The sequence below is a fragment of the Monodelphis domestica genome, chromosome 2 (assembly GCF_027887165.1).
Source record: "Monodelphis domestica isolate mMonDom1 chromosome 2, mMonDom1.pri, whole genome shotgun sequence".
Classification (NCBI taxonomy): domain Eukaryota; kingdom Metazoa; phylum Chordata; class Mammalia; order Didelphimorphia; family Didelphidae; genus Monodelphis; species Monodelphis domestica.
In genome coordinates, this window is record NC_077228.1 from 496179214 (window position 1) to 496286520 (window position 107307).

The following is a 107307-nucleotide window of genomic DNA, read 5'->3' on the forward strand; positions in this document are numbered from 1 at the left end:
CTAAACATCTCACCCGTCTGTGCCCTTCATCGCATCTCCTAGACCTTGAAGGAGCTGGAGCAAATGGCAGGGGTGGTGGGGTGGTGGGGACATGCACCATTCAGTCTAGGGTTCTACTCCTGTTTCTGTCCCCAACTAGCAGTTTGACCTTACATACATGTATTGCTTCTCTGGGTATGTTTCACTGAGTGTAAAATGAAGTGGTTGGACAAAATAACCTGTTGTGTCCTGAGATCTTCTCTAACTTTTATTATTTCCTCTCCATTAACCACTTGTATCCATCTAAAAAAAGGTTCATTTCTCCTTTCCTAAAAGAATCCCCATTATGACCCTGATATTTCAAAACAGGATTCTCTTTCCTGTCACTGTGGAACTTCCAGAAGAATGGTTTATACTTCTCTACCCTTTGCAATCTGCCTTCTGTCTCCAACTCCACCAAACCAGGTATTTACTCAAGGTCATCGGTTTTTCAGCTGGTCTTTTTCATAATCATCATCCCTCTTTACCTCTCTAAATGAAAAAAAACAACTTGTCATCTCCCTTGGTTGCTCAATTCAGCTCCTGTTCTCATCTGACCACTGCATTGTGTATATATTTAAAACCTTATATGTACATATTTAGGTATGTACATGTATACATATTTTACATACATATACTTCCATAAGTATATACACATATTCCCAATTAGAATGTGAACTCCTTGAGAGCAAGGATGGTCCTTTGCCTTTTTGTAGCCTCAACAGGTAGCACAGTACTTGGCACATAGTAGGCATTTAAATGGTTAATAACTGAATGACTGAATACGTAATAGAAACTACGTTCACTGGAGTTAGACTAGTTTTTGTCTTGTATTTGTCAAACAGTGCCACACATGGTCAGTGCTTAATAAAAAGCTTGTTGGATGAATACCTATTCTTCCTACTAGAATGCACTAAAAGCCCTCTTCTCAGCAGCTAATATTTTTCTCTCCCCTCAGCACATTGAAAATCTTTCCAAGAATTTGGGAGCCAGAAAGAAATGGGTTCAAAACCTGTCCCAGGCCTAGTGTGGACAGAAAGCAAATAAATGAATCTCTCAGCCCATTTCCTCATCAGGAAAATGGGGATTGTGTTACCTATCTCAAAGGATTGTTGTAAGGATCAAATGAAGTAATTCCTGTAAAAGTGCTTGGTAAACTTCAAAGGCTGCCCTAGATATTGGTCCTTTCACTAATGTTAAGAATTCCTAGCTTATCATTTAATTCATGCATTTGGATATTTGGAGCATAGCTGTCATCAGTGCAGCAATCTCCTCCCAGGGACTCACAACAGGAAGTCTTCTGAGGCTCAAAGGTTCATGGTTACTTGGTTACTATGGGGCAGAAAAAGGCAAATCTTTGCAATCTTCCTGATGCCAAGACCGACCCCCAACTGCCTGCCGTGTTCTCTTAATTTTTATGTAGTTTATATTGTCAGGAGGCTGCCAGGTCATTATGTCTTTACCTGTGATACCCAGACAAGATAGTATCTTTCCTTTATAGAGGAACTTTTTTTCAGGAAAATGATCCATTACATAGACCAGTCAGCTATAATTGAATCAGAAACAGCATTCCCAGTGAAAGCATATTTATCAATGCCAGAAGATGGGGAAATGGAAGGTAGAATGGAAGATTTTTTTTTAAAGTCCTGGACAGTAGGGATAGGTATTGTCTGATGATTATTATATGCCAGTCATATGAGGCCCTCCAGACCATTTCCCCACCCTCCCAAGCATGTGACAGATCACAAGAGTCTGCTTCAGCTCCAAGCCTGTCTCCTCCTCCCCATAAACAGATGACATGAGAGAAGGAACAAGGATGATTCTCGCATGAAAGATAAACATTTCTTTTCCCCAAGACGGCTGGATTCCAGCCCTAGATTCCCCAGCAGTTCGAAGTGTTCAGTTGCTTCAATTTGTGCTAGACAGGACAGCCTATTTCCCCAGTACTTACTTTCTTTTCATCAAAGGACCAGGATATTTTGAGGCAGAGGCTAATGGAAATACCCTTTTCCTCTGGGGTCTAGGGCCCTCCCCTTCTCCTTGGAACTCTTTGCTATATAGAGACCCTCCCCTCCCCTTCACCTCTTGAAGGTAGCAAGATCAGGAGGCCAAAAAAGTAGATGAGTTATCACAATCCTGTGATTTTTTAAAATATAGATCATATAAGCATCTCATTTGGAGAGGTGTTTTCCTTCAATGTCTCAGTATGTGCATTTTTGGTTAGGGCTAACCTATGTTCTGTGTGACAGAAAACATTTGTGTCTTTCTTGGCAGGAGGCATTAAGTGAGAAATTTGGGCAGGGATGGGATAGTCACAATCAAGACACAAGAGTTTTTAAAAAGGAAAAAAATATCTTTGCTTTAAAATCTCTGCTACATAATGACATCATTTGTGCCATCATGAGACTTGACACACAGGCCAAGTAACAAAGGATGGCCAACAAGAAAAAATAAACACAATTGAAAATAAAACCCTGAAGGAAAAGCAGGAACAAAAAACCCCAGAGCTTTTTTCCCCCCTCCCTCCCAACACCCTACAATAACTGTACAATATTATAGTCCTAATCACATTTAAAAATAATTGATTATCAAAAGACAGATTCAAATGGAAACTCAACTTTTTGGCTTCTTAAATTGTGATATAAATATATATATATATATATATATATAATGTATGTATAGTGTGTGGGTGTGTGCGCACATAAGATTTTTAAAAAATAAACTATCACCTTCTCCCTGTCCTTTTTCAGTCTGGTACTAGGGTGAAGGGAAGGGGAGAAGAGAGGCCAAGTCAATATGACATTCCCTCTCACCCTCCCCTAGGTCATCTCTGTTTTCAAGACACCTCTAACTACATTAAAAACATCTTGCCCTTAGTAACTCAGCCTCATAATTAAAAACTGGCATGAGCAATAGAAAAGAACACTGATGTCACTTCACCATTTGTTGCCTAAGGCTAAAAAGCCAAAGTAGTAGCCCTATATCCTCAACCAGATGGCTCCATTAATTGTGAAGAAGCCTTATTTGATATGGGTTCCTACCCATTATAGACCCATTTTCCATCTGTGTGCTAGTAACAAGGAAAAATGTCACTTTTTTCTGTTCTGGCGGGGGTGTTGGGATGAAAACAACTTATTTTTGAGATGAAGTTTTTTATCAAAGTGCAAAGCCCAGTATAGATAAGGGACTCTTACTTGGGCTGTCAAACCAAGAAGTTGAGTTTCCATGTGGTTATTTTCTTTATAGTGCTGGTACAGTGTATAATTTTGACAGAAAACACATTGTAGTCCTTGTGACCATGAGTCTAGGGTATCTTAAAAAAAAAAAAAGTTTAGCACCTGAGCCCATTTTCCATAATGTCTTGAAGTTCTCTCCAAACGAGGAGCACCAACAGTGAGAATGACCCAATTTTGTCACTAGTGATGTTCAATGAGAAAGGTGCCCACACAAAACACTCTACAAAATTGCTCATACTGGCTGGGCATAGATGTGAACACAGCAAAGAAGTTAATCTAAATACACTTTGGCTGCAATATGGAGCAGAAATACCTGGAATTAACACTTTAGGACTTATTTTGAAACAACATTCTCTCTCTCTCTCTCTCATTCTCTCTGTCTCTCTCTCTCTCATTCTCTCATTCTCTCAGTCTCTCTCTCTCTCTCATTCTCTCTCTCTCTCTCTCTCCCTCCCTCTCCCTCTCTCTCCCTCTCCCTCTCACAAGCTTTGTTTCTGGAGGAATTATTCACACAGTAGAAACTACCTGTGTCCATTCCTAAAACCACATGCCCACTCTTTCTTGGGCCTTATACACAGAGGTACTTCTCCTTTTCCCCACCCCTATCCTGGTCCAATTCAGAGTTTATTTAAAAAAGTCTCTGCATCCAAGATGATTATCACTTTGTAGTTGGACTTGGAGGTCTCTGTGTCCAGAGGTCTACAGTTGGACTTGGAGGTCTCCAGCCTGTAATGCTCCAAGCTTCATCTCTGCACAAAACTCTTGTCAGGAGAAATAGGGAGAAAATCCCCCAGTTTGTCTGGCCTCAATTTTCAAAGGTTCTCAAGAGCCCTGAAAATCCATTCCATTGATTGTGACCATTCTACCTGGAGGGAGAGGGAAGACAGTGGAAATGGGGAACAAAGGGGAACATGAGGTGGATTTTGGGGGTGAGGGAGGGGAAGGGAGAGGATCTTTATTCTGTTTACAGAAAGATTTGTTTTTATAAAACAAAAAGTGATTTCTCTCCCCACCCCCTAATCCTCACCCCAACAGTTCTATTCTGAAAAAGAAGGAAAAATGGTTAAATCAGGAAATTCTTCATTGTTATAGGTGTTACCCTGGTCTCCCAACATAGACAACATCTCCTAAGGAGAAAAAAGAATAAAATTAGATATTAAAATTCAGTTCTTTACATCCACCAGGAAATCTCCCACTAGATCCGCACTAGCACCAACAGGTCTCACATAAATTATTTTTGTTCTCCTGAGCTATCTTGATCCCCAATTCCCTAACCCCAATCCCATCTATCATATTTTCAGTCACTTCCTTCTTGTTCAGTTCTTAGGAGAAGAGCAAAAAAAATTATTCCCCTTCCCTACAGAGCTGTTCTGTTCTTGGAGATGATCTGAAGTAGCCTTACTAAACTCATCCCTTTCTATCAAACACCTCTTTATTCTGACAATTTGTGCTTAACAGAGCCTCCTCCTCCTCCTCCTCTATGTCCCCTGGTTCCAGTCCCTCTATTCACTCTGCCCAGACCTCTGGATAGTTAGGATTAGTGCTACACTTGTCTAAACCTGCTTTGGTTTGCTCCTGTGGGGTGGTATACGTCCTCAACAACCCGGAGACAACCCAGCTTCCTCTTCCTTAGAGCCACACCCTTTTCCCATTGCCCTGCATGCTGTGGGAGTCTAGGGTGACAGGGTCCAGGGCTACCTTCCTGCTCGAGTCATCACTCCCCCTTCACCCAATTCTTTCTTGCCTGATTCTCTCTGGCCCCTTTACCCTGTGGTTTCTTTCCTGCCTCCCCCCAGTCCCTCACCTGGAAGACTTCAGGCTGGCTGGGCTGCTGTGGTGGTGGCTGCACATGCTGATCCCCAGAGCCAGATCGGTGGTGGGTCTGCTGCCCCTGTGGCCACTGTGGCCACACACTCACTCCCTCTGCTGTGCGGGCCTGAAACTGCCCCGAGGGCTGTCCAGTCTCAGTAGCTGAGGAGAAATCCACCCTTTGGTAAACTGGATCAGTGCCAACAGTCCCCCCACAGAGGCAAAGGGCAACTCCCAAAAATGTAGCCAGTGCTTTGTTAGAGGTATAATCCTTTTGCCTAATAGATATTTGCCCTCATATATTAGAACACATTAAACTTTAATAATATTTTACTTATATAGGATCTTATTTGATCCTATTGGGGGGGCAGGACTATGCCTGTTTTACAGTTAAGGAAACTGAAGATGAGAGAATTTAAATGATTTAGTACAATCACAATTATTAGGGACAAGAGAATAAGCATTTGTGTAACAGCACCTGTTGATCACCAGGCACTATACTAAGTGCTTTACAGACATAATCTCAGTTGATCCTCACAACAACCCTGAGGGGTAGGTGATATTATCAGACCCATTTTGCAGATAAGGAAAGAAGCAAACAAAGGTTCGGGGACTTGCCCAGGATCACACAGCTAGTGTCTGTAGCTGAATCTGAACTAAGGTCTTTCTTGGTTCTGTACCCCCTGTACTCTCCAACTGCCTAACAGGATTTAAACCTAGGCCTCTGCCCTCCCACTTCACCCAGGGTCCCTTCCAAGATATTTTGCTGCCCCTCAGTTAGGCTGTCACCCCTCCAACTACAGGATATGGGTACCCTCTCCCTCCATGCATCCCCTCACCAGAACTCCTTTCCCTATCCTCTAGGGACTCACCAAAGCTGGAGGCCCGACTGGTGAGGCTGGGGTAGGCAGCAGCACCTGACGATGCACTGGGGGTCCCTGCCAGAGACATGGGGCTGAAGGAAGATGGCGTCTGGAAGTTGCTGACAGCAAACTGAGGGGACCGGGTCTTGGATGCTGGTGGGGGGGCCACCTGCTACACAGACAGGCCATGAGCAAAGCAGAGGAGAAGCATCACTAAAAATCTCCTCTTTCTTCCAAAGCCAACTCAGGAAAGAAAAACGTTTCCCTACCCCAAAACTGCCAATTCAGAACTTAGCTCCCTCCCATAACTCTATCTCAACAGTACAAGGCAAAAAAAAAAGTCATCAGGTGGGGAAGAAATGGGGTGAAGTCTGTACCTGGGCAACGAAGCCAGGACGGGTGCTGGGGTTCCAGGCAGGAGCTGTGCCCTGTGGAGGGTTGGAGTGGCGGGAGATCTGGGCCAGCATTTGCCCTGCAGAAGCTGGTGGTTGGACAATGGTCCCAGGAGGAACCAGACTGCTGTTTCTAGAAGAGAATAAGGTAGTAGAAAGATGGAATGGTAAAGAAACCTGGGAAATCAAATACATTTCATCACCTTGGGCCTCTCCTTTGTGCTAGAAATAACCTGACATTTGAATTTAGAAAAGAGACAGACAGACAAACCATGTAAGAGATGCGCAAAGGGCTCTTGAGCACAGTGAGAGGGAAGGGGCTAGGCCTTGTGCTGAGACAATGCAAACTCCTTGGTTTTGCTGACTGGTAAAAAAAGTGGGGACAAGGAAATCCTGGCTTTTTAAGTGGAACTGTCAACACTACCTCCTTCCAGGCTCTGCACTACAGTCCCAATACCTCCCCTGCCTCAGAAGACTAGTAGCACATACCAGGAGAGCTCACCTGAAGTTCTCTGTTGATCTGGGGACTGGTGGGAATGTGTTACCCTGGGAGAACAGCTGCTGACTGGCTGGGACAGTGCTGCTAGTGATGCCTTTATTCTGATCTGTAAAGAAAAGGAAGAGGGATAGGGTAAGGTGACTGCCCAGGGACTTGTACTAGCAAGTTCAAGATATCCTCCAACGTCACAAGAGAGTGATGGGTAAGAAGACTGCAAATGCCTAGATCTGGATCCACCAAGAGTTCAAGCTGTACAGGGTTAGGTAGCACAATAGAGAGAGTGTCAGGCCTGATGTTGGGAGGACTTGGGTTTAAATCTGGCCTCAGACACTTCCTGGCTGTGTAACCCTGGTTAACTCACTTAACTCTGCACTGACTGGTCCTTGCCCTTCTGCCCTGGAGTTATTACTAGGACAGAAATGAAGGATTTCTTTAAAAAAAATAGTAATAATTCAAGTTGGAATCTTGATGGGGAGAGGATATGGGTTGGGGTGGAGAGCAAACTAAGTTGTTATTCTAGGTGAAGCATTGGGTCAGTTGACATATTCAGCTGAAACAGCTCCTGCCCACAAGTGTCTTATAGTTCACTGGAGAAAATGATATATAAAGAGAAAATAGAAAGCAATTAACAACTAAGACAAGGACCAGGTCTATGATTTCATTGGTAGAAAGAACGTTAACCAGTGCCAGTCGGTAGAGTCTTAAGAGAACTGCCTAAAGGTGTGAGTCATTCAGCGACCGCCCAGTCTGAAGCTGGTGATGGGTCAGAGATGATTCACCAAAGTTGAACCCAGATTTTCCTTTATGCACTCTGCCATCCAGGGTTCCAATAGGGAAGACTAGAAAAGGGTGGAAGGGTACACACCTGCACTAATGTTGGGGTAGATCTCAGCAAACCTTGGGTCTCTGTCCTGACCAAAAAGGCCATCTGACTTCTCCAGGGACTTGCTGTGCTCTGGGCCTGTGGCTGTCCCAGGCTGGACTGAGACCTAGGAAAAAGAAAGATGGAGAGATGTGAATTATACTGGAGACAGAATTAGTGCAGGGTCCTTTCATCTAACTAATACAATGTTCTTTAAGATGGGCACCTAAACATCTTCAATCTTCAGAATCTCTTAAATAACGAACATGATATGAGGGAAGGCCCCAGATACTGCCAAGAACACAGACAGAATAATCAATTCCAAAATGTCTCTATTTTCCTAGTTTTTTTCCTATTTCATTATCATTTTAGTCACTCATTTGAAGAGTAATAATAGTCAGAAAATCTCAATTTTTCAGTATGAGTTTCAAGGTCCCTCTAACTAATGGCTCTCTCCTTGAATCCCTCTAATTCCCTAGGCATACTCCCTGGATATTGCCCAAGACTTGTTCTTGGATTAGTCTGTCTACTGATCCTATGGGCTCCCCTGCTTCCAAATGTTCTCCTTTCTCTTTGCCAAGTGATGTCCATCTACCCTTACACTTTACAAATCCTACTTAAAACCTACCAAATCCATTAAATCTTTCTTAACTTTATCATCCTAATCATACCAATGTTTCCTGGAATGGTTTTACATTTCTTACATCTATAGGAGCTCTTTTTTTTTTGCTCTATTTTCCTTAGATATAATATATTTGTCCAGTCTTGGGCTGGAAACGCTATCCAGAAATTGCCTCCTAAAGGATTTAATGTAGGATATTCTCAATACAGATTGCTGAATACCAAGTCCCAGATAAAACATTTTTAGAGGCCTGATCCATCATGGCCATACCTCCACCAAAACCTAAACCACCACATAGCTTCCAAATTCAGGCCCTCATTACCCGTATCTTATAAATTCTCTATTACATTAAGCATTCCAGTCTTTCCCTGCTCTAATCCATGCTATGTATTGCTTCCAGCTTAATCTTCATAATGTATAGTTCAAGTTACATTAGTCTTTCTCAAAAATCTGCAATGGTTCCCAGTCACCTGTCAAATGACCTCCAGACTCCTTGGCCAACTCTTTAAAGCCCTCTACATTTAATCTAGCTCTAGAATCTTTCTGGTCAAACTGAATGTAAACCTCAAAATTTCTTAGACTTATAAATGTTGGAAATTTCACCATTGGGAAATTTCATACTTGAAAAATTTCCTATTGATAGTGGGTCTTGGCTATTGGAATGTGAACCCCATTGGCATGAGAGTTTCCTCCTCCTCCCTTCTTAAGATTACTTTAGGACAGAAACCTTTTGCTGAACAATGGAAAGGACTTTGACCTATGTTTAAGCATAGAACAGGAATTTCTTTGAGTCATGATTGATTTTAGAATTGATACAATGGAGATACTTGGAATCAATCTCCACCCTACTCAGTCCTAACAGGATTGAGGAAGGGCTGCAGCATAGATCAAAATTTAATTATTCCAATCTCTACCCTACTCAGGTTAACAAGATTTAGGAAGGGCTGTAGCAAAGGATCAAAGATTTAATTATTTGAAAATATGACCTTCAACAGACATGTGCAAAGCCAGAGACCTCTGGGCGGTCCTGGGTTAAGCTAGAGCCTCCATTGGCACAGGGAAATTGATGGACAGTGATTGGTAGATGTGAGAACTGAGGGGAGGGAACTTGGATGGTTTCCTTAAAGATAGAGGGCTCTGAAGACTCAGGGGGGGTTGAGGAGTTTGTCTGAGTGGTTGGAGTGTGCTCTGAGAAGCTTGCCCTGAAGGAAGCTGAAGGTGGGGGCCTCTGAGACTGTTTCTCCATTTTGGTCACGTGAGTAATAGGGACTGATCTCCTTTCTTTGCCCCAGCTATCTAAGGGCTTGGGCCTTTTGGCCCAGCCTAAACAGAAGGGGTATTTAAGCCCTATTCCCTTCTCTCCCTTTTCTCTCTCTCTATCTCTAATTCCTTTCTTCCTCCTGTTGTAATTAAACTCCATAAAAGATTGACTGCTGACTTGAGTTTTCATTTAGGAATTACATAGCTGAATTCCTTGGCGACCTTAAATTAATATATATCAGTCTTTTAAAGTGATTTCCATGTCACAGAATTACTCACTGTCCCTAACCATTCTGGCCCTTTAATCCCTTTCTGCCTTTGTACACACCATCCCCTGTGTCTAAGGACTAACTTCCCTTCCAAACTCTATTAAAATCCTACTTCACCTTCTTCAAGGCCCAGTTCAAAAACCACCTTCTCCTTTCCTAATCTCCTCAGCCAAATGGGATTTTTTGTTTTTTTTCTTGGAACTCTCAGAGGTGTTCTGTATCCATACTACACATTTATCACACTTTGTGTAGCATTCCAGGCATATTCACATCTAAGAAATATGAATGATGTTTGGATATTGTATTATCAGACACATGGCTGGACTCTGATACTCGTGAGCTGACTAATGACTTGGCCATGCTGCCTTTGTTCACGGCAAACTCATTAACATTTGGCTCCCAGTTTGAAGGTTTGAAGTTATCACACCCAGAAGTTTGGTGTCATTACCATTGCATCCAATGTGAATCAACTATGCTTTGTTATGTAACACCAGAATAAATATGGGAAACGGCTGCTGATCCCTCTCTTGGATCTCTATTCTCCTGCTTGATCACTTTGATTCTCTTTTCCTTATTTCTATCTCGGAATTCTTACTTCCATGTGTTCTCTTATTTCTCATATTTTTCTTTAATTATTTTTCTAAGGAAAATATTATCAGGGGTCAGCACCGCTCCCCATTTCAATTAACTTGTCTGTGTCTCTTAATTTATCACCCATTTTCTCCAACTCCTTTCTCCTTCTCAAGCCCAAACCCACTAAGGAAAACTTTATGTAACAGCTGCAGTTCGGACTGTTATACTTTGAGTAGGCAATGTGGTTATATGACTATCACATCTCCCCCTACTACTGCTTCCCTACTGAAAATGGGTCAAGAAACAAATTCTTTCTATCTCCATCAATCCTTAATACAATGCTTTGTTAAAAACATTAATACTAATCTGTTAATATGTATTGCTTAGAGAGGGGAGCCAGGGAGAGGGGAAGAGAGAAAGAATCTGAATTGCAAAATGTCAGATAACCACTGTCAAAAATTGTTTCTACATGTAATTGGAAAAAAGTTAAATACTACTCTGTTATATTTAATAGATGCTTTTAAAGGAAGTCTGTATAAAAAAGATTTCATATACAAATCTTTTTTTTTGTTCTTTATACAGTAAAACGTTCTTGTTTGCTGATGTTTGTCAGGTTCATAATAAAAATTTTGGAAAAACAATGCTTTGAACGTGGTGCTCAAAAAATATTTGTTGAATAAGTGAATACATTGTATAGGAGAAAGGCTTGGCCCAAATAAAATAATATTCATTGAAGGAGGTCCAGTCTTATAAATTATGCATAGTTTTCCCTTTATCAAGTCTCGGAGGGAACTATGACTAATTCAATCCAATTCAAATGTGCAAAAGACTTAAGATAAAAAGAAAAATGGCTGCTGCCCTCAAGAGTTTATATTCTACAAAGAGATTACATGATTTAAAGAGACAATTAAATATAATCTAATGTAAGGTGAGAAAAAGTACTCAACAGGTGAGGGTGTTAGAAAAGGCTTCCCATAGCAAGTGGTACCTGGGTGAGTAATGAAAGAAGCTAAGGATTCTAAGAGAGGGAGGAGAGGAGGATCCTATTTCAGGCCCAAGAGACCTTCAAGGAAGGCCTATGGAAGGAACAAGGAAAGCAGCCACAAGTAGATCAATTGTAACCAGGGATATCTGTGGAAGGATAAGATCTAATGAAACTATTCACACATTATCAAAACAGGAATCAGAGGAAACAAAAGTCAGTTCTAAATCTAGAACCTCAGTTCTTCCAAAAGTGATTTCTGCAATTCCCACCAGAATTCCTGGCCTTCACTAACTAGGCAGCAAAAGCTTCTGTTACTGGATCAGAAGGACAAGAGAAACAGCATCTGATGTTCCCCGGACTGGCTGCTGTTCCTCTGCATCTCCTTTGTGAAAAGGACTGACCGGCCACTGCCTGACTTACCTGTGAATGATTATAGCTGGCCAATCCCTCTCTTCCTGTCACCACATCAAGCTCTGTTTGCTGTTGCTGCCTACAGAGTAAAAAAGGGTGAATGACAAAATAGTCTAACGAGGATCCTAGGAACACAGACCTAGAACTGAACCAAATTCTCCCATCCAACAGATGAAAAAACTAACACCCTGAGATGCTCACAAGTTTATTCACCAAATTGTCCCCTCCCTGCACCTACTATTTCTTACCTAGGTGCCAGCTGCCCAGAACCCATCTCCAGGGGCAGATTAGCGGCAGGGCCCAGCTGTGGCCTTTGGATTGAGTTGGACAATGTGGGACGTTGCTCTTGGTTGGAGTTCCTGAAAACAATTTTGTGATAGAGAGGGAATGGGTAAGAGGACAGAAAAAGAGAGAGAAATCTGATGTTTGTTCATAAATCTTTATATACTAATTATTTGATATGGATTCTGACTACAGAAGGGATCACACAGAAATCACATGGGCAAGTAAGAACATAAATACATAGCTTTACACCCTAAAAAACTCTAATAAATACTTGCCTAACCCTTTTTCCTTTCAATGCTTTGCTTGAAAATTTTTTGTTGATTTTGGATGTCACTTCTTTTCCCCATCATATAAGCTCTTTGAAGCCAGGAACCAATGACTATTCTATAGCATGTAAACTAAATATCTAAGATAATCCTATCAACCCTGGACTCCATTTCCTACTTTTCCTATTCCTGCTATTTTCTTCTGAGTACTACAATGTAGAAGGACATGGGTCACTGGATTTCTTTTTTACAGTCATATATTCTTCTTTGTTCGCAGTCCAAGGGTAGATTAGATGTGATGTTAAGAAAATCTCCTGGAGAGAGGTCTCAGAAACCTCTGACCCTGCACTGTTGGGCTTTTTGTTCTTGTTCAATCACAGATTAAGAATAAGAGTCTATTGTTCAAGTCTTATTCAACTTTAACTATCAGCAGAGGACAAACCTGTAAGCTCTATATGACTAGAAGATGTTGGCAAATGCATGACTATGCTCAAATCCTCTGGAATAAATGAGATTGCTTTTTATTCTGGCCTAGAAGTAGAATCTGCTACATGAAATATACTATATATCTAGACAGCGAAAGATTGTCCTTGAGAGATTCTTCTCACTAAACTGAAAATTAAGGAACAATAAAACACTACAGAATATCACAAAGGACAAAAGTCACTTTTATTCTATAGGGTTAAATCTTTCCAATGCTCTCCTCCATTCTCCTCCCATAGATAAACTTATTTTGTTTATTGGCACATATGCCAAAATATGATAAGTCTACCCTTCAATATGGCCACCAGAAAAGACATATCCAGTCTTAAGTGATCATGTTTCAAAACAATGAAAAATATTGACTCTCTAATAGATTATTGTCAAATCTTTGATTGGTACTCAATTGGTACTCAATTGATTGTAAAAGGAGCCAATTACTTTCAAGGGGTGGTGGAGAGCAATAATAAAAACATCAGAGGTCTGAAAATCATTTAAGCCAGAAACCATAATGAATATATAGATGTATTATTACACCTAAGCATGAGGAGTGGAGGGAGGAAGCAGTATTAAGTCAGGTAAAATCATCTGTACCATATACTAAGAAGCAACAGCTAGACCTTGAGACAAATGCTATAAATTCTGTCCCTGTGTGTCTACTAGCAAAGGAAGGGCTGATATAGGAAGAGCAAAAGGGTTTCATTTGCTATTCCATAGCAACTGGTATGATACCATGGATTTTGAGCACCCTTCCCTTTCACTGTTAAAAAAAATTATAGAATAGCTTCTCGCTCACATAGACCAACAACTAACAGTATCTTTAGTACTCTGGTTACAGACCATGAAAGTATGAGGAATGGACGTAAACCTATAGGAATCACACTTTCAAAATAGAAATATGTCATAGCAGGGGTAGAAGAGAGTACTGGACTTGGAGTCTGAAGAAACCTTGGTCTGAACTTAATCATTAAGACCATTAACAAGTCATTTAACTCCTCTGAATTTAATTTCCTCATCTATAAATTAAAGAATGCCTAAAGTAGCTGCCTACTTCACCAGCTTATTGAAAAAAATAAAATGAAATAACATATGGAAGCACTCTGCCAACCTGAAAATGCTTTATAAATTTCAGCTGTTAATTATTTGGTGACCTGAACTTAATTCACACAAAATAGGCACTGAGGCTTTCTCTGCTACTGTCATCACCAACCTTGTCTAGCCAAGTTAATATACATATATTATGTGCCTAGAAGCAATCTTAGTGCCTGGCCCCTTCCATAGCTCAGAAGTATATGGTAAGCTTCTCCCTTATGATGAATGAATCCCTAAAAGTTTTATTCCAACACTTACCCTCATCCCCCTACCAAAAGTGTCATCTTCGTAAATAGCATAATGTTGAAGTTATCAGCAGGAAAAACTATATTCCTGTTTCTTAGATATTCTAACTCTCTGACAAAAAATAAAGGCACAGAAAAAGATGGTAAAATATGCCAAATTGCTTCTCTTAAAAAAAAAAAAGATTATAAATTTAAAGAGGAAAGATGAGAAAAGCCAAAGTCCCAGGCACTTGGATCCTTCTCATTTTCACTGAATGAACAAGAATGAACCAGTCACCAATACCTTGTAATATTATCCATGGAACCCAAGAAAAAAACTATAGTACCCTTGATCACAGTAATCCCAAGACAGTAAAGTTAAGTAAAGGCAAAAGGGAAGTACATCAGGGTTGGTCTGTTCTTTGTTACACTGAGTTGATTAGAAATTATTTGACTATCTTTAATAAATCCCTAAATTAGTTGACCCTGATCTCTGATTAGTATTCACAATGCTAGTTTATTACTCAATCTAGTCATAAAGATATGGGTTAGTGACCTGATCTAGGCCAAAGAGGTAGATTAGATGAAAAATAAAAGAAAAGCAGGCAAGTTAGAGGAAAAAAGACTCTAAGGAAAAGAAGACAAGATGAAAGGAAGGAATCAAAGAGTTGTAATACAGGACTGGTTTGGTCTTGGGGAAGGGTTCTAAGTAGGGGAAAACGGGGTCTGGGGGAGGTGATAGGGAAAGGAGAGTGATTCAGAGTGATTAAAAAGAAAGAGAATCATTCCTAGAAACAAGTGAAAAATAAAATTGGGATAAGTGTCCTCTCCTTCGGTGCCTGTAATTAACATTATAATTACAGGTAATAGCAGAAAGAAAAAACTTTGTTCATTTCCCCTACTTCCACATTCTGGCTCCTTGGTCAAAACAAAGGTATCAGAGAAAGAGAGACAGTGAAATATGTCGTGTTCTATTAAAGCTCCCTCTAACTGAAATCAATCCAGATTTGCCATGTCTCTCCCTCCGCCAGTGGCCCCAAATCCTGCAGAGAATAAGAAGGTGAAGACTCAAGCTTAGTGTTCTTGAGTATTGGGGAAGAGGGAGGGAGGGAGAAGAAAGGGTGGGGCTTAGCCCTGGTTAGGCTGGAGAATCCAGGTGCACCAGAAGTGCCTTCAGTGGTACCTACTTCACGCTGGTGTTGGTACAGATGATGTACTCAATCTCATCTGAGTAGGGGTTCTGGAAGGTAAAGGAGCTGGTTCTCATCCAGAGCCACTCATGGTTCTTGGACCGGAACCGGAACATGACAGACAGAACCTGGCCTTTTAATTTCACCACCTGGAAGAGTTTTTACCATGTCAGTGGGACCCCAACCAAAGGAAATGGGCTGAACAAATACTGACTCATATCCCCAACCCCAGCCCCACCTCTGTTCTAGAGATACCAGAACCTCTCTTTTTTTTTTAAACCCTTACCTTCTGTCTTAAAATTGATACTAAATATCAGTTCTAAAGCAGAATGGCTTAGTAAGGGCTAAGCAATTGAGGTTAAGTGTTTTGTTCAGGGTCACACAGCTAGGAAGTATCTGAGGCCAGATTTGAATCCATCTTTATCTCTGTCCACAGAGCCACATAGCTGTCCCTGTCCCCTTTTCTTTAAAATAAACAACTGGAAAAAAAATAAATAAAACAAAAAAACCTCTTACCTTCTGTCTTGGAATTTATATTGTGTGTTGATTCCAAGGCAGAAGAACAGTAAGGGCTAAGCAATGGGGGTTGAGTGACTTGCTCAGGGTCACCCAGCTAGGAAGTGTCTGAGCCCAGATTGAAGCGATTTCCAGGCCCAGCTCTCTATCCACTGAGCCATCTAGCCACCCCTAGACCCCCTCTACATTAATCTGCACTGGGTAGATTATAATGCAGCTCAATAAGCATTTATTAAGTGCCTCCAATGTGCAAGGCATCATGCTGGTGATACATATAAAAAATATTCCTACACTCCAGGAATTCACATTACATCAGGGTGATAGAATATATAAACAGATATATATATATATATATATATGAGAAGGGAGAGGGCAACCAAAAATAGGGAGAACAGGAAATGGTCTGTAGGAGATGGCACCTGGGCAAGTGTTGAAATAAGCTAAGGATTTTCTCTAGAATCTTGCCACCTCCTACAGAAAACCTCCAGGTGAGGATGGGGAGATAGCAGGAATAGGGGCCAGCCTAAATGAGAGCAAAGAAACAGAGTGGAACACTGAATTCGGGAACAAGTTGGGCTGTTTGACTAGAACAGAAGAGTACAAGGGGGAAATCATATAAAAGAAGACTAGGAAGGCAGGCTGGAGCCAGATGACAAAGAGCTTAGCAAACTTCTATTTGATCCAGGAGACTACTAAAGGCTCCTGAGCAGGGGAGTGACATGTTTCAAGACTAGGCTAGCAGCTGTTGGAGAATGGCTAGAGAAGGGAGAACTGAGAAGTCAGGAATCCAACTACAAGGTTGCTGTAACAGTCCAGGCAAGAGGTGAGGAGGTTCCGAATATGGCTAAGGGTTGATAAATGGAGGGAAGGGAACAAATCTAAGATGTTGCTGCACCAGTGTTAAGACTGGAGGTGTGTGCGAGCATACTGTACTCCCATTAGACTAGACACTTACCAAGTGGCAAGGCTCTGCAAGTAGTGGGCCTTCAGTTTTGACTAATTAATGAGAGTAGCCTGAAGCCTTAGACTGTGCACTTATTAATGATACCCTGGCACTCTCTTGCTCCCAGCTCTTAGCTTCCCATCTTAACATAATGGGGACAAAATGACAAAATACAGCCATTCTCTTTAAGGGAAAATAGCAAGACTGAAGCTGTCACAACTTGAAAATGTTCTGATTGTTCCAGATAGAACCAGTAAGTAGCTGAAAAATATAGAAATAAGCAGAGTATGTTTCTCTGCAAGGCCCCAAACTCTTAAGGCTATTATGACTAGAGCCAAAAGAGGAAGTAAATACTTTCAAAGAACAGCAAGGAAAGGGTCATGGTAAGCCCTTTTAAGCCATGGAAAGCATTATTAGCTCTCCAAAAGAAACAACTGAAGAAATCTAGCCCTTCACTGCAAATGGCCTGGCATCCCAAACCTGAGAGCCTTAGGAACCTGGGCATGGTTTCCATAAAGTCAATTGATTCTGTCCTCCTGATACCAATGTATTTCTGTTGTTAGAGCAAAGACAAAAGAGAGACAAAAAGCATCAGGAGTCCACTGAAGTTCTGCAAGGAAAATTCATCAAAAGCAATGATAACTTTAGTCCTCCTTTCTGCTTTAAAAAACAATTGGAAGCATTTTCTCTGAAGCCACAGAACCTCTTTTATTTCTTATCCATTCCATATGGTAAAAACTCAGAGCCAGAAGAGGCTCTGGAGGTTTCCTGGTCTGACCCCAATGTACCAAGACTCTTCTAAAATGAATCTGATAAATGGTCAACCAATTTTGGCTTGAAAGCCTCCATTAAAGAGAAACTCATTATTTCAGATAGCTCTAATTTTTAGCAGATTGCCCTTTGTCTCTGGGACAAATTTGCCTTTTGGTAACTTCTGTTTATTACTCCTAGTTCTGCCCCTCTGAAAAGAAGCAAAACAAATCTAATCTCTCTTCCAAAACATGGCCTTTCAAACACTTGAAGATAGTTATTATTCTCTGACCAGCTCACTTTCCTCTTCATTAGAGATCTTTAGTAATTTAGTCAATAAACAAGAGTAACCACTTAGCAATGGATGAATTATCCTATGAAAACAAGTTAGGTCTTCTTTGAGATTAGATATAGGTAGGTAAATTTGTATGCCTTTCCTAGTTCCGAGAACACATATACATGGAGTCTGCAGGTGTTCTCAGGTGCTCAACAGATCTTCGAATGTATATGGGGGCCCAACTGAATTTTACCCTAATCTCTAAATACAAATATCTGAAATCGCATATATTTAAACAAGTGAAATTAAAGTGCCTTGCACAAAGTAGGTGGCTCAGTAAATAACAGTTCAATGAATGAATGAATTCCATAGCAAGAATGTCTATTCCAATCTGAATCAAAGTAAGCATAAAAGAATTACCTGTTGGAAACTGTCTCTTAGGAGCTGCTGGTCTTCATGATGGCAGAATTCCACAATATCCTTTCCCAATAGCTCCTAATTGAAGAAAAGAAAGTAAGGCTATCTTTACCTAAAGCCTTAGAGCCATCTTGCTACCATCTCCTCTTCCACTTAACATGGGATTCAGGAACTTGATTTTTTATTTCCAACTCCATCCTTAACTCTTGGGTAAGGTCCCTTTCCTCTAAGAATCCCACAAAAAGGGAAAGAAGGCCCTTTATTAATTTCTCCTCAGGTTAATCTATGTAAATGATATGTGAGGACTTGGCCAAACCCCAACAACTTTCCGGAGATGGATGATCCAATGTGTGTATTATTCAGACCCTTTTACTCCCCCTAGGTAATTTTCCTGCTCATCAGTACTTTTGCTAGAATGGAAGCAAAGGGAGAAAAGAGAAAGTTTAACTCCATTAAATTTAGGGATGGATTCCTATGTTTCCAATAACACTAGAAGAAAGGTTCTGGACATTTTTTGTCATGAGCCCCTTTGCCATCTAAAGGAGCCCAAGGACTATGCAGAATAATGGCTCTAAATGCATAAAATAAAATACAGAGAAAAAAAATTATAAAGGAAACCAATCATATTAAGATAGTTATATTTTTAAAAAACAAACTACAAGTTCACAGACCCCAAGGTAAATATACCTACTAGTATGAACTCCTAGAACATCAGATCTTTTTCTAAGATAGAAAGCTAACAAAGAGAAGTTCTTTCTTTCTGTTAAAGATGTCTCTCTACAAAGTACAAACTAGAATGTTTTCCACAAGCTCTATTGTTTTATATTTTGTACTAAGGCTGTTTTCACAAGCAGATGGATACAATTTAACTATCCTAATGAATGCAAGATTCTTACAAATACTGCAAACTGTTATCTAATTTCCCTTTTTGTCAGTTCTTGCAGTCCAAGAATGATCCTACTAATTTGAATTAATCTATGAATTTATGATCATAGTTATGATACAGGAATACAAATAGTATCTTGAAAAGTGAAGATTATATGCTAATACAAAATTGTAATTATTAATAATGTTAGTCACAATAACAGTAAATAGATACTTACAGGTATACTGCCTTTGCTGATTTCAGCCATCACACATGAAACCAATCTAAGAACTAGCTTTTGGCAAATAAAAAAAATCCAGCTGCCATATCTCTGAATCTGAATTTAGATCTTTTTATTATCTGTAAGTCTACAGTTGGTAATCTTTAAAAAAGTTTTTTTTAAACCCTTACCTTCCATCTTAGAATCAATACTGTGTATTGGTTCCAAGACAAAAGAAGAGTGGCAAGAGGTAGGCAATGGGGGTCAACTGACTTGTCCAGGGTCAGCTGGGAAGTGTCTGAGGCCACATTTGAACCCAGGACCTCCTGTCTCTAGGCCTGGCTCTCATTCCACTGAGCCACCCAGCTGCCCTCTACAGTTGGTAGCCTTAACAGAAAGTTGAGAGAGGAAAAAAAGTCAAAATATGAGACATTTCCTGGATTAAGCACCTCACCTGTGGCTGGTAGCCCACAGTAGCTATGCAGCGATGGTCCACAAAAGTAAAAATACCCTCAGTGTTGTGACGGGAGATGAATTCTGTTGGCTGGCAGACATTGCTCATGTCTGTGCAGTTGGGAGAACTGGTTACCTAAGAACCAAAAAAAAAAATTAAGGAAAAAAGTCTCCCCACCTAACCCCTTGAAAAGAACCAAAACATATGTCCACATCTCCAACACAATCTTCTTTATAATGACTTTCCACAATGCCTCATGTCTAGGCACTACTGCCCATAAGTAATTTACATTATCTGTGAAGAATGATACAAATATACTCAGAGGAAAATGTAAAGCTTAACAGAATAAATTCCTTTTTAACAAATAGTAAGGAAAAGGGAAAGCACCTATTTATAATCCAAAAGCCTTGGTACTCCCAAGGTTACTCAATAAATTTAGAAAATTAAGGCCTAAAGTAACCCAGAAGTTTGTCCAGCTATACAGATTCGAGGAATTGAAGCTCTAATTTCTCATTCTTTCCTCTAGTTTATCTTGTAGATATAAAGAGAGGATCTACAGAATCTTCTCTAATACATGGGCAAGGAAACTAGAATAGAGAAAGCAAACAGAGGGTCAAAATTAACAGGGAGGCACCTAAGGAGAGTGGTAACACCTAAACTCATGCTTTCCATTTTCTGTTAAAGCCAAGAAGCTACTACAAACTCCCAAGCCTAAATTAAATGACCACAGTTTTACATTTTTATTTCTGTGGAATCAGGTAATAAGAGACAATAGGAAAAGAAAAAAGATGCATGTACAAAAGCCAGAGGAGAAGGAGAGGGGGAGTAAAATACTTCACACATGCCTGCAATCTGCCTATGGCCACAAGACAGAACTTGCTTCCCTGGCTGGCCTCTGGGTCATCATCTGGAAGTGAAACACCTGGAAAATAAGATAGTTGAACAGTAAATAGCAATATTAGCAATAAAGAAATGTGCTGCTGAAACAGTAACCTTGAAAATAAATAATACAGCAAGAGCCAAATAATGTCCAATCAAATAGTTATTTCTATTGGGGGTGGGGGTGGGGGTGGGGTGAAGAATAGTCCACTGTGAAAGAAGAAATGGAGTAATCTCATTTCTTCCTCAATTCTCTGATATTTGCTTTTTATTGTCCAGAATAGTAGCAATAGCATTTCCCTAACCTGAGGACCAAACCAAAGCAGGAGAAGAAAGCTATAAATACTTTGCCTTATAATTTGTATGCTTATAACAGATTAAAATTCATTTTCAAGTTCAATTTAAGCATTACTGCTTGGAAACTAATTTCTGTATTTCATTTTACTTTCTCCTTCCAATAGACAAAAGGAATACTGAGACTCGATGTGTGTAAGGGAAGAGGGAGTTGGGTTGGAATAATTGGAAAAGGAAAGAAAGTCTCAGGAATCCAGAATCCTTTGCTAGACAAGTTGAGAGAGGTGCTGACTCTTGAATTTGTGAAACCTGACTCACTGATCTAGTCTATGCCCCACCAATTCCTCTATGACTTGCTCAATCTGGTCTTCAAATTTGATAGAGAGTTCTCTGCCTATATATCTTTCCCATGAATCCAAGTCCTTCCTCTAATTTTTTGCTTTGGAAACTGTTTCCTATATTGGCTATACTCAGATCTCATTACTCCTTCATGTGCTCTGTAGGATATGTTGTTTTTCTTCATATTCATTAGTGTTCATTCATGTTTAAATATATATACCTTCTCACCTCAATTCAATTGGGCTAAGAACTCTGAGTCACCACTGAGTTGTCCCTTTGTTCCTTCTATGGTCCTTTACAGCATACCACACAATATGCCTCACACACGAAGTGCACATAAATGCTTCTCAACTTTCTCACCCTCTCTGAGGAACCTTCTTAGAGAACGGTCTTACCTGCTGGGGGCCAGGCCTTGATGTAGCCTGTGCAGTGGACTACCACAAAGTGAGGCTCCCCTTCCTTCACAGAGCCAAGACCATTCCTAGAGAAAAATCATAAAATTCAGCTTTAAAGATATACACACTATGCATTATTGGTAGAGCTATGAATCAGAATAGCAAATGTAGAACCATTCTGGAGGGCAATTTGAAACTATGCCCAAAGGGTGCTAAAAGACTACCCGTCCTTTGATTCAACCATAGCATTGCTGGGTTTGTACCCCAAAGAGATAATAAGGAAAAATACTTGTACAAAAATATTTATAGCTCTTTTCTTTGTGGTGGCAAAAAACTTGAAAAGGAAGGGATGCCCATCAATTGGGGAATGGCTGAACAAATTGTGTATCTGTTGGTGATGGAATACTGTTGTGCTCAAAGGAATAATAAAGTGGAGGAATTTGATGTGAATTGGAATGACCAGTGAAAGGAGCAGAACCAGGAGAACATTATAAACAGAGACTGATACACTGTGGTACAATCGAATGTAATGGACTTTTCTACTAGCGGCAATGCAATGATCCAGGACAATTTTTTTTTTTAATTTAAACCCTTACCTTCCTTCTTAGAGTCAATACTGTGTATTGGCTCCAAGGCAGAAGAGTGGTAAGGGCTAGGCAATGGGGGTCAAGTGACTTGCCCAGGGTCACACAGCTAGGAAGTGTCTGAGGCCAGATTTGAACCTAGGACCTCCCATCTCTAGGCCTGACTCTCAATCCACTGAGCCACTCAGCTGCCCCCTCCAGGACAATTCTGAGAGACTTATGAGAAAGAATGATATTCATATTCAGAGGAAGGACTATTGGAATAGAATCACGGAAAAAAAACTACTTGATCACATGGGTCAATGGGGATATGATTGGGGATGTAGACTCTAAATGATCATCCTAGTGCAAATATCAATAATATGAAAATAGGTCTTGATCAATGACACATGTAAAACCCAGTGGAATTGTGCATCATCTACAGGAGGGGGATGGAGAAGGGCAGGGAAAGAACTTGAATCTTGCAACCATGAAAAAATATTCTAAGTTAATTAAGTAAAAATTTCCAAAAAAAAACAAAAAAAACCCCAAATGGTCAAAGGATATGTATAGGCAATTCTCGGATGAAGACATTTAAACTATCAATAATCACATGAAAAAGTGTTCTAGGGGGCAGCTGGGTAGCTCAGTGGATTAAGAGCCAGGTCTAGAGACGGGAGGTCCTGGGTTCAAATCTGGCCTCAGACACTTCCCAGCTGGGTGACCCTGGGCAAGTCACTTAACCCCCATTGCCTAGCCCTTACCACTCTTCTGCCTTGGAACCAATACACAGTATTGATTCCAAGACAGAAGGTAAGGGTTTAAAAAAAAAAAGTTGTTCTAAATCTCTCCTGATTGGAGAAATGCGAATAAAAACAACTCTGAGGTACCACATTACATCTAGCAGATTGGCCAATATGGCAGCAAAGGAAAATGATAAATGTTGAAGGGGATGTGGCAAAATTGGGACACTAATACACTGCTGGTGGAGTTGTGAATTAATAAAATTTGTTATATGGGATGGCCTTCTGGGAGGGGAAAGGAAGAGGAATATTGGAAGAAATTCTAGTAATGTAAAATCAGAAGAAAAATCAATAAAAATTCATTATTTTTTACAAAATCAGAAAAGGCTACTTTCATATTTTTTTAAAGTCAATTTTTGTTTTTTTGCATGGCAGCTTTATCTTAAGGCTTTGAGCAATCTGAGGACAAGATAATCAGTAGTCCTTTTCCACCTTGAAGCAACAGACATACTATACTATCTTATTGCAGGAGGAAGAACTCATCTTAAACAAAAAGAAGAGACTTTATTCTTGGTAGGCACACCCTGGAAATGGGCAACCCAGAGAAATTATTGTCTCTTTTTCTCTGGAGGGTTGACAGGAAGACAGAAAAAGAAAGTGGAGACCTCTGAAGGGTTACCCCAAGGGTTTGTAAAGCACTCTCTTTGGATAGGATGGCCTTCAAACTCACCTGCACCTGTTCCTCACAAAGCTCAATCTGTTCATGGAACCTGGATCCACAGAACTATTACCACACCTGTGCAATGGGGGGGAAAAAAAAGTTTAGGCTGACCAACCTAAGAGTTTCCTGTTGTACTTGTGCAGGTAGGTGGCTAAGAATAGTCAGTGAGCAAAAGGGACATCAGAGCAGAAGAAAAAAAAGCAGTCTGGAAATTATACTACTTTCTCTAAGGAATGAGGGAAGTTTTTAACAAAAAGAGAAGGTAAAGAACATCACTGATACTAAAAAACATACTACATCTCTTATCAAAAACAGCAACTGGAATCTATATACTGTCCTCCTCACCAAGCTTTGATTCTCATTCTCCTTTAAAACTCTGCTTAACACTCATCTCCTCCAGGAAGGTTTTACAGATTAACTCTACTCAAATCTCATCATCCTTTATTCCACATTATCTCAACAGTTTTGTGCATTACTACTATTTCCTCCCCTAGAGCTAACATCTATATAGCATTCTAGGATTTACAAAGTACTTTACAAATATTATTTCCTTTTATCCTCACAACAACCCTAGAAGGTAGGTCCTACTTTTATCCTCATTGAGCAGATGAGGAACCTGAAGCAGAGAAGTCAAGGGATTTGCTCAAGTTCATACAGCCCCTATTGGAGGCTTAATTTGAACTTGGGACTCTAACTCCAAGAACAACATTCTACCTATGGAGCCACCTTAAGGTTAGGAGTGAGCTAACTATTCTTGCCTCAATGTTATCTAACAATATCTAGCATAGCACTCAAAATTATACTGTACACACACACACACACACACACACACACACACACACACACACACACACACACACACGCGCGCGCGCATTTATGTGCATACATACTTATACATATACACACACATATGCACCCAATATTTCAACTTGCACTTACTGAAACAGAATAAACAATTTTACAATTTTGAGTGTATAGATGTTGGGAAAGAATGGAGTCAGGATGACCTGGGTTCAAAGTCTGAGTCTGTCACTAATTGTGAAATTATGATTAAGTCACTTGAACTTCTGTTTCCTTATCTTCAAAACAAGTACCTACCTCAAAAAAGTTGCTTTAAGACTCAAATAATGTAATTCATGTGAAATACTTTTCCACTTTAAATTGCTATATAAATGTCAGAATTATTGTTATAAGTATCGATGTTATTATTGTTGATATCCTACCCCTCAAGATTTAAAGTGAATTTCAATCAGTCAGTGTTTTTTGGGCATTTAAGGCCCTGAGAGGTGATGAAGAAGTTAAGTACCCTACTCAAGTTCTTCCTAAAAAACTCCAACAAAAACAAAAACAAACACATAAACTTTCCACTTACCTCATCCGGCAGATAAATGACCTCCTTGAACCCATACACATCCTCATGGAAGACTGCTGACCCTCCTTCTTTACTGTCCCTGTCTTCAGGTCCAAAATACGACCTAGGGGGAAAAAAAATAGAGAAGCATAGAGTGAACTGCTTGATGGAAAAAAGTAAGAGATAAAAATGTGGATGGGTTGGACTAAGAGGTACATCGACACAAAGGCAGAGGGGCACTTGCAAGGCAGAGTTAAGGGGGTACAATGGATAGAGTGCCAGGCTTAGAGTCAGGGGGATCTGGGTTCAAATATGACTTCAGACCCTTCTAGCCATTTGACTCTGGATAAATCACTTGACCTTGTTTGCCTAACCCTTTTATATATTATATATATATATATATATATATATATATATATATATATATATGTATATGTATATATGCATGTAGGTATACATATATATATATGTTATAAGTCAAATTTTAAAACTGGTGGCACTCGTATTAGGGACAGAGGCAAAACAGGAGCTTCTGCTACAAAATAATGCAGATTTTAAAAAGTTAGCAAGGAATCTTTGAAACTTCACAGTGCCACACATTATTGGTGGTGGTGGTAGTGGTGGTGGTGGTGGTAGTAGTAGTAACTAGACAGAAGGTAAGGGTTTAAAAAAAAAAAGGTACTTGTAGCTCTAACCAATTTTTAGCAGTTTGGAATTTGCCACCAATCTAAGAAATCTCTCACTTGTTTCCTGTTTCTGTCTATTTTTAGGACTAATGGAAATGGACACCCCTGACCATTACAATGTGCCTCAGCTATAGGGAAGGAGGCTATGAGGAGTGGGTAAGTAAATATCTAGTACAAATTATAGGTGATAAATTTTTAATCTTAGGCTGGCTTTTTTTTCTATCCATCTGGCACATAATATTTATGAAAAGTTCATAAAAATCAATCAACAAGCAGCTACTAAACATCTACTATGTACCATTTTATCAGAAAGATGAACTTTCTCCAGAAACATAAAAGGGCATCTTTATAAAGTCACGTATTTCAGACTACAGGCAATTAACCAGAGCCACTCTTCTTTTCCACTATTACAGAAATGAAGCATTAAATATACAATCAATTAGATTATGCAAAAGAGAAAAGTAGCATGGCACAGTATTTGGGGTGCTGGGATAGGAGTCAGGAAGATTAAGATTTAAAAATCATCCTTGTGAAGATTGGATTTGGCTCTCCCCTGACTATAACAGTGAAGGTACTTAGCTCTTCCTTGATTATGAAGATTAAGTTGTAATCCCCTATTTATTTTTAGATTTTAATCCCCAAATTGTAAAGTTCAGTACTTAAAGTTGAGTATGGAGATCTACCCATTTTGGATTTTAACCACAAAAAGGTATGAACACCCATTTCATACATTGAGTGGGAGGTCTGTGACCCACGTGTGAAAGAGTGAGGAGTGGAACGTCAGCTGTGATTGGTAGACATAAAAATTTAGGGTAAGTGACACAAGAGAAAAAGGTCTTTAAAAGTGAAAACAGAGGAACACACAAGAGACACTTGGAGTGAAGGGACACTTGGACTTGAAGGGAGTCATTTGGAGTGAAGAGACACACTTGGAGTGAAGAGGGACACTTGCAGTTTGAAAGAAACACACTCAGAGTGGAGCCTGCTGGAGTTGAGGCTGATAAAAGAACCTGCTGATTGAACTGACAACGTGGTGAGTGTAAAGGCTGACTTCCTTCCTTGCCCTTTCTGGAGGTGTGAGCCTCCAGGAAAGGCCCATCATCTTGAGACTCCTTCCCCTGGATGGGGCCTTAGAATTGCTACCTGGCTTAGAATAGCTCTCTTGCTTCCCTTTTCTCTCTTCTTTAATATCTTCCCTCTATTGTAAAATAAACTACCATTTCCATCTTACTTTAGTAATTCATTTTGGGGATTTAGAAATTAAATCCCTGGGAACCAATTAAATATTCAGTTAAACCAAAAATCTAACACCTTCTAATCCTTATTAGTAGGGATGGCATCAGCCTCCTCAAACCACTATTTTCCTTCAATACTCAGCTCAAACACTAACTCTTAACTCTACTGAAATCACCTATTTATTTCACATGCACATCTGTACATAGGATCTCTACCAACAGAATGGAGGTTCTTTGACTGATTAACCCCAAACTTTAGCAAATCTTTGATTTTCTTTCCACTACATTTTTCATTAATATCAGTTAGCAGCATAAGTCAATGCTTTATGGTATTTTTACCTTCCTCTACTCTCTAGTGAAAACACCGATTAATATTAAAATAGCTTAAAGATAGAAAGAAGCTGAGACAGTAATTACTAGCTTGCTATCTCCTTACAAAACTGTAAGCTCCTATGTCTTAAACTTGCTGAATTAAAGAATCTACAAAGATAAAAACACTTATTAAATAAAAGTTAATAATACAATCTACTGTGAATATGTGGGTCAGTAATAACAATTAGTTCCTAATTATCCAATGGAGATCAATGGAGTCTCTTACTTCTATCTACAATGGAGTCCTAAATTCTAATTTTCTTTTTAGACTTGAAGCCTCATTTAGCTCAAATTAACATTAAAATGAGTTATCTTCCCTAATAAAATATTGAAAAACAATGATGTGAAAAGGGAGTCCTGGCTTATCCCAGGTATCAATCTTGGTTGAAAAATTGTTGAAGGATAAGACATAAGTATATGTCCCATGTACAAACAAAAAAGAGTTGATTATACTGATTTCTAGAGACAATGAAATTCCTAAGCCCCCTAAAGCCAACAGAAAACAGTAAAAAGACACAAAAATCACTCCTACCTTATAGCAGCATAATAAAGCACAAGCTCAGGAGGCAAAAGGCCTGGATTCAAATCTTGCTTCAAAATCCTTACACACACACACACACACACACACACACACACACACACACACACACACACACACATGGCAGTTAGGTGACTCAGTAGATAGAGCCAGGTCTGGAAACAAGAGGTCCTGGATTCAAATCTGGCCTTAGACACTCCGAGCTGTATAACCATGGACAAGTCACTTAACCTCAAATGCTCCTTACTGCTCTTCTGCCTTGGAAGTGATATTTAGAATCAATTCTAATAGAGAAGGTAAGGGTTAAAAAAAAAAACGAACCCTTACTATTCCTTATTCTTCCCATTAACCAACTACTCAAATCTCACCAGTCAAAGCATTTTCGGAGGTAGAGAGCTGCTCCCGGAGCTTATCCACATCATCAGGGTGCACCTGGTCATAAAGCGTGCTGCCAAACCATTCAGACTGTGGTTGGTTCAAGACAGGGGTCACTGAGTCAGAGACATATACAACTCGGCCTGTCTCACACGACACAATGAACAGAAAACCGTCTGCTGCCTCTAGTATTAAGTGTTTCAGCTCCTACCCAAAATAGAATAAAAAGAATTAATATGAAAAGTTCTGAGAAATAAGTATTTCCATCAATAGAAAATCAAAGAAGTCTGAACCTATTATCAACATAAAAAGCTTAATTTCCAAGAAGTGCAGGGGCTTTATCCCTCATCCATCTATCTTCCACCTCAATAACATCTGCACTTGTAAAGTGTTTTGTGATAATGTTCTATTAAATTTTTCTATGTATTTCCTCATAAATATCTAATTTTTCTGGGTCTCACTTTCATTTGTTTAAAAAACAAACAAACAAACAAACAAAACAAAATGATCTATTTTCTAAGGTTCTTTCTCTGAGCTTCCATTCTGTTATCTGTATCTTTACATAAGTTCTTCCATGTGGAACCAGGAAACAAATCTGTGTCCCTTTTCTTTTGATTACAATTCCTGTTTAAAAGTTCTCCTACTCCGGAAAGGTCAATGTGACTTATCCTCACTCAGCTTTCATGATTCCACTCAATTCTGCTCATCTCTAGCACTTATTTTTCTAGCATTGAACAATTCGTACTTCTTTGTTTCAGTTTTTAATGCCTCTATTCCTTGAACTATGGGCTCCACAAAAGCAGAGATTATGTCTCTGCCTTTGAAATCCTCACAGTACATAGTTCAATGCTCTTTATAATAGCAAATTCATGCAACTGAGTATCAGTCTTCCTTCTTTCCTCATTCAAAACTATAGCATCATTCAATACAAGGACTATTCGCCATCCTCCATATATGCTTATACTCAGAGAAAGCCCTTGTCCCACATACATACACATCAGAGGTGAATTAAAGATCTGACAATGATATTAAAGATCTCTCAAAGTTGTTCCTCTTTCTTAACTACTCTCCTCCTCCAATTATTCCACTATACTTTGTAAATAAAGCATTTATTCCAAATTCCAAAATCCCTATCAGCTTTAACTAGTCTCTTCCTATTTTGTAGTCCCAACAGTAATGCACCTGATAGGCAGGAGCAGCCTAAAGGTCAACAAAGATGGTGAAGGAATGAAGTTACCATTTTTACAGGAACCCAAAAAATTCATTTTTCAATCTAACTTTTCCCCCAAATTGCTATTTCTTTCAACTCTTCCTAAAATTCACTTCTCTGGTGTCTGGAAAACAGAGCTATTTGCCCAAAGAGGAGCAAAGTTATGAAAGGATTCTCCCAACTCCCAAGGTCCCTTTGGGGCTAGTGGGACCCAGAGACCTGGTCAGTGAGGAAGGATGGCTTATAGGTGCCATCAGTAGAAGTGTTGCCAGTTCCTCTCAGGGATTTCATGTGAGATACAGCCATGCGTAAGATGGTCAATTTGTCTGGTTTTCGAGCCAAGGCACTGCAGGTGGGCACCATGTCTGATAGCTCTGTGATGTAAGCCGTCATCTTATTCCGTCGTCTACGTTCAATTTCACTATGATTTTCCCTGTAAAGAGAAAAGGGAGATGCCCCACCCAGTAGGTCATATCCAGGCATTTAGTGGCATAAAGGAATGACATACCTTAGACTGCTGAGAGGTGACATTTTGTTTTAGTGGTGCTAAAGTCTTTGAAAAGTTAGGAGGGATGACCAACCCTCTCATGCAGATCATGCACAAAAGAGAGACTGACACGAGGCAGAAGAAAGGACCAGAAGATCCCAGGGTCTCCCTGCTCACCCAATGGAGTCCTTCCTTTCACATCCTTTGAAAAATGCCCTTCGGCAGGAGGTGGTAGTTCTTTTTCAAACAGTAAAAAGCACTGACTTCATTCACTGAAGTTACTGAGGAATTTCTATTTTCAAGTGGTCAACATTACGCTGATTTATTAAACCATTCAAGTGTAGGGTGACATGGGAAAATTACCTGTTTACCTAACTTCAGAAAAGTAGGTACAGAAATGACTGTGTACACAGGTTTTCTCCATACCACTCCACTCCATTCATGTCTCACTCAAAAAACAAAAGGGTATACAGCAAAGTGGAGGGTTATGTTTAAAAGTTACATTTTAAAATTAAAGCCAAGACAGAAAGTCATACCTTCTTTAATTAATAAACTAAACTTTCAAATAAACATTTCACCACAAGACGTTCCCAAAAGGGTCTCTTGTGAACTTCAAATCTGAGGAAGAGAAGCAAGTGAAAGCCAGTCTAGAACTGGGGGAAGCTGATCATTTTATGACTTCAAAGGGTAAAATAAACAGTGGGACCTGGGTTTGACTAGACTGAAATTTTAAGACCAGAAGACCAAATCTTCCTTTTCCAAAACTAAAATAGGATTTAAAGTATTGTAGAGATAAAAGGGACCTTAGATATGTCATCTAGTATAACCACTTCACTTTACAAATGAGGAAAGACCCAGATCAGATAGGATAAGGGACTTATCCAAGGTCACCCAGATAATTAATGGCAGAACAAAGACTCAACTCAAGTCTCCTGAGCTCAGGGCTCTTCACACTATGCCATGCAGAATCAGCTTTTCTAAAGAGTATGTTGGTTAGTAGGAAATATAGCATGGAATACTAACAAAAATCTTGTGGCAAAGATGGAAAAGGACAGGTGATAAAAAAGAGGAAGGGAAAGGCATGGAAAAAAATGAATGGAAAAGAATGGTAGATCTTATTTAAAAAAAAAAAACAAAAAAACTCCAGAGTACTGGCTTCATTTATTTATCACATACCAAAGAAACTCTGACCCATTTTCTGCTAAGTTAGGGTTTTCAGCCAGCAAAAACAACCCTAAAGTCTTTCTGAACAACAAACGGAGGGACTTCCCCCACATAGGCCTCTAATTTCATGACTCTATGTTAATTCAGAACACCTAAAATTCCACCTTTAGACTGCCACCTGTCTGACAAATGTCTGACACCCAATCCCAAAGAATGATCTTTCTGATGACCACAAAGAAGCCGCCAAGATGATTCTGAGAAGCCACAAGCAAGGCCTTCATCACTGGGCCAATGCAATCCTACTGTGGCACAGAAATGTGGGTTATGAAACAACACCGGAAACCAGGATAGATGGTTTTCTAGAATGGTAGGGAAGGAACTGCTGTGGTTTAACATGGCAGGAGATGATTTTAAACACAGGGTATTTTTTGGCACTTGGCTTTTTGACAAGAAAGCACATCCCTGCCAAAGCACAAACTGGCACAGCTGCTGAGACTATGAAAGCTTTCTGTTCTCTAATTACTTGATGCTAGGACTCAAAGAAAGAATAAAACCCTCTTACTAATAGCAATTTTCTAAATTCCTAAATTAAAACTGTTATTTCTACCAACCCATATATTTTTCTGGTGGGAAGATTCTAAAGGGCTCAGTTTCACACAAACTTCCATAAGGTGCCATCTTCATTTGTCACAGATAAGAAAAAGCACAAAGAGGAGAGGAAATAAAAGGAGAAATTTAGATTGGGAAGGAGGAGAAAAAAGGAGCATTGTTGGCTTCACCATGCTGAACACTGTTCTCCTACCTGGCAAGTCTCTCTTTATCCGCTGAACTCTGCTCATCATCCGACCTAAAAATAAAATTGATTGAACTAAGCTAAAAATTTCTTGTAATAAAAAAGAAAGGAAGATGGGCAAAAGGGAAGATAAAATGGAATAGAGATCTCAACCCTCAGCTATGCAAAACCATCTGTTAGAATGAAGAAGGCAATACAGAGGACAAAGATCAATTTAAAAGAAATTGAGTGACCCCCATCTGAATATAATTTCTTTAAAGCCTGAATCAGAATCTACCAAAGTAGGCACTGAAGACATCTAAAATCTATGAGAAAAGAAGCCAAGAAAACTTAGGGAGGCCTAATCTATTATACACTGCGCTCCCATTAAAGGGAGGAAATATGCTGCCATTCCAATAAGGTAAGAATTATTCCTGTCTGAACTTGGGACGAGAGATTAAGAACAGGTGATCATGTGCAGACACACATAGATGCTCAGTCACAGAAAACAACAGGGCTGCTCTGGAGAGGCTATATAAATAGCATTCAGAGCCCAGTTTCTGGCACTCTCTTTAGCTTTTGTCTGCTTTTAAAATAACTCTTGCTTTCCACTCACTCACAACTTAACCAGATCTGCAGAAGAACTATGACACCTTTGTTACACCATTACTATCCCCCTCTGAAGGGAAAACTGAGGTGCCTCAGTGGCAACTGAAGAAATATCATGCTACTGCTAGGGTGGCATAGGAGAAGATAAGGAGTATCAGCAACTGATTCTATTTTTAGACTATCTGCTAAAGCTTAAGAGGCTAATAAGCTAATAATATGCTATATTAACATGATGAACTACTACACAACTGACAAGCATGGGGACTGTTAATATATGGAAATGTTTATGTGAAAAATGAAGAACACAAAATAATGTGCATAATGATTACAAGTATAAAAATGTATTCTATATACTATCAAAGAACAGAAGAAAATGGAGACTGACAGAAATGGTTTATTGCTCCCTCTTTCTGCCCTTAGCAAGGAAAGCAGCTTAATTTTCTTCTTTTTTTTTTTCAAAGGCCTTAGATCTTCTTTTCAACAAAGGGTAGAAAATTATCCCACATTTGAAGTCTGTAAATCCCCTCCTGAAGACTGTAAAAGAAAACGTGAGAGGTGCTATTGCAAGCTTAACTTTCAGAGCTGGTAAATACATAAAGAACCTGTATTGGGAGAAAAATTAAATTTCAAGAAAATTAACTCAAGGGAAAAATTCAAAATCAGACTTTCACAGGCACCTAACTACAACCATTCTAAGCTTCAGTTTCCTGAGCAAAAATACCTAACTGAGTGGATAATAGAAAACAAGAAAGAACAAAGGTCCAAAGTCCATCACCATAACCTGACCTTTCCCTGGCCTGCAGCTTGTTTTTCTCAACTGATGAGTAAAAATGGCTTTTCCTTTTAAAAATACATTACTTTATTTAAAAAATGTAAAACTGACCCTTCTTCTAGATCTATGATTTAAAGCCAGGTGGGGCTTTGAAGGGCACTGAATCCAATATTCATATTTTACAGATGAAGAACTAAAGCCCAAAAAGGTTTATAATCCAAGGATATGGGGCATAAGTGCTACGACTTTTTTCGGGGGGGGAACCCCTTCTTCTATCTTAGAATCAATACTGTGTGTTGTTTCCAGGGAAGAAGAGCAGTAAGGGCTACTCAGTAGGGGTTAAGTGATTTGCCCAAGGTCACACAGCTAAAAAAATATATGAAGCTAAATCTGAACCTATGACCTCCCATCTCTAGGCCTGGATCTGAATCCACTGAGCTACCTAGCTGCCCCCAGTAGAACTGATTTTTAAATTCAAGTCCTCTGATTCTAAATTGAACACTCTGTACCACACTGTTCTTGATATGAACAACTGCATGATAACTAACAATCACATTTTAAAAGAATAAGTCAGGCAACATCTGAAACCAGTGTATTCAGCGATTTATTATCCTAAAACAGAATGGCAAAAAATATTCCCCAAATATCCATTACTAAATTACTGAATTAGTGATGGATCATCTCCCAGAGATTTCATAAATATCAACTCCAATAAGCTTTCCTGCTAAATGAGATAACCAAGTTAGGGCCTGTCAAAGATTCCTTCAATACATCTTTCTCTGACACTATGTTGCCTTTGAAAAGTCTACTATAGCCACCTACTACTGAGTTTATTAAATTTAATCTCCTTGAAAAAGTCTCCTTATATAAAACCCAGTCCTATTCTACCTATGTGCCACTATTCCCCACCCCTCTGGACCAGTCAAGTTAGCATCTATAAACACAGTGAAAGTTTCTACTTTCTATTTTTCCTCCTAAATGGAAAGTCTTTTCATCTATCTATTCAAATTTTACAACCCTTAAAGTCCAATTCAAAAATCCATCTCCTTCATGAATCCCTCTCTGCCTATTCTAGGACTCACAAATTCTTCCCAAATAAGATTATATCTTGAGAGAAGCTTTATAGCTATTCTTCATAGTATATAGCAAGGTCTTGAGCAGACACACAGTTCTGAATCAAACCTTTATGTACTTTTCTGATGTAACACAAAAGTAATCTGAAAAATATGAAAATAAAAGTTTTTAAATGTGCTACTTATCTTCAAAGTTAAAAAATATATGTGAATTATTAAAAAAGGTAGATATTCAAGTAATGCCCCTCCCCATATTTTATAATAAAGGAAAAAACTATTTTTGACTAGCCATTTAAATTAACTAAATTTATTTGAAATCATCCTTACAAGGAGTAAACTGACATATTATCATTTTTAATGATATAAAAAGAATATGAACCTAGAGCCAATAATATTACATAAACAGATTTTAAACATCCGCTTAAACAAGTCAAAGCAATTTCATATGGCTTTTCATTCAGATTTTGGATGATACCACATAGCACTCAAGTGGGGCACCACTTTAACTCTATCAGTTGTTCATAAAGAAATACATAGCAACATATGCCAATATATTTCTACTCACCATTTTTTAGTGAAATTATAGGAACTTTAATGAGCTGGAGTTTTAAATTTTTCTGTATTTCTAAACAGGAACAAATCAGATCAGGTAGACTAAGTCACTTTAGCTCAATCAGAAAAAAGGCCCAGTATGAAAAGGATATAGAGTACTAAGATCCTGTATTGATATTACCTGGCAAACCGCTCTTTATCATTAGGCATCTGATCATCATCACATCTGAAGAAGAAAAAAGAACAACAATTTCAAGACATTGCTATTATCTACTTTTCTCTGAGTTAGAAATGTGGCACAATATACCAATGTTGCAGAAATAGTAGCACCCAGGCTAAAAAGGGCCCAACATATTGTAAATCCTTGCCAGGATCCTGATGTATCTATTAGATATCAAAAGAGGGAAATAAGAAAGAAGATGATCTCATAAGGTTAGTTGCTACATATAGTTCCATCACCACTCAAAAGAAGGATTGCTTAAATCATGCTCTGAATGATATAATTTATTTTTTGTTTAATAATAAGCTCAATCTAGTCATCATGTATTATGTAGATTAAATCCTGTCTGCTACAACAGAAATAATAATGAGGTATTATTGAAAAAGAGATCTTTAGTATTTCCAGAGCTAATTTAACCAACACACATGAAAAATCTAATTTTCTTTCTCCTTGTTATAGTAAAATGTTATAAGGTCTGGATAGCATTTTTACCATAAATGCATGTCAGTAAATTGTTGTTTACACAATTCCCTTACAGATGCCCAAATTCTCAATACAGCAGACCCAGGGGAATCAAAATGTCCAAAGAAGAACTAAAAACAGAGTAAAGCAAGTAGAACTAGGAGAACAATTTATGCAAGAACATTGTAAAATTAAACAACTCTGAAAGTCTTAAAACTATCATCACTGCAAAGACAAATCACAGTTCCAGAGGACTGATGATGAAGAATGCTACCTACCTTTTGATAGAGGTGATAGACTGAAGATGCAGAATAAGACAAACACTTTTGGACAGAGTAATTTATTTTGTTTAACTATGCATAAATTACAAAGGTCTTGCTTTTCTTCTTTTTCAATGAGGGGAAGAAGGAATGGAAAGAAAATAAATGCTTGTTAACTGAAAAATAATATAACTTTTTTTTTAAAGGTTCAAGTGTGAAAGTGAAATAAGAATAAATGAGAAACCTTAAAAGTCCAATGCAATCTCTTTTGGAGACAAATTTTACCTTTTTAAAGGCAAAGAATGCACCATTTAAGTAGCCACTTTAAAGTATTAATGATTTCAGTTGAAATACTTCTTCTTTAAAAAGTTACCAAGTAAATAAATATATTCAGCACTTTCTTAGAAACTATTTTATAGATGTTGACTAAAAAAACAAAATAGTAAGTACATTTTCTTGCTTCCTATCAAAAGTGACTAATGATAGCTGATACAAAACCTGGAGCTTTTGGATGACTTCAATCCAAAACTATAAATAACTGCACAGGTAATCTTGGACTGCATTACTAGAGGTACATCCCCTATAAAAGGAATATCAAGTCTAGAATATTTTGGGGGGGGTTGTGGACTCTTCATTTTACTAAGTACAGTGGGGAGAAAAAGAATATACACAGAAGAAAACCATACCATATAAAGGGCAAATAAAGGAAATGGAGATGTTTACTGTCAAAGAAAAAGTCTTAGGAGAGAAAATAACTTGTATTAAAATATCTGAAAGGCCATCACTAAAAAAGAGATTAAACTTAATTCTATGTTAATTTCTGAAAGCAGAACTAAGACAGAAGAACCAAGGTAAAGTGATACAAATTAGGTTTCAGCTTGATGTAAATAGGATTTTCTAGCAACTAATTGTCTCTAAAAGGAATGGGTTGCTTTTTGAAGTAATGAAATAGGCACCACAAAAATGTCCAAACAAAAGATTCATGACCTATCAGGGATATTTTAGAATTTAGAATTTAGAAGAATTCATATGATATGTTGAAGATTAGGCATGAGTGATCACTATAATGCAATTAACAACTATCCCATACTTTACAAAGCTTTCATCCCCACAACAACACTGTGAGAAGTTTGGCAGACATAAGAACAGAGCAATGCTAGTAAGTACTAGAGTCAAGATTCCATTATTCCATTCCAAATCATAAAGAAGAAGAGTGGCATCAATTATTATATTAAGTTTGAACAAGCAAATTAAGCCACGGAATGTAGTCAAAAAATTTAACCCTCAAATACTCAAGCAAGATTTAAAAAAAAAAACCCTTTCATATTATGTTAATATTAAATACAAGGAAAACAACTCCCCTTCAATGCAAGAAATAATCTGGATGGTGGTAACATATTTGAATAGAGGAAAAGGAGGTAGCTAGTTAAAAGCAACCACACTTCCCCTTTCTGTGTCTTAATCACCCTCTTAATAATGTCTAATTGCCTAATAATGGACAAGGTACAGTTCAAGTGCTTCAGAAGCACCTAAAAATAAATGATATAATTTCCAAACTCTATTCAGAAGGAACAGAAAATAATTAGAGGAGTTTGCAAATCTATCAGCCCCTGCCCATTAGGTCTTGGAGCTAATAAGATGCTTGAGCATCTCCTTAAAAAGAAAAGAAATATAATACATACAATTATATAGTTTCAACTCTAGATATGAGATTCAAGTTCATTTTTAATTCTGAAAGTCTAGAAAATGATAAAAAAAATTCTTACCTCAAAAATTTACTGTTTCCTTCACCATCATCATCAAAATCAAGCCTGGAAAATGTCAAAAATAAAGTTAGCTCATTACCAAAATAATTCCCTACCCACCTGCTGCCTATCTGATCCAGGCAAAATTTGGTGTCTAAGAATAAAAAGAAAAGGGGCAGGGAAAAATTATAACAAAGCAGCTTCACCTTTCCTCTTTGGGTCAAAACAGTTGAGAAGTCCCTAGGGAAAGTACATTTAAATACTTCGTTGTACTTGTATTAGGTGAGTAATTGGCCTTTAATAAAGTGTTCCCAGGGATATGTTTTGCATGAAACCTCAATTAGAAATTAAGAGATGATATATCATGAGAAGCTTGCCATAATATTTTACTTTCTGATACAGGACCTCATTAAGTACCAGAAAAGCCAATGTGAAGCACTGTCCCTTGATTCATTGCCACAATCTACATGACAGCTATTACTATTTTTTTTTTTTTATAAAAACCCTTACCTTCCATCTTGGAGTCAATACTGTGTATTGGCTCCAAGGCAGAAGAGAGGTAAGGGCTAGGCAATGGGGGTCAAGTGACTTGCCCAGGGTCACACAGCTGGCAAGTGTCTGAGGTCAGATTTGAACCTAGGACCTCCTGTCTCTAGGGCTGGCTCTCAATCCACTGAGCGACCCAGCTGCCCCCTACTATTTTTATGAAACATCCTATCCCAAAAAATCTAAAATAAATAAGAAGATGGTAATCTCAAGAGTAAGGTGATCTAGAAAGCAAGAAAGGTTGTTATACTATGCAACTTGAAAATAATAACAGAACCAGCTCAGACTTCTAACTAATTTCCAGGCTCATTCTAACTTTAAAATATCATTAAATTTGATGTGTAAGGTTTTTTGTTTTGCTTAAGGGCAAAAGAAAAATGTTAATTTGTTTTCAAGGCTCCTTGTAATTTAAGTGAAGATGAGGAAAACAATCTATAGCCATAACTTCTATCATAAACTATGTTTTAAGGAGTGAAATTGATTACTCTGACTACAACATATCAATAAGTTATGGGAGACAATTGATAAATGGGCAAGGGACATGAATAAGCAATTTTCAGATAAAGAAATCAAAACTTTCAAGAAGCACATGAAAAAATGTTCTAAATCTCTTATAATCAGAGAGATGCAAATCAAAACAACTCTGAGGTATCACCTCACACCTAGCAGATTGGCTAACATGACAGCAGAGGAAAGTAATGAGTGCTGGAGGGGATGTGGCAAAATGGGGACACTAATTCATTGCTGGTGGAGTTGTGAACTGATCCAGCCATTCTGGAGGGCAATTTGGAACTATGCCCAAAGGGTGATAAAAGACTGCTTTTTGATCCAGCCATAACACTGCTGGGTTTATATCCCCAAAGAGACAATAAGGAAAAAGACTTGTACAAAAATATTTATAGCTCTTCTCTTTGTGGTGGCAAAAAATTAGAAAATGAAGGGATGCCCTTCGATTGGGGAATGGCTGAACAAATTGTGGTATATGTTGGTGATGGAATACTATTGTGCTCAAAGAAATGATGAACTGGAAGAATTCCATGGGAACTGGAACAACCTCCAGGAACTGATGTGAAAGGAGCAGAACCAGGAGAACATTCTACACAGAGACTGATACATTGTGGCATAATAGAATGTAATGGGATTTCTCTACTAGCAGCAATGTAATAATCCAGAATAATTTTGAGGGACTTATGAGAAAAAACGCTATCCACAGCCAGAAAAACAATTGTGGAAAAAGAAACAGAGAAGAAAAACAATGCTTGATCACATGGGTCAAAGAGGATATGACTGGGGATATAGACTCTAAGTGATCACCCTAGTGCAAATATTAATAATATGGAAATAGGTCTTGATCAATGACACATGTAAAATGCAGTGGAACCACTAGTTGGCTATGGCGGGGGGGGGGGGGGGGAGATGGACGGAAGGGAGGGAAAGAATATGAATCATGTGACCATGGAAAAATATTCTAAATTAATTAAATAAAAATTTTCAATTCAAAAAATAAAATAAAATTAAAATTAAAAAATAAGTTATGGGAGAAATAGTCTGACATTGTCAGACTTGTATTCTAAGAAAATTACTTCTAGAAAATTAATAGAGGAATGAGGAGAGACTTGAGGCAGGCAAACCCAGCAGAAGCTATTGCAATAGTACAGGTGTGAGTAGATGAGGGCCTGGTCCAATGTGAATTTAGAGACTGGATGCAGAACACTGTATATACTTTAGGACTTGACTGATACATTGATTAGTTTTACAGAACTTTTTTTCTCTTGGTTATAACCATATATATACATATATATGTATGTATATATATATATATATGGTTGTCTGGAGAGGGAAGGAAAAGGGAGATATTGGAAATGAAAATGATATAAAAACAAAAGATGTAAATAATTTTTTTAAACCCTTACCCCCTGTCTTAGAATCAATACTAAGTATCAGTTCTAAGGCAGAAGAGCAATAAGATCTAGGCAACTGGAGTTAAGTGACTTGCCCAAGGTCACCTAGCAGCTCCATTCTCCAGGCCTGGTTCTCTATCCACTGAGCCACTTACCTACCTCCCTAAACATTGTTTTAACACAAAATCAAAACTGCTTTATAAATGAACAGAATCACTGAAGGACAACCAGTCAACACCTTCTTCCCCAGTTATATAAAACTTCTTGTGTCATATATTCTTCAGTTATATACTCATACATAAAGCAGAAAGGTACTGTGAAGAGAAAGAGAGTACAGTAGCTCTTAAAGTAGTCAGCCAATGCCCACCAAATGCTGATCAACTGCTAATGACAGGCCCTGTACCTTGCTGAAGCAACAAGGCACCTGGAAGGAGGAGGAGAAGGAGAAGGAGGCAACATATGTGCCAGTCAAGTGAAACCATCACCACCTCAACTTCAACCTGACTAAAATAGCCCAGGATTCAGACCCTTAAGAGCCTGGAAAATAGCAGCAGCTCCAAGACACTAATCTTGCCTCTAGTCAAGACCCTGCAACTACCACTGCAGGGGAGAATATCACTGTGGAAAAGGGGCCCATCTTCCCTGCCACCAAGTAACCAACTGCTCCTGTCAGGTAGATAAAACCAAAAACCTATAAAGTGGCAGCATCCTCATATTAATAATCCAGCTCTCATACACATCATTCTGGGAAGATGGAGAGGAAGTTTGGAAATTTCTCCTGCTGGTGCTACAGCCATTGCTACTAAAGACTCGGAAAAAAATAGTTCTTGCTCCCAAACTCGGGGCACCATCAAAGGATTCAGAATCAGAAACTGATGTCATTATCAGTGGAAATGACATTAAAAAGAACACATTATCATCTAGCTCAATTATTCTGGAAAAGCTAGAAAGTTGATGAGAATGCTATTTTGCTGTAGCCATGGGATTTTATCTGAAATCCCTTCCATGTATTATCTCCCCCATTAGAATGTGGGCTTTCTGAGAGCAGGGAACTGTCTTCCTTTTCTATTTATATCCTCAGCAATTACCACAGTGCTTTGAACATACTAAGGACTTAACAAATGCTTTTTAATTTACTCATTCATCTAGTCCTTCAATTTTCAGAGATCCTTAGCTACTTAAGAGATATTTTTTAAAAGAAAATTAGTAAAACCCTTTCATTTCACTTACTACCAAATTTATTGAAAAAGACAGCTCAGTAGTAGAACAGGGGAAAACAGCCAGAAACAGTTGAGAAGTGTGATTTGGAAATTAAGTCAATTCTCTTACTGAGAGATCAAGCATAAACTAAATTAACCCACTTCAGAATCAGGCTTCTCAGTTTACATGAATCCTTATTACCATCTCACTCTGTGATCTACTCACCCTGGACGACGTTTAATAGTCCTCTGAGTGATGGCTCCCCCACCCTGAACCCCAGGACCGGGGTTTCCAGACACAATGGCTGCACTCAACGATGAAACATCTGATGCCATCTCTGTTAGAGAAAATAAAAGATACAATTTCAAAAAAAAATCCTTTTTATAATCAGGTAAGCTGATAAAAGTCAATCTTCAACTTGCATTTATCAAGTACCTATAACAGTTATCTTCTTTTTCCTCCTGTAACATGGTGAAGAGGTGGACGGACTTGAAGATTCACATCCCAGCTCGGTTAACCCTAGGGGACCTCAGCCAAATCACTTACCTTTTTAAGGCCCTTGGAGAAAGTGTAAGGCAACAGAAAGAGCACTGAACTTGAGTCTGGAACAATCATTTCCTCCGTGTAGAATATGAGGGAAGCCATTTCTACTCTCTCTCTCTGCCTCAAGTTTTCTCACTGGTAAAATGAGGGAGCAGATCCCCTCTGGCAGTCAGTTGGGTAAAGTCTAAGGACTTATTCACAGTATAATGTTTTTGAATACATAAAATAGAATATACAGGATTATAAAGAAACCAATTATATGTAAATAGTTATCAATATTTTTTAAAAAATAAGCTCACGGGGGCAGTTGGGTGGCTCAGTGGATTGAGAGCCAGGCCTAGAGATGGGAGGTCCTAGGTTCAAATATGGCCTCAGCCACTTCCCAGCTGTGTGACCCTGGGCAAGTCACTTGACCCCCATTGCCTAGCCCTTACCACTCTTCTGCCTTGGAGCCAACACACAGTATTGACTCCAAGATGGAAGGTAAGGGTTTAAAAAAAAAAAAAGCTCACAGGAGGCAGCTAGTGGCTCAGTGGATAGAGAACCAGGCCTGGGTTGACAGAAGATCCTGAGTTCAAATTTGGTCTCTGACACTTCTTAGATTTGTGACCCTGGGCAAGTGAGTCACTTAACCCTAAATGTCTATCCCTTAATCACTTTTCTGGTGTGGAAGTGATACTTAGTATCAATTCTGTCAGAAGATAAGAATAATGTTTTAAAAGTTTACAACTCCAAGGTTAAGAACCCCAACACTAGATGATCTCTAAGGGTCTCTTCCATTAATATTTTGCACTTCTTTTATGATTAATAAATTTTACTACAAAAGTGATTTTAAACAAATGGGTAGCAAGACCAGTCTATGTTCTTTCTGATTCTCTTGATTATACATTTTGGTTGTTTTGTTTCAGTCTTGTACAACTTTTGTGAAACCATTTGGAGTTTCCTTGGCAGATACTGGAGTGGTTTCCCATTTCCTTCTCCAGCTCATTTTACAGATGAGGAAAGTGAGGTAAACAGGGCCAGGTGACTTGTCACACAAGTAGTGTCTAGGGCTAGACTTTTACTCAGGAAAAGGAGTTTCTATCCACTGCACCACCTAGCTGCCCATACATTCTGACACGTACATATGTTTTGGTTTTTTATATTAGCTAGCCTTAAAAAAAAAATCTCACATCTAGATTGTCTTCACTGTTTATTTAAACTTTTAGTTTGGAATAAGCTACTCCTACTCTCTCTTCCTTGAAACTTGTAATAGGGTATATTCCTGCAGGCCCCTTCTCTTATTAGCAAGTTCTCCCCAGAACCTCCATTTGGGAGATGGGACCCAGACAGCCATCCCTCATTTTCTGGGCTTAGACACATGCCTCAGCCCAGGAATTTCCTCTTTCTTTCATCTTTCCTTTTACATGTTATCTTCCTCCATTCAGAATGCAAGTTCCTTGAGGACAGGGATTAAATTTATTTTTGTTTGCATTGGTATCTCCAGCACTGGCTTAATAATATTAAGTATTTAGTAAATGCTTATTGACTATTTTCATAAGAGATACTCTTTCTTCTCTCTTTAAGAGTACTAAATAAAGCATTAACAGGGCCAGGTTCTATGCTTATATAAGTCAGAGGAACTAAGTCTGAATTCTAGCTGTTTTCACTTGTGTGAATTAACCTATATGGGCTTCAGTTTCTTCACCTATAAAACAAGGTGGTTGTGGAACTAAACTATTATGACTATAAATTGAAAAGTTTCTCAGTACATCAAAGAATAGCACTATGAGTGTGTTGGCACCCTTAGAAAATGCTATAATGTGAGTGCCTGACATAAGGAGCAGAGTTATGGAAAGAAGGGCAGCATGCAGAAGAGGGAAATGAATTTTTTAAAATTATTAATATGATTTATATTTACATAGTATGTTTTTAAAAAGCTTTTAACTTCTGCCTTAGAATCAATACTGTATATTGGTTTCAAAGCAGAAGTATGGTAAGGGCTAGGCAATGGGGGTTAAATGACTTGCCCAAAGTCATACAACTAGGAAGTGTCTGAGGCCACATTTGAATCAAGGATCCGTCATCTGTAGGCATGGCTCTCAATCCACTAAGCCACCTACCTCCTCCCTACATAGTATCTTAAATACATTATTTTATTTGACTCTAAAAACCTTTTGAAGTAGATTGTTCAAGTACTGTTATCTCATTTTATAGATGAGGATATTGAGGTTAAAATGATTGCTCAAAGACAAATAGGAAGGAAGGAGAGGAGCTGGGCCTCAACCCTGGTCATCCAATTGATTCTCTGTCCTGTGCTCTTCCCACTAACTGGCTCTTTGTCAATTTAACCTGCTTTCTTTTTTTAAAATCAATATTTTATTGGAAAGATCCAGCTTTAAATTAAACTACTACCAGATACAACATGTTTTCTTGAAGAATAAGGTAAAGTGAAAATTTAAATTTAAATTTAAAAAATATATGACTGAGACAGACAGTAATATTAAAGGGTACTAATGTAAATAAAGTAATCAGATATTCAAATTTTCTAACCCATGAATTATGTCAGAGTTTATTTTACTGAAAGTTATTTATTACTTCCTAAGTCTACCTCTGGATTGAATTTAAAGTAAATATCAAGTATCTGCTATTCTGAGGCACAAACTGATTATTAATGGTGATGCAAGTAAATTGGTGGTAGGTATAAAACCAATCATTTTAAGCTTTAGCTTTTTGCTCTGACCACCAAACAAGCACATTAGTAGATACTTAGGCAATTTACTGAAGAAAAGTTTTTACAACGTTTAAGTCTTTGACTAACACTGGGAAGAATGAAAGAAACTTGTATTGTGTTTTAAGGCATAAGTTAAAAAGTTAAAATTATTTGAAGTTTCATCAAGACATATTAGACAACTAATCATGAAGTTTAGATAGTTATTAAATTCATTTTAAGAAGTTTTACCAAAATGTAAAAATGTAATTCTATTTGCCCATGTTAGGCATCTTAAAGAAACCCTTATCTCTTGAGAACTGTTTTCTCCATCCTTTAGCCACTTTTATGAACAAAGTTTCCAAAAGAATGGATTACAGCAAATCACTAGTAAAAAGAAGAATGAAAATTAAAATAATGGAGGTTTTTATCTCACTCAAACCCAGAAAATAGGCAAAGTTGACAGAAAATGGAAATACTTGATATCTATAGGAGCTACAGAAAGACAAGCACATTGACACACCATTAGTAGAGCTGTGAACTAATTGAAAAATTCTAAAATTTAGAATTATGCTTTAAAAAAAAAAGGTAACAAAAATGTCCCTACCCTTCACCCAGAGAACTCACTCTTAGGAAAACATTCTAAGATGAAGTTCATAAAGAAAGGTTCCACATATCAAAATATTCATAGCAATGCTGTTTGAAATCATAAAGAACTGAAAATAACACAGATTCTCATTAATTGGGGGAAAACTAAATAAACTGTGGTAAATGAGTATTAGAGAATGTTATTCACTAGTGATTCCTTGATTCTGTTAATTGCCTAGCCTCTCCTCCTTCTCTAGTCATAGAGCCATGATGGCAAACCTATGGTCCATGTGCCAAAAAGGGCACACAGAACCCTCTCTGTAGGCATGCAAGCCATTACCCAACAGAGTTCATTACAAAAAAGGCAGAGGGATTGGGGGAGCTGCTCCCTTCTCCCTCTCTACCATGCTGATGACAGTTTTTTCACTTTACCGCCCCCCCCTCCCCCCCAGCAACCAATGGGAGCTCTTCCTCCCCTATCTGGGGTAAAGGGGACTAGGGTATGAGGCATAGGAGGCATGGCACACAGGATCTAAAAGGTTCACCATCATTGTCATATAGCTATCTGATGTCATTTTTAATACTACTTCTCTTACACATTGCTTCACTAGTACCATAATGCAGTCTATCCACATCCACAATGTACTACCACCTCTCTGCTGCTTTGTGAGTGATCTTCCACTTTTAATTTTTTTTTTTTGAAACTGTGGTATGCCATGACTTAAAAGTCAAGGAGCAGACAAAGAAAGATATTAGTGCTAAAAAGAGAAGCCTTTTATTTTTTTTAAGGGAGAAGCTCATGTTTATTAAAACTACCATGAAAGGGCCAGATAGGTGGCTCAGTGACTGAGAGCCAAGCCTAGAGATGAGAAGTCCTGGCTTCAAATGTGGCATCAGGCATGTCCTAGTTGCCCTAAAGGGTAAGTCACTTAACCCCAGGTGCCTAGCCCTTACCACTCTATAGCCTTGGAACCAATACACAGTATTGACTCTAAGACAGAAGGTAAGGGTTAAAAAAAAAACAAAAAAACCTACTGTGATGTTTCTCAAGAACAACCTGGTTCTCATTCTCCTCTTTAATTCTAGTTCCAGCTCTTTATCCATCTACAATATCAGTCCTAGATAGATACCGTAGATACCGTATCTACAAGTTCTATATCCAATTGTACATCCATCTAGAAAATAAGCATTCTTCATTTACATGGATTTCAGGTATAGACAGTCCAAACCCATGAAATAAAAGCAAATAAGAAAAAGGAGGGGGCAGCTGGGTAGCTCAGTGGATTGAGAGCCAGGCCTAGAGACGGGAGGTCCTAGGTTCAAATCTGGCCTCAGACACTTCCTAGCTGTGTGACCCTGGGCAAGTCACTTGACCCCCATTGCCTAGCCCTTACCTCTCTTCTGCCTTGGAGCCAACACACAGTATTGACTCCAAGATAGAAGGTAAGGGTTTAAAAAAAAAAGAAAAGAAAAAGAAAAAGGAAAGACTATTATGGGACTATAGATAGTAATGCCCAAAGTACCACTCCCAATAGGAAAGGTGTCAAAATGGAGGAAATGGGTCTTAAGCTATATTTTACATAAAGTAAAAGTCTCCTAAAATATCCTTCATTTTTGTGACAATACCTGGTACTCAACCTATCTAGTTCCTCTTGATTATTTCCTCAAAAAAGCATTCATGATATATAGGTATGAAGCTTCTGAGTAAGTTGCCTACAAAAGCCTTTCAGCAGTCTTATTCCTGACTTCTGAACTATATTTTTTTAGGCAAACAGGATGAAGTGATTTGTGCAGGGTCATACAGCTAGTAAATAGCTAAGGCTGGATTTGAACTCACTGTCTTACCCAGCATTCTACTCACTGAAACACTTAGCTGCCCCATTAATTGTATTTTAAAAAACATTTTAAATTATTCTTTGTGTTCATCTTTGCATTGACATTATCAAGTACCACAGTTTGGGGAGTTTTGGGTCCAGACCAGTGTGGAAACTTCCTTTATTAATGCAAATCAGCAATTCATCTGCAATATATAATCTCAGAATGGGGTATTAAGTGTTAAGTGACTTGCCCCAGTTAATATAGTTAACATGTCAATGGCAGGATTTGAACCCATGCTCAAAGTTTCTGAGACCTCCAAGATAAAGGAGATCACATTGCCTAACAACAAAAGCAGAGGCTGATTTAATTTGGAGGATCGTATCCAGAATTCTCCTATATCCTCATATTCTGCTACCTTATGCTGGTGTGCAAAGGTACAATTATGTGCATAGTAGTCTTTTTGCAAGTACTTAATTATCATGAATAAAAGATGAACTGTCCAAATGTCCCAGAAGTTTTTTCTTGTTGTCTTGGCAGTATGATAAAACGAATCCCAGTAAATCCTTTATTTTCTGCTCCAAGAAGAACCCATGAGCCATCCTTCCATTTAGCTCCAACTTCCTTTTAATCTTCTGATTTTATTTATATTAAAAATCACATTGATATGATTCAGTTCTTCCAAGTATATGCCCACTAACATTGGTTGAATCAAGGATGTCCTGTTCAGAGCACCAAAAATTAAATTAATGTCCATAAACAGTTTGCAGACTGTGCAACAGTATCTTTGACCCCTTTTCCAACATCCCGCCACTGTTAATACAGAAGTGGATAAGAACTACATAATAATGAGGATTGTTTTGTATTTTTGTTTTATTCACTGTAAAGAATTCACCACAGAGTAGCCAGCTTAGTGGTGATAAGCTCTCTAGATAGAGGCTGTTCTTCAGCTATCAAACTCATTCAGATACTTATCAACACTCCCCTAGATGACTATAACAGCACCCAATCTCATCTCTTCCCATTCTAGTCCATCCTCTACAATGCTGCCAAAGTGGTTTTCTTTAAACACAAATCTGACCGTGTCACATCCCTACTTAATTTACTCATTGAGTACTACTGCCTCTAGGGTCAAATATAAACTTTTATTTAGCTTGTAAAGCCCTTCACAACCTTGTCCCAACCTATCTTTTCAGCCTTACTGAACATTCTTTACCTTCTCACACTTTGGAATACAGTCAAATTTGATTTCTTGTTTTACTCTCACAAGATACTCCATCTCCCATTCCTGTGCATTTGTACTCAACAGCCTTATTGCCTGGAATATACTTCCTCCTCCCCTGCCCTTCAAAGAATCCCTCTTCCTACAAGAGAAAGCTCACACACCACCTTCTCCATAAAGCTTTTCCTGATTCCTTCAACTACTAGTATCTCCCTTCACTTTACACTATCTTGTATTTAACTACTTTTTAGCTATTTGTATTTAGTCTTTATATACGTATATGTCTTTGTTATCTCTCCCCCACAACCACCCCTAGAATGTAATAAGCAGAAGTTTCATTTATTCTATTTTAGATTCTCAGCATAGTGCCTGGCATGCAACAAGCACTTAGTAAATACTTGATTGACTGAAAAGTGACCAGCTTCTCCATACTTAACTAGCATTATCCTCTAGGAGTGGAACAGCTTGCTGCTTTCTAGTCCTATGACTGGAGGGGGTGGGGAAAAGACCAAGGGATCTCATATTGCAAATTGGCTAGAGAAAGCAATATGGAATCTTTATTAAAGACAGATTTATTCCACTTATACTGAATAAACCTACTTTTCTAATTAGTTTCACTTGTACAAAATGGAATATTGAACTTATGTCATATAAGAGGACTTTTATAGCAAGGCAGCAGGAAAGAATAACTCCTAAGAACAGAAAATTTAGAAAAGCCACAACTCATAAAGGGCTGCAATTAGTCAGGAAGACTTTAGTTCAAATCAGTATGAGTTATTTAACCTCTCTAAGTTTATCCCTAAAATAAGGAAACACTGGAGGGGGTGGAGGGGAGAAATATGGCTGTTGAAGGAGAACTAGCACTCTGGTTTGAGGGCTTGTTCAGCCTTTTTCAGGGCTGCTCATCTACTTTTGTTGTCCACATGGCCCTCAACTCTCAGCTGTGACTCCAAGAAGCTGTAGTATGTGAAACAGCCACACCCTGGTAAACCATCTCAGCAGACAGATTAAAGTCAATAGTAATAGTAAGCCTTCAGTGAGTTAGAGGTGTCCACCCCAAGCATAAGAAGATTTCCCCAGGTGGTAAGGGCAGATGAGAACAACTTATTCCAACAGCCACGAAGACGGTGGAAACAGGTGCTGTTGGGTGCTCAGAGTTTGATCAAACACTGAAGTTGCTACGGTCATCAGTTGCATCCCAGGACTAGTCATTCTGACTTTTGTCTTGCCACTAGACTTGGGATGATTCTGGAAGAGAGAGTGAAGCTAATGACTTTGTGCATTTCTGCCTCACTTAAATCCAATTTATATACAATTCAAGACATCACCCAGTGATGATCTTGGTCCTTTTTGAAAAACAAGACACACAATGACAAAATGAGGATACTATAACATCTACCTTGCAGAACTGATGTGAAGCTAGAAGACAGAAGATATTTAAAATGCTTTGTAAATTTTAAAACCCTATATAAACTATAAACTATTATCATTACTACAAAAAAATGTTCTTACATACTTTTTGTTACTCCAAATTTTTAAAAAACGTCCATGTCTTTTTTAAGAAAAACTTGTCAAGCTGTATTACAAACTTTACCTTTCTGTTTTACTTTTAAAAATGTTTATCAATTAATTAGTATTAATCAAACTACTAGTGAGTACCAAGCCTATACCAGATCACTACTAGAATTTCCCTACTCTATTGTCAATCAAATGTCTCTCATTTGGTATATAATAAGCAGAAGCAGAAAAGAGGTTACAAATTAGATTATATGGCAAATACATTAGATGTTATATTAAACTTGTGAAGATTAGTTTTGGCTCTCCAGATTGTAACAATGAAGGTACTTAGCTCTTCCTTGATTGTAAAGATTTAAATTGTAATCCCCTGTCTATTTTTAGACAAAATGTAAGCACAGTACTTAAAGTTGAGTATGGAGATCTACCCATTTTGGATTTTAACCACAAAAAGGTGTGAAGACCTATTTCATACATTGAGTGAGAAGTCTGTAAAAGAGTGGGCAGTCCTGGAGTAGAGCGTCAGCTGTGATTGATAAACTATAAATTTAGGGGAAGCGACACAAGAGAAAAAGGTCTTTAAAAGCGGAAACAGAGACAACACACACAGACACTCAGACTTGGAGTAAAGACAGACTTGAAGAGAGTCACTTGGAGTTGAGGCTGATAAAAGAATCTGCTGATTGAACTGACAACGTGGTGAGTGTAAAGGCTGAATTCCTTCCTTGCCCTTTCTGGAGGTGTGAGCCTCTAGGAAAGGCCCATTGTCTTAAGACTCCTTTCCCTGGGCTGGGGCCTTAGAATTTCTACCTGGCTCAGAGGAAGCCAGAGTGCTCTCTCTCTTTCCCTCTCCCTCTCCCTCTCTCTCCCCTCCCCCCCTTTTCTCTTTTCTTTAATATCTTCCCTCTATTGTAAAAATAAACTACCATAAATTCCATTCTGACTTTAGTAATTCATTAATATTCAGTCCAACCACAAATTTAAAAATCTGTTCCATTGAATCTCATATGAAAGCATTATGTATTAACTTCCAGGAGCTATACATACCTTTAGTTCCCCAAATAATTACAGGAAAACTGGCAGTTGTAACTTTCCTATATATATTCGACCAATGTATTGATTAATAAAGGGATGCTACCTCAAACTTCTCTTAACATTACTAATGAATATTTACTGGAGTGGTCATAATATGCTAGAGAGGATTCACATGGATAGAAGGTTACTAGGACAATACAATTAACTATAAGAATCAATAAATGAGACTACACTAAAACATTCCAGAACTGCAATGGTCAATCTTGGTCCTAAAGAATGGATGATTTTTTTTTTCTATAAAGAAAATAGAATGTTACTTAAACTTTCAAAGGTGTTTTTTATTTCAAGAAAGAGCTTAGGGGCCAGCTAGGTACTCAGTGGACTGAGAGCCAGGCCTAGAAATGGGAGGTCCTGGTTTCATATGTGGCTTCAGACACTTCCTAACTGTGTGACCAGGAGTAAGTCACTTAGCCCCCATTACCTAGCCCACACCACTCTTCTGCCTTAGAACCAATATAGTATTGGTTCTAAAACAGAAGGGGAGGGAGAGGGAAAGAAGGGAGGGAGGGAGGAGAAGGAGGAAGGGAGGGAGGGAAAGAAGGAAGGAAAGAATGATGGATACATAATGGAAGGTGGGGGAGGGGTGGGAAATTAGATCAGGAAATGACCTTTTAAAAAGTAAAAGGCATCAATAAAATATTTTTTTAAAAAAGGAGCACAAATTTCTAAAGACAGGCTGCTTTGCTTTGTTCATTTATATCCCTAAACTGTAAAATCTAAGTAAAATCATGGAGAACGTGCCTTTCCTTCATTTATTTTTTTGTTTCCTTATAAATTAACTATTCTGAATATATTCAGAATATTAACTATATCTGTGACCTGATATAATATCTGTTACCTGTTAAATATCTGCTACCTGATAGCTACATAACATGTTACCTTCTTCCACATGTGAGATTTCAGTGGAAGACAACAAGGGTGGATATGGCTCTGTGTACAGTTCTCTAGAAGGAATCTCATGAAAGAAACGTCATAAAATCATAGAATCTCAGAAATGGAAGGGACCTCAGAGTCCAATCAGCACAAGAATCACAATTCTAATATCTACAGTTAGAAAATAACTGAATTTTTTCACAGGCAAAGAACCAAAATATCATCTTCATTAATTTTCGTCTATCAGCATACTGCTTGGGTTTAAAAGGAAACAAACAACAAATGGAATGCCAGAGCTAGGGAACAGCTGCTTCAAAGTTTGAAACCTTGATGTCATCCATAACTCTCCCTTGCCCTTACTCCCTCATATTCAATCAGTTACCAAATCTTGTGGGTTCTAGTGCCAACTACTTCATTATCTCTTCTCTACTCACATGGCTACCACCTTAGGGTAAGCCCCCAGCACATCTGACCTGGCCTATTCTTAAGGGTCTTCCAAATGGTCCCCCTGGTTCTTTTACACAAATGCTAAACTAATTGTTAAGGCACTGATCTGACCATATGACTTTGCCAGACTCTTACTGCTAAAAGGATAAAATACAAACTCCTCAGCCTGGCTCTTATGGCCCTCCAAAATCTGACTCCAACCTACCTTTCCAGACATATTAACCACATTACTATCATTTATGTCCTCTAGTTCCAGCTAAACTGTACTGGGTGTTCCTGCCATTCCAGTTCCTGCCATCATGCATTTGTACAAGCTGTGTCTCTTATACTTAAAAAGCACTCCCTCCTCACCTCACCTTCTCTCTCATCATGGGTCAATTCAAGTATCCCCTCATCTATGAAGTCTTCCCTCTATTTGTTTCTGTTGTAGAAGTCTGCTCCTCCCCCCAAATAGGATGTAAGGGCTTCAAGAGAAAGGGCCGATTATTTTTGTCTTATCTATGCACATTGGTTTTAAAACGTGTGGGTATATGTTTGGATAGACATATGTATGTATACACGCATGTATGTTAAAAGGGGAGGAGGGAAGAAGAGGGAAGAAAAGGGATGAGATCCAATCGAGGAGAGATATTTTCCAAAAATGACCATGACATAAGACAAAAAAAAAGCAATGAAACTAAATAATATTGACAATATTTTTAAAAAGTTTGTTGAATTGAAAGACAAGCTAAAGTGGAACCTCATGTATTTTAAGACTATCTACCCCCTGCTTAAGTTCTATAAGCATGAAAAGTGTATGACTCAAGTTCTATAAATCTGACTTCATAGAAAAACATGCAGATATGAGACGTCATCCCAATATATATCCAGGCTTATTTTTTTAAAGCATATTTCAACTACTAAATTTTCATGTAATGTGCTTTAAAAAGCTTCAGCTTTTGAAAATACTCATGTTGAAAATTTTTCATTATTTGTTGCCTCCATAGAAACAAGCCAGATGCTGAAGAATGTTCTCCCAAACAAGACAGAGAGCAAGATAATAATATACTGGTCAAATTTTCATCCTCACCATCAATCAGTAAACATAGGTAATTGGTAATAAGTTTATAAAATGGCAATTTTTTAAAGTTGTAAAACTTCAAAGATGTGAAGTAATTTGAAAAGGATTTTCCCTAAATGTCACTTTCAGAAACAAAATACCTTCCTCTTTGCTTCCCTCTCCAATTCTGCATCTACAATAAAACTGTACCCTACAGCACAAAATAGATCTCTGTTGATATAAACCAGAACTCATAGAGGAAAAACCCACTCCGCACACAAAATAATTCACAAGGGTTGTCATGAATGCCAAAATCTAAATCAAATATCTGGCCATTTTCCAATCAGTCCCTTTACTCTTTGTAATTTCTTCTGTCCTAATGCATCACAAATCATATATCCAAATAAACAAATGATTCTCAACTGTTTCTGTTTATGGAGACCACCCAGGAAGAACAAAAGACTTTGTGGAACTTCTAACCCCTACTTTTTAGAACAAACAAAACAAAACAATATTAATGGGAAGATGTTTATTTCACATCAGAATCACAAATATAATTATTTCAATATTAGAAATATCATTACTCAACTGACATCTATCAGTTTAAGATTTGCAAAAGCATTATATAATATATATAAATAAAATCTCATTTGATCCTTGTAACAATTCTGTGAAGTAAGTATTGTAGTATTATCATCCACATTTTACAGTGAGGAAACTTAAGGGTCAAAGAGGTCTATTGATTTGCCCATGCTTACAAAGCTATGTCAGAAGCAAGATTCAAAACAAAGTCTTGACTTCCAAGTCAGGAGCTTCCCTCAATACTCCATCCTCAAATGATTTCCCAAAGACTAAATAAGCAATGTCTCATTTAATAGCCTCTTTTGTAGACACTATAACATCTATCATATTTCCCCTCACATTCTCTCTCTGTCCCCAGCACCATCTTCCCTACTAGTACAGTAAAGAACAACACATCTTTCCAGGCCTCCGGCTAGTAACCTCACAGGCACGCTGGACTCTTCATTTATCTCTCAACAGCACCCCACACCCCAACAATGCTACAATACTACTTCTGTGCATTTCTCCACCATGCTCCCTTCTCCCACCATTCTGGTGTGAGTCCTCATCACCTCACACCTAGACTATTGTAAGCGTCTGCTTGGGGGTGGTTGGGGAGGTAGCAGGCTCTGCCTGCCTGCCTCAAGTCTTTCCCCAAGCCAATCCATCTTCCATTTAGCCAGTAAAGTGATTTTCCTAAAGTACAGGTCTTATCATGTCACACACCCCACATACACTCCATCAACTCCAGTAGTTCCCTATCAACTCCAGGAGCAAATAAAAATGCTCTGGCACTGGATAACCTAGCCCCGTCCTACCTTTCTAGTCTTACTTACTCTTACACCGTACTTCCCAACAGGTACTCGCCAATCTAATGACACTGGCATCCTGGCTATTCTGGAAACAAGATCTTCCATATCTCCCTTCACCCTAGGCATTTTTTCTAGCCATCTCCCCCATTCCCAGAATGTTCTTCCTCTGCTTCAACTACTGCCCCTTGGCTTCTTGCAAGTCCCAACTAGAATTTCATCTTCTACAAGAAGCCTTCCTCAACCTCTCTTAAATCCAGTGCCTTCTTTCTGTTATTTCCTATTTATGCTATATATAACTTGCTTTGAATATGTTTGTTGGCATGTTGTCTCCCCTTTGAGAGAGTTGAAGCTCTCTGAGGGCAGGGGCTGTTTCATGGCACAAAGTCTGGCTAAGCATTCTAAAAATAGTCTTATCTGATCCTGGAAGGGAGGAAGGCAAGAAGAGGTTAAAATGCCTTGCCCAGGGCCACAAATCCAGGAAGTGTTTGTGGTAGGACCCAGGTCTTCTTGATTCCAGTCCTAGCATTATGTCTGCCTCCAAAAAAGGACATTTTAAATAAAACTGATAACTGTATTACGTTCCTACCTGTACTTCAGCTCTTCCTACTTTGTCCTTTTGGCGTCAGAGATTTGAAACTGAAGAGACCTTAGAGATCATGTGTTTTCAAATCTCTTATTTCACAGATAAGAAAAATGAGACCCCAGAGGTTAAAGAGACTTGCCCAAGGTCACACAGATAGTATGTATCAGAGCCAGGATTTTAATTTTAGTCTTCTGATTTTACATACAGTGCCTTTTGCCTACTTCTCTTTCAGAAGTGCACGTTGAGAAGTTTTACTAGAGCTGCTATTACCCCCTTACTTCCACCATATTATTCAATATCTTAGTTATAAATGATCTTGATTCTCCAAATATGACTTTCAAAGACATGCAAAATTAATCTGAGCTGATCTATGTTCAGTGTTGTTATTAGATTAAATCAGAAATTTTCAATGTGATTTGGAAATCATAGGTGGCTCTTGAAGGGTCCATCAATCTATCTCCTATGAATTCAATTTAGCAAGTATCTATTGATTGCTGGCACCCTTTTTTTTCTTTTCTTTCTTTTTTTTAAAAAACCCTTACCTTAGGATACAAAATAAACCCGCATAAGTCATCAGCATTTCTCTATATCTCTAACCCATTTCAGCAGCAAGAATTAGAGAGCGAAATACCATTCAAAATCACCCTAGACAATATAAAATACTTAGGAATCTATCTGCCAAAACAAACACAAGAACTATATGAACACAACTATAAAACACTTTCCACACAGCTAAAACTAGATCTAAACAATTGGAAAAACATTGATTGCTCATGGGTGGGATGAGCTAACATAATAAAAATGACAATCCTACCCAAATTAATTTACTTATTTAATGCCATACCCATTGAACTACCAAAAAACTTCTTTACTGAATTAGAAAAAACCATAACTAAGTTCATTTGGAAGAACAAAAGATCAAGGATATCCAGGGAAATCATGAAAAAAATGCAAAGGAAGGAGAACTTGCAGTCCCAGATCTCAAACTCTACTATAAAGCAGTGGTTATCAAAACAATTTGGTCCTGGCTAAGAGACAGAAAGGAGGATCAGTGGAATAGACTTGGCATAAATGATCTCAGCAAGACAGTTTATGACAAACCCAAAGACCCCAGCTTTTGGGACAAAAATCCATTATTTGATAAAAACTGCTGGGAAAATTGGACAGTGTGGGAAAGATTAGGTTTGGATCAACACCTCACACCCTACACCAAGATAAATTCAGAATGGGTGAATGACTTGAACATAAAGAAGGAAACTATAAGTAAATTAGGTGAACACAGAATAGTATACCTGTTAGACCTTTGGGAAGGGAAATATTTTAAAACCAAGCAAGACTTAAAAAGAGTCACAAAATTTAAAATAAATAATTTTGACTACATCAAATTAAAAAGGTTTTGTACAAACAAAACCAATGTAACTAAAATCAGAAGGGTAGCAACAAATTGGGAAACAATCTTCATAAAAACCTCTGACAAAGGTTTAATTACTCAAATTTACAAAGAGCTAAATCAATTGTACAAAAAATCAAGCCATTCTCCAATTGATAAATGGGCAAGGGACATGAACAGGCAGTTCTCAGCCAAAGAAATCAAAACTATTAATAAGCACATGAAAAAGTGTTCTACATCTCTTATAATCAGAGAGATGTGAATCAAAACAACTCTGAGGTATCATCTCACACCTAACAGATTGGCTAACATAACAGCTATGGAAAGTAATGAATGCTGGAGGGGATGTGGCAAAGTAGGGACACTAATTCATTGCTGGTGGAGTTGTGAATTAATCCAACCATTCTGGAGGGCAATTTGGAACTATGCCCAAAGGGCGATAAAAGACTGTCTGCCCTTTGATCCAGCCATAGCACTGCTGGGTTTGTACCCCAAAGAGATAATAAGGAAAAAGACTTGTACAAGAATATTCATAGCTGCACTCTTTGTGGTGGCCAAAAATTGGAAAATGAGGGGATGCCCTTCAATTGGGGAATGGCTGAACAAACTGTGGTATATGTTGGTGATGAAATACTATTGTGCTAAAAGGAATAATAAAGTGGAGGAATTCCATGGAGACTGGAACAAACTCCAGGAAGTGATGCAGAGCGAAAGGAGCAGAACCAGGAAAACATTGTACACAGAGACTGATACATTGTGGTACAATCGAAGGTAATAGACTTCTCCATTAGTGGCAATGCAATGTCCCTGAACAATCTGCAGGGATCTAAAAAACACTATCCACAAACAGAGGATAAACTGTGGGAGTAAAAATACCCATGAAAAGCAACTGCATGACTACAGGGGTGGAGGGGATATGACTGAGGAGAGACTCTAAATGAACACTCTAATGCAAATACCAACAACATGGAAATGGGTTTGAATCAAGAACACATGTGATACCCAGCGGAATTGCGTGTCGGCTGTGGGAGAGGTGGGGGAAGGGGGGAGGGAAGAAAAGAAAATGATCTTTGTTTCCAATGAATAATGTTTGGAAATGATCAAATAAAAAATTAAAAAAAAAAAACCCTTACCTTCCATCTTGGAGTCAATACTGTGTATTGGCTCCAAGGCAGAAGAGTGGTAAGGGCTAGGCAATGGGGGTCAAGTGACTTGCCCAGGGTCACACAGACCCTTTTTCTTTCTCAAACAATCCCTTAATTTCCCCATTAAAAACAAAAACAAAACTTCAACCAGGTTTGGGGTAATGAAGAGACAAGAAATAAAAAAAGACCTGGGTTCATATTCCACCTGATGCTAGGTGTATGATCCTGAGACAAGTTTCAGTTTTTTATCTATAAAATAAGTGTACCAACCTCACAAGACTGAGAGAATAAAATAATGTACATAAAGCACCATAAAGAGCTACTTAAATGTTAGTTATAATTACTTACTTTCCATTAAGCACAGAACATATTTCTATCCCTTTCACCATATCACAGATCTCACTCCCCAAAGCAAAATATATTATGATCAAGAGAAAAAATGTGGCAAAAAGATACTAATTACAATTATATAAGTATAATATCCTTATTTTGAGGGATTCAAACAGAAAAGAAAGGAAATAAATTTTCTGTCAAATATACAGGGCATTCCAAAAGTCTCCGTGCATTTTTAAACTTTAATAGCTTAAAGGCCTTTTGGGATACCCTGTATCTGTACATACAGCATGGCAAGCATATTGGCACAGTGGATGCTGGACTAGCCATGAAATCAAGAAGTCCTGCCTTTATATGTATTCATTGTATAATAACGATTAAGTCTCTTAACCTCTCAGTAAGAACACTCTAAAAATATAAATTACACACCAGAGTTGTCAATTTGCACAGGGGAATGCCCATACTGATAAAATCACAGATTTGGACCAAAAAAATATATATAATGTGTAGAAATACACATATGTGAGTATACATTTGGGTCTTTTTATAATCCTGTGGAAGATTCTTGATACTGATTAACTCTAAAAAAACCTATGTAAATATATGCATTGCACATGTTTTTAAATTGAGGATTATTATTATTATACAAAAAACCCCACAAAAATTAAAAAATTAACCATTTATAAGAATTATTTACTTTTTTAACTTCTAAATTTCTTTTCTGAACTTGCAGAGGCACATAACAAATGAATCTAATCAAATAAATGCTGTTCTTGGCTTACTTGAGCTAATATTGATTGGCTCATCAAAATATGATCATTGGTTTTGTGGTTTCTCTCTGTCTGTTTGTCTCTCCCCCTTTCTCTCTCTCTCTCCCCTTATCCCCACACTACAGAAAAACTCACTTCTGACAATTTGTTTGCCCAGCTATCTCTAAATAGCAGCAAATATTTTGCAACTTTGTAGATTTTGCAATGTGACCAATTTAAAATCTTACTTATTTGCTCCAAAATTCAAATATGTCATTTTATTACAAAAGTGAGGTTTATAATAACAAGCACTCTTCCCAGTTTTATTTCATCACTAAAAATTTCCTGCAATATAATTTCAGACATTATTGCTCAAACCATCTCCCTGTTTCTGAAAAAAAAAAAGGCTTTAAGTCTAAGAACCATAATGGGTATTTTTCCAAATCCAGGCACCAATGCAGAAAAACTAGTAAAAAGTATTTTGAAATTAGATATCATCAAATCTTTCTATTGTAACATGATCATTTTTTCCAGAGATTCAATTTAAATTTCCACCTATGCTGGATAATCCAGGGAGATCAGTTTTAATACAAAGACCAACAACAGAAAATCAACATGCCTAACTGCCTTGCTTTCTAAAAATGTTGCTCCTTTTAAAAGAAACTGGCAAAAAAAAAAAAACTGGACCAACAAATCTAAGCTACTCAGAAATGCTCAGGCAGCACTTTTCAGTTTGAAAAAAGGTCACAAAGGGAAAAGCAGCTCCTCTCAAACTTTTTACCAACTCTTCTTGGGGTTACAGCTCTATTTAAAGCCAAGACAAAAAATGAGAAGATTCTTTTCCTAATATTTTATCAGAAACCAAGAGAGGGGTTATTTCATTCCTTCATCCTCACATAAAATTACACTTATAATTATTTGAATCACTGAATTTTAGAAGTTTGAAGGAACTTTTAAATCTTCTAGTCCATCTACAGAAGAAGTGAGACAGAAAAGGAATAAGTCTCTTCCCATAGACCAATCAGCAACAGAGCTAAAATAGGAATTTAGTCAGTTTATTGCAATAACAATTATTATAACAGCAATAGCTAGCATTTATGTAATTATTACTGCAAAATGATTTGTGTGTTATCTATTCCATTTAATCTTCAGAATAACTCTGTGAGGTTGATGCTATACCATCCCATCCCCATTTTGCAAAAAAGGAAAATGAGACAAAGAGTGATTTGTGCAAGATCACCCCGATTATGTGAGGCACGATTTGAACTCAGGTTTTCCTGACACTACTTCTAGGACTTGACACCAATCATGTCAACGAACACTTAGCAGGCACTTATTATATCCACACTATATCTTTTGGATATCTGTTGAACTGATTCTTTAAAGTAGGGTTCAGAGTCTGATCATAGACATTCTCTAGCTGTGTGAACCTGGGCAAGTCACTTCAACTGCTTAGCACTTACCACTTTTCTGCCTTGTAACTGATACTGACTCTAAGACAGAAGGTAAGGGTTTAAAAAAAAAGGAAAGTTCAGGTGAGTCTCCTCCACCCCTATTCCTCTATAAAATTTAAATATACCTACATTTTTATACATTTTAAAGATGGCATCCCAAAACACTCAGTGAAGTTTAATGACTTCAAACTATACCAAGACACCCTGGAGAGACATACACACAATTATATATACACATCTCTATATATACTAAGCACAGACTAGGTTTACATATTATATATGATCTATACATTAAATACACATTATGTACATACTATCCATATCTAGTATGGATATACTATATATACACTACATACTATATAGACATACATGCCACCCATTTTCTTAGATAACATTCAATATGACTAAATTAATAAATACATACACTGTGCACATACCATATATATTCAGGATGTATATTATATACCCATGTGCTTATATATAGTATACACATACTATATATTAAATAACATGTACACAATACTGTAAGTGCCATGCATATTCTATCCACATATGCATGTATATACTAAACACTCACAGATATAGAAAACATACTCTAGGAGACAGGTGGTTCAGTCGATGGAGCCCTGTGCCTGGATTCAAGAGGACCTAAATTCAAATCTGACCATAGACACTAAGCTGTGTGACCCTGGGCAAGTCACTTAACCTCTCACTGGAGATGGAAATAGCAAACCACTATAGTATCTTCGCCAAGAAAACCCCATGGGCAGAAAGGTCTACGGGGGTCACAAAGTTTCAGACATGACTGAATAACAATACGTACTCTATTATATACACATAAATACTATGTATATACTACCCAGTGTTTATATATGCATATACGATACATATTAAGTAATATATATCCGCACATGTGCATATATATACTATGTAAACACATGTAAGGAATGTGTGTGTGTATATATATATATGTACTGAATTATATCTTGACTGGGAAGACACAATGCCCCAATTTAAGAAGCCTCATGCAGTGAATCCTGTCTCTCATTCCCCCGGGCTTACGGCCCAAGACAACTCTCCCACCGGGTAGAGACGAACCAACCCCTAGAGTCTACCAAACCCCCGAAGCTCCCCAAGAGTAGGGTTTAGAAGTCAACCCCCAGATCAGGGGACCTCAGGAGCCTGGAGTTGCCCATGCAGACTCTGCAGGACGGAAAGGCGCCCCTTCTCCAGCTTTGCTCTCCCTCCTTCAATGTATCTTGTCCAGCCCCGGCCCCCTCCCTTTGGGTGGCTGCCCCCGATCCCCCGCGACGCCGGTGTCTCCAGGTCCCCAGACGCCGGGCCCTCCGTCCTGGCACCCTCCCCCCGCCCCTGCCCATACCCCTCCCCCTCTTCCCCTAGGTCTCTTCTGCAGGCTCCTCACCAGGGTTCGCAGCGGTCGCCGCCATGGCCCCCGCCGCCGCGCCCCCCAGCGGGAGGAGTCGCCGCCGCCACCGTGGCCACCGCCGCCGCCAGACCGGGAGGGGCGGGGGCGGGGAGGGGAAAGTCACCGCCCGGAGCCGCCGCCGCAGTCACCACCAACCACCACCACGGAGCCCAAGATGGCGGGCGCCCCGAACCCTCCCTGAGAGGGGAGGTGCCTCTGCGCCCGGGAGGAGAGGCCTAACCCGAGACAGGCCTCCTCAGCAGGAAACCGACCAATTGGCACGTCCGGGTCGGACCGAGGGCCCGAAGAGATCTAAGAGCCAGTTCGTCTACTGGGAACCCGGCTGGAGGAACCATCCCGGGAACTCCCATCAGCCCCACCTCCTGGGCGGCTCTAGCCGGGGTCAAGGGTCTGGGTGACATCAAGAAGCCCCGCCTAGATAAGGACCGATCTGCGAGCCAGAACTTAAAGGTGGTGCTAGCCTTGAAGCTGCTTGCAGCTACTGCAGTCGTCGAGGCTGGGGGGAGTTTTTTTTCGAATGCTTGTGTCCTGAGTTTCACGTCTATTTTCTACTTAAGTCAGCATACTAGCATTCATTAAGCACCCGTTATGAACTAAACACTATGGAAAACGTTGAGGAATAGAAATCATCCACTCCAAATCCAAGTAACTTGTAGGAAGCGCCTTCTATGTGCCAGCAACTGGGGATACGAGAAATCCAATATAATCCAGTAAACATTTATGAAGATCTACCGCTACGTTCTAAGCACTGTGCTAAGGGGAGGAGTACAAAGAAAGGTAAAGGGCAGCACGGCCCTGCCCTCTAGAGCCCTTCAGTCCTTCATGGGCAAGATAGCATGCAACTATGTGCCAGTGAGAGCGCAGGATGAACTGGAGGTGGTCCCTGAGAGGAGGAACTAGCGTTCAGCGAGGAAGAGAAAGACTTCTAGCAGGGAAAGTCAGAGGCAATTTTGCTCTTCAGAAGCCTTGGTTCCTGACGGTGGGAGGCCACTTGTTGGGTGTCAGAGAGCCTGTTCCATTAGAACAATCTAAAAATGGAACTGGCTGCCCCAGGAAGCAGGTGCCTTTCTTCGAGGGAAGGTATTTCAGCAGCTGGATGGATACATTTCAGTTGTGAGGGAGAGATGTCAAAGAGTCTCCTGGTCTGACACTTGCTAGGAAGAGATGCTTTTTCTATGCTTTGTGTCCTCCCCACACTCTGGAGATAATATGGTCAAAGATTTAGGAAGTTCTTGGAAATTGTGAATTAGGATACTAGTTTCAGGAAGAGACCATTCCATCCACATGCCTGAAAGGCATCCTTTCCTCACCTTAACCTTTTAGAATTCTTATCTCCTGGGACAAGGAGGTGGCTCAGTGGGTAGAAAACCAGGAGGTCCTGGGTTCAAATGTGGGCCCAGATAGCCTAGCCCTTAATACTCTTCTGCCTTTTCCTTCCTCGAATGACCATATAGCTATAATGATTTCTATTTTAGATTCTCTTTCAACCCTCACCATCCCTCATCAATAGACTACAATGGAAGTTGACTGTTTTTGTCTGTATATCCCTAGAGCCTAGGATTGGGCCTTGTTCTGAGCAAGCACTAATAAGTTTTGTTTTGTTTTGTTTTTTAGTCTAATATCCCTTGTTCCGGTAAATGCAAAAAAACTTCTATCCATCTAGTATGATCTAATCATCACTAAATAGCTACCAAGTAGAGAATCCCACATAGATACCAGCAATATATCTGAGGAAGGAGGAAGCTAAAAAACTAAAAATCAGTATGAACAGAAAGGAACTCATGAAGGATGTGATATTAGCTGTGATGGATACCTTTCTGGGTCCTCAGAAAGGCCCTTGAGGTGATTTCCTCACTTAGAAAATGAAGGGGTTGTATTAGACTCATAGTAGGCATTCCATAAATACTTGTTTTCTTCCTTATCCTTCCCTTTCTAAATAATCTTTAAAATACCTTCCAGCTCTAAATCTAGAATTATTTTAAAATCTTAAAAAAAAAAATCCAGGCATGGACAAATTAATGGAGTAGAGAGGATGCCAGACAGCATCAGAGAAAATATCCAGTTTGGCTAGAAAGTTATCTTAGTACCAGATTGTAGAAGTCATCACATGCCAAGCTAAGGAACACAAATTCCCGAGGGAGGCAGAGAAGCAGAGGAGTTATAATGTAGGACCTGTGCCACAGGAAGATGATTTTGGCATCAAGGTAAAGTACTGATCAATAGGAAGATAGGTAGGAGACTAATAATAGCTCAGAAACTGAACTAGACTGTATCTATTACAGGTAAATACAAAAGATTTTGTTGGAAGTGGAATCAGAAAAAATTAAGCAAATGTTTCTGTGAGTGTCCAGGAGATTAGAGAAGATCCACAGATAACTGAGGTTTGGGGCTTATGCATCCAAAAGGTTGATGGTACCACAGCAGATAAATAGGAAGAAGAGAGGCTGGTTTGGGGGGGGGGGGGTTTGGACGTATACCTGTCTGTGAAGCATCTTTAAAATAGCCAGATATACATGCAAAATTGTTCCTCTCCTCTTTCTATGTCGGGATAAGTGAAGATCTTATTTACCTACAGCACAAGGGCCATGAATTTCTGGAACTAAATTGGCCAGACTAGGTGGAGTGGGGTAAGGATTTCCAACTCCCAGCTCCTTTAGACCCTATAGCCCTAAGAAAGTTTTATTTCCTTTCTCCCTTTCAATTCCTGCCAGGCAGGAAAGTCCCTCTATTTCCCCACCTGCCCAGCAAGAGCTATGGGGACCCTGGAGGCAGCATTCCAGGCCATATATTGCCTCCTGACTATTTGGGAAACCCTGAGAAGTCTGGGCAGAAACACAAATAGGGGCTGTGGTGGGGACTTGGAACTTGGTAGGATTATGCTCTACCAACTGATTTAAACTATGAAATGGGTAATACACATATCACATTTCATATGATATTAATGTGTAACATATTATTTATGTATACTAGGCACCTTTATATATTATAATACAGTACAATCATATTGGCTATGAAGGTATAAATTTCCTATGATGGCATAGTTTTAAATGACCTTAAATGTATATCAGAGAGAGTAATTAATTATACTGATATTTATATAGTACTTGGAAGATTTGCAAATCACTTTAAATGGATTATTTCATTTGTGATATCTGAGGTAGCCAAATCAGTGGATATTCACACTTTAGGTGGAGTGTAAGAGGTGCTACTGCTGTGAAACCATTTAAGATAGGGACCTTAGAGGTAGAGGATAATACTGAATGAGGAATGTACATGCTAAACTACATTTTTATTAGTTTGTTTTGATTCATTTCACCTATTCTGATTTCAGAGACTGTGTATAAGAGTAGCATCCTCTCTAGTCTGTATCCCCAACTCCCACTTGTATTGACAGTTTGGGTTCCCAGAGGACAAATGATTACTACTACATAGAGTTCATAAAGTAAACCCCTGAGGAGCTATGTTTTTCTAGCACTATGACCTCCACCAGTGTGCTACCCATTGACTTTAAGCCAGTAAAATTTTAAAATAAAAAGTATTTACTTTAATGAAATGGGACAAACAATTAGTATAAAACATTCTTTGCAAACCATATTTTTCCCTTATACTCACAAGGTATCTGGGGAAAGCAGGCTAAAAATTAAAGTACAAAAGTAATTAGTCAAATATATATATACTTTCTCTTGAACTTAACATATGAGACAGGAAGTACAATGGAAATAGTACTATGGCCTTTTAAAAGATGAAGAAATTCAAGCTCAAAGGACTATGTCTTCTTGCTTTGGTTAAGTAGCAGAGCCCAAACCCCTCTCCAAGACTCCACTGGGTCTAGCATTCTTTCCATTATAGTGTATTCTATTTTTTCTAAGAATTATAGCCTGGCTATAAGAAATTATTTTTATTTTTATTTGTTTTAAACTCTTACCTTTCGTCTTACAATCAATACTGTGTATTAGTTCTAAGTCAGAAGAGGTAAGGGCTAGGCAATGAGGTTAAGTGACTTTCCCAGGGTCACACAGCTGGGAAGTGTATGAGGCCATATTTGAACCTAGAATCTCCCATCTCTAGGCCTGGCTCTCAATCCACAGAGCCACACAGCTGCCCCTTGGCTATAAGAAAATATAAGCAAGATGATTTCAGAAAAAGCTAGAAAAATCTGCATGAACTGATATAGGGCAAAATAAGCAGAACCAGCAGAACACTGTAGACAGTAACAACAATATTGTGTAATGATCAACTGTGAACTTGGCTATCCTCAGCAATGCAATGATCTGGGACAATCTTGAAAAACTTATGACGGGAAGTGCTATCAATCTCCAAAGAAAGAACTGTAGGAGTCCCACGGATGTGAATCAAAGCATACTATCTTTCACAGCAGTGTATTTACAGTTTTATTTTGGGGTTTTATATGAGTGTGTTCTTTAGAATGACCAATATGGTAGTGTGTTTTGCATGATAATAAACATTAAATTAAATTTTATTTTAAAATTTAAATAAAAAGTTATTTTTAAAAGTTATTAAAACATTAAATAAAATTTCATTTAAAAATTATAAACATGTATAAAAATATACCAAAAAAAAAGAATTATAGCATGAAAGGCTAAGGATCATACTTGAAGATTCCTTCATTCTCAGAGTCAGTCCTACTGGAAAGAGAGACTGGTGCTTTGTTTAGGAAAGAGGACAGGCCAAAAAGGGGGAAAAATGAGGTGTTTGAGACAGGGAATATGTGTCAAAGCAGAGGAGACTAATCTGCCTAGGGAATGATGAGAGGAGCATAACTTCTTTTTGTGTTCTGAAAATTAATTCCTACCCCTAACAGGGGCTGAACCCCAAGCAATACAGATAAAGAAATTTACACCTTGTCCCTCATTTTTTCCATCCTCATCTTTACTGCTGTATTTTTTTTAAGTAACAAAGAAACTAATTAATCATTTTAAGTGTCGAGGACACATTTCTTTGTTTTTCTTTTTCTGTTTCTCGTGCTGAAATGCAGGTCAAATTTGGCCCCTGTATTTCTTAGCAATGTTAATCCCATAGTCAAATGAAAAAATACTTGACTAAATAAAGTATAGTTTCTGTTTAACCTAGAGAACTGGACATTTCCTTCCTATACAGTTGCATCTCTTTATCATATGGTTCATGGATAATATCTTCAGTATAAATTATTGTTGTTAAATTAAAATTCATCATTATAAGTTTCTCTTTCAGCTTTGATATTTGTTCTTTTATCTATTCAACAAGAAATTTCAGCCCTCCTTCATTTACTATATTTCACATTTTAAAAATGTAACATAGGGAGCAGCTAGGGGGCTCAGTGGAAAGGAGCCAGTCTCAGAGATATGAAGTCTTGGTAAATTTGGCTTCAGATACTTCTTAGCTTTGTGACCCTGGAAAAGTCACTTAACCCTAGTTTTGCCTAGTTCTTACTGCTCTTCTGCCTTAAAACAAATATCTAGTATTGATTTTAAGATGAAAGGTAAGGTGTTTGGGTTTTTTTAAGGTTGTTCATAAACCTGTTCTTTTCTCTTTTTTATTTTAAACTTTTACTTTCTGGTCTAATTTTAGTTCCCAGACTGAAGAGCAGAAAGGGCTAGGCAATCCAATTAGGGATAAATAATTTGCACAGGGTTATATAAGCTAGGAAATGTCTAAGGCCAAATTTGAACCCAGGTCCTCTTAACTCCAGGCCTGGCATTCAATCCACTGTGCTATACACCTAGACATCCCAAGTTTGTCCTTTAAAAGGCACAAGAGACTTCAAGACAGAAAATGTGACACATGAAGAATAAAGGGTGGCAAACAAACTTGTATAGTGTATAGAGAACCAGGACCTTGGAACCAGGAAGACCTAGATTCCAATTCTACCTGTAATACAAACCAGCCATGTGATTCTGGTCCAGTCAACTATGTCAATTTTTAATACCACAAATTGTTGAAAAGGTGCCAAATTACATTGGTAGAGGAACTTCCTCCATACAACCTCCCTACATTAATTAAATCACAGATCCTATCTATCTCTACCGCACTTTAATTTTCAAAGGAATTGATTTGGACAAAATATTCACAGAACTGAGTCTTTGAATTTTCATATGGGCATAGCTTTATAAAAGTTTTTTTTTTTAATTTCATTGCCCTTGAAATACCTTTTAAATTGAGATTTCACATGCATGAAACTTCTGAACTACAGATGATGGAATCACAGGATTGTAAAGTAGAAGAGTCCTTAGAGAACTCCTAATTTTACAAATGAGGAAACTGAGATCAAGAAAAGTAACAAAAACATTAAGCTATGTGGGATAGACAGGAAGTCAGATTAATGGACAGTATGTTTAGAAAAGACTTCATCGAGGACTGTACTGTGCACTTTCTAGTTTTAATTCTCACAACTACCCTATTTTGCACATGTAAAGGGTGGTTGGTGTTCCTCTCCACAGGAATGTATGCTTTACAATGGCCGGAAGAAGCAAAAAGCCAAGCATATGAGTGTCCTCGAAGCCTTAGGGGTGGAACCAGTGTTTTGCAGTGCCTCCCAGAGGAGCAGAGCTGGAATAGCTTCTCAAAGTAAAATCTCTCAGGTAAGTCACCAGGTGGTGCTCTAAGCTCTGAATTCAAATTGCTCCAGCTTCTTCCCTTTATGCAGGTGCACAAATCCTACTTGATTCATTTGATGCCTCCTAAATGTGTCTTCAATAAATTTACTTCAGTCCAGATGGGTCCATATTCCTGACCAACAACCTGCATAGGGAGATCTGGTTATACTCTGCCTCTCAATGGACCTGTTCCCAGCACCTCATTCCCTACTCTCATTTGTCACCTCCAGCACATGTCAGAGCAGAAATCAATAAGGGAACCCAGATTTTATAAATTTCACTCTTCATGAGCTTCAAACAATTGATATATTAAATGGGAACTCAAGGGAGATCATAGAGACAAACCCTTGTCAACTTTATAATCCAAACTCCTCTGGTGTGAGAACTAAATACATTTTTCTGGACTTTATCTGAGTCAGTCCTTTTTGCACATGCACAAGTATGGCTTGCTCCAGTTACCCAGATTCCAATGCCTCAGCCCAGAGTGGTCTAATCTAGTTTAAAGCATCAAGAGTCTGGGGGCAGCTGGGTAGCTTGGTGGATTGAGAGCCAGGCCTAGAGACAGGAGGTCCTAGGTTCAAATCTGGTCTCAGACACTTCCCAGTTGTGTGACAACTTGGGCAAGTCACTTGACCCCCATTGCCTAACCCTTACCATTCTTCTGCCTTGGAGCCAATACAGAGTATTGACTCCAAGATGGAAGGTAAAGATTTTAAAAAATAACAATAAAGTATCAAGAGTCCCAATGATAAATCATAACTTACATGACTAATTGTTCTCCATTCCCATAAGATTTTTAACCCTACCAACTTTATCATAGGATCTAGTCTGTGAGAAATAATTTGATTAGATATATATCCAAATTATTTCTAGCTTATAGAGGTGGATAGGGGACCAGAGAGAGACACAGAGAGAGAGAGACAGAGAAAAGAGAGTGAAAGAAGAGAGAAAGAGATCCAGATTTGCAGAGTTCCCCCATGGCTTTTGATATGACACTGCCCCCAAACAATTTCAGGTAATATTTGTAAGCATCGTGAACAAGGAAAAAGATCATGATGTGTGAAAACAGGTTGGGGGTGAGGGGCAGCTAGATGGTTCAGTAGATAGAGTACCAGGCCTACAGATGGGAGGTCCTAGGCTCAAATCTAGCCTCAGACACTTCTTCCAAACCCTGGGCAAGTTACTCAACCCCACTTGCCTAGCCCTTACTGCTCTTTTGTTTTGGAACCAATATTCAATATTGATTCCAAGACAAAAAGTAAAGGTTTAAAAATTACTACTTTTGGTTAACATCCCAGAATGGTTATCCATCAGTTCCTTTCTGGATCTTCTCCTCTCTGAGTTCCTGCCTGTGATCAATATCTTAAACCTGAATTTCAAAACAGACACTGTCCCCAGGTGGTCCTGTTTCCCAACCACTCTAGGTACATAGGAAAGCAATGATACCAACTAGAAAATAATTCATTTTGCTTATTACCCTAATGGCATTTCAAAGGAAGGTGCTAACCTTTTTTCTCCCTACTTTGCAAGGAGAAAGGACTAGAAAGACTTTTACTCTGGAGAAGTAATGTTTCTTAATGTTTCCAGAGAAATTAGAAATAAATTTCTAAAATATGTTTCCTCAGTAAGCAATTTAAAATAAAATACTATTCAAATTTAAAAGATGGAGAGATTATTTGCAGTTGGGAAAATGAGAGAAGTCTTCAGAGAGGGAGTGGTTTAGGGGTAGGCGTTGAATCTGGATGAAATTTTAACTGACTGGGGAAATTACTTTCCATGCATGAAGAATAGTAGGAACAAAGGTAGAGAGGGAAGAAAGTCAGAATTATGTTCAGATAATGCATTTTATGTACCTATAGTTTACCTCTAGTTAAATTATATATGAAGGAGAGTAGTATGAGATGAGCCTGGAAGGATAGGATATAGAGAACGTAGAATATCAGATTAAGGACTTTAGACCTCATTTGGTAAACAGTGAGAGTCATTGTACTCAAGCCCTGAGATAGAATGATCATAACTCTGTATCCGGTAGCAGGGAGTTGGATGGATCAGAGAGATTGGGAGACAGGAATATATTAATTAAGGAAAATAATTAATTAATTAAGAAGCTGGCGATAAGGGTTTGAACTATGGTGGTAGGTAGCACTGGGAATGAAAATAGAGGGACCTGTATGAGAAAAATAGAAAAAGAATCTCCAAGATTTAGTAATTAATTGGTTGTTGTGGGCAAGAGAGGACACAAAATGACTTATGTTTTGTGCAAGATTATATATGGTACTATTATTTCTTTTTTTTAAGTCAGGAATAAAAAAAATTAGGTCTTGGGTGAAGGACAATAAAAACAGCACCCCAAAAGGGCAACAGACTCTGTAGTTGAACCCCAAATCCCAAAGAATTATTTAGTTCTCATTCTCCTACTGCAACTTTTTCTAGCTTGCCATTAATGGCATCACAAAAATTCTTCTTTTAATTCAACCAAAACATGATAAGAGAAGAGGAAGGGATATTGAGAAGCTTTACTAGGCAACTAGGGAGAATTGAACATATTTCTTAAGACCCTACTATGTGCAAGGCACTGTCTTTACAAATACAAAAACAAAAAAAGCCCTGATGTCAATGACTTCTACATTATACTAGAGGAATGCATTATGTAACCAAATAAGTAAATACAAGTTAATTCAAAGAGGGAGAGTACACATAATAAAAATTAAGGAATAAAACAAAATAAAGAAAAAAAGACATTTAAAACTGTTAAATTTGCAAAAGTAAGCCATAGACTCCCTTGAACCCTGTGAAGGCCCAATTTGGGAAGTTTTCTCTTTCCTTTTCTCTATTCTTGGCTTGTCTCTGGTCTCAAATATCCTCAATGACCATGTATAATGTTGGTTCTTCTCTTAAACTCCAACTTCACCTCTAGTGATTATCTCAGCCTAACTGAGATTCCAAGTGGCTTTTAATGGCTTTCATCATCTTAATCCTGAACCTTGACTTTACTCATAATTCTCAATAGAATTTAAGACACTGTCAGGATAAGGTCTGGAGTATTTTAGAGTTTCAAAATTCACTTCCCAACCAAGTTCCTAAAAGCTAAAATCAGAAAATTCACTTGAATGTTTTATTAATTTACTATGTTCTTGGACTGCGGCTCCATTTGCCCTGAGGGGATTAGCCAACAAATAAATATTTATAACCTCAAAATATTGCAAAATATTAAGCATCACATTAATAACAATAATAATTTCCAGGAATAGTAAGAGAAAGGTCATTTTAAAACAGAGAATGAGTTTAGAACATAATGGGGTGTGGGTAGCCAAAAAAGACCTCTACTTCCTTTCTTCCAACCATTTCATTTGCTGCAGTCCAAGGTATATAGAAGGTATTCAATAAATATCTGTTGAATGAAGAATAAAGCTTCTCTCCATTCCTTTTTCCTCTCACCTTGGTTTCTGTAACAATAGCAACAACAACAACAATAAACAAAACTGTCCCTAATGGAATTTGCATTATGTTTCACCCTTGTTTCTCCCAAGGAATTCTATAACTGCCCAGAAGGATCTGCAGAGGCAACCAGAAGAATATCTGCATGGAGAATGCAAAGGTTACTGAGCAGGAAGTGGATAAAGGGTTTGCTATTGTTTTTGTTGTTCTTATATGCCTATTCCTGATTATGAGAGCAATTTGATGTGCCATGCTAATAAGAAATGCTTTTTGGGCAAACACTTCATTCATTTGGGAGGAGGATGACATCTAGCCAGTCACAGGAGCCCAAGAAGGTTGTCATTTCTGGGATGAAGTCAGCAAAATAATCCTACATATTGTAGGCTAATGGACCCAAAATCATCTGCTGCCAGTTGTACAGAGAATGATGATACAGAATGTTAAATGATTAAACATTTTTGTCTTTCAGCAGTCTCATTTCTGCTATGCAGTGTGAAGGATAATTTTAGTGTTGTGACCTAAACTATATTAATTATTAGTCGCCATGGATATCCCAAATTAAAAAAAATACCCAAGACAGCTGGAAATTTATGGTGATTTAATTAATATAGTGGAAAGAAATTAAGAAGGGAGAAGGAAAGGGTGTAATGATTAGAGGCTCTAGGAAGGCAAGGTTTTGGAGAGTAAAGGAGGAAGGAATTAGCCTGAACTCCAAGAGAGCTCAGCCAAGATGCCTGAACCTGAATTAGCTCAAGGGCAAACTCACCACCAAAACCCAGATAAATAGCTGCTACCACGCCAAGATGTCAGAACACTTAGCACGCTGCCACCCAGAGCCGCCTCTCCGTGGAAAAGACAGAAGAGAGGAAGTGACGTGCCCTATGTAGATGGTTTTATGTCACTTTCCTGGATCTCATTTGTACCAATGTTAGCTTGGCTTGACTTAGGATAGCCCAGGGGTCTGTCAGCTGTTTCTGCACATGTCTATTGAAGGCCATTTTCTCAGGTACTTAATCCTTGAGTATGGTGCAGACATTCCTGACCTTGTTAAACTAAGTAGGGTGGAGCAATGTAGAGTTCCCAAGACTTGATTCTGTTAGACCAAGTATCTCCATTATTACAAATCAGGAAATAGATAAATCAAATCTTCTAAAGTATGGTCTGAATAGGGTGGAGTAGTTTTAAAATTCACAACCCCCCCTACTGGGAGACTAGTCTCCCCATTGATCATTTAACATAATCATCTTGTAGTCCTAAAGCACTTCCGACTACAGATATATACAATATTCAGTTTCTAAGAGGAAATTACAATAATGAGGGAGAGATAGAAAAGAGAGAGAGCAAAACCAATGTTTTGCTAGGAGCATTGACAAAAAAGTCAAATTAGGGGCAGTCCCTTTTGGCATAAAAGTGTACATTTACAATAAATGTTCAATCAAACTTCAGTTCAATCAACCACACCCAAAGTTCATTCTTGATATTCTTGATGTAGTGTAGGTTTTCTGGCATCTTTCTGCAACAGTTCATTCTCTGGATTTAAGAGTTATCAAGCTTCTTCCTTGAAGATCTTTCTCGAACAAAAAATTTCAAAATCTTGGATTTTTATTAAAATACAATCCACCCCCTGAAGTGGGTGTTAAACAACATCCAGTTCAGCTCAGGATGCATGGTTGAGTTATGGGGGTGTATGAGTCAATTATTAAAAGAATTGAAAAACAAAAAAATGTAAAGAAAAAAATGGAAGAAAGTGAAATTTTGGGGAGAAAGAAAAGAAAAAAAATTCAAAATCAGAATCAAAATACCAAAATCTATGTATGTAAAATGTTGAGTAAGCAAGAATAAATTCACAATAGGCCCTTGTACAGGTCCAATTTAAAGTAATTTCTATCCCACAAGTCTGTAGGACAGAATGCAGTAATATTTTACTTACCCATTTGCAGCCAAGACTCTAGGAAGTTGCCATACTATAAGAAGAAAAGGAACTAGAATTTTATTTTGATAGGGAAGTGTCATTCCCTCATCTGATTTTTCCTTTATTCTCAGGGATAGAGGGAACCAGGATGATAGCCAAACTTTGGTACTTGTCTGTATTTTCACAGAGAGTGTGGATACAAGGAAGGCCTATGTCTTAACATATGTCAAGAGTCACAACCTTGAGTCTCACACTAGGTTAAAGTCCTTTGTATTGGCTTAGAAGTGCATCAATCCTGGATTGGTTTCTTTCTTTTTTTTGACCTGTGTGTTCTTTTGGCACTATTCAGGTTAAGTCTGTGCTCCTTTTTGATCCTGTTTCCTAGAATCAGACACAAACATTAATCACAGTCCCTAACAATTATCAATAAATGTCAGGTTCCCACAGTCTAAAGCTGTTTGGGTATGTATTAATATTATAGCAAGTAAATAAATATATATTATATATATATGTATATATATATTAAACTTATATTATTGTAGAATAAAATTAATATTGATTATATGTACCTTAAGTACAAGAAATGAGAAAAGGGAAAAAAATTAAATATTCTAATCAAAATAAAAGGAAAGCAATAATAAAAATAAGGGGGAAAACATCAGGAATTCAATGTGTTCCTGAAAACAGTATCCACTTGTCAATGGATTATTATCTCCAATGCATGTGATAGGATACAGTCAAGCAGTCTCAACAGAAAATGCTCTCTTTACATGTGAGCAATGAATCCAAGAGTCCTTCTCTCCAATCTTTGTGGATGATGGAATAGTCAACAATATTTGGAATGGCCCTTCCCAGGAAGGCTGAGTTGCTCCAGTATACTGGAAATTCTTAATATACACATTGTCTCCTGGTTTCAGATTGTGAAGTGAAAAATCTAGTGGTCCAGCTTGTACTGCAGCTCTGGATTCACGGAGTTTATGCAGTTTGTGCTATAATTCCTGTATATAGGAAGCAATAGTAGTATCTCCCCCTAATAGTGATAGATATGCAGAGAAGAAAGGCTTAGCCTGTATGGGTGGATGTCCAAAAAGCATCTCAAATGGTGAGATGTGTAGGTCTCCTCTAGGCCTGGTTCTAAGATAAAATAGGGCCAGAGGGAGAATTTCAGGTCACTTTAAATGTGTCTCAGTGCATAATTTGCCAATCATAGTTTTAAGTTCTTTGTTCATTCTTTTAACTTGGCCTGAACTCTGGGGATGATATGAAACATGGAATTTGGGAGTTATCCCTAAGCAAAAATATATTTGATTTAGGACAGAATCAGTAAAATGACTTCCTCTATCTGAATCAATACATATTGGCAGGTCAAAGCAAGGAATAATTTCTTTTAAAAACACCTTAGCGACAAAACCTGCTGTGGCTCAGGTTGCAGGAAATACTTCCGGCCATCAGGTGAGTTGATCTACTATGACTGGACAAAATTTATAATGTCCAGCCTTTGGCATTGTTATGAAATCTATCTGTAGGTGCTCAAAAGGTGTGTAAGCTAGAGGTTGCCCACCAAAGGCTTTGCCACAAAAGGCATGTTGGTTATATGCTTGGCAGGTAGAGCAGGCTATACATACTTTAGAGGCTATAGTAGTTATACCAGGGGCTATCCATACTCTCTTAACAGAATCCACGATGCCCTGGGTGCCAAAATGACCATTTTTATGAATAGATTGGCAAATTTGGTGATAGAAACTTCTAGGGAGCAGGGGTTTTCCTTCAGATGACAACCATACTCCATTAATCTGTTTTGCTTTTAATTTTTGCTTCCATTTTTCCACTTCCTTTTCATTATAGGAAAGTGATAAATTTAAATCATCAGTGGTTGTTAATGTTAAAATTCATTCAGGCCCTTCTATGGCTGCTATCTTTGCAGCGGCATCTGCTAGATCATTTCCCTTTTGGCAAGGTCAGTGCCACCTATATGGGCAGAGCAATGAACTAAAACTAGGGCTTCAGGCAGCTGGAAAGCAGAAAGAACTTCATTAACAATTTCTACCTTAGCTATAGATTTTCCAGCTGAGGTTAAAAAATCCTCTCTGGAGCCATAGCATCCCGACTGAGTGGCAAATGCCAAAAGCATATCTAGAATCCTTATAAATTGTTGCCTTTTTATCCTTGGCAATTATATAAGCTAGTTTCAGAGATATGAGTTCTGCCCCTTGAGCGCTAATATTACAGGGCAGTGAAGCTGAGTACTCAATGGCAATTTTTGTGACTACAGCAGTTCCAGTGTAGCATATGCCATCCCTCATAAAAGAGGAACAATCAGTAAATAAGACCAGATCTGGATCGTCTAAGGGAGGGTCCAAGAGATTATCTTGAGGCTTTTCTGCCATGGACACTAGTGTTTCACAATTGTGTAATGGTTCTCCTGTAGTTGGTAAATCTGGAAGCAAGGTGGCAGGGTTAAGAGTTGTACAGCGTTTCAAGGTGATGTTTTTGTTATTTAACAAGGTTATTTCATACCTTGTAATTCGCTGATGCGAGAATGCCTGTGTTCTATGCCTTAGCAATAATGCTTCTACCTCATGTGGGCACATAATTGTTAATGGGCATCCTAATACTAGATCAACAGTTTTTGTCACTAAGGCTGTAGCAGCTACTCCTCCAAGACATAGTGGTGCTCCTGATGCTACTGGGTCCAATTGGGCAGAATAATAACCAATTGGGCATTGAGAAGGCCCCAAAGTCTGAGTTAAAACACCTGAAGCTACCCCTCTTCACTCATGTACATTGTGAATCTTAAAATTTCTCAGACTCTAACTTGGAACATTTGGTTAAGGCTATTGCCCATTTTAAACAATGAAGGTACTTGGTCAGGAATGTATTGGGAACTCTAACATTACTCCACCCATACTTAGGCATATTTTAGGGGAAGATAAAGTTATAAACTCCTGATGGAACAATAAGAAAAAGTCCCCAACCCATACTTATAGTGAGGCAAAAGCCCTTAAGCTAGGTCTATTTTTAGATCTAATACAAAAGGGTGCTAAGTACCTATGAAGGCCAAATTAATCACTAAAAGGTCAAGCAACTTACAAAGGGCAAGCTTAGCAAAGAGGTGTGAAGTACTCAGAAGATATAATCTACCCAGAGAAGGTGAGAACTAAAGAGTGGTGAAACTAAGAATGGGCAGTCCTAGGAAAAGCATCTACTGTGGTTGGTAGACATGAAAATTTAGGGGAGGTGACACAAGAGAAAATTTTCTTTAAAAGGAAGGAGCTTTGACCATCCTACCCAAACTTATTTATCTATTTAGTGCCATACCCATTGAACTCCCAAAATATTTCTTTGCTGACTTAGAAAAAACCATAACAAAATTCATCTGGAATAACAAAAGATCAAGGATATCCAGGGAAATAATGAAAAAAAAAAACACATATGATGGGGGCCTTACAGTCCCAGACCTTAAACTATATTACAAAGCAGCAGTCATCAAAACAATTTGGTACTGGCTAAGAGACAGAAAGGAAGATCAGTGGAATAGACTGGGGGAAAGCGACCTCAGCAAGATGGTATACGATAAACCCAAAGATCCCAGCTTTTGGGACAAAAATCCACTATTCGATAAAAACTGCTGGGAAAACTGGAAGACAGTGTGGGAGAGATTAGGCTTGGATCAACACCTCACACCCTACACCAAGATAAATTCAAAATGGGTGAATGACTTAAACATAAAGAAGGAAACCATAAGTAAATTGGGTAAACACAGAATAGTATACATGTCAGACCTTTGAGAGGGCAAAGACTTTAAAACCAAGCAAGACATAGAAAGAATCACAAAATGTAAAATAAATAATTTTGACTACATCAAATTAAAAAGCTTTAGTACAAACAAAACAATGTAACTAAAATCAGAAGGAAAACAACAAATTGGGAAAAAAATCTTCATAGAAACCTCTGACAAAGGTTTAATTCCTCAAATTTATAAAGAGCTAAATCAATTGTACAAAAAATCAAGCCATTCTCCAATTGATAAATGGGCAAGGGACAGGGATAGGCAGTTCTCAGATAAAGAAATCAAAACTATTAATAAGCACATGAAGAAGTGTTCTAAATCTCTTATAATCAGAGAGATGCAAATCAAAACAACTCTGAGGTATCACCTCACACCTAGCAGATTGGCTAACATAACAGCAAAGGAAAGTAATGAATGCTGGGGGGGATGTGGCAAAGTAGGGATATTAATTCATTGCTGGTGGAGTTGTGAATTGATCCAACCATTCTGGAGGGCAATTTGGAACTATGCCCAAAGGGTGACAAAAGAATATCTACCATTTGATCCAGCCATAGCACTCCTGGACTTGTACCCCAAAGAGATAATGGACAAAAAGACTTGTACAAAAATATTCATAGCTGCTCTCTTTGTTTTGGCCAAAAATTGGAAAACGAGGGGATGCCCATCAATTGGGGCATGGCTCAGCAAATTGTGGTATATGTTGGTGATGGAATACTATTGTGCTAAAAGGAATAATAAAGTGGAGGAGTTCCATGGAGACTGGAACAACCTCCAGGAAGTGATGCAGAGCGAGAGGAGCAGAACCAGGAGAACATTGTACACAGAGACTAATACACTGTGGTATAATCGAATGTAATGGACTTCTCCATTAGGGGCTGTGTAATGTCCCTGAACAATCTGCAGGGATCTAGGAGAAAAAACACTATTCATAAGCAAAAGATAAACTGTGGGAATAGAAACACCGAGGAAAAGCAACTGCCTGACTACAGCGGTTGAGGGGACATGACAGAGGAGAGACTCTAAATGAACACTCTAATGCAAATACTAACACCATGGCAATGGGTTCGAATCAAGACATATGTGATACCCAGTGGAATCACTCGTCGGCTACTGGGGGGGGGGGGAGGAAAAGAAAATGATCTTTGTCTTTAATGAATAATGATTGGAAACGATCAAATAAAATATTATAAAATTAAAACAAAAAAAAAAGGAAGGAGCTTGAGGCCTCTGAAGTGAGTTCAGCTTTGGAAGCTGAATTTGAGGTCAGGAGTCAGAGGAGGCTCTCTGAAGGAGTTGGAGCTTGGACTAGTTGGAGTAGCTGGTTCTCTGAACTTAGTTGGAATTTTGCTTGGGACAAAATCTTGTGGTGAGTGATTAAAGACTGACTTAGTTTCTCTCTTAAAGAGAAAAGCCTAGGTCATTTGGCCTAGGCCCTAAGACTTTTCCTACTATTTCCTCTTACTCTGTCTCTCTCCCTTCCCTTAATTCCTTCATTTGTATTAATTAAAATCTTCATAAAACCCAGCTGATTTGGGTATTTCATATTTGGGAATTTTCCCCACAGTGATCACTTAATTTTGATTTAACTCAAGACACTAAAAATTATCTTTACAGTTTTGGCAATTTAAATCTTGAAACCATATTTTCGCGGTCACAACATACAAAGTAAATGGCTTGTTGTAATCTGGGATGCCTAGAGCAGGGGCAGACAGAATAGCCTGTTTTAGATCTGATAAAGCTGACGAGTGTTCTGGCTCTAATTTTAGGGGTTCAGGGACTGAATCCCTTGTTACTGCTATAAGGGGTTTAGTAATTTCCCCATAGGAAGGAATCCATTGTCTACAAAACCCTTTTGCTCCTAAAATTGCTCTCAACTGTTTCTTAGTGGTAGGAGCACTTAAATTTTGAATACTCTTAATTCATTTGGGAGAAATAGAGAGGGCACCTGCAGTCAGGATGAACCCCAAATATTCTACTTTAGGGAGACACTACTGAACTTTACCCTTCAAGATCTTATGTCCTCTTTTGTGAAATTCCAAAAGAGGGTATTTACTATCTTCCTGACATACTTCTGCATCTGTTGAAACCAAGAGTAGATCATCTACATATTTGATTAATTTGCTATTTTTAAATGTTATATTATCTGCGTCTTGGCTCAAAATTTGTGCAAATAAACTCAGGCTTTCCATGTAACCCAGTGGCAGATGACTCCATAAATTTTGAGAGCCCTTCCAGATGAAAGCAAAAATATGCCTGGAGTTCTCATGTATGGGTATGGAAAAGAAGGCTGAGCACAAGTCTACTACTGTAAAGTATGTAGCTGTGCTAGGAATAGAAGAAATAATCGTATGTATGATGGAAACTATGGAGTGTCTCTTTATAACATGGTTGTTCACAGCCTTCAGATCCTGTATGAATCTATAGAGGTGCTTGCCATCGGACCCCCTTTTTGGTTTTTTAACAGGCAGGATAGGCGTGTTGTATTCAGATTTACAAGGGACTATTATTCCCTGAGCAATTAATGAGTTTATTACTGGGTAATACCCTCAATTCCCTCTTTTGAGAGGGAATACTGAGGAATGGAAGGAGGTGGGCTAGATTTAGTTTTTATCTGCACAGGAACAGCCAACTTAAGTAAGCCTACATTGGAAGATGTGGCCCAAAGAGACTCCAGTGTATCTTCGGGTACTACAAAGGTGGGATGCTCTTTCCCCTCCTGACACTCTGGGAGAATTACAGGGAGTAAATTTAAAGATTCCTCAGGTACTTCTAATGATAAGAAACCATCTGGGGAGCAAGTTATTGTGGCTCTGTTTGCATAGAAGGTCCCTCCCCAGAAAATTTAAAGGGGAATCAGGAATCAAAAGGAAGGAATGTTGTACCTCTAGGGGTCCTACAGACACCATTCTAGGGGAAAGTTTTTTTTTTAACCCTTTGGGGTATTCCTGACACTCCCATTACATTCTCTGAGCCAACAGAATAACAATGTAAATCACGTGTACTCTTTAATACAGACCTGGAAGCTCCAGTGTCTAAAAGACAATCATAAAAGGTGTTACCCACCTTTAAGGTAACATGGGGTTCATTAGTATAAGGGGGGCAGTGGATAGGGACAATGAATAGTAGGACATCAGGGTCCGGAAAATCAAAAGTTGTATCTTCTGATTCCTGTGCCCCAGCCCCCCCACACATACACCTTCATTATATTTGGGAAGTTCCTTGGGCACCCCCCTGAAGAGCATCCCCTGAGGGGCATTAGCACCCTGAGTATTTTTTGGACGAGCACCACTTAAGTTATATTGTTTTGGAGTTATTTGGTTTGAGTTATCATTTTCCCAATATCTATTCCTATAGTTATCATTACTAAAGTTGTGGTTTCCATTATCATTATTATAGTTATTTCTATAATTGTCACTTCTGTAGTTGTTATTAAACTGCAGATTCCTTCTGAATGCCTTGAGTAAAGTTCCACACTCTACCATTCTGTGGCTCTTCTTCTCACAGAATTGGCAGGTAATGGATTGATAATTAGATTCCTGGAGAGGGGCAAGTGCCATTGGTTGAGTATCATGCCCACTTTCTATTTTAGCCATCTTATCTTTTAAACATCTCAATTCTTTCTTTATTTCCTACATGAGATCATTATTTTCTTCCTCCTTTTCTTTGTTTCCCTTTGAAACATATAGAGCTGTTTTCCACAACTCTTCAAGGTCCATCTCTGGCCATCTTGGGCAATGTGTTCAAAAATAATCCTTAATCACTTTGCAAGAGTTATTGACAAAGTGCCTTCTCACTTGTCTTATGCAATTTTCTTTAGATAGGTCAAAATACAGGTATCTACCCCCAAACTTGATTATTCTGTCCATGAATCTGGAGGTTATGTCTTCCTAATTTTGCTTAATTTTTTTCAAATTCTGTCCACTTATCTGTACTATCTGCACACTCTCTCATTGCTGTTAAGATGGCCTCTCTACAACACTATAGTTGTAAAAGATCCCCAGAGTTGTTATAGTCCCATTCAGGATCCTGAGATGGCCAATGTGCTGATTGCACCCCCGGGTTTTGTTAACATGAGCAATTATTTTATTTTTCTCACGTTCAGTTAAAAAAGCCTGTAGCAAGTTTTCAATGTCCTTGTAAGATGGATTATACTGAAAAAATATGTCTGTAATCTTTTTTGTTACTAGAAAGAGATCTTATTCATATGTGGGGATATTTCATGTAAATTCATTTATTTCTTGGGGAGTAAATGGTATATTATGCCTTAAAGTCACCACATACCCATTCCGTCCTATTTCAGGTACTTCTCTTAGAGGAAACAGGCCTCTAATTGACTTTGGTACCTGTGGGTCAGTTTGACTAAGACGAGTTTCTTTAGAAGGACGAGATTTCCTTTGCACTGGAATTTGGTTTTGTGAAGGAGAAGGAACATGAGAAACTGGGATTGCAAGGAAAGGACCTTAGGGATTAAGTTCAGCCAAGATTTGCAGACCATGAGAGAACAAGTCTGTTAACTGAGCTATAGAGAAGGTGTTTTCCATCTCTATTTCTGGAAAGGAAATTTCCTCATTTAGAGGTTCAGAAACAGGTTTATCATGTCCAGACCTGTTTCTGGTGGGGTGGATGTTTGCCAATTGAACCTGTAAGAAACATTTTAAATTATCCAATTGGACTTGTATGTTCTCCTGCATTTTAGCCTCAAAATTCTTAATATTTTCCTGTGTTTTATTTTGCATGTTTTTCATAATTTTCTGTATTTTAGCTTCAGATTCTTGCAAAATTTCTTGTATTTTAGCTTTGGAATTTTGCGTGTTTTTCTGAATTTCAGCTTCAAATAATTTTTTTATGGTAGCATCTCTAAACACAGTACTGAGGAGTACAAAAATGATATTACCTAATAACATAAAAATTGGAGGTTTGCTGAATTCCTCAAGGTCCCTATTCTTTGACTGCCATATAAATGTCGAAGAATGTAGTATTCATATATATATTTTGTAATTATTTTCCTAGCGGGCTTCATATAACAGGCTTCCAGCGACTGTTATAAAAAGAATTTTCCTTTGTGGGTTGGGGCTCAAGAAGGAGCGAGGAGTCTGAGAAAATGGGTGAAGAATAAAGGACACAGACAAGTCAATCTTTAGCGAGGGAAGGCGTGAATTCCTGAGGACATTTTCCTTGGAAAGATAATTAAAGGAAAATGTGAGAAGTAATGCAGACACAGGGAAGAAAGAATTCCAAGATAGAAAGCACATGGCCAAGAGTGGCCTTAGGAAAGATAAAGAGAAAGACAGTAGTGAGAACTTAAAGGTTGCAGGAAACAAGAGGAGGAAACACACCTTCACCCCAGGCTTTATTGTGGACAGTGAGGATGAATGAATACGTAACAAAGCATAGTTGATTCTCATTGGTAGCATAGATAATGACAAGATCAGAGTAGGTGGGGATTCACCTGACATGTGCTTTCCAGAGGAATGAGGTTTGACAAGGTGAGGGCAAAGCTTTTGTGGCTTAGGCCCAGGAATTCTCTTGCCCTTAGAAACTGCCTATACATTGATCATTAACTGCTCTGATCAAGTATTTAATACATCAACCATACTTCCATGCCTGGTATGCTACACTTCACAAAACACGTGGAAAGCAGGGCAAGGCCAAAACTCTCTTTAGGTCCCCTTCACTCCTAATTAAGATTAATGTAGGCAGTTGTTCCCTGAGGGAAAGGGGATTCATAGCTAAACAGCTTTCCCAGTCCTGTACCTTTGGATTAAAAAAAAAAGAAAGAAAAACAGCTTTATTCTATCTAATTTAAGGAGAGAGGGGGGAAAAATCCAAATTTACTTACCTCTACAGCCGATCAAAATAAGCTATTAAAAGCTGAACTTAGGGATAATCACAGTAGAGAAAAGGTTTAGGAAAGTTAAGAAGATTTCATCACAACCGATATGGTGAGCCAAAACTGTGAAGGATAATTTTAGTGTTGTGACCTAAAAGTATATTAATTATTGGTCGCCATGGATATCCCAAATAAAAAAATACACAAGACAGCTGGAAATTTATGGTGATTTAATTAATATAATGGAAAGAAATTAAGAAGAAGGGAGAAGGAAAGAGTGTAGGATTAATCCAGCCTGGCTTGTGCCAGGGGGAAGATTAGAAGCTCTAGGAAGGTAAGGTTTTGGAGAGTAAAGGAGGAAGGAATCAGCCTGAACTCCAAGAGGGTTCAGCTAAGATGCCTGAACCTGAATTAGCTCAAGGGCAAACTCACCACCAAAATCCAGACAAATAGCTGCCACCACACCAAGATGTTGGAATGCTTATGTGAACCTTAAAAATTCTCAGACCCTACTTCAGAACATTTGGTTAAGACCATTCCCCATTTTAAACAATGAAGGGACTTAGATCAGAAATGTGAGACCTCTACTCCACCCCTACTTAAGTATACTTTAGGGGAAGATAAAGTTGTAAACTCCTTTCTGAACAATGAAAAGTACTTAAACCCATACTTATAGTAAGGCAAAAGTTCTTAAGCTGTGCCTATTTTTAGATCTAATACAAAAGGGTGCTAAGTACCTATAAAGGTCAGGAAACTTGTGAACTTGCAAAGAGCAAAGAGGTGAGAACTTACTCATAGGTTTTTTAGTCTACTCAGGTGTGAACTTAATCAAAAGTTTAGTCTACTCAGGTGTGAATTCAGAATGGTCTGTCCTTTGGAAAATGTCTACTGTGATTGGTAGATGTGAGAACTTAGGGGAGGTGACATAGGAGAAAATTCCCTTTAAAAGGAGGTCAAAAAGAGGTCTCTGGGGATTCAGCTGGGAAAAGCTGAATTGGAGGAGGCAGCTGGCCAAAGCTGCCTTGAAGAACTCTCTCAGGACTCTGTCTCAGAGAACTCTCTCTGGAGATTGAGCTGGCCAAAGCTGAACTGGTGTCTCTCTGAACACTAGAATCTTGATTGAACATATTTTGTGGTGAGTTGATAAAAGACTGACTGATCTCTCTCTTAGGGTTTTCAGCCTAGGCTGGCTCATGCTGGCCTAGACAGGTCTAGCCCTTTTCTCATTATTTCCTTTTTCTCTCTCTCTTTCATTAATTCCTCATTTGTATTAATTAAAATCTTTATAAAACCCAGCTGACTTGTGGAAAATTTAGTATTTGGGAATTTTTTCCCTGGTGACCACTTTATATTTGATTTAAAACAAGACACTGTCTTGAACCCATATTTCTGTGGTCACAATTCTAACCAACCACTCTTTTATCTGCCACAGTTTATGACTCCAACTATTTTAACTCATTACACTTAGCACTCTGCCACCCAGAGCCACTTCTCCGGAGAAAAGACAGAAGAGAGGAAGTGACGTGCCCTATATAGTCAGTTTTATGTCACTTTCCTGTGTCTTATCTGTACCAATGTTAGCTTAGCTTGACTTAGGATAGCCTAGGGGTCTGTCAGCTGTTTCTGCACATATCTGTTGAAGGCCATTTTCTCAGATACTTAATCCTTGAGTATGGGTATAGACATTCCTGACTTTGTTAAACTAAGTAGGGTGGAGCAATGTAGAGTTCCCAAGACCTGATTTTGTTAGACCAAGTATCTCCATTGTTACAAATCAGGAAATAGCTAAATCAAATCTTCTAAAGTATGGTCTGAGTAGGGTGGAGTAGTTGTAAAATTCACAGCAGATACATAACCTGTAACTTAAGAACACCAAGTTCTGGTTTTATAGAGAGTAGGTCCAATTTCTCCAAAACTCTATTTGGCTCATTTTGTTCTAATCCTTGGATTCTTTTGGTAATCTTGGAATTTGGTTTACTTTATTCCTTCTGGATGTCTCCCAGGAATATCCACCAATATTATGGCTGGGTCTCTACATGTAACTTGTGCCCTAGAAACCCATTATCCCTCAAGCCCTGGATTCACATAAGGCAAAGTCAATCCTGAAGACTACCCAAAAGATTATTCTTTCTTTGGTTTATATTCCTTCAACTTTACTCTGGGAAGTCTCAAAATATATTTAATATCTAGTCTTTGCAAATGAAGGTAACAGGATAACAGTGCTGTATAAACAGTCAAGGTAACACGTGCATTTATTGGGGATGATAAAAGTAAAAGCCTTTTATTTTAACTCATAGAAAGTAAACTCATAGGAATCCCTAAATCAGTATAGAATACAAATAAAAGAAATCATAGTAGCTCAGAAACCAGCAATATTATTCTCCTTCCTCTCTGGAAGTCCCAATTTACCATGGGATCCTACATAACTTGTTAAAAGATTTTTAATTCCACTTTTGTGGTCTGGATTTCCTTTGGAAGGGAAACACATATTCCCCCTACACAGACAACATCATTCCTATTGGACCCACACTGTTCAAATAACTCTTTGTAATTGGCATATGCAAAGCCAAAATCCTTTGTTTCTCCACAGCATGGTTCTTGATCCTTTGCCACTGACCTACCCAGGACTCAGAGCCAAGTGCTTGATTCTCTTCTCTTTTCAGTAGACACATAGATAATGGAAATTCTATTCTTTAGATAGTAGGCTGGATGACTGACTCTCAAATTTGGGATTACTTACAAGGCAATTTGCCCAAGAAAGGCTATGATCCAAGAAATTTCTCTTCTCTGGGTAAAAGGATAAATTTTAGGATCTGGTCCTCAGCCCCAACTCTTTCCCAGGAAAACATAGATAAGATTCTGGAGTCACACTGAGTTCTAATAGGTGAGCTTTCATCTTATTTTGCCTGGATCCAGGCCTCTATCTTATATTTTTACTATTTTAAATCACACTACTGTACTTCTTCCTTCTCCCATTCCTAGTTCCTTAACTGTGATTTTCTCTCATTAGAATTTAAGCTCTTGAAGACTAGGACTATCTTCTTTGTTTATATTTGTCCCTCAATGCTTAGCATAGTACCTAGCACATAGTAAGTGATTAATACATGCTATATCTGTCTCTATCCACCAATCAATCTAGGGAATCCTCTTTTTCTAGCCAGAAGCCAAGATTCAAAGAGGCTAAAATTTAAGGTTACCTTCAAGGTAGGACTCAAGGCTGGTCCAAGGAAATTCCCCCTAGAAAACCCCACTTCTCTTGATAGAAGAAAAGGGCTCAGGAATAACATCATCCATGTATTATTCCTCCCTTGGTTCCATATGGGCAAGCATATTATTTCAGTGAAATAGCTGTCCTCTCTTATCTGAGAGGGAGAAACTCTTCAGGATCCTGAGAGCAGAGCCAAAGCACTTAGTTACCACTAAAATAGTTGAAAACTGCTTTAGTGTACAGCTGAGGGAGTCAACCTGTAAAGCACCAGATGCTACGATTTGGGCTGTTGTTTCACTGAACGAGTGTAATGAAATTGTTTTCCTAAAAAATCATATCTCTACTTCAGCAATCTCAAAGTAGCAAATAAACAACTTTGTCCAGCAGGAGGGTGGAAAATATGAGGCAGATTGTTTTCTAAGAGAGAACACTGTCAGCCAAGCTGGAAGTCCAGAGTTTTGAGTTGTCTCAAGTACATGGGTTTTATGAGGATGATATCAAAAATTGGGTCTTGTTATATTAGTTTAGAGATAAGAAGTAGAGAAGCTGGCTTGAGAAAGAATTGGAGTTTGAAACAGATCTAAGACAGAGTGTTAATTTCAAATGTTGACAATGTGTATGGGAAGTTTTAATGGTTTTTCTGTGGCAGTTGGTCTCTGGGAGTGGCAATTACTCTGAGAGAGTGGCAGTTACTCTCTCTCGGAGTGTTGGGAAGAGGTGACATCTTTTCTCTCTCTCCTCCCTATCTAAGGTAGAAGATGTGTATAAATGGAATTTTGGGAAATACTAAGGGACTTCTGGGGGATGAAGTCCAAGGGCTCAAAATCTCCATTTATACCACAAAAACTGAAGGAGCTCAGTGATTTTTCTTTTCCAACTTGGGAAACGCTAGTGACTATCTATTGCTGTTGCATAAATTGTTTTTATATCTGAGAAAACCAAAGAAAGACCTGGTCTTTGGTTTGGACTCTGAGTCTGCTAAGGCTCAGAGTCCTAATTTGGTTCTTGCTGGGGCTCAGCCAACTAGGCTTTGTTATTTTGTAACTTGGAGACAATATTAAGAATTATATACTTTGAAGGCATCTGGGTAACTCAGTGGATTGAGAGTCAGGCCTAGAGACGGGAGGTCCTGGGTTCAAATCTTGCCTCAGACACTTCCCAGCTGTGTGACCCTGGGCAAGTCACTTGACCCCCATTGCCTAGCCCTTACCACTCTTCTGCCTTGGAGCCAACACACAGTATTGACTCCAAGACGGAAGGTAAGGGTTAAAAAAAAGAATTATATACTTTGTATATGGATAATAGTATTTAGTTTATTGTGGAATAGTGAAAATTTGGATTAGTCAGATCAAAAAGGATCAGTGCAGCCTATGGAAACAGGAGAAGCAGTTCCTTGCAGAACCAGGGAGTTTTATTTGGGTGGAGTTAGAATCCCTTAGAGTTATAAATCCTTTTTTTTATCCTTATATTCTCAATAAATACTTTATTTTTATATAACAAGAGTGTCCTTAGCATCCTTGCACCTGGCCCTGAAGAGAAGTTCACTTATGAACTTCACTTCACTGATATAAACTGAAGATACTTTGTAAGCACAGCAGAATATCAAATCAGTTTATAATCAATAATCAATTCATTGTTTATTATCTTTACAGCTTTGGTGAGTTAAATAGGACAAAGAACCAGAAAATCTGATTTTAAGAGGCCAACTGTCAAATTGGGCAATTGGAAACATTATCACTGTAGAGTGTCCCATTGAAGCAGCAGCTAGAGCTGATAGTTTCACTGTGAGTTGTAATAACAGTGAGCTGAACTGTAGGTGGCTCCAAAACCCATCTCCCAGGTAACTTGACTCAAAGGCTCTGTGCTCTTAGAAAAGCTGGTGAATTAGCTGCATAAAATAAATCACCATGGGACTTTTTATGTTAGATATGGCTTTTCTGCTAAATCTCTTTTTGTCTATTATACTGGAATATATAAAAAATTCACTTGCCTATGACTTTCTAATGCCATTACTCTCATTGAAACTCCTGGAACTAATCTCTTATGTTCCTGTGTTAGCATTGTTTTTCTTGTGCTTTTACATGATGATAAAATCTTTGGCAGTCATTTTTAAACATTTAAAAGCAAACAACAAGCAAGCTACTGCAAAGAATGATCTAATATTAAAAGTAAACTATCTAAAGACTAAACTAGATGGAATGGAAAATCAAAATGTGGAATTACTCAAGGCTAAAGGGACAATGACAGAAAGTTAAGAACATGAAGCAACTAAATTAGAGAGTGCAACTAAATCAGACAAATCAACTAAATTAGAAATGGAAACTGAAATATTAGAAAGCACACCAGCTCATGTTTCCTTTAAGGGAGGTACCTGTTGTATAACAGAGTGTGGTGTATTGAATATCACATGCCACAAAAGGTTTACACAAGATGATATAGTTTTAAGAAAAATACTCCAAAATATGAAGAAGAACCAATGTGAGTTGTAAAGCTGTTCAAGCACTAAGCTTTGCAATTCTTCTTATTTGGACTTTGACATCCTTATGGATGAATTATTGGCAAAGAGGGAGAAACAGCAGATTATAGAGGACACTAATAGGAACCCCCAAATTGCAGATTGGCAAACCAAGGATCCTGGGTAGGAAACTAACTCGTTTGCAGGGTACAGAAACTTAATTATAGCCAGGGAGGCAATAATTGAAACTATAATCAAAATTCCAGATGCCCAGGAACCAGGAAGTAGGAGAGACTCCCTCCATTTTCCTTGATAGAATTATTGACTATGCTGAAAAATGAATTGGGTTGGATATTTTAACAGAGGAAAATGTAAATCACATTCATAGGCGGTTTGTGAAAAGTGCATGCCCTGTGATCTGAAATTATTTTCGTAGTAACTGTCCAAATTGGTTTGATATGGGTCTTGTTGAAATTCAGAGAATTGCTAATTATGTTTTCCAAGATAAGAAAGATAGGCAATGAGTAGAGAAAAATGATATAATTGATAAATTAACCAAAGAAATCAGAGAGCTTAAACAAAAACTGAAATCTAGTGAAGTGCAGGAAAAACAGTAGCTGCACTAAGAACTTATAGATAACTCAGAAATAACTACAATCCAGACAATCCAGACAAACCCCCAAGATGTTATCTTTGTGATAGAGAGTGGTCATCTCATGAGAGAGTACAGATTTAGGGGGCAATTCCTTGGACAAAACTTCAGGGAAACCAAGGCAATAGGTTTAATTGCTTTAATACATTCAAGCAAATGGATATGGAAATTATGGGTTTAACAACAGATTCAATAATGGGTTTAATAATGCATTCCAATATGGGAGACCAAACTACCCAAATTATTTTGAGACTGGATGCTACTATAATTTACAGCAAGCCCCAGACCTGAATTCCATGCAAGAGGGGGCAGTTTGAGAACTAGGAGCCAAATTGTGTAGAGCAGGGTGGGACAGGGATTTTGATAATGATGGAGTATGGAGAGATAAATCACTCCTACTCTGGGATGTTATTGAGTCCCTTTTAATGCTTTTCATAAAAGCTATGAGCTCTCCTAAACTTTCCTCTATAAACTCAAGCCAAGTATTTAGTCTTCATTTTGTTGAATATTAGAAGGAGCAATCAGTTGGTTCTACTGGGAAATGGGTTTTTCAAGGGGAGACTGACCTGAATCTCTTATTTGATTCCGTATTTTATGCATGGTGTTTTTCAGGACTGTCTTAGAGAGAATTAGATACATTACAGCTCCAACAAGTAAAATCTCAACCAGAAACAGTGTGAAGTATAGCCATTGCTATACATAGTCTGGGATTATGAAATAGACAAAGAACAATATTTGTACTGTAAAAAAGAACAATGTATTTACTGAAAAGCCTGAAAGGCCAGTTGTTAACTAAGTTGTGAACTGACTGTAACCACATATTTCTAAAGTCAAACATTAAGTTGCCTGTAATTTTGCCTTTTGTCAGTAGATGGCTCTACTGCCAAGGGTCTTATTTTGTTGTAAATTTCCCTAGGGACTTCACAAAACACGTGGGGAACAGGACAAGGCCAAAATTTTCTACAGGTTTCCCTCACTCCTAATCTAGGCAGTTTTTCCCTTCAGAAAAGGAGATTTAGAAACAGTTCTCCCAGCCAGGACCTTAGGACCTTGTTGCTAAGATTTAAAACAACTGTTTTCAATCTAATTTAAGGAGAGAGGGGGAAAAAAAATCCAAATTTACTTACCTCTACAGCTGATCAAAATAAGCTATTAAAAGCTGTACTTAGGGATAGTCACAGTAAAGAAAAAGTTTAGGAAAGTTAAGAAGATTGAGGGTATTTTATCACAATTGACATGGTCAGCCAAAATTATAAAGGATAATTTTATTGTTGTGACTTAAAATCTAAATTAATTGTTAGTTGCCATGGGATATCCCAAATAATAATAAAATACCCAAGTCAGCTGGAAATTATGGTGATTTTAATTAATATAGAGAGAAGGAATTAAGGAGAAGAGAGAGAGAGGAAAGAGTTAATGTAAACTGCTCTGGCTCAGGCTGAGCCAGGCAGGAGTTAAAGGCCTCAGCCAAAGGGGCCTCCCCTGAGCCCAAGGGAAAAGGAAGTCAGTCTTATCACTCACCACGAGACCATCTCAAGGAAGCTGTCTGAGGGAGCTCCTCCAGGCTCGAGTTCCAGGATCAAACTGGGGCCCAGGCTGCTCACAGTGTGATCACAGAAATTATCAGTCAGATCCACCTCTCCAGGGAAAGGGACCAAAGAGAGGAAGTGACGTGCCCTATATAGACAGTTTTACATCACTTTCCTGCATCTTATCTGTACCAATGGTAGCTTAGCTTGACTTAGGACAGCCCAGGGTCTGTCAGCTATTTCTGCACATGTCTATCAAAAGCCATCCTCCTAAATACTTAATCCTTAAGTATGGGTGCAGACATTTCTGACCTTGTTAAACTAAGTAGGGTGGAACAATGTATAGTTCACAAGACATTCCTGATTCTGTTAGAACAAGTATCTCCATTGTTATAATCAGCAAATAGCTAAATCAAATCTCCTAAAGTACGGTCTGAGTAGGGTGAAGTAGTTTTAAAGTTCACACAACTTATGGCTTCCTGACCCGCGAGAAGCCACAAGGTAGGAAGATAGAAAAAGGATAGAAGTTTTGGATTCCGCGAAGGGCATGTTGGAGCCGAGTTCGAGATGTCAGAAATGAGTCAGAGAACAGGCCTTATTAATTATCATAGAGCTGCAGCCATGCCCAGATCAGTGGACATCTCTGAAAGGCTAATCCCCGTCCAAAGATCCCAATTTAAGACTTCACCGGTCAGAAGATGATATAGCTTAACTAGGATAATGAACAGAGAATAATAGGAGGAATTAGAGAGTGCTAGGTATTAGTATTGGAAAAGAAAGAGACACCTGGCTGAAGGCCAGGTTTCAGTTAGAGATAGAGAGGAGAGAGAAAGGTAAGCTACCCTGTGAGATCTCCAAGAGAAAGATCAAGATGGCTGCGAGCTCCCTTTTTAATCTCTTTGATAAGCAAATGTACTCAATACATATTGATAAGTTACATAGTGTATTGCCATTGGATAATTGCAAATCATGACAAGGTGAAGGTGGGGTTTTATCCCAGGTGGGTAAGACAAAGGGAAGCAAGGTTTCGCACCCTAACCTTAGCCATGCTGGGAACAGAGTTCATTGCCATAGGCAGAATGGCCATGTATCCACACACAGTCCTTGCCTCTTAAATATACATAAGGGCTGGACTGCTACACAACTAGATCCCATAGCCACATGATTAGCTCCCTGTTTAAGAGGGGTGGCAGCAACTGCATTGCTTGTTACCAAATCTGCAGATTTATTTTTGGGCTGCCCACTGACAGTTTATTGTTCACATGAAGTTGAGGCACTTCTGCAAAAGTTCAGAACATAGGCATTTTCAAATCAATGCCTGGCTAAATATGACATAGTGCTTTGGGGGAATGAACATATAACACTAAAGAGATGCAACACCTTAAATCCACCTACATTATTACCCAATTTACAAAAACAAGGGGAACTATTATGGCATGTAATTATGGCACGTGATTGTGAAATTGTAGTGTAATTAATAGAAAGACCTTGATAAAATCTGTCAGACACACCTCTTGACAACCCTGACCTGATCTTATTCACAGAAGGATCATCATATATGAAGAATGTAATAAAATTTACAGGTGCTGCAGTAGTAAGTGAATTTGATGCCCTATGGTTTGCTTTACTACCTAGAAACCTAGGTGCTCAGGGAGCAGAATTAATCACTCTAAAACACATGTGAGAGCTTGCAAAAGACAAATGTGCAAATATTTTCACTGATTCCAAGTATACATTTGGAATTTGCCATGCCATTAGTTCTCTCTGGCTTCAGAGAGGATTTTTAACATCTCAATAATTCGAGAATTACTGTCATCTCTCCAACTACCAAAGAAATTGGCAGTAATTCACTGCAAAAGGTATTCTTTAGGACAAGACTTAATTGCCAGAGAAAATTGTAGGAAGGATATGGCTGCAAGATATGCTCCACAAAATGCTCCAGCTTGCATTATGAATCTCTCTTTTATAGATACCACAGATTTAAAAAAAGCATACAATGACAAAGAGGTTCAGAAGTTGGAACAAAATTTTGGAGCTAGAAAAGAAAATGGGATTTGGATAGCATCAGGAGGAAAACCAATTCTTCCAAAAGCATTTTAATCTTACATCTGTCAAGCAATACACACATAGGGTCATTTTGGGACACAAGCATTAATTGATACTGTCAAAAAGAACTTGGATAGCTCTGGTAATTAGCACTGTGGCAAATAAGATCTGCTCAGCTTGCTCTGTGTGTGCACAATTCAATAAAAACATATTTAAGGAAAAAGCTTTTGGTGGTCGTCCACTAGTTCAAACACCATTTGAGCATTTGCAAATAGATTATATCAACATGCTCAAATTGGGACAATTTAAATTTTGTATAGTGATAGTGGACTAACTGACTAGATTGCCAGAAGCTTTTCCATCTAGCAAAAACACATCAAGCTTTGTAGCCAAAATCTTGTTGAAAGAGATCATTCCAAGATTTGGTTATACCACTCAGAGTAGATTCTGACAAATTTTACAAATTTGGTTCTAAAACAAGTTTATGAGAATCTGGGTATCATGCCAAATTTTCATGTCCCATATCACCCACAAAGTTCTGGTCAGGTGGAGAGACGAAACAGAGAAATCAAAAGTATGGTTGGGAAATTATGCACAGAAACTAATTTGAAGTAGCCAGAAAATTTTCTTCTAGAGATGTTCTATCTGCATACTAGTGTAAAATGGAGATTTGAATCCTAGACTTCAATCCCCAGAAATCCTTGGTATTTCCCAGAATTTCCTATAATCTCACCTGAGTCTCCACCTTGGCGAGATCACAATTAGTATTTCAACTGGAAGCAATGCCTACCTCACCCTCTTCAATGCTCTTATATGTTCGGCTCTTCCTTCCTGCTTTTGGCAAAGATGTAATAAGTAAGCTAAGTGTGGGGATTTCTAAATTGGTTAATCAGCCATGGCCACATGGTTTTTCTTATTTTGTATTTCTTCATTCCTTGATTTCTAATAATCTTTTAATAAATCTCTTTTAAATATAATACTTCTACATATTAGAGACAAATTTAATTTTTACAGTTATGGCAACCACAAGACTTGGACAAGAACTTCTCAATTTTTTTAAAATAGCTTAGATAATTTTTTTAAGCCATGTTTCTCCAAGACTTTTCAGCAAAGCCTCTTGATTCAGCTCGCTCCTGCCTCCAGTCATCCCCTCCAGACCTACTTGACCCAGATCACACTCCTGATCCCGCCCTGCCCTGGCCCAGCCCCAGCTGATCTCCAGTCTCTGAGCCAGATCACCCCAGGTCAGCCCCAGGACCCAGGCTGCTGGTAGCTGCCCCTTGTGTTTTAGGAATCAATCACCAGCTGGTAAAAATGGGAGTGATCTTTCCTTAGGCTACAATTAGCCTCCACGTGTCAGGGGACTAGGGGTTGAGGGACAATGAGGAGAAGAAAGAGACTTCTCCAAACAGGAAGTTACAAGCATGGCATATTTCAAAGTATATCTTTTGAGTGCACTGATTCTGTTATTTATCTCACCTGAGATTCAGGAGAGAATTTCATCTCCCTACAACTCTTTGGCCCAATTTGAGATTCCTAAAACCCACCCTCACTATGGGTGTGCAGCTCAGTGGCTGAGTGGACTAAGAGCCAGGTCTAGAGATGGGAGGTCCTGGGTTCTAATCTGGCCTCAGACACTTCCTGGCTGTGTGACCCTGGGCAAGTCACTTAACCCCACTGCCTAGCCCTTACCAATCTTCTGCCTTCTGACAATAGGCATCTAAATGGATTTTTAAAATAAGGAACATTAAAGAGACTGGAGGTTATATTTTTAAGACTTTTCAGACTTCAATGTTTTATAAAAATCTCTATTTTGTTGCATTTTGCTGATTGATTTGTTTAAGATTTTATTTTGTTGGTTTTAAGGTCATATATTAATGCATTCAATACTATTCTGTTACACTGAATCATTTTAATGTACTGGGTCTTAACTACCTTATATTCTGTTGCTTTCCCCCTATAATTATACTGAACAAATATTATTGAATATGCCTATATAAAAACAGCCCTTTTTCTGTTTTGACTTTGTAAATTGTCACATAGAGGCTAGATGGACTTCATCAGAACTGGTTACAATTGTATTACAACCTTTAAAATTTAATAAATTTTAGCTAAATATCTCAAATTGATTTTAAAGTGTCTTTAGACATGATTTTTAGATTTTTTTCCAACAACTCTGATCATTTTGCCTGCCCCTAACAAGAGGTAAGGTCCATTTTAGTAGCTGAAGTGAATTATAATCCCCACCTCCTGCATTTATAAAAATATGAATGGAGGAACATCATAGTCTCATATCAAAGGAGCTGGAAAATTAATCCCAGGGCATAATACCCCTGGATGACTCCCAAAAGAGGAGCATCTCTCATTTATAACTCTTCAGCTCACTTTACTTCCACCAGAACAATCTAGATTTCTTTTTTTTTTTAACCCTTACCTTCCGTCTTGAAGTCAATACTGTGTATTGGCTCCAAGGCAGAAGAGTGGCAAGGGCTAGGCAATAGGGGTCAAGTGACTTGCCCAGGGTCACACAACTTGGAAGTGTCTGAGGCCAGATTTAAACCTAGGACCTCCCATCTCTAGGCCTGGCTCTCAATCCACTGAGCTACCCAGCTGCCCCCTTCAATCTAGATTTCTTGATGATGTTCTAGACCCAAATAAGTTTTACTTTGTTTAAAAAATATGTTTGCCAAGGTTGAAACATTGCTACACCTGAAAAACTTGTGACAAGTATCCATTTTCTTTAAATGTCATACAGCAGATTCATGTAAAAATGATAGTGATTTTTGTTTGCTATTGTAATTAATTGGGCGATTGAGATTTGGGGGATTTTGGAACTACTGCTCTTTATAAAAAACTGTTACTTTGTAAAAATCATTTGCTTGTATTCACAGTGGAGCATGGCCAGATATGAAGAGGAAATGGATCTCATTTTTGAGGAGAAAACTTTGTATTCTATATTTTCTTAGCTGACAGTGTGTCAATGATTATAAGCTATATTTTGAATTTTAAAACTCTTTTATTATTATATTTTTCTTGCATGTGCTATATATTATTTCAGTTTTATTTTTTCTCTCCTTTTTATATTTGAAGCACATGTCACCATTATTAAGATTTTCTTTAACTTTTTTGATTTTGCAGTAATATAAGTTTAAAATACATTTGTCAATGCATGGCTCAAAAGCTTGAGACTATAAAAAATGATGCCATTTATTGATAAAAATTATGGGACTTTGCTTAATGATTATGTCTGATTCTAGCACAAGAGAATACAAAGAGCCATTGCACAGGGTCAAAGATGCACAAAGCTAAAACTAAAGTGCCAATCGAGCACAAGGTCAAAGATACTAACCAATCCCAATGGGGTTGATGAAAATTCTAAGCCAATACAAAGGACTTGAACCTAGTGTGAGACTCAAGGTTGCAACACTTGACATACATTAAGATGTAGGCCTTCTTTGTATCCACACTCTTCGTGAAAATACTTACAGACAAGTATCTCAAATCTGGCTCCTACCTGGCTCCTATCATCTAGTCTCTTTTCTGTCTTTCATATTGTGGCAACTTTCTGTAGTCCTGGCTACCGACTGGGTAAATGCTTAATGGCTTATATCATTTTAATTGGGTCCTGATTCAAGGACCTGTTATAGATTTACTTTTTCTTTACTTGGAATTTTTATACATAAGACTTTGATAGTCTATATTTCATCCACAAATTATCTTTTTTATTTGGATTTTTTAAATGTTTTTTATTTCTCTTGCAAATTGATTCATATACCTCATGACTCAGCCATGCATCCCTAAGTGATCCCTGTGTTTTTCAATCACCCTCTTCAGGGGGGGGATGTAAAAATTATTATTATTTTAAATTGCAAAGTTTAAATTCCTTTAGAGAGTAATTTTAGGTTAAGAAACATGCTACCTCTCCGAATCCAGAAACTGAACTGTTTGGAGAAGACACCATGAAGATGCCTCCACAGACCATAAGCTGTAGGAAAAGATCAAGAATGAATTTTGGATGTAATTGATTGACCATTTATTTGTATGTATACTCTTATGCCAAAGGGGACTGCCCCCTAACTGGCTTATCAATGTACCTAGGAATCATTGGTTTTGTTCTCTTTTCCTCTTATCCTCAAATTGTTGTAATTTCAAAGTTGGTATGTTTACAAGACCCAGTGGAGAGACTAGTCTTCCTCGGGCCTCAGGGGGGTGAGAATGTAAAATGGAGATTTGAACCCTAGACTTCAATTCCCAGAAGTCCTTCATATTTCCCAGAATTCCCTATAATCTCACCTGAGTCTCCACCTGGGCGAGATCACAATGAGTATTTAACTGGCTCTCTGCCTCACATGCTTGTCTCTGCTCGGCCATTTGCGAGATGCAGTAAGTAAGCTACGAATGGGCTAATCAGCCCATGGCACATGTTTTTATTATTTTGTATTTTCTTTATTCCTTGATTTCTAATAATCTTTAATAAACCTCATAAAATATAATACTTTTATTACTAGAGACTAATTTAATTTTTACACTAGACAAAGAGGAGATATGCATATCTCAACATATGAAATGTTATTTGGACATTCACCATTGCAGGCAAAAAGTTTTAAGACAACTTATGTATCTATAGTTGGAGGAGATCTTGCACTTGCTGAATACATCATGGAGTTACAAAACAGAGTTAGAGGATTTCAGGTGTGGAAAGGAAACAAGACTGACAATTTGTGGGAGAAGGGGCAACTTGGAGTGGCAGTTGGGTCTTGTGACTAGCACTTCCTTCCTGATGGGTTGGGACTTGCTTCCTGGTGTGGGAGGAGGGAGGGGCTTGTTCAGCCCAGTCTGGTGTGGTGTGGCTCTTCTTGGTTCAACCCAAAGATTCAGGTCCAATCACTTCTGAAGATCACACCTGTTCTTCTTTGCTTTCTGTCTATTGCTAAGATTCTAAATCAGACAAAGCGAGGACTGATATAGAGTAGATGGGAGTGGGAGAACCCTCCGCCAGCCTCGGGGCCTGGCCTCAACTCTGAAGCTGAGGAAAAAACTCCAATCCCAACTGGTTATTAAACTTTATATTATTTGAATTCACAGTCAGATAAATGGACTATCTTTTCTGGTCATAGAGGGAGCTGAACTTCAGTTCAGTCATTCCAGGACAAACAGTCCTTATCGAATCCCTGCTGCTTCCTTTCAGCAGGGGGCATCTCTCCCTCCTTTGCTTCACCGAGCAATATTCCCTCTCTCCCCTCTCTCTTCCATACCCCCATACAAACTTCCCATTATCCCCCTGTTTTCCAATTCCCCATTTCCTTTCCCAATAAATATTACACAGGAAATGGGAATTTTAACTCAAGGGGATCTGTTAGATAAAGCACTCCATATGATAAAACCTGGAGATTCAGTTTACATAAAAAACTTTAATGGAACTAGTGCAACACAACCATTATGGGTAGAACCTTTCCACAGTATTTTGACAATACCTTCTGTTGTTTGTGTATTAGAGAAAGAATCATGGCTGCATTGCTGACATGTGAAAAAAGCAACAGCAACTTAAGAGATTACATCAGAAAACATGGCTGCAGTCAAAAAGACTTCAGAAAAAGAAATTATTCAAGAAGAAGAAGAAAATGGAGACAGAGATTAAGATTGAGACAAAGGAGAAGACAACAGAAGAAACAGAGAAGATGACAGTGGAAAGGACAATTGAATTGTATGTAACAAAGACATTGCAAAAACAATCAACATAGAGAAGAGGAACACAGACTAATTCTGGACATGAAATGTAAGATTTTTGCACCATTCTAATATTACACACTTTCACTATAGTTGCAAACAAACACTACATAATAACACTATAAAGACAGAAAACAGTGGCAGAGGAGGTGACTTTAAAGATTTGGTAAGTATTTACTACAAAATAACATACACATATAGGACACATTTCTCACAAACTCTGCAACATCGTAACCAGGTAATGAATGTTCCTGGAAATAAATGAATACAGATAAATCACCTTGGGAAGATAATAATAATAATTGTACACGCTAAATGAATGAAATCTTATCTCACAGAAACACTTTATGTGTTCCTAGAAGATAACATCAGGAAAACATACATATCTTTCTAAAGAAAATCTTTAAGGTTTTCTGAGACTACCTTAAGGGGGAAAGTTTATTTTCTTCCTGCAACATGTAAATAGTTTATAAATACTATGTACATAGTCTATGATGTAATTTGTACATAACAAATGCATAGGTGTAGAAACTGTATATATCTGTATATTTATAGAGATGTGTATATAGTTTATTGTTACTAAGTTTTTATTTTATTAGTATAGCAAGTTGATTTTCAGTTTTAATGTAGTTTTGGTTTTCTGTATTAGCGATAGGATAAGGTCTTTGCATAGTAAAAAGTTTTGTTTGAATTGTTCAAATAGGATTTGTAAGATGCAGTTTGCATGAGTTTGGCATAGTTATTATTTTAGGTAGACTTTAGTCTTTTGTAAAACATTAAGTTAAATTGCTTTTGTAACTGTACTTTATTGTTTCAGAAGTATACATTTTGTATTTTGCATTTCAAATTTCTGTAATTGTATGTTTTGCACTTGCATTTGTGCAAGTATGTTTTCACTGATTATTTATTTTCATTGAAATTTTCTTTTCTTTGATTTATATCACTAGTGCAGGTTAGCATAAATAAGGTGTAGCAATAAGAATAGGATAAGATAAGCATAAGGTTAAGACAATTTTGGGGGGAAAACATAATAATGTTAGGTATAGTTTTAGAATTACATGGAATAGCAAGCATAAGAGAGAGATTTTTTTATCTCTCCATATGCTCGAGGGGGGAAATTACAAGGATAATATTAGAAATTGGGTCTTGTTATATTAGTTTAGAGATAAGAAGTAGAGAAGTTGGCTTGAGAAAGAATTAGAGTTTGAAACGGATCTAAGACAGAGTGTCAATTTTAAATGTTGACAGTGTGTGTGGGAAGTTTTAATGATTTTTCTGTAGCAATTGGTTTCTGGGAGTGGAAATTACTCTGAGGGAGTGGCAGTTACTTACTCTCTCTCAGAGTGTTGGGAAGAGGTGACATCTTTTCTCTCTCTCCTCCCTATCTGAGGTAGAAGGAAAGGAGGGGAAAAAACTGAAGGAGCTAAGTGATTTTCCTTTTCCAGCTTGGGAAACACTAGTGACTATCTATTGCTATCTATTGTTACATAAATTGTTTTTATACCTGAGAAGACCAAAGAAAGACCTGGTCTTTGGTTTGGACTCTGAGTCTGCTAAGGCTCAGAGTCCTGACTTGGTTCTTGCTGAGGCTCAGCCAGCTAGCCTTTGATATTCTATAACTTGAAGACAATGTTAAGAATTATATACTTTGTATAAGGATAATAGAGTTTAGTTTATTGTAGAATAGTGAAAAATTGGGTTAGTCAGATCAGGAAGGATCAGTGTAGCCTGTGGAAACAGGAGAAGCAGTTCCTTGCAGAACCAGGGAGTTTTATTTGGGTGGAGTTAGAATCCCTTAGAGTTATAAATCCTTTTTTTTATCCTTATATTCTCAGTAAATACTTTATTTTTATATAACAAGAGACTCCTTAACATCCTTGCACCTGGCCCTGAAGAGAAGTTCACATATGAACTTCACTTCACTGATATAAACTGAAGATACTTTGTAAGCATAGCAAGCAGAGTATCTAATCAGTTTATAATCAATAATCGATTCATTGCCCATTATTTTTACAGTTTCTACACGTGTGTTAATACTAGTGTAATTGCGAAAATGTGAGTTTCAAGACTGTTAATTGCCAAAACTGTAAAGATAATTTTTAGTGTCTTGATTTAAATAAAAAATAAGTGGTTGCCATGGAAAAAAATCTCAAATATGAAAATACCCAAGTCAGCTGGGTTTTATGGAGATTTTAATTAATACAAATGAAGGAATTAAGGGAAGGGAGAGAGACAGAGTAAGAGGAAATAGTAGGAAAAGGCTTAGCCTAGGCCAAATGACCTAGGCTTTTCTCTTTAAGAGAGAAACTAAGTCAGTCTTTAATCACTCACCACAAGATTTTGTCCCAAGCAAAATTCCAACTAAGTTCAGAGAACCAGCTACTCCAACTAGTCCAAGCTCCAACTCCTTCAGAGAGCCTCCTCTGACTCCTGACCTCAAATTCAGCTTCCAAAGCTGAACTCACTTCAGAGGCCTCAAGCTCCTTCCTTTTAAAGAAAATTTTCTCTTGTCACCTCCCCTAAATTTTCATGTCTACCAACCACAGTAGATGCTTTTCCTAGGACTGCCCATTCTTAGTTTCACCACTCTTTAGTTCTCACCTTCTCTGGGTAGATTATATCTTCTGAGTACTTCACACCTCTTTGCTAAGCTTACCCTTTGTAAGTTGCTTGACCTTTTAGTTATTAATTTAACCTTTATAGGTACTTAGCACCCTTTTGTATTAGATCTAAAAACAGACCTAGCTTAAGGTTCTAGCTTTACTATAAGTATGAGTTAGGGACTTTTCATTGTTGAATCAGGAATTTTCAACTTTATCTTCCCCTAAGGCACTGTCTGAGCAGGGTGGAGTAATTTTAAAGTTCTCAATACATTCCTGACTAAGTACCTCCATTGTAGAAAATGGGGAATAGCTTAATCAAATCTTCTGAAGTAGAGTCTGAGCAGATTTAAGATTCACACTAGATACTGTAAGTGTGTGCACAAATCCCACCCATCCACCCACATGCACATTGTGGGAGAATATGACCAAAATTTTTTGATGAACCATCATATTTTGGCTATTCTTGCTTCTGACTTCTATTGAGTAAATATTATATTATTATTGTTAATACTTTTGCCTTCTCATTTAGAAAATATTTCATATTTGAAAGTTAATGGTGGGGCAGCTAGATGTCTCAGTAGATTGAGAGCCTAGAGATAAATGTGGCCTCAGACACTTCCTCCTAGCTGTGTGATCCTAGCCAAGTCACTTAACCCCCCACTGCCTATCCCTTACTGCTCTTCTGCCTTGGATTCAAATCACAGTGTTAATTCCAAGATGGAAGGTAAGGGTTTAAAAAAAAAAGAGTTAATGGTGTCATTGTGACTGCTTTGTGTAAATGGGAGCTGGTAGAAGCTCAGGAACTGAGTAGTAAATAGTAAGAATGAATATTCCCCACACTATAGCTCCCCTAGGACCCTGAGAGGGAGTGCAGTTTCAGACAGGGTTGCCTCTCACCCACCAAAAGGTGAAAACTCCCTTCAACTGCTAGCAGAAAGGCAGGTTGTATGAGAGAGACAGAGACAGGGAAAGAGGAGGAGGACAATATAGATGACTTTTTGGATGCCATGCCCATAGACTACACTGCCTACATCAGTGGGTTACCTGCCACACCTGGGCTACATAAGCATACATATTTATATATGATTCTAAGCAGGTTTTATTTCAATCCTACAAAAAAATTCAAAACACAAAGTGCTCTAAGTCCATAAAAAGTCAAGGTAGCTTTCCTCTAGTAGATAAACCTTTTTCATGGCTTCAGTATCTATAAGCCTCCCCTGAAGAGGAAGCACTTGGGGTCAAATAGAAAGTTGATTTCCTACCTTGGACTTCCATAGTTTGCAGAATTCATAGTAGTAAAAGAGGGGAAGATTTGGATTTATTTTCCCACATCATGGCTTTGTCCCAGTGCCTCTCCATTTTGGCAGTCTCCCTGGGAACTTTGTGTATTAGCAGGATTCCCATATGTCTCCCTATGCTCTAACCCTATTCCTTGTATATAGAAGATAAGATCTCTTTTCTGCTGTTAGCTCTGGACAACTTTTCTTCCACATCTGGTCCTATTCTTTTTTTGTAGGCCAAATCCAGACATGGGGTTTAGATCTACATCAGTCATAGTTTGATCATCCTCAAATGGTGTCAATGAGCCTGGAAATGTCCAGGGTGAAGGAACTCTTCACAGCCCTATCAAAGAGACATCATCAGATAATTAAAATGCTATCACTGGGGATGTTTATGTCTTGTGTAGAAAGATAGTTTCTACAAAGGCCTTACTTACCCTTCAACTCTTTGTTGCTATTTGCCAGAGATGAGTGGCAACACTAGACAACTATGAATTGTATGACTGCATGATACCAAAAATATGTAATTCCTGAAAGAATTAGAGATATATTTAAATAACTCCCAAGGACCTGGAAGATAGGAGGCAATAAAGCTGGAAGTTTGGGAATTAATCAGACAGCATGTGAAGAACATATGGAACTTTTTTTTAATGAACCCTATTTCTTTTTTTTTAAGCTTGAGGGTTTTATCCATTTAAAAATATTTTTTCTCAATTACATGTAATAATAATTATCAACATACTTTCCCCACAACTATAAGATCCAAATTGTCTCCCTTCCTCTCTTCTCTCTCCCTTCCAGAGATGATAAGCAATTTGATCTGCAATTTAACCTTATTTCAGTTCTTGAATAAACATTTATCAAATGCCTACAATGAGCCAGGCTCTATGCTAAATGCTGAGAATACAAAGATAAGAGGCAGCACCTGCCCTCAAAGAGCTCACAGTTTATTTCCCTCCATTACTTATGCATGACCAGTGAAGACAGCAGATGGCCAACATATTCAAAGCAATAAATGAAGCAGAAAATTTCAAGTGTCACCTGAGGGCACTTTATTGCAAAGACAATGGCAGAAACTGGAGTTGTACAACAGTGTTAAGTAATATCCAAATCAACAAGCATTTATTAAGTGCCTAATATGTGCCAAGGACTATATTGTCACTGGATCCCACACATGGCACCAGGAAGCACATATTTCTATGGTTATGCAAGGTTTACAGAATGATTTTAGACATTAGCTGAGAAAGGATCCGAAGACTAATAAGAAATTTTATTGGCTCAAATGGCCACCAATATGACCAAGAAATGGATAGTTGTGACCATGTGTGCAAAGTATTATCAACTCATATTCTCTATTTGGAGAATTTTAGCACCAATAAATCTTAAGAATCTATCTACGTTGACTTTTTTTTTTAACCCTTACCTTCTGTCTTAGAATCAATACTAAGTATTGGTTTCAAAGCAAAAGAGTAGTAAGGCCTAGGCAATCCAGGTTAAATTACCTGCCCAGTGTAATGAAGTGGTGCACTTCACAAGTGAGTTCAAACACCCAGAATTTCAATGATTGGAACTGTGATTTCTTAATAAAAGAACAAATAACCTACCAGCTGGGACAGACTTCCCTAGTGGAAGACTGTATCATACTGACATTATACAATAGCTTATATATGTTACAAGATACAAAGCTATTTCCTTTCACATATAAGTTCTTAATCAAACAAAACCTTATCACAACACGGGAATGTGGGGTCAAAGATGAGGAGGCAATCCTCAGATTTATGTGGGGGCTATTAACTTTCATATCCATTAACCATATGTTATCTTACTTCCATCCTGACCTCTTTGATAGTCCTGAAATTCCTCTTTGTCTCCTTCCCCTTTATAGTTCACATCCCCCAAGCTAAGTAGAGACTGGTCTGCTGTCTGCATAAACAGCTCAACTTCCTGGGGGAGGGAAGCCAGGTCTGTTCCCTAAAAAATGCTGGCAGGGATCTATCTGCTTTATCTACTTTTAATTTTTCTATCTTTGCCCTTTTGGGGGCTACTTCATAATGACAGCTAGGAAGTACCTAAGGACATTGAAATCAGGGCAGGTCTCTAGGCCAAGTGCTCTATCTACTGAGTCATCTAGCTGTCCCTCTACACTTACTTTAAAAAATTTAATCAAATTATTTATTTTTTTACTTTGTTTTATTTTTTTAATTACATGTAGAAATAATTTTCCCTCATTTCCTTTTTGTTCATCTTAGCCAATCTAAGGGTGAAATGATATCTCAGAGTTGTTTTCATTTTCATTTCTCCAATCAATAATGATTTGGAGTATCTTTATATGACTATAGATAGTTTTAATTTCTTCATCTAACAACTGCCTGTGCATATCCTGTGACCATTTATTAGTTAGAGAATGCTTTGTATTCTCATAAATTTGATTCAGTTCTCTATATATGAAGACTTTGTCAGAGATACTTGCTAAATATTTTTTCTCCCAATTTGTTGTTTTCCTTCTAATCGTGGTTGCATTAGTTTTGTTTGTGCAAAACCTCTTTAATTTTATGTAATCAAAATTATCTATTTCATTTTATACTAAGTTCTCTGTGTCTTGTTGATCATAAATTCTTCCCTCATCCATAAGTATGACATGACTTTTTTGGATTCCCTTAATTTGTTTATGGTATCACTATTTCTAAATCAAGTATTCATTTTGATTTTATCTTAGTGCTTGGTGTGAAATGTTGGATCTAAGACTAGCTTCTACTGTTTTCCAGTTTCCCAGCAGTTTTTGTCAAATGGTAAGTTCTTCTGGTAGCTTAGATTATTATTGTGTGTTGATTTACTAACCTATTCCATTGCTCCACTAATCTATTTGCCATTCTAGATCATTTTGATGATTACCACTTTATAGAATATGTTGAAATCTTGGTATGGCTAGGCATATTCTTCATATTTTTTCTTAACTCCTTTCATATTTTTGGCATTTTGTTCTTCTAGAAAAAAAATATTTTTGTTTTTTTTCCTAGTTCTTATAAATAATCTTTGGGAAGTTTGATTGGTATGGCACTGAACAAGTAAATTAATTTAAGTAGGATTGTCTTTATTATATTGCTCAACCTATCTATGAACAATTAATATTTATCTCCACATTTTTATCTCTGTGTAACCTATGGCTCAAATACCATTGGTATAAGATGTTTGACACTGATGACAACTGAGGGGCAGAGTTAGCAAGAGCTTTAGGGAAAAGAGAGATCTTGGTATTTTGATTTCTGGCTTTGAAGTGGAAGACACAGGATCCCTTCTTCATAAAGAGGTCCCTAAAAAAGAGAAAGACTCTGAAAAGAAGCCAACCCATAAAGGAGTTGGCATTTCATCATGTTGCCAGCTTATTAACCTAGAGACTTCATGAAATTTCCCCCCAGTATGAAATCTAGGACTTTCATTGTTAATCTGAGTAATCTTGTTCCCAATGGGAGAATTCATTCATTTTGTGTATTCTATTCTCATTTGTAAACCTGCTCTGACTTCAATTTGCTTGCAATTTGGATAAATAGCTTTATTTTCTACCTGGGTTCTGTGTGGAAGTGAAATTTGGTGGGAAGACAGTCAAGCCTTGGATATATAACTTGAAATATTGATTCCCCACTAAGAAAAGGTGATCAGGAATTCAACTTCAACTTAAAAACATATTTCTCTTAGACTAGCAATGTTTGGAGGGTAAAGGCGGGGAGTTGGAAAGATAAGATTCTAGCCTATACTCTTTCTCAGAGGAGAATAGGGTGGTTAGCCTCTGAGCCCAACATCCTACTAACCTTCTTGGCAAAATCAAAGTCTCCTTCTGAAACTTGAGGCAGGGAGGGAGAACCAAGATGGCAGAGAAGAGGCAGCAATCTAGACAAATTCTCCCAACATTTCCCTTAAACAACTTTTAAATAATGCCTCAAATCAGATTTTGGAGTGGAAGAACCATGTTTCCAGTTTAAAACAACTTAAAGAAGTCAGCAGGAAAAGTTGTGACACCAGGGAGGAAGGAGGAGTCAGTGAAGCTCAGAGGGAGTACCAGCAGGGGCTTTGGAAGTGGTTTTAAGAGTTCTCAACCCAGAGATACTAAAAGGAGTGGAGCAACTGGTCAGAAAGAGATTATTAGAGGACCTTTTGCTGACACTGAATAACTAACTCTGTTGCATTGATCATACACAGTTCCTAATCACAGTTGTAGGGTAAAGATGAACACTAGCTCTTATGGGCAAAGGAGAGCAAGGGGTCTGGTCAACAGTTCTAGGCCCAAGAAAAGCACTAATGCTTGGGTCTGCAGGAGAATGGGTGCCCTTTATGGAGAAAAGGGAATAATGTAGATCAAGAAAACAATGACCAGGTCTCTCCCCAGATATACCACCTACAGACCTTTAAGTAATTCTGAAAATTGTAGCCAAAAAGCCTGATGCTTGTGAAAGTGCCCCACCTACCCTGGGAACAGAGCCCAACTTTGCTATAAAGTCCAAAGTCAATATATAGGCTGGAAAAATGAACAAACAACCAAAAAAGGACCTGAATATTAAAAGCTAGTGGGGGGATTGAGAGGATTAGAACAGTAAGTGGTTAATTATGGGAATTGAGTGAACCATACTGATTTCAATTTGAAACTCAATTCTAGAGCTAGCTTAGTTTCTATTCAATTATTGGTTCAGTTAAACTTCTGTCTTGTGAG

The 107307-nt window shown here is 38.2% G+C and overlaps 1 protein-coding gene across 4 annotated transcripts; it reads right to left on the reverse strand.

Annotated features, from left to right (window-relative positions):
* Positions 1-2350: 2350 nt before the first annotated feature.
* Positions 2351-61652, reverse strand: ARNT (aryl hydrocarbon receptor nuclear translocator). 4 transcript variants are annotated; one of them, XM_007485389.3, is made up of 22 exons: positions 61519-61652; positions 41468-41579; positions 37617-37661; positions 35090-35134; positions 31933-31977; positions 29699-29912; positions 28263-28476; positions 25085-25187; positions 23722-23787; positions 21686-21771; positions 20624-20700; positions 19779-19913; positions 18243-18317; positions 15334-15485; positions 12048-12158; positions 11809-11878; positions 7683-7806; positions 6821-6923; positions 6304-6451; positions 5936-6095; positions 5059-5225; positions 2351-4381 (listed from the first exon to the last, which is right to left on the reverse strand). In XM_007485389.3, exons 1-22 carry the CDS (start codon positions 61541-61543, stop codon positions 4292-4294), a joined length of 2367 nt encoding a protein of 788 aa, XP_007485451.1. In that variant the 5' UTR covers positions 61544-61652; the 3' UTR covers positions 2351-4291. The 4 variants fall into 4 exon arrangements, with proteins under 4 accessions (XP_007485451.1, XP_007485450.1, XP_007485453.1 ...); XM_007485388.3 differs by having other exon boundaries at positions 5936-6098; XM_007485391.3 differs by lacking the exon at positions 31933-31977.
* Between the last annotated feature and the right edge of the window lie 45655 nt (positions 61653-107307).

Bases quoted from the DNA above. Each gene is read 5' to 3' on its own strand.
- ARNT (XM_007485388.3), bottom strand. From the start codon at position 61,543: ATGGCGGCGACCGCTGCGAACCCTG. The intron at 11,879-12,047 runs GTAAGAAATAGT...TTTACTCTGTAG, and splicing joins TCTGGGCAGCTGGCACCTAG to GCAGCAACAGCAAACAGAGC. The intron at 7,807-11,808 runs GTAAGTCAGGCA...TCTTTTTCCTAG, and splicing joins CCAGCTATAATCATTCACAG to GTCTCAGTCCAGCCTGGGAC.